At 52.0% G+C, this 127508-nt stretch overlaps 6 protein-coding genes across 9 annotated transcripts; 4 read left to right on the forward strand and 2 right to left on the reverse strand.

Moving 5' to 3' along the window:
* Positions 1-12557: 12557 nt before the first annotated feature.
* Positions 12558-19036, forward strand: PDRG1 (p53 and DNA damage regulated 1). The gene is made up of 5 exons (XM_015536704.2): positions 12558-12743; positions 14366-14441; positions 15443-15517; positions 17430-17510; positions 18109-19036. Exons 1-5 carry the CDS (start codon positions 12657-12659, stop codon positions 18189-18191), a joined length of 402 nt encoding a protein of 133 aa, XP_015392190.1. The 5' UTR covers positions 12558-12656; the 3' UTR covers positions 18192-19036.
* A 1725-nt stretch (positions 19037-20761) lies between these two features.
* Positions 20762-62232, reverse strand: TTLL9 (tubulin tyrosine ligase like 9). Of its 2 annotated transcripts, none has more exons than XM_042980671.1 (15): positions 62160-62232; positions 58967-59010; positions 52421-52513; positions 50212-50323; positions 49260-49445; positions 40030-40098; positions 39355-39429; positions 38094-38184; positions 37131-37171; positions 36144-36231; positions 30035-30093; positions 28668-28831; positions 26792-26905; positions 25260-25384; positions 20762-21151 (listed from the first exon to the last, which is right to left on the reverse strand). In XM_042980671.1, exons 1-15 carry the CDS (start codon positions 62172-62174, stop codon positions 21075-21077), a joined length of 1353 nt encoding a protein of 450 aa, XP_042836605.1. In that variant the 5' UTR covers positions 62175-62232; the 3' UTR covers positions 20762-21074. The 2 variants fall into 2 exon arrangements, with proteins under 2 accessions (XP_042836605.1, XP_042836604.1); XM_042980670.1 differs by having other exon boundaries at positions 28668-28864.
* A 7000-nt stretch (positions 62233-69232) lies between these two features.
* Positions 69233-78006, forward strand: DUSP15 (dual specificity phosphatase 15). Its single transcript, XM_042980674.1, has 7 exons — positions 69233-69627; positions 70353-70386; positions 72001-72083; positions 74383-74432; positions 75175-75249; positions 76404-76575; positions 77437-78006. The coding sequence occupies exons 1-7, from the start codon at positions 69607-69609 to the stop codon at positions 77707-77709; spliced, it is 708 nt and encodes a 235-aa protein (XP_042836608.1). The 5' UTR covers positions 69233-69606; the 3' UTR covers positions 77710-78006.
* A 2454-nt stretch (positions 78007-80460) lies between these two features.
* Positions 80461-91018, forward strand: LOC102952577 (interferon regulatory factor 4-like). 3 transcript variants are annotated; one of them, XR_006215530.1, is made up of 9 exons: positions 80461-80634; positions 85024-85213; positions 85526-85626; positions 86633-86738; positions 86857-86922; positions 87703-88071; positions 88663-88781; positions 89260-89761; positions 90242-91018. XR_006215530.1 is itself a non-coding variant. In XM_042980672.1 (8 exons), the coding sequence occupies exons 1-8, from the start codon at positions 80461-80463 to the stop codon at positions 89392-89394; spliced, it is 1260 nt and encodes a 419-aa protein (XP_042836606.1). In that variant the 3' UTR covers positions 89395-91018. The 3 variants fall into 3 exon arrangements, 2 of the variants coding, with proteins under 2 accessions (XP_042836606.1, XP_042836607.1); XM_042980672.1 differs by having other exon boundaries at positions 89260-91018; XM_042980673.1 differs by lacking the exons at positions 89260-89761; positions 90242-91018 and having other exon boundaries at positions 88683-88781.
* A 261-nt stretch (positions 91019-91279) lies between these two features.
* On the forward strand, positions 91280-93299 carry FOXS1 (forkhead box S1). Its single transcript, XM_007073548.3, has 2 exons — positions 91280-91338; positions 91951-93299. Exon 2 carries the CDS (start codon positions 92067-92069, stop codon positions 93057-93059), a length of 993 nt encoding a protein of 330 aa, XP_007073610.2. The 5' UTR covers positions 91280-91338; positions 91951-92066; the 3' UTR covers positions 93060-93299.
* Positions 93300-102293: 8994 nt separating this feature from the next.
* MYLK2 (myosin light chain kinase 2) lies at positions 102294-115472 on the reverse strand. Its single transcript, XM_042979716.1, has 13 exons — positions 115421-115472; positions 114873-114950; positions 114422-114776; positions 113202-113503; positions 111540-111645; positions 110847-110940; positions 108498-108607; positions 108272-108413; positions 105678-105748; positions 105405-105533; positions 104462-104614; positions 104129-104261; positions 102294-103205 (listed from the first exon to the last, which is right to left on the reverse strand). Exons 1-13 carry the CDS (start codon positions 115470-115472, stop codon positions 103125-103127), a joined length of 1806 nt encoding a protein of 601 aa, XP_042835650.1. The 3' UTR covers positions 102294-103124.
* Positions 115473-127508: the final 12036 nt, after the last annotated feature.

Below are 127508 nucleotides of genomic sequence, written 5' to 3' on the forward strand. Positions count from 1 at the left end.
TTATTTCCTCTTTTCTTCACCGCCTCTTTCTCCATCCTCTCCTCTTCCATTTATCCTCTGTTTACCTTGGTGCTTTAGGTCTGAGGAGAGTAGGGGACCAGTGATTTGGAAGCAAGGGAGTGCCTAGGCAGGAACGTCAGTAACTCTTTAGCAATCACTGGATGCTAACAAGCCACTTCCTAGTTTCCAGAGTGTTCACATATTGTTCCATTCCCATCTTTGATCTTGAAGGGTCCCTTTTCTTATTGTCTTTGAATCTGAGAAAATTGCAGCTCTGAGAGTTGTTTTCTTTTCCCCACTCTCCCCTTTCCCTCCCTCAGGGAATGCCTTCACCTGGCTACAGCCCTAGCAGAGTAGGGGCAGGGAAGGGGGCAACATCAGAGGGAGGGGAATGGGAGGAAACACCAGGTGGAGGGAAGAGACAGTGCAAAGGCTTGCAGGCCTGAGATTGGAGGGCATATTGTCAAGAAAGTCTGGACCACAGATCCAGGGAGGTGCAAAGCTTGGAAAGATGGGGCTGGAGAATTCTGAGGAATGAGATCCTAAAAGTCCAGAAGATATACTTTATCCAAGATGCAATGGGAAACCACCGCAAAATTTGAGCAGGAGACAAATGCAATCAAGTCAAGATTTGGAAAGAAGCCCTTGCAGCCAGAGAAGCGAAGTAACTTGGGGGTGGAGAAGCCAAAGAGAGAATATAACAGTAATCTAGGAGAGGAGGTAGGGTTGCTCATACATCCCGGATACCCCCCCACACACACCCCCAACCCCTTTGCTCAAATTGGATATATCAGGGCATTTATTGTACAAACACTCATGTAGCAGTTTCTCTTTGCCTGAGACACCGGAATCACTGTACAATTACTAACTCATTTTATCTTCACAATTTGTGAGGTAGTTTACGTTTTGTCTTCCCATTTTACAGATGAAGAAATTGAGTCACAGAGAAGTTAATTCATTTCTTCAGAGTCACACAGTTACTAAGTGCTAGAGACAAATTCAAGCCATCGTCTGGCTCCAGAGTAGGCTTTGCTATCTCCCAAGGTGGGAGGGAGGGTTGAGGACCACACTGCCTCGGAGTAGCTGGGAAGGGAAGATGAAGGGCAAACAGCTGCCCTGGGTCAGCAAGGAGCAGCCGTCTGCAGTCCTGCAACCCAGCAGCCCTTTTGTGTCCAGGGACTGTTTTGGTCCCAGCAATGCTCAGGAGGTTGGAGAGCCAGCTGTGGCCCAAAGCTGAAAACAGAAAAGGAAGAGTTAGGGATTAAAGGAGTTTTCCAGGCTGGATTCAAAGCTAGTAGTCTCTATCCACAGGCATGTGTAGACTAGTGGGAGTTTTTGTGGGTTGGGCTGGAGGGGAGTCTGAATCCCAATGTAATTTAGGCAGGAACAATATCTTTTCCTTTTTTCTCTGTTTACAGCCCTAGGCAGGGAGACTCATGGAGTGCACGGAGCCCTGGGCAGAGCGAAGCTCTGACCTTGGACCCCGTAACGGCCCTGGGCCGGTTCTGTGTGTGTCTGGATCTCTACCTTCTCATGGGTACCTGGATGGGGCTTGACAGTTAGGTTCTGACCTCTGGGCCCCACCACAACGGAGGCAGCTCTGTACCTCCCATGCCTTTCTACATCCTCATATCAACCTGTTCAAACAGGCAGTAGAAGATATACTTTTATGTCTGAGGTCCTAGAGCCAGGGAACCTGGGTTTGAAACCTACTCACCTCTTCCTGACTCTACAACCTTGGACAAGTCACTCAATTTCTCTTAGCTTGAGGGGGGAAAAAACGCAAAATGGGGAAGGGCAACCAGTGTTTTCCTCCTGGAACTGTGGTGAGGAGAATTAATGCTAATTATTAACTTAGGGTGATGCCTTCCACAGGAAGCCCTCCCGGATCTCCCACCCAGTTGTGCCATGCTCCTTATCCCTCAGAGAAATCTCCCTGATGCTCCCCTGTTATGAACTTCCATGACGTGTTAGTCCGATTTATCCTTTTATGTTTGCCTGTTTGGAATTTCCTGACAGCTCCGTGAGAGTTGAGACAATTCATCTATTTTTTTCACCGACAAACTGCTGAGTGCCCAGTGCTGTCCCTGGCACCCAATAGGTATTTGATAAACATCATTGAAGGAATGAGTGAGTGATCAACTCTATGAAGTAAGTTCTGTTGTTCTCTGTAATTTATAAACCAGATAACTGATTCACACAAGGGCGGTGGCCTACAGAATTATCAATCCATTCTGAGTATCAGGAGTTGTGCTAAGAAGTTATGGTTATGACTATATGTTGCCCTCAAACTGCGCCCCCTTTTTTTTGCGTGAGGAAACTGGGACCCTTGGAGGTGCTGTCACTTGCCCAAAGCCATTAGTTAGGGAGTAGCAGAGTTGGCATTCAAGAACGCTAGTTCAGGCCACTGGAGAGGTGACAGAAGAAGGATCTGATGGGATGTCTGAAGTGTGGGCCAGGTGGGGGTGACCCACCTACCAATGGTACTTAGAGGGAACCCTGACCCGAATGGTTTGGACTGGCGTGTTCTGAGTGGTCTGAAATCAAAGATCAGGGATTCATCCCAGGACTAATAAGGGAGTAAGGGAATGGTGTTTTAGTGGAAGGGATGTGTCAGTGTGTGTGATGGGGGGCAGGTGTGGCACAGAACAGCTTGAGCAAAGGCTCTGCAGTGGGACTGAGTCAGGCTCATACGAGGGCTGAGGAGAGGCTGGATGTGGCTAGTGCAGAAGGAGAATGTGGACCACAGCTGTTTAGAACCGGACAGGCCCTGAGATCTGATCCAGCTCCCCAAGCCCCTCCTTCATTTTACAGATGGGGACACTGAGACCCAGAGAGAAGTCCCACATCTAGCAAGGGGCAGAAGCAAATCTGGGAGCCTTTCCTTAGGTCCCTAGGTCATGGTCTCTGGGCTTTGGTGGGAATCTGAAGAATCACTCTTGGGGAACAGTCCTTATCACATTTTTCTGATTAGCTCAAAACTCAGTCCGTGCCTACCGCACCCTCTGATTGGAGCAGCTTCTAGTAATATTCCTGTTTTTCTTGTGTAAACTATGCACAAGATAATTGGCACCGCATTGTTTATAGCAGCAAATATTGGGAATGACCCAAATGCCCATCAGTCGGGGACTGGTTAAATAAATCATGGACTTTCTGACAACAGAATGACATGTGGCCGTAAGGGAGGCAATGAAGCTTTCCATCTCCTAATACAGAGAGGTCTCCATGGGGACATGCAAGGGACAGAACGGGGGTGAAGCTGAGTGAAAATGAGGAGAATAATCTATTTGTTGTATATGCATAAAGAAACTTTGGAAGTCTATATAAGAACATGAGATTACTAAAGAAGGCAGAAGGGGAACAGGATGGGAGAGGGAGACTTCATTATATGCCCATTTATAATTTTTTTGGAATCATGTGAGTGTATTTACCTATTAATAAAATAAAATAATAATGAGGACAGCTGCTACTCAGCGATTGCTGAATGTTGTCATATGGGAATAAGCGGTGAGCATGGTCAGATTTTCTAATTACTCAAGAGAAACCAGAAATCTGGATTTTATTGTAAAAATCTCTTGATTTTTAAATGTTGGCTCCATTTTTGCTCAAACACTTTTCAGGCCAAGTAAATAGGTCAGTGGGTCAGACACGGCCTGAGGGCCACCAGTTCCAGCCTCTAATGGCTTCCTGCTCCCAAAGCTGGAGTTCTCAGCACCCCAGGGCCCCACCCCCATGTGGGCAGCAGAGGACAGAGAAGCGCTGTCATGCCCCTTGTCCTGCCCCTCTCCTGGCACCCTCATGCCCTTGCCCCTTGGGGATGTGACATTTGGGGCTTTTAACTCAAGATCTGGAAGGCAGAGAGGGGTTATGAACTCTCAGATAATTCCCTCCCCCCGGGGCCCTGCAGGCTTCGAGGCCCAGCTGCTTCCTGCTGCCCACCCATCTGTCAATGGGAGGTGGGGACCGGAGTGAGGCTGGCAGTGATGGGGTGGGCAGGAGTCCCCGTGCTGAGCCTCAGATCACTGGGCTCTGTCCAGACTCAGAATCCAAAAGGAAAAATCTAGAGATTGTGAGAAAAGGAAAACATGGGCTTGGCTGCACCTACTTGGTGTATGCTGAGCTAATTCACCAAATTACGAAACGCCAGAACTAGAAGGGCCCTAAGGGACCATGTCATCCAACTCCTTCAGTGCACAGATGGGGAGACCAATCTCTGCTCCCTATCCACTGCCCCAGGCCATGGCTTTGTCACCTCTCTCCTGGACAACTGGATCACACCAGCCTCCTCCCTGGGCTCCCCGCAGCCCCTCTTTTGCTCCTAATGTTCAATCTCCACCCTTAGCCAGAGGGGCCTTTTTGAAAAAGAAATCTGATCAGGTTTCATGTCTGCTCAAAACCTTCTGAATATTTCCTTCCTCACTTTGAGCCAAAGTCCTCAACCCTGACTATAATCTCTCTCCTGTTCTCCTCTCTGACCTCACCTCCTTCTGTCTTTCCCTCCCTTGTTCTGTTCCAGCCACTGATTCTGCTATTCTCTTACCATGCCAACCTAATCCGTCCTGCCTGGCTTTACTCCTGCAACTCCCCAGGAATTCACAGGCCTCCATCTTTCTCTTCTTTAAAAGGTTGCCTCTTCAGAGGGGTTTTCCTAGTAATTTTCCCCTGACACTCCATCCCCTTACCTGCCTTATTTTTCATCCGAAGCATGTATCACTACATGATGTTATAATATGTGCTTGTTTCTGGTCTAGGATATAAGATCTGTGGAGGCAGCAGTCATGCCTACATTGTTCACCACTGTGTCTTCTGCACTTAGTGGAACTTGGCACACAGATGTGTAGTGATCCCGAGCCAGCTGTGACATGAAAGGGCACAGGTCTCTAATTCAGGCGACAGCCAGTCCTGAGTCTGCCAGTTGCCTGCTTAGGTGACCTTGAGCAAGTTACCTCACTTCTCTTCTCTGGGCCTCAGTTTCCTCACCTGTAAACCGAGGAAGTCACTTTGGATTCAACAATCCTGGAGTTCTCTTCTCTGGGCTCAGTTTCCTCATTTGTAAAACAAGGAAGTCACTTTCGATTTAACAATCCTGGAATGTTTTCCCTGTTTTGCTGTCACTTTCTTCCCTATAGAATCTGAAAGTCCTTTAAACAAACATAAGTGTGTGTGTGTGTGTGTGTGTGTGTGTGTGTGTGTGTGTGTGTTATTGGTGCATATTTCAGGGCCCTTGTTCCTTTTCATGGCATCACAACACCCCATTGCATGGATGTACCACAATCTACTTCTCCAAGCCCCTAAATAACGGGCAGTTAGGTTGTCCCCAGCCTGTTGTAATAATCCATTAATGAATAATTTTGTGGACGCATTATTTTGGATATCTGTAGAATAAATCCACTTGCTGACGGAATGGTCTGTGTGTTTATAATTTAGATAGAGGCTTCTACAGAGAATACGGCAGTTTATCCTTCACATACTGGCATTGAGTAAAAGTGCTGTCAGGGGGCTTTGAAAATGGACTGCAATACATCCTCAAGACTCCTTGCATATGAGGAAATCACTCTGCCTTGCTAAGCCTGTTTCCTCTTCAGTAAAATGAGTATCCTACTTCGTGATGTGTGCTAGTGAGGATCAAACGAGATTTTTCCTGGCACACAGTAGGGCCTCTATAAAGATAAGCCATTCCTCCTCTGTTTAATGTTATCATCTGCCCCTGGACTGTGAGCTCTATGGGAACGAGGACCTTGTCTGCCTTGTTCCCTGGCAGAGGCACCTCCAGGCGAATGGAAGGTGTCCAATAATTACTTACAGAGTGAATTAATCCACTTTTCAATGTCACCTTGCCCACCAGGCCCTCCATTATGACCTAGCTCCTGCTTACCCAGTTCAATTTCATTCCTTATCTCTCTCTCCCCTTCTCCTTGGGCTCCAGCCACACTGGCCTCTTCCAGGTTCCTTCCTGCCACAACACCATTGGAACAATTTCTCTACCTCACCTTCACCCGTAGTCTTTCCTTTTGCTTGGTTTATTTTTACCCAGCCTTAGATCTTGGGTCAAATGTCACTCTTTATAGAAAGCTTCTTTAACTTCTACTCCCTGATTTAGGTTAAGGCACCCCTCTGTATTATCTTATTGGACTCTGAGCTTTTCATATGAGCCTTATTGCAGTTAGAAACGGTATATGCATGAATGCCGATCTTATCCTTGTGACTGAAAGCTCGCCAGACTCAGGACTAGACCTGTCCTATTTTACCAGTGGGTCCCCAGGGCCTGGCACAGGGTAGGCACTCAATAACCATTGCCTTGAGTGACTGAGTGAGTGACAAGACCTATTTTACAGATGAGTTGAGCCTCTCATCTCCACCCAAGACAGGGGAAGTCTTGACTCCATGTTCCACCCTATTTCCAGTGGAATGAGCATCTCCTGAAAGATTCTGGTTGGTAAAGGAGAGGAGAGGGGAGAGAAACAGAGACAGACAGACGGACAGGACCCTTAATTTCCTCCAACATATGATTAGGTCATGGACACACTCAGTCATTCAGTAGACCTCTCCTGGGGGTCCCAGGCACCTGATGGGAAGTCCATGGAGCCCCTAGCCCCAATGGGCTCCATGGCTAGTGAGAAAGCCAAAACAGTGGCAAAAAATAAGCAGCCCAAAACAGGAAAGTGGTTGATGACAGAAGAAAAGAAGGACCAAATTCCCTCTGGCAGACCTGGGGGAGAGCAACCTTTCTGGTGAATCAGGTGTGTGGGAGGAGGGTGTCTTCTAGGAGGAGAGACCTTCGGGGAAGAGTAAGCCCTTAACAAGTGGTGAAGGAAAGCAAAGGATATTCCAGGCAAAGGGCAGGGCCTGAGCAAAGGCAGAGAGGTGAGAAGGAGGGTGTTCAAGTGGGGGCGGTGGGGAGGCCTTGGAGGGGATCTCCCAGTTCTGTTGCTTGATCTGGTTATATAGATGTGTTCAGTTTCGGAAAATTCTTGAACTGTTGTCCACTTATGATTTGTGCCCATCTCTGTGTGTGTGATGACCTCATTAAGATTTTTTAAAAATACATAAACACACAAAACAACTACTCGCACTTTGTAAGAACCTCAAATATTTGAGGTGCCTGGCTGGGTCAATCAGAAGCGTGCAGCTCTTTTTTTTTTTTTTTTTCTTTTTTAAAAAGTTTATTTATTTATTTTTGGGAGAGAGAGAGCAGGAGAGAGGCAGAGAGAGAAGGAGAGAGCGAGAATCCCAAGCAGGCTCTGCACTGTCAGCGCAGAGCCCAATGCAGGGCTCGAACCATGAGATCACCACCTGAGCCAGAATCAAGAGCCGGATGCTTAACCAGCAGAGCCAGGTGCCCAGAAGAGTGTGCAACCCTTGATCTTAAGGTCATGAGTTCGAGCCCCACATTGGGTGCAGAGAATACAAATAAATAAATAAACTTAAACAAACAAAATAAGTCTCAAATATTTAAGGACACATATCAAACACAGTAGAGAGCACCTCTGTACTTTACTGCCTAAAACAATAAATGTCAAATTTCATTTAGAAAGCTAGAGAAACAAATGGTGCTCATACACTCTAGGAAATAGTGCAGCTGTCAGAAAATACGACAGTGATCTAAATATACGAATCAAAAATGTCCGAGAGTAAACGGGCTACAGAGTGAAATACTCACGAGCAGTGCTTTCCATCCACCTTCCTTCCCTGCCACACACACAGTGGTCTTCGATATTTTCTCTGGGTTCCTGACTATATCTTTAAACGGATATCACAATTCTGAAAAGACACTCAAACTGGGACTCTAAAGGGAGCTGAGATGGGGGGAAGGGGTGCCAAAAAGGAACTTCAGTCCTCTCAGTAATGTTTTCATTGTCTATAAGAAGAATCTATTTCTGGGATTTAAAATGAATAGATTTAGTATTAAAGATAGTCGTCACGGCCAGCTCAGGGAGGCCTGGAATGTTCTGGGCTTGCATTCTCTTTGAGGTCACTTAAGATTTTTCAAGTCAAGCCATGGGACCATCTGTTGCCTGATGAAATCGAGGCAAGGGGAGTAGGAAGAGGGGTCCCCACCTGGTGTCCCCATCTGGCTTCATGACCTCAGGAAGGTCTCATCCCCTTTCTGGGCCTCAATATCTTCATCTGCCCTATGGGAATCAGGTTTCTGTGTTACTGGGGGATGTGGGAGGATGAAGTGAGGGCACAGAGGAGGAGGATCATATGAATATAAGGATTATTCTCTGGGTCAGGAGAGGAGAAGGAGTGGAGGCCTCCCCACCTCCTGCCAAGCCCACAAGGGCGCAAAGGAAGCGGAGGGAGGAGCTGGGGACCACCCGGGAGAGCAAACAGTCCATCTGGGGGACGGGCATGTTGTCAGCAGCTGGGAGGCCCGGCCCGGACTACTCACGGGCCAGAGCCCATGGGACAACCACCCAGGCTGCCTGGAGAATTGGGATATGGAGCAGACTTCTTGCTGCTCCCAGTCCCAGGGTAGCCACAGCCCTGTTGCCTCTCCAAGCCCTCATCACCACCCTCCCATTCCTAACGCCCACTCCCTGGACTGTAACCCTCCTCCCTTTTAGCCCATCCTATCCCCACCGCCAGAGAAGGCTTTCACAAAATACACCCAATCATGTCCCATACTTACTCAGAACCTTCCAGCAGCTTCTCACTGATCCGTGAGCAAAACCCGATCCCCTTACCTTAGCCAACAAGCCCTGGCGGGATCTGCCACTCCCATCCCCCACCTCCAGTAGAGGGGTTAAGAGCCTGGCCTCAGAGAGAATCTGCCTCGGTTAGAGTCCTGGCTCTTTTCCTCATTTGTTCATTCATTCATTCATTCATTCAAAAATGTCTATTCACCACCGACTGGGGGCCAGGTACTGTTCGGGGCATTTGGGATACGTCATTAACAAATGAGACAAAGATTCCTCCTCTTGTGAAACTTCCTTTCTAGCAGAGGGAGATGAACAACAAATATAAGGAAGTTAATTATATAACACCCTGGAAAGGGACAAATGCTAGGAAAAAAAGGAGAAAAAAGTAGAGAAGAGGAAGTTCATCAGTGGACAGGGAGGGGCAGGGTCTGCATTTTTAAATACAGTGGAGTGGTTGGGGTAGGTCTTGCTGAGAAGATAGTAGGGCACGCAGATAGTAGGGCAGAGGGAAACAGTGGAGAGAGGTAGGAAATGCCTCAGAGAGGCAGGGCAGCGCAGTCAGGGTCTTGTGGGTCTTGGTGAGGAGGCTTTTACTGAGTGAGATGGGAGTATTGGAGAGTTTTGACCATAGGGAGTGGGGAGGGCAGGGCAGGGAAGGAGGGGAAGCCGAGCAGGCCCGGCAGATGTCACGTGGATGGCAACTTCAGCCTGATCCCACAGGGGGACTGTGGAGTGCAAATTATACCTCGGAGTTACCCATCCGTACCCCCACGATCATCCCAGGTGAGGAAGGTGGGCTTTCATATCTCCACAATGATGGGTCATAGCTTAAGGGGAAGGTAAGTCACCCCAGGAGGCTCCAGCAGCCTGAGGGCAGTCCCCCCTAAGGGGAGAAGTGGGTGCTGCTCACTGGGCACATACCCAAAGGGGGTGCACAATAAAAGGGGACCCCAGGGGAACGGGTGTAGCTTTGCTCTTGTTGGCTCCAGCCTCCAAACACCGAAGTCCCAGCAGCCACGTCCCTTTTTGCCTGGGCTAAAGATTGGGGGCATGCCCGGTGTGACCAGGCAGGGTTTCTCTGGTTGGGGATCACCTGCCCACTCCTGAACCTCCACCCCAGGCTGCAGAGGGATCTATCCTCTGCAATATCCTCAGCTTGGGGCAGTCCAGGCTTCTGGGATCGGAACTAGTTACCCTCTGGTTAGCTCTGCTCATCCTTGAACACTTTGGATTTGACAAAGTTCTGCTTTGTGTTGAATCTACTCATTCATTCTGTAAACATTGGCTGAGCACCCACTGTGTGCCAGGCACCGTTCTCAGTTCGGGATTCACAGCGGTGAGCAAGACAGATACAGTCTCCACCCTGGAGCTTACGGCTGGGGAGGTAGATGACCGGAGAAAAAGGTAGTATTTGAGTGCAGAGATGGGAGAAGCCCAGGAAGCTGTGTGCTCCTAGAGGAGACTCCTGACCCTTGGGAGGACGTGACACCAGGCTGATAAGTAGGGGGTATGTGGCAGTGACAAAGGTGCAGGAGAAAATTAATCCAGGCTAATGGAGGAGGGAGCGCAAAGGCCATGATATCCCTCACCATTGCCTGCCCGCCCCCCGCTATTTCCCAGTGCAGTGACCATCCTCTCCTACTTGGATGATTGTGGCAGTCTCCTCTTGGGTGTCCCACAGAGGGGCAGAGAAGCTGGGGTACTCAGTCACTAACTCCTCTCTTCTTGGGTAAGGGTCACGTCTCTGGGCCGTAACTCACCGGCATTCCCCCCACTCCGCAGTGGGGGTGCGGACATGTGCCGCAGTGTCTGTGGGTGACCTCCAGGAAGGGCTTTGCCCATCTGGGCAGGGCACCCACAGCCCCTTCTGTAGAACTCTTTGTTCCATGCCTCCTTCACCTTTCTGACCCCACCTCCTACTTTCTTCCCCTTGCTCATCCTGTTCTACCTACACTGGCCTCGTTATTCTTCCAGTTTACTAAATAAAGCCTCACCTCAGGGCCTTTGCATTTGCTATTCCCTCTGCCTGGAACATTTTCCCCCCAGATATTCACATGGCTCACCCCTCACCTATTCCACATTTCTGCTCCAATGCAACTGCCTCAGAGAAGCCCCCTGACCACATTATTTCATATAGCCCCTCTATAATTTTTTTCCCCACCATCCTGCTCTGTTGTTCTCCATGGCGTTTATCACTACCTGATATATGATATATTTACTTGTTCGTGTGTTTATTGCTTGTCTCTCCTGTCAGACTGGAAGCTTCCTGAGGGCAAAGACCATGTCCGTTTTTTGCCCATGGTGGAATCCTTATAACGGGATCAGGGCAGTCAATAAATATTTGTGGAATGACGGTTTTGGATATAAATGAAACATATGACTTCTCTCCCCAGGGGTGCTCTCTAAGGGCCAGTCACAGTCAGTTTGGGAGCCCACTTTAACCCTTCCCCATCCAGGCTCATCTGGCAGGGGTCAAGGGTTAGCCTGGTCCAGCCCTCTTTGGGCCCCAAGGTGGAGGAGACCCAGTCCTGGGGTCTAGGCCCCAGGGATGCCTGGTAAGTCCTGTTTCTCCTTTGGCAAATGTTCCTCTTTCCTTTATAGGGCCTGTGCCTACGTTTCTGAACCAGAAGGTGTTTACACAAAACATCTTGGGTTTGGCGACAAATTCACCCTCAGTGAGGAATCCTTAATGAATCTTCTTTCCCCACGCAGGGCAGCTGCAGGGAAAATTAGCCGTGACTCTGGCACTTGAAGGAAGCCAAAGGCCAGGCAAAGAGGAGGTGGGGCTTCTGGGGCCACAATCTGGGGTGGGGGGAGTTTTTTCCCCCAGGATCCAAAGACAGTTGTGATATGGAGACCAGAATGCTTCTAGACACACATTTGTTCCTGATTTTTTGTGTGACAGGGCATTGTGCTTCTCCTGGCCTCACTTTGCAGCTATGAAATGGGCAGTAATAACCTATCTGTACAAAAAATTGTGAAATTCAAGTGAGGCAACGGACATTAAGGGGTTTGGTTACCAGGGGCCAAAGGAGAGAATAAAAAGCTGGAATCAGGGAGGCAGGAGGTCAGAATCCTAGGTCGGCTGTTGGCTGTGTAAGGTCCTCACTCCTCTCTGGGCCTCAGTTTTTCTCAGCTGTACAATGAGGGGTTCAGGCATGAAGATCTCTAGGGAACCTTCTAGTTCTGAGTGGCAGCCATGTTCCACCTGCCTGCCTTTTCTTGGACATCCTTCCAAACCTATGGCCCACACCGATTTGCTTTCTAACACTTACAGAACTTCTTTTCTGAGCTGGCACTTCATTGTTCACTGCACATGGTTTTCCAGCCCCTTCCCTGGGTCTAGGTCAACTACTCTGAACATTGGGCCTAAGACAGGGGCTCGATGAATACTGGTGAAAGCTGAATTTTTAAAATGATGCCTACCTCCTTCTGATCCGGCAGAGACACAATGAGGGAGAATTTTATTCACTCCCATTTTTATAAATTGGAAACTGAAGGTGTCAGAGATTAAATATAAGCCACTCTCACACATGGACCTTCTTCCTTCTTAGTGTTCCTGAAACAGGGGAAGAATGATTTTATTACTCCCAAACACCATAGTATGTAATTATATCTTTTGTCATGAATTGTCGGTGTTTCCCACTAGGATGACGTTGCATGAGGACAGAGACTGTGTTTTGTTCACTGCTGCGCCCTCAGCACCTAAAACTGCCTGGCGCCTAGTAGGTGCTCAACAAATAGAGAAAGACAGGCAGGTGGGTTCAAAGGCAGCGCTGCACGCTAGGCGCTCTGGGCCTGCAGGGGGCGTTCCAGTCCCGCCCCCAAAGCTAGGCCCGCCTCTCTCTCGAGTGTTGGAGCCTGCGCGACACAGTTCTTTTAATTGCGCATGCCCGCCGGAAGGCCTGCCCGGGCGGCGCTTGCGCGTGCGCATGCGCAGCCGAAGCGGAGCCCGAACGGAATTTGAGCTGTGTCGCAGCCGAGCCGAGTGGAGTGGTGTCGGAGGTGGTGGGCATGCTGTCACCCGAGGCGGAACGGGTGCTTCGGTACCTGGTGGAGGTGGAAGAGCTCGCCGAGGAGGTGCTGGCGGACAAGCGACAGGTAGGAGGCCGGTCCGAGGCGCTGGGGCTGGGGTTCGGCGGTTGGGGCCTGGCGGCGAGCGCCCTAAGGCCGCGCGCTGGGCGCGGAATCCGGCTCCAGCGGGGGCTCGCAGTGGGCTGACCTGGGCTGGTGGGCTCACGGCTGTGACTACAGACGTGGGGCGGCGGTAAGGTAAGGTGGACCAGACGCCTGTGACGGCGCCTCGCTTCACGCATTTATTAGCACGTGTTAAGTGGGCGCCTGCTCTGTGCCAGAGATTCCCTGTGCCCATCCTTTCTCCGTCCCTCGCCGTGCCCTCGGGATCCCGAGCCGTTACCTCTTTCGTAGGTTTACCTGAACATCTTTTTCAAAGGGCAGTTCCTGCTGCCTCGCCCCACTGACTGTGGGTGCTCTGCCTTGGCCAAGGCTCTCGGGATAAGAGAAAGAGAAAAGAGTGGTCTTGTGATTGGGCAGGTGGGGACGCTGGAGGAGAAGTGGGGCCTTGGTCGTGGAGGGCCTTGTAGACCTGACCTGGAAGTCTGGGTCTTGGGTCTTGTACTAATTTAAGCGTTGAGGGTTTGAAGGGACATGATGGGGGGAGGGAGGATGATGTAATTGGATTTAGGCTTTAAAAGAGTTTCTCTGGCTGGTGTGTGGAGCACAAAATATAGGGGGGCATGGGGGGGTGGTCTGTGAGGAGCCACTGCCAAGGTTCAGGCAAGAGATGGGTTTGGCTCTAGCTGGTGGTGATGGAGACAAGCGAATGGGTCAGAGGTATATTTTGGGGCTTTAGTAGGCCTTGATGTGGTTACATATGGGGGTGAGGGAGTGGGAGGAGTGAAGAGTGATTCATGACTCGTCTCCAGTTAGAATAATTGGATGACTGGTCGGGTGTTTACTGAGAAGGGGAAGACTTGGATGAATAAGTGCCCATTAAATGAAACACTGCATCAGGGTGTGCTGGATGATAATAATAAAGAAGCGATTAAAATTTGCCGAGTACTTACTGTGTGTCAAGGACTATGCGAACTCATTTAGTTCCTGGCTCAATAACGTATGAGCTAAGTGCTATTCATATCTCCATTTCTCCGGAGGTGAAATTACACAGCTCATGGCGGGCAACAGGATTCAAACCTGGGTATCGTGGCTCCAGAGCCAGGGCTCTCCAGAAGGATACCGTAGCGTCTCCTCACTTCCTTAGTCGCTTTTGTGTTGTTAGCACTGTTTCAGTGCCCCCACCCCTGCTATTGCAGTCCAGGATTGTTGGCCTTCTCCTGATACTAGGTCAGCATCAGCTGAAGGGACTTGTCCAGGGAGCGGTTTCTACTGCCATGGTGATTCTGAAATGCTCTGCAGCTTGAGAACTAGCACTCCAGTGAATAATAAGTTACCCATTTAGTCAGCGAACTTTTCCCCAGCGCCTTCTCTGTGGGGACAGCACCTGCACGGAGTATTGTCTTTAAGGACCTGGAAACTGAATAGGAGAAGTACATTTGCATGTCAGTGTGTTTTGGGCATGACATAGGAAGAAACCCAGGGACAATGCCTTGTGTCTGTTGAGTTTTAAAAGCCTCTGGTCTGTTGGAAGGTAATAGTTTGGGGCGAGAGGAAGCTGAGTTCCCTCCTACCCCTGTGCTTTGCAGATTGTGGATCTGGACACCAAAAGGAATCAGAACCGGGAGGGCCTGCGGGCTCTGCAGAAGGATCTCAGCCTCTCCGGTAAGTCAGGATTTCATCACTGTGGCTCTGGAGGCCTGTTCTATCTTCCTTCTAAGGCTTTGAACTTATCCGTAACAAAGACAAGTCAGGAAGCCCCACGTGTGTGACACAGCCTGTGGAGATGAGGGAGAAAGTGTTGCAGGTCTGACACGGACTGTGGCTCAGGGTTTCAGCGGCTCATCTCCATGATGGGGGTTAGTTGCTGGCTCACTGATGGCACTAGGAAGGTGCTGGGTGGGGGTTATGGACACAGTGCAGTTCCTGCCCTTGTGCTCTTACAGACAAAACAGCATAAACACATAATTGGAAGTTGTGAGAAAGCTGAGGAAGGAATTGGACATGAGGTGGGTGTTGGAGGAGGGGTTGAGGGCTTTTCAGATGAAGACAGGTGGGTAAGACAAAGTAAGCGGTGGGGGGGGTGGGCAGCGTGTGATGTGGCTGGAAAGATGGGCAGAGGCCAGGCCCAGGGTTTAAAGTGCACCAGAAAGCCTAAAACCTGCTCATTGCTTCTCATCTCACCAGAGTAAAAGGCGGAGTCCTGTAAGACCACCTAGAACTCTCCAACATCCTCTCCTCTCCTGTTCTCCCTCGCTCATCGACTCCATTCACCCTGGTCTTGCTGTTACTGTTTTCTCTGCCTTGCCCACTCTTTCCCCAGATGTCTGCAGGGCTCACACCCACTTTCTTCAAGTCTCTGCCCAGATGTCACATGATCATTGAGGTCTTCTCGGACCACCTAATACCAATGACAAGTTCGTCCCCTACTCTGACATTCCCCATCGTCTTACCCTGCTTTATTTTTCTGTGGAGTACTTAGACTTATCAGGGTCTGACAGGTCCTATCTTTGCTTATTTATTCTTTCTCCTCCACCGTAACATAAGCTCTGTGAGGGCAGAAACTTTGTCTCGTTCTACTGTGTTGTCAGCATCTCAGACAATGCCTGTCAAGGGAGTAGGTGCTCCAAAATATTTGTTGAAAGAGTGACCATTTGCCCTTTCAGAAGATGTGATGGTTTGCTTCGGGAACATGTTCATCAGGATGCCTCACCCTCAGACGAAGGAGATGATTGAGAAAGGTAAGGCCTTCTGGGGATGAGTCAGGGACACATCTCCCCCACCAGCGCCAATCGTAACCCAGAACTGAGTGAGAGTCAGGCTTTGGGCCATTTGAGGAGAGGCAGCTGTGTTACAGGGTTCAGGTAGGTGTGGGTTTGAGTCCCTGCTCTGCCACTCTGAGCTACTTCTCATCTCTAAAGGGGGGGACGCATCTCTGTAGCACACTTGTGAAGGTGGGATAAAACAGTATATGTACTTAGCCTAGTGCTTGTTTACCAGTGAGAAACAGTTTGTGCCACAAATACAGAAGACCCAACAAACCGAGGCTTCAGGAAACCTGGTTCTGTTTTTCTCCTCAGTAGTTGTCCAGAGGCAGGCAGTCCAGGACTGGCACTGCTGCTCACAGCAGGGTCACCCTCACGTATTCTCGTGGTGGCGGTGTGGTCATTGCAGGCCTCGTGTCCTCATGCCAGGCTGTAGGAAAGGCAGAGGGCCTGCTCCATGTATGGCCTTGCTTTCTGTTTCAAAGTAAGGCTGTCCTCCGTAGAGACTTCGGACATCTCATTGGCCAGAACTAAGTCATGTGGCCACCCGTCGCTTGAAGGGAGCCTGGCAGAGTGAGCTCTTTATTTTTCAGGTCCCCTGTAGTAGAGACTGCATTGAAAATGGAGGTCTGGAGAGAGTGAGCCTCTGGGGTCTGCTGCAGCCTGGGCACTCAGCATGTACTCAGATCTTCATAGCCACGACCCTGGAGGCTCTTTGTAGGAGCATAACGGCAAAAAGTCAAGCTGCAAATGGGTCCTTGCCTGGGAAAAGGAAAGATTATGCATAGTTTTTTCTCTCCCGACCCTTGGAAAATGTATAGACCAAGAGGACCAGCAAGGTCGCCCGTCCCTGAAGGCAGAGTCTCCCTAGCGCTGTTGAAGTAAAATTTTAGCAAAGGAGACTAGAACAGCTTAAAGAAGTTTCTGACTGCGCTTTTGAAAAATGTACAGTAATACTATGGTTATAAAATTAAGAGTCGTCATTGCACTTGGGTGGTGGCCACAGTTCATTCAGGCTAAGCTTTCAGAGGGGGTTGCTTGCCTGGGTTCAGGATCTGGTCCTCAGCTGTCTTGGTCCACAGATACGGTCTTGTCACCATACCTCGAGGGGTTCTGGGACATGATTGTCGCTGGTTCTCCGGGTCCTCCCAAGCTAACCAAGCCCCTGAGGGCCTAGCGTCGCTCGTTTACCAGGAGCACTAGAACCGCTGCCCAGGCCTTCTCCCCACCGGAAAGAATGAAAATCTGTGGGGAAGACAAACCAGCAGGTGGTCGTTTGGTGACATTAGGCAGTGGTGTCACCAAACATTGTGGCGTCTACTTCTCATAATGCAGTGTGCCCTAAGGTATGAACAGTCTTGGCAAAGATAACCGTTTCTGTTCACCAGGGTTAATTAGGTTAAGCCCGAGCATCGGGCCTATCCATTGATTGTTTAGGTCACGTGTTACCACAGTCCTGTTACCTAAAAACCCCTCGCATTGATGGAGTTAGGTTTGTAAAACTCCTTAGCCATGCTTTTTCTAACCATCTTCTTCACTCTGGTTTGATGTTTGAATTTTCTGTGATTTCATTGTGGGAGGGTGACCTAAAGTCCCATATTGCCTTCCCCACGCACTGAGCAGCCCAAGGTACTTTGCATATGAAAATAGGTCAGTGAACGGAGAGGCGAGTGCTCAGTCCTGTCCTGGGCTTACTCGACCATCTTGGGCAGATCACATCCCTTCTGTAGGCTTTACTTCCTTCCTCAGTTGGTCTCTCAAGTCCCCTTCTTCCCGAATGCCAGGAGCCCTTGATCTCAAGGAGTGGGGGGAGAAGCGGATGGCTTCTCCCTTTGGGTGGGTCTGTCTGTGGTATAACCTCATCCTCTGCCCACCTCGTTTTTTTCAGATCAGGACCATCTGGATAAAGAAATAGAGAAACTCCGCAAACAACTTAAAGTGAAGGTCAACCGCCTCTTTGAGGCCCAAGGTATTGGCCTGGCGGGAAATGGAAACTAGGAAGAGAGAGGACTGTCAGCATGGACTTTGCAGAGCAGGGTGGAAGCCTCTCCCAGGCGGGCAAAGGCCTGGGCAGCAAGCGAGCGGTGCTGAAGCTGTGGGCAGGGACGGTGGTTGTAGCCACCCAGAGATGGAATGAACAAGGAAGGTCGTGGGGTCTTATTCCTGTCAGGAGTCCTTTTCCAGGCACAAGGAACAGCCTGGGCTATCTCACAGGAAATCCTAGGCATGGTATAAGAAGCAGGATAGCTCTGACTCAGGGCACTCAGAGGGCCTCAGTAAGGTGGTTAAGGCCAGAGCTAAATTTCTGGGTAAACCTAACCCCTCCAGATTGGTCACAGGTCTGGCAGAAATCTGGAGGTTTCTGGGCAGCAGAGTCAGGTTCTTGGTGACTCCTGTGCCTCGTCCAATGCATTGCAGAATTTGAGGCCCTTCCCTGTCAGACCTCAAGGCCAAGTGTTTGGCAACACGAATGCAGCATAAGCCCCTTTCCTGGGCCTGACTCCAGGGCCAGCAGGAGTTGGACAACAGGAGGCCCAACTAGCTGATGGATTGTTTTCTCCCTTTAGGCAAACCAGAGCTGAAGGGTTTTAACCTGAATCCCCTCAACCAGGATGAGCTTAAAGCTCTCAAGATCATTTTAAAAGGATGAAATTCAAGAATGAGATGGGGGACCTAGGACAGCATCCCCCCTGAGGTCATGGAGGACCCAGGACTCCAGCTTTGAAACCTGCAAGGACACGATCCACCCTGCTAGAAGATGGGCGTCTTTACACTTTAAGATGTAAAGAAGATCTGCCCCATGAAAAGCCTTTGTCTGGGGGGATTGGCTCTCCGTGATGGCAGGAGGGAGCCCTCATTCTGCCAGTGTCTGCTGGGGCTGACTGCTGGGGCTGGATGGACACAAGGCCCATTGATAGGCCCTGGCAGCCACCAGTGCTGAGTGGGGGCAGCGCCTGTGGGGGTGTGAGAATGGCCACAGCAGGCACTTTTAACAAGGGCCCCTGTTCAGATGGGCCCCGGACGTCGGGGAGCATCATTCCTGCATTCCTCTCCAGATGAGGGGCATTCTCAAGCAGCATGTAGTGGAATTGGAATAAAGCAGGAGGCTCACAGGTGGTTTCTGAATGAAAGGCCGAATCAGTGTTTCGTAGTTCACCACAGCCATCTGTGGGCCAGACGCACCACTCCCCCAGCACCGCCTCCACTTTGACCCTTTTTTCCTGCTTGCCCCCAGAATGGAGCCCAGAGTGGGTGCTGCTTATCAAACTCTTGCACCTGTCTTTTAGTCAGGAAGGCCTTGCAGAGTCCCGCACCAGGGACGGGTGGGGGAGCTGCCTCTTCACGAGGCCCTCTGCCACCTCTGAAGGCGGGGCCTGGGTCAGCGCCACTCAGGGTTCCGGCCTGCCTTCGCTGGTCTCAGATCCTAATGTGCTGTGAGGCAGCACGCTGTCTTTCATGTCACTGAGCTTAATAAATGTTTCCTGGACGAATGAATAGTAGCTTCTGTTCTTTATCTCATTTGGTCCTTAATCGAGGCCACGCTGCCTTTAGGACGCCACCAGCCTTGAAATGCTAGCAGGACTAGACCGCCAGTACCAACACTGGTAACACGGAGCGGGCACGCCTCACCCGGTCCCCTCACTGCACTTGGCTCCAGCCGATGATTACGTGGGAACACAGGCTGGTATGTCCAGATGTTACTTTTTTTTCAAGAGGAGCTAGAAATCTGGATTTTTAAATTGAATCTCCTGCCTTTTAAACATCACTAATACAGAAGAGTTTTAAAGACTTAGGTTTTGGCCAACAAAATACCCTACATAAGCCAAATTTGGCCCCATACCTACAATTTTGCATCTTCCTGAGTTTTAAAAGTACAATTACATTGTTTTCCCCATCATGGTCCTAAAGTGGGGAGGTAGAATTGGAAGCTATTTGTCCATCCATAGTAGACTAGTTAAAGGAGTCAACAGCTCCAGACAGGGGAATAGTCTACACCTACAATCAGGGATAAGGAAGCTTGCTGTGCACTGATTGGGAGCAAGTTCCAGGGTAGAGTAAGTGAGAAAAGCAAGACGCCAGAGCAGGGTCTCATAAGCCGATAATCTGTGTGCAAACACTGTATGGTTCCCTCCCCAAGACAGAAACTGCCGGGTTGGAGCACAAGGGTGAAAGAGAAGGACACCTCACCTTTGTAGTACATATTACATAAAAACGTAAAAAAGGGACCGGAGCATTCGCCCCGGTAGCTGCTGTCTGATAGGTGTGCCTGGCGCGTGACTTCTGTCTGAACGTTGTCCCTGCCTGTGTGGCAGGGTGGATGCTTGGCCAAAGGAGCCGGTCAGGTTGGCTGTCCTGGAAATGAGGAACCTGTGTCCAGGGCTGTCTGGCCTTGCCTCAGTCACATGGGTGGAAGGAGGTTCCCACGCTCTGAGGCAGGAGGCCCAGAGTGGCCTAGCTTCTGGCCTTCCCAAGGCCGGCTGGTTCACTTCTTGGGTCTGCCGGTATTTTTCCTTCCCCAAATCCCTTCCCCTTCCCCTTCTGCTATTTGCAGCCAAAAGAACTGTCCTGCAGTGGGGAGAGTTGCAGCGGGAGCTGCCTGGGCTCTCCTAGGCGGTCCCCCGTGGAGCAATTTGCCCACAGCCCACTCTGCTGCAGTCTCTCTTAAACCAACAGGAGGCTTAGGAATGGTGGAATGTGTAGAGAATGCAGAACTTTGATTTGCGCCCAACTCCCCAAGCTGTATCCCGTTGCTGGCCAGGCCAAGGCCTTCTGGCTTAAAAAGCTCAGCTCCCAACCTCGGGAAGGTGCGTAGAGGCCCCACATCACCTAGCTGCCTCCTAAGTGCACCTTTGCAGAGACCCTCGCTAAGCAGCTTGGCCTTCCCGATCCTTACCTTGTCCACTTGAAAAACAAGGATGCTCTGGCCTGTTGATGTCAAGATGGTCAGGGGAGCTCCATGAATTCCTGACACGCCAAGTCAGGGTGTTGCATGGAGGGAAAGGTGTATTTAGGGCTCAGCCTTTCCCCAGACCCCCAGTAATCCAGTAAGTGCTTGCTTTGCAAGCACACCTTAAGACCAGTTCCCTAGCCCCTGACCCCTTGCTCCTGAAGGCTTGTTTTAAGCACTGACCTTCAAGACATCAAAGGCTCAAAGCCAGGAGGGCCTGGCTCCGGTCAGCATCATGCCCCGAGCCAGGCCCAGTGCCCAGTGACTCCGAGTGAGGTCTGTTCTCATTTATTAGACAGGATCTCTCTGGGGTAGCAGAACTTGCTGCGGTTGTCCTTGTCAGGCCCAATGGCCAGGCCAATCCCTCAAGGTTAATACGCATCTAGTCCCAGGGATTGGCCGTCTCCTGGTGCAGAGGTGCCCAGGTGGGGGCATCCAGGGGACGTGGAACAAGCAGTAAGCAGCAACGCTGCTGCCAGGCCAGAGGGAGGGAGGTGAGTGCTTGGAGGCACCGCTGTGCTGGAAAGAGCGGGGAGAGGACTGTGCTGGCACCTCCCAGGGTCGCTTTCCTCCCCACCGCGGGGACTAACTGGAGGCTTTCTTCTGGCTTTGAAGGGAGCGGAACAGTTGCCTCAGCTGCTTTTTCCGATCGTTGACACAGCCTGGAAGGGAAATGGAGTGTTAGCTGGGATGGCCTGTCCTTGGTAGAGGAGACATGGGGGGCGTGGAGGGGCCTGTGCTCCCACTTCCTGGAAGAGGGAGGGCCCGCAGGAGTCGTGCAACTCCGGATGGCCTGTGTTTTTCCCTGTGTTTTTCGTCCCGACTCCACTCCTGAACTGCACGCCCTCAAGCAGATCATTCTCCCCTGTTGAGCATAGCTTTCTCATCAATCAACCAGGATACCTGCTTTGTGGACTGAATGTAAGGATCACCAGAAAAAGGTAACATTCAACCCCGGTGCTGAATGCGGATGAACTTGCTGAGCCTTCACAGGAATGACGTGTAGAAGAAAACTGAGTTTCAGACAGGGTAAGAAATTTGCTTCGAATCATACCGCAAGTAGCAGAACTGAGACTCGAACCCAGATCTAGCTCCAGAGGCCAAGCTCTTTTTTTTTTTTTTTAAATTTTGAGAGAGAGTGTGAGCAGGGGAGGGGCAGAGAGAGAGAGGCGGAGAGATAGAGAGAGAGAGAGAGAGAGAATCCCAAGCAGGCCCTGCACTGTCAGCAGACAGGCCACGCTCTTAACCACTACCCCACACTACCTTTCCTCTTGGCTTCGCTTGGTGAAAACATTGCAAGCTAGCATAGTGCCTGGTACCTAACAGGTTAAACGTTAGCTTCCTTCCCTTCCTTACCCAACCCCATATGGCAGGCACAAGTGGTTAAGAGAGGAATTTTCCCCGCAAGTGGCCCCTACTCCTGGCAGGGTGTCCCAGGCAATCCATGCTGAGAGGCCGACAGGAGCTTCTGAGACAGCTCCTCTCAGCACCTTCACGGCGTTACCCGCTTCTCGTTTGTTCTCACGGCTGGTCTGTGAGGCAGCACCATGGTCCTTTAGTTGTGCCAGGCACACTGATGGCGCTCACAGATGCTGGCTGAATGACTGCATCGCTGTGGCCACAACTACTGACCTGGAGGCATCTGCCCTCTCAGCACCCCAGAGCCTCCTGGGTACTCAACTGATCATCAAGGCTTCACTGAGCTGAGGCCCACTATATGCGTCCCCAGGGTTTTCCAAAGTGAGTTCCATGGAACTACCTGGTTCCTTCATAACTCCCAAATCTTTGTGTCCAATGCAAGCCTCTTGTTGGAGTTCTAGACTCATCTCTGAGTTACCTGCTGATCTTTTCACCCGGAGACCCTTCAACCCTTCATTTCATCCAGGCTCTTCCCAACTCGACCAGCTTCTCTTGTGCTCACACCCAGACGCTCGACTGGAGACTTGGGGATTATTCTAGAGACTTCTAAAGCAGGGGCTCTCAACTAGGCTGTGCTTTAGTCAGCTGGGACCTTTTAAAACTCCTAAGGGCCAGATCAACTGTATCTTTACCTTCAGCAGACATTAGTACTTTTGAAAGCTCCAGCATAATTCCTATAGCGGCCAAGATGGAGAGCCACTGTTCTGCATCTTTGCGACTCAGACAGGGTCCAGGGATAAGCAGCATTAATATCTGAGGCAGATGGTTGCCAAAGATGGCTGCAACAACTCCTTCCATTCCTATATGCACGCCTTCCTGCAAGGTGACTGCCGCTCCTTGACCCAGTGGAGGGCTCCATTTCCTTGCCCTGTGAATCTGGGCTACAGCAGCTTTGACTAATGGATTGTGACGGAATGACACTACACCGTGGGACTTCTGAGCCTAGGCCTCAGGGGGCTTTGCTAGGTCTCCCACCTTCTTGGAACGTGAGACTACCATGGGAAGAAGCCAGGGCTGGGCTGCTGGAGGATGAGTGGCCACCTGGAAAGAGAGGCCCCGCTGACAGCCAGCATCACAACCACCACCCGTGCGAATGAGGCTATTCTAGGCCTTGTGTCTCAGTGAATCGGCCGGGCCGGGTGCCTGCAGCCTTATGAATGACCCCAGGCGAGACCTGAAGAATCAGCAAATGGGACAGAAGTTGTTTTAAGCCTCTAGGTTTGGGGAGAGTTTGTTTGTTACATAGCAACAGTCAACTAGGAGAGCATCACCTGGGAGCTTGTTAGAAAGGCAGAATGTTAGGCCCGCATCCCAAACCTACTGAATCGTAATCTGCATTTTAACAAGATTTCCAGATGATTATATATATGCACATCAAAGCTTGAAAGCTCTGTAGAGTCATCTTGCAACAACACAAGGTGGCACTGCTGTAGAAAAGCCTTTCATAAATCCCCTCTCCTCTCCTTTCTCAAGCAAATTAATCGACACTCCAGGCTTCCTTGCAGCTGGGGTGGCCATGTGACTCAGTTCTTGCCAGTAAGATGTCAGCCCTGGGAGGGTTTCCGTTTTGGAATAAAGAATCAAATCTTGAAGGAAAAGCCTTGGCCCTTGGGCCTTCCTGCTTCTTCCTGCCTGGAACGAAGACACAGTGTCTGGAGTAGGAGCAGCTATATTGCAACCATGAGGCAACAGGCATGAGCACCAAGGCAACCCACTAAGTGTAGCCAAGTGGAAAGAAGAAAGCGCTGGGTCTCTGGGGGCATTTTGTATCCATTGTGTCAGCCCTGTCATCTACCCCAAGACATCCTGTGGCTCAAAACAGATCATTCCCTTTCTGTGTAACTATTATTTGGCTTTTCAGTTGCTTGTAGCCAAACTCAATCCTAAATCCTATCAAACCCTAAAAAAAGATTTAAAACTTCTTTTCATTAAAAAAAAAAAAAAAGCCACTTAAATAAAATTTAAAAAGCAAATAACAAATTCAGGAAAATATTTATAAATACATTTGACAGAGGGGTAATGTCATCAATGTATTGATATCCAAGGCCTTTATAAATTTAGAGAACAAGCCACTGAAAACTGCATAAAGACTATGGACAGCTTACAAAAGAAGAAATACGAATTGAAAAACTCTGCAACATAACCAGTAATCAACAGAATGCACATAAAAACAAATCTACTTTTTTACCTATCTAGTTGACAAAGGTTTTTTGTGGTGTTGTGTGTGTGTGCGTGTGTGTGTGCGTGTGTGTGTTTTATTCAGAGCAGGCAAATCTGTGTACTCTTTCTAAAAAGCAATTTGGCTGTAATAAGTCCATCCCTTTGACCCAGTACTTCTACTTCTAGGAATCTGTCCTAAAGAAATAGCCAGAATTTCAGCTGAGCTCGATGTGAGAAGATGTTCATCACAGCATGGCATTACTTATAAAAGAAAAAAATTGGAATCATACCAAATGTTCAATTAGGAGAAATTGATTTAGTAAGGTTGACCTATATACAAGCTGGAATATTTTACAGCTGTAGAGTAATTTTGTTTTTAATTGTGCTAAGGGATAGAATTTTCTAGCACCCAAGCATTCAGGTTTTAGAGTAAGAGGGATTGGAGTTCAACTCCTCATCACTTATAACTGGGACCTTCAGCAAGTTATGTAACACCTGGAGACCACTTCTCCATCTATAAAATGATACAAGCTGCCTAAAAATGAAATGATGTACGTAAAGCTTGGACCTGGCCAAAAAGTGTTTCCAAAAGAGAGGCTCTTATTAGTATTGTTGAATGACATGGAATATACTATGTGGAAAAGTGGGACTCAAAACTCCAGCCCAATGCCAATGTTGTAAAGAAAAAAGTATAAATATAGGCATTTTTGAAAAACTGGAAGGAAATACAACAGATTGTTGAAGCTGGTTATGTCTGGATGGTTTTTTTATTCCCTTTTAGTTTTCAAATACTCTACAAAGAGTGAATAATTTTTATAATCAAGAAAATTTTTCACTTTTTAAAAACCAAGTTTAAAGTCAAGCCCTGAAGTCCTTAATTTCTTTTACCACATTGTACATTTTTGGAGTTCTTTTCCACCTAAGCCTTTTGCAATCCACCTCCTGATAGATGAATAATATCTCTTGCCATGTGCCAGGTGGCGTTCTAGGCATATGTTGAGATAAAAACTCTTTTGTCTCCATTTTACAGATGAGGAACAGAGAGGTTAAGTCCCTTGCCCAAGGTCACACAGCTGGCAAATTGTAGATCAAATTAAAACGGTCTAACCACCATGCCAAGCTGCCTCCTAGACTACCTGGCTCCTCTCATGACACATCCCCCGTGCCCACTCCCCACCTGGCCCCACTTACCAAGGTGTGTGTTGGTCACAAAATTCCCCATCCCCGACAGGTCAGGAGCCCCCTCTTCTCGGCTGACAGGGCCATCATTCCACATGAGGTCAAAGCCTCCCACTCGCTTCTCCCTTCCTGTGAGCCTAGATGGGCAGGAGATACAAGGGGCTAATGAAGGTGCACCTGGTGAAGCCCTAAGACCCAGGCGAGGCTCCTGATCCCTCCCGGCACCCTGCTCGTGCCCACGCTGTCAGCATTTCTTCTTTTGTTCACCCATTTCCCAGGTTTCAGAGGGGTCGTCTCCCATATTGTCCCCAGGCCCCCACCCTTGCCCTCGGTAACATGAACCTACTTATACTTAAAGTCTGCTGTCCTTCCCAGACTATAAACTGCAGGAAGGCAGGGACTAGGTCTGTTGTGTCCTTTACTGTGTCCCCGGTGTGGGGCACAGGTCTTGGCACATAGTAGGAGCTCAAATGTTTGTTGAATGAATGAATGATGGTAGATACAGAGGACACTTGAGGTTCTACCTGCTCAGCAGCCATTTCAGCTTCTTTCAGCCTCAGTGTACCTTGGGTTTTTTTGAGAACCACTCCTCCCTCTCTCACTCACATGGCTCAGCTCAGGGCTGATCCTACTCCCCTGGGAGATGGGCACAACATGTAGGCCCAGGCAATCAGAGTCACAATGATTGGTTCAGAGATAGGCATTGACATAATCCCCACCAATAAGAATGAGAGTTAGCTCTCAAACTTTTGCTGGAATAATTGGGAAAAAGCTAATACACAGGAAAGAGGTGGGTCACGGAGAAGGAGAAAGGGAAAGAAAGGGAATCAACCAATACTGACTGAGAACCTGGATTCAGCCATTCCTGAAGTCAGACCCTGGGTTTTCCCATCATATGCACATCGTTATAACAGTAGATAGTCTCAGGGCGCCTGAGTGGCTCAGTCGGTTAAGCGTCTGACTTTGGCACAAGTCATGATCTCATGGTTTGTGGGTTCAAGCCCCGTGTCAGGCTCTGTGCTGACAGCTCAGAGCCTGGAGCCTGCTTCGGATTCTGTGTCTCCCTCTCTCTCTGCCCCACCCCCTGCTCATGCTCTGTCTCTCTCGGTCTCAAAAATAAATAAAAACATTAAAAAAAATAACAGTAGATAGTCTCTTATTGAGCACTTACTATGAGCAAGGCACTTTATAATAAATTATCTTAGTAGATTAATTTAACAATCCTGGGGGTTAGCATGAGGTTTCCCATTTTACAGACCAGAAAACAGGCTTAGACAGGTGAAGTCCAGGGTCTCATGGAAATCCTGCTGGACTGAATCTCAGAAGGCTATAGGTGGCCTTGCTGTGCCTCAAAAGGGCTGAGTCCTTGGACCAGGATCCAACCCTGTGTGGACATCTCAGTTTGTCCATCTGTAAAATGGTGAGCAGGCCCGAACCATCTCTAAGGGCCACTCAAGTCCCAGGGTTCTGAGTTCTCTGTCTTCCTTGATGGGAGCCCCAACTGTCACATACAGGGGTGCCTGAGCGAGGCTGCCTTCCCTCACCTGGCCTCCATGTCCACGACATGCAGGGTATCTTCCAGAAGGCAGGTCTTGAGCTCATAGTCCTCCTGGCTGCTGGCTGTCAGCGATGGGGATGCGTTGACCTCCAGGAGCCACCTGGGGAAGGAGGGGAATGGAGAGCCTTAGGGTTGCCTGGTCCCTGGGGACCCTGGAATTTCATGGAGAGGCTAGATGGGGTGCCTGGGCCCAACCCTCAATTCAACCAAGGTTGCTGTCTCCATTTTTCCACTAGAAGAAAGGTTTCAGTGGCTAAAACTTTTTGAAAACAATTGTCACAAACTTGAAATCCCCACTGGGGCCAGGTGGTACCCAAACGAGGCAAGCTGGAGGGGGTGGAATGGTCTTGGTGCCCTCGTATTGCTCTTCCTTCTCCCACTAGAGCTGTGAATACAAGACAAAGTCCCGTTTCCTAGTGAACTTTTGCGTGTGTGGGCAATGGCCGCTGAGGGCGGCAGGAGCTGGGGGGGGTGGAGAGCGGTGGACCGGGAAGAACATTCCACTCTACAGCGGTGGCCCCTCCAGGAGACTGTCACCCCGTGGGAGTGTGAGCCCAGGGTTCTGAGTTTTCCAGAAAAGGCGAACATCCAGATTGTTGTGTAAACGTCTCCCAGTTTTTCGAGATGCTCAAATGAATTTACAAGGAAAATAATTTGAACTCCAAAATTGAAGCGTCTGTGGCCAAAAGCAGCCCAAGGGCCTAGAGCTTGCAAACTCTTGTTTTGTGCAAATCCGGTCATTTACAGGCAAGAACCTGGGGCACAGAGAGGGCAGGACCCATCCGGCAGGTGAGTGGCAGACTCGGGCCCCCCTCCCACCCCCAAGCTTGTTTCCCCATCAGCTTCCACTTTAATACCCGCAGCCACATCTTTGTAGCAGGGGGCAAAGGAGAGACCCGCTGGCACCCGGACCCTGTTTCCTTGAACCTGGGTCTGACATAGGTATCGGTCTAGAGCTCCTACTGCTGGCTCGGAAAGCCCTCAGCACCTATCCAGTGACCCTGGGGAAGGAGCTCGGGAGCCGCAGTGCAGGCAGGAAGTAGCTCAGCCCAGGAATTATGACCTGGCTCTACCCTTGACTTAATGTGTAACCCCAAGCGCCCAGAACAAACCCACTGGGCTTCTGTGTCCTGTTGTGTCACATGAGGGCCATCACGATGGTCCCTGCCACCTCAGGCTTGTCTTCCTCAACAGCTCAACCTCCTCTGTGGGGATTGTGGGAGTGCACCAAATTCCTTTTTTTTTTTTTTAATGTTTATTTATTTATTTTATTTTTTTTTAATTTTTTTTTTAACGTTTATTTATTATTGAGAGACACAGAGCGTGAGCAGGGAGGGGCAGAGAGAGAGAGGGAGACACAGAATCCGAAGCAGGCTCCAGGCTGTCAGCAAGAGCCCGACACGGGGCTGGAACTCACAAACCGTGAAATCATGACCTGAGCCAAAGTTGGACGCTCAACCGACTGAGCCACCCAGGCGCCCCATGAATGCACCACATTCTTAACAGGAAGTGACATGGTAACAATATTCCCTTACACGGCACTTTGCACCCTGAGAGCAGCAGGGCTTACAGAGAAGTTTCTTGCCTGATACTCGGGAAGGATTGCTGACTCAGCAGATGTTCGGGAAAGGTCTTTTAGTGCCAGGCACGGGGTTCGGTGCTTTACAGACAATACCTCATTTATCCCTCATAATAATTCTATAAGCACAATGTCCATTTTACAGATGGGCAAACTGAGTCACAAAACTAGGAAGTGCGTCCAACCAGGAAGCGGCAGAGACCACACCCGGGCCGTCTGGGTGCAGAGTGTGTGAAACGTACCCCCCCGCCCCGTTCCCCGGGCTGCCGGCCCACCCACTTACGGTTTGAGGTCCTGGTCTATGAGGATGTCATAGCCGTACAGCTCAAAGCAGTGCTTGTCGCTGATGATCACCTTCTGCACGCTCTGCAGGCTCCTGATGAAGATGTTGTCCATGTCGCTGAAGAGCGTCTCCACCGCCTCCGGCCCATGCTTGGACGCCAGGTACTGGCGGAAGCGCTGGATCATCCACTTGCAGCCCTGGGGCCCCAAGCACCCAGGGAGTGGGGGAGAGGGAGCCTCCGTTAACTGGGACCTGGCCGGCCGGGACCCTCAAACAGTCACCATCAGCACGGGCCTTGGGTTTCGACAAGAGGCTCCCACCAGGGTCCTGTGATTAGGAGGACTCTGAGTTTGTCCCTCTTGCAGGGCAAAGGTACTGCATGCTCAGGGGAAGGGGTGGATGTGCCCTCCCAGAGCCTGTGCTTCTTTCTAGAGCACAGCCTGGGTCCCCAGCCTCCCAGAAGTCGCTGCCCCAACACCCTGCACAGGTTTCTTCCCTGGGCCTGCCTTCCTGGGGACAGACTGCACTGACCATGGGTGTACCCTGAGGCCCAAAGATGACCAACTGGTTACTGTTTTCGGGGGGCTAGGGGTACGTATATGCAGGAGGCCCCCACTGTGTAGGATGGAGCTGGGGGAGGGAAAAGACGGGAGCGGGTGTGAGCTGGGAGCCAGCTCTCCCTGTGCCCCTCTGTTCTGGCTCTTAACTTTGAGAAGTCTGAGAATTCTAAATTCGAACTTGGCCTTGTAGGTTATTAGACAGATAAATGGATGGATGGATGATAGATAGATGAAAGAAAGAAAAAGAGAGAAAAAAAGAAAGAGAAAGAAAGGAAAAGAAAGAAAGAAAAGAAAGGAAGGAAGGGAAAGAAAGAAAAGAAAGAAAGAAGAAAGAAAGGAAAAGAGAGAGAAAGAAAGAAAGAAAGAAAGAAAAAGAAAGAAAAGAAAGAGAGAGAGAAAGAAAGAAGAAAGAAAGAGAGAAAGAAAGAAAGAAAGAAAGAAGAAAGAAAGGAAAAGAGAGAGAAAGAAAGAAAGAAAGGAAAAGAAAGGAAAGAAAGAAAGAAAGAAAGAAAGAAAGAAAGAAAGAAAGAAAGAAAATGCTTTCAAGGTAGGAGGATAGAACACATTTTGTTACAGGGTGTGTGTCTTTGATTCGTAACTTTTAAATATTCGGACGCACAATGTGTGGGTCTCCTTCTGTACTCTTGTCCTGGGTCCTGCAAGTGGGGAGGGTGGTCCTGATCTCACTGATGAACTGGAACTATGAGCCCAAGACTGGCCTGTCCTGGGCTCCGTGGTACACCATCTCCTCACCCCAACCCAGTCCCAAAAGGCTGGCTCTGGAGGCCAGAAGCACAGCTTCCTCACCTTCTTTGGATGGTAGTCAGGAGAGGTCTTTTGCACAGCGACATTGGTGAGGTGAACATCTGGGAGAGGTAGGTGGTCAAGGACAAGTGTGAACAAGAAGGGTGAGCCCTGTTCCATGGAACCCCCAGAGATCAGACTAAGACCTGTGCTTGGACATTGATGAGGAAGGCGCCACAATGGCCCAGACGTCACATATGTGGGCCTTGAGTTCAGATGGGCCTGGGTTCAAATCCCACCTGCGCCTTTTACTGGCTGTGCGCCCCTGAGCAAGTCACTTAACCCCTGAGCCCTATTAAGTGGGGGGACTTAGGTGGGGGAAACGGGCAAAGAGTAAGCAAACAATCAAAACCAATCTGGACGGAAGTGGGGCTGATTAGTTATGAAATCTTTCAGCGGGATTTTTTTTAAGCTTAAAAACGACAATAGAGGGGCGCCTGGGTGGCGCAGTCGGTTGAGCGTCCGACTTCAGCCAGGTCACGATCTCGCGGTCCGTGAGTTCGAGCCCCGCGTCGGGCTCTGGGCTGACGGCTCAGAGCCTGGAGCCTGTTTCCGATTCTGTGTCTCCCTCTCTCTCTGCCCCTCCCCTGTTCATGCTCTGTCTGTCTCTCTCTGTCCCAAAAATAAATAAAAAAAAAAAAAAAAAAAAAAAACGTTGAAAAAAAAAACGACAATAGAAATCACAGAGGAAGTCAGCGGATGAACAGAGCTAACCATGTAAAAATAAAAATAATCAGATATCAGGGCAAGAATGAAAAGCAAGCATGACTAGAGAAAAGATTTGTAGCAAATGTGACAGACTAATGTTTTTATCACATGAAAATCCCACATAAATTGTTAACAATAAAAATTTATGACCCTAATAGATACATAGATATAGGGAAAACATAACTGCTAAAAGACCATCTGGGAAAATGCCTGACGTTTCTAGTAATAGAAGATACATAATTTTAAAGGGATGTAAATGGAGGGGAGGGGTGGCTCCCGAGTGGCTCAGTTGGTTAAGCATCTGACTTCACCAGATCAGGTCAGGATCTCATGGTTTATGAGTTCAAGCCCCGCATCAGGCTCTGTGCTGACAGCTTGGAGCCTGGAGCTGCTTCAGATTCTGTGTCTCCCTCTCTCTCTGCCCCTCCCCTGCTCGCGCTCTGTTTCTCTCTCAAAACTAAATAAACATTAAAAAACAATTAAAAAGCTATAAATAAAGGGATGTAAATGAGGAAGAAGTACCAATTGGAAGAAACGCAAATTCTAAGGCAAAACCCTGCTTCCCCATTAAGTCAGTTACATATTTTTTAACCTTTTTATTTGGAAAAACTCAAAACTCACAGAATCATTGCAAGTGTAATGAATGCCCATATAGGCTTCATCTACGGGTGCTAATCGTTTTAGAAATGTCTTTAAAAAATTTTTTTTAATGTTCATTTATTTTTGAGAGAGAGCACGAGCGGGGGAGGGGGAGAGAGAGAGGGAGACAGAATCTGAAGCAGGCTCCAGGCTCTGAGCCATCAGCCCGGAGACTGACACCGGGCTTGAACCCACAAACTGTGAGATCATGACCTGAGCCGAAGTTGGATGCTCAACCGACTGAGCCACCCAGGCGCCCCAGAAATGTCTTTTTTAAATGATTGTCTTCAGGGGCGCCTGGGTGGCTCAGTCGGCTGAGCATCCGACTTGATTTCAGCTCAGGTCATGATTTCACGGTTCGTGGGATCATGCCCAGTGTCGTGCTCTGCCCGGACAGCTCGGAGCCTGCTTGGGTTTTTCTCTCTCCCTCTCTCTCTCTGCCCTTCCCCCGCTGATGCGCGCTCTAAATAAATAAACTTTTTTTTTTAAGTTCCAAACTGTTTGAAAAAATAAAATCAAATGATTGTCTTCAGCAGGGAGAGCTGGGATAAAATGGCCCTGTCAATGGAAGGGTAATAAAAATACAAAAGAACCTTCTGTAAAACAATCTGGCCCACATACCCTTGCCCCAGTATTTACACCTCTGCAATGTCGTCTGAAGGAAAAATTAAATATGGTAAAAGATTTATGAAAAATATGTTTCTTCCCAGCATTGTGTGTCATAATTGGAGGAAGCAGAATACTTTCTAAATGCCTGCAGGGTGGAAGATTAATAAACCAATAAGTCGGGGCGCCTGGGTGGCGCAGTCGGTTAAGCGTCCGACTTCAGCCAGGTCACGATCTCGCGGTCCGTGAGTTCGAGCCCCGCGTCAGGCTCTGGGCTGACGGCTCGGAGCCTGGAGCCTGCTTCAGATTCTGTGTCTCCCTCTCTCTCTGCCCCTCCCCCGTTCATGCTCTGTCTCTCTCTGTCCCAAAAATAAATAAAAAAACGTTGAAAAAAAAATTAAAAAAAAAATAAACCAATAAGTCTACTCGGTGGGATACTTTATAACTAATAAAAAATGTCTACAAGGAAAATACTGATATGTGTAGTGAAAAAAAGTTATGTTTATACAGTTGAGATCACTCCTTTATAAAATGCAACAACAACAAACTGTACAAACGAACCTGGGAGAAAATACGTCAGGGTAATTGTCTCTAGAAAATAAGAACACAGAAGGTTTCTTTTCTTTTGTTTTTCCTTTTTGTACATTTTCTGAATTTTCTGATTTGCCTTTAAACAGCTTTACTACTTATATTGTGAAAGCTATACTCTTTAAGTGTTTTATTATTTTTATTATTAAAGTAATACATAATGGTTGTAAAAACAATTCATAATATAGGAAAACGTGTAAAGGTGAAAATAAACGTTCCTGGCCTGATTCTAATCCCCCTTGGTGTTCAGAGTTTATAAATTAGTGAACATCCTTTCTGACTTTCTTCTGAATAGAAACATATTTCCTTAAAAGCAAAACTAGGATTATAAACACACCAGGTCTATACCTGTATGTTGTTTTTCATTTTAATAGTCTTAGATACCTTTCCATGATATTTTAATTGGCCTCATTATAACAGCTGTACAATAGCATGTAGATGTTTTATCGTTCATTTTGCCATCCTTCAAGGGTGTTTTAACTTGTTTCTATTTATTGTTACAGTGCTGAGGTCATTATTTTTATATTTTGTGTGTGCACATACATGCATATATATTTGAATAACTGTATGTGAACTATATATAAAAATATAAATCTCTAACTCTTAAATATGGAGAACAGAGGGTTACTGGAGGGGTTGTGGGACGGGGGTGGGCTAAATGGGTAAGGGGCATTAAGGAATCTACTCCTGAAGTCATTGTTGCACCATATGCTAACTAACTTGGATGTAAATTAAAAAAATAAAAGAAAAAAACATTTAAAAAATGTAAATCTGTATATTTAAGGTCAGGTTAAAATATGTCTTATTACTTTATGATCCAAAGTTGCTTTATTATTATTATTATTTTAATTTTTTTAACGTTTATTTATTTTTGAGACAGAGAGAGACAGAGCATGAACGGGGGAGGGGCAGAGAGAGAGGGAGACACAGAATCGGAAGCAGGCTTCAGGCTCTGAGCCATCAGCCCAGAGCCCGACGCGGGGCTCGAACTCATGGACCGCGAGATCGTGACCTGAGCTGAAGTCGGACGCTTAACTGACTGAGCCACCCAGGCTCCCCTGCTTTATTATTTTAAAAGTTGGTGTGTCATATACGAAACACATACAGCAAATATTAATATCTGCTAAATCTGGGTGGTGGATGCCTGGATTTCTCTTATAGTCTTTTTTCTGTATTTTTGTACATATTTTAAATATTTCAACGTTTGAAAATTAAAAACAATTAAAGGAAGTTGTGGAACATCGTGTGTATTGACTCACTGTGAAAACAGCAAAGGCTTGTTCACTAGAAACTAGTCCTGGGAAAGGCCGGGGTCTGTTTAACAAGGCGCCATGACCCGAGATACACAAGCACTTTTAAGGAGGGAACAGGGTACCACTAACGTGTGCTGAACGCTCACTTTGTGCCGGGCACTGTCCTAAGGGTTTTACACGTGTCATTTAATTTTAACAAAACACATGGTGGCCAAAAGATAAAACTGCAATGAATGATGACTTGCATATGTTAAATGCTTGCTAGAATTACATAATTAAACAAACATACTAAAAATGCTAGAGTTGGGGCGCCTGGGTGGCTCAGTCGGTTAAGCGTCCAACTTCGGCTCAGGTCATGATCTCACGGTTCACGAGTTCGAGCCCCATGTCAGGCTCTGTGCTGACAGCTCAGAGCCTGGAGCCTGCTTCAGATTCTGCGTCTCCCCCTCTCTCTGCCCCTCCCCTGCTCATGCTCTGTCTTTCTCTGTCTCTCAATAATAAATAAACGTTAAAAAAATTTTTTTTTCATAAAAAATTTAAAAAATGCTGGACTTGGAAAAATAGGGGGGGAATTGTTGGAAATACTCAGCAGGGCCAACTGCCATTCTAACACGCAGGCGACGCATGTGCATGAGCTCGGGACAGACACATAATCGAGAGACAAAATTAAGGCAGGGGGTGGGAACTGGCTGGAAGCATTAGCTGTGTTGTCCAAGCAGCAGCACCTTCCGTAGCCTTCTCCCCCACAGGCAGGTAATCCAGTCCTGCTGATTCATCATCTCTCCATTTCTGGATTACCGGCCTCTTTGCTTCTGATGCTCATGTCTAAAAATCTTATGTTTATTTATTTTGGAGAGACAGAGCATGAGTCGGGAGGGGCAGAGAGAGAGGAAGACACAGAATCCGAAGCAGGCTCCAGGCTCTGAGCTGTCAGCACAGAGCTCGAAGCGGGGCTCGAACCCATGAACCGTGAGACCATAACCTGAGCTGAAGTTGGACGCTTAACCGACTGAGCCACCCAGGCGCCCCACATCTAAAAATCTTAGAAACATTATTTTTGATGTCAGTATTCTTTTTTTTTTTTTTTTTTAATTTTTTTTTTCAACGTTTTTAATTTATTTTTGGGACAGAGAGAGACAGAGCATGAACGGGGGAGGGGCAGAGAGAGAGGGAGACACAGAATCGGAAACAGGCTCCAGGCTCCGAGCCATCAGCCCAGAGCCTGACGCGGGGCTCGAACTCACAGACCGCGAGATTGTGACCTGGCTGAAGTCGGACGCTTAACCGACTGTGCCACCCAGGCGTCCCTTTGATGTCAGTATTCTAACCAGATAATACACTCACGTGGTTCAAAAGTCAAAAGGCATCAAAATGTGCCTGAGGAACTATCTCCTCCCCACCCCTGTCCCCACCCGCCCAGTTCTCATCCCAAAGGCAACTTCCATTCCCAATTTCTTATACTTCCTTCTAGAGATGTCTGCGCACGGATACAAACATATACTGAGATATAATTTGTAATGTGAATGGAAGCATACTTTTCAGAGTTCTATACTTTGTTCTTTTCCAATTAACAATACGTCACAGGGATTATTTCATATCTGTACATAAAGCACGGGCCCATTCCTTTTTAACAGCTGCATAGTATTCCATCATGTAAATGAGCGGTTTGTTTTATTTCCTTTTTTTCTCTCTCTCACAAACAAGGCTGAGCAGTGCATTGCCTTTAAACCTCTCTTTTCCTATATTGTGAGTGTACATGTCGGGTAAATTCTCAGAAGGGAATTTGCTGGGTCAGAGGGTATGTGCTTTTGTCTTTTGATAGACATTTGCCAGATTGCCTCTGGAGTGGTTGTACCCACTTACACGCCACCAGCGACACACGTATTCCCCCAGCCTCGCCAGCATAGTGTGTGATCATATTTTTGGTCTCTGCCAGTTTGATGGGTGAAGAGGGCATTGTGTTTGAGTGAATGTGTGAGCCAATGTCTAGGCACACGGAAGGGTGCAAACATTCTCCAAAGGAGCTCGAGCTCTCCCATCCTGTGAATGTGAGTCAGTGTGGAGCAAGCAGAGAAGTTTGGGGTGAGCTGCTCTGAGCAGAGTGGGGCTGCTCCCCTGGGATCACCGGGGGCTCCCCCACCCCCACAAGACTGTCAGCTCCTGGAGGGAGGGAGCAGGCCCGTCTTGTCCACTGCTGTATCTCCTGTGCCGAGACCGCAGCTTGGGACTTGGTGGAATGAAGAAGCTCTCCCTGACCAGCTGGGGGGATGGGGAGGGGCAGGGCGCAAGGGGGCTGGGCAGACGGGATCCGAGGATACACTGGTCATCGATGCTGCTCAGTGTGAAGCGGGTGTTGGAGAATCGGGCGAAGCCGTCCCGGTACAGCCAGGCCCGCAGCGGGATGTACTGTGTCGAGGAGGGAAAGGAGGGAGAGGAAGGGGAGGGGGGTGAATACGAGCAATCTGCCCCTCCTAGCTTTTGCACCCGCCGTTTCTTCCACCTGGAGTGCCCTTCCTTCATTCCTTCTCACATCACCCCTCAAGAATCCGTCCAAACAGCCTCCTCTGATTCCACCCCCTCCCTCCCTGGTGTCAGGGGCAGGGAGAAGACACAGAAGGGAACCGAATGAACGAGACTCTTCTCTGCTCCGCTACCACGCGCGACACCCTTCCGGGTGTGTGTCCACGTTCCCCACCAGACGCTCAGCTCCAGGAGCCCAGGGGCTGAGCCCGCCTCCCACGCCCCTATGTCCTCATGCCCCACATTGAGGAGCACCTCACGAAGGTTTGAACGGTTGCTGAACGAATGGGTGGGGAGAGGCGGTATGGCAGCTCCTTGTCTGAGAGTAGACTCTGACACTAGGCCGCCTGGATTGGGAGCCCAGGTCTGTCCGTCACCTGTGCGTGACCTCGGGTAAGCCACTCAACCCCCTCTGATTCTGTTTCCTCATCTGTAACATGAGGATAATAATAGAACCCGCCTCCCCGGTCATTAGGAGGACCAAACGTAGTAAAACCTGCTGAATACCGGGGTTTGGTACTTAGGAGGTGCTCGGTAAAGGTCAGCTGCGGTTACCACGAATGGCGGAGTGAATAAAGGACAGGCGGACGGCAAATCCAGACTCGGGTCTCTGAGATGGCAGAAATGGGATCTGTTTCCGTGCCCCCGCCTTACCCTCAGACGCCCCCTGGGCTCTCCCAGGCAGGCTCACATAGGCACCCCCCCAGAATGGCTTCTGCCCCCTGTCTCCTGGCCCAGCTCTTCCTTACCTGCTGCTGGAGGAGGGCCCCATCTTAGCTACTCACCGACATCACCAGCACGTAGACGCGCAGGTCAAACTTGCGGCCTGTCAAGCAAGGAAAGAATTCATGCAACAAATACTGACCGTGTGCCAAGCAGCATGGTAGGTTTGGGGGTTAGAGCAGTGGACAGGCAGAGGTGAATGCCAACAAGAGCACAAGAGGTACAAGGAGAAGGTAATGAGGAGCGGAGGTGGTTAATGTGGGGGAAAGGCTGGAGACAGGGGATCAAGGAAGGCTTCGTGGAGAAGTGGTGGCCTAGAGGAAGAGAGGTGCCCCCCAGCCTGGAGGGGGCGGGCCTTGGGGCAGGAGGGACTGCCTGAGCAAAGGGCTCGGTCCAAGGGCAGAGTGGAAGGAGACGAGGTCAGTGAGGTCAGCAGGGGCCAGCTCACGTGCAATGTTTGGATTCTGTTTTAGCAACCATGGGAAGCCACTGAGGGGATCTTGTCCCCCTGGGTACTGTGCTGGAGCGGAGCATAGGGGACCAGAGTAGCAGTGGGCATCAGTGAGGATGGGAGGGGACAGTGGCCAGAACCAGGATGGAGGGGGTCAGATGGATTCAAGAGCTGCGTGGGAGCTTGATGGGAGGTCAGACATGGGAGGGGAAGAGAGAGAAACACCCCCACAATGGTCTCCGACCTCTGGCTTAGCAACCGGGGGCTGGAGGGGCTGTATCCCGACGGGGAGGCTGGGGAAGGAGCCATATGGCAGGGGGAGGGCGAGGGTTGAATCTTAGGCATGTTGGGTGTGAGCTGCCGGGAGGTGCCCAAGGGTCGGTGGGACATCAGGATCCGGGCTGCCGGGGTGAGGTCCTGGCTGGAGACAGAAAGCTGGGAGGTCACTGGCATCTGGAGGTGTTGAAAGCCACGAGAGAGGATGGGGTCACTGGGGGAGGGGAGGGAGGATGTTGCCCGAAGCGGTGAGAGGAGCCAAGTGGCCCTCTGTTCTGGGCAGAGACCGCCATCTCACCTCCTATCAAGTAGGGGTTTTCGATATAGCGCTGAGCTACGTAGTTCTCCACGGGGATTTCATCCTTCTGGTCATCAGAACTTCTTGCGTCCTGGTTGTAACAATAACTATTATTAACATCTACGGAGCATTTCCTGTGCAGGAGGCATCGTGCTAGACACTCTCCTCGTTTGGTCTTTAAATCAACCCTATCGGGGAAGGACGAACGTTATCCCCCATTTTACAGATGAGCAAACTGAAGCACAGAGAGGGGAAGCGACTTGCCCAAGGTCACACAGCTGCTCCGTGGCACAGCTGGGACGTGGACCCACACGCAGGCTGGGCCCAGAGCTTCGGCGTTTAACCTCTAGACCTGTGCTGTCTATTTACATTTAAACTGCTTAAAAATAAGTGAATTTAAACGCTAGCACGTGGATGAACCTTGAAGCCATTATGCTAAGTGAAATAAGCCAGATACAAAAGGACAAACACTGTAGGAGTCCATTTCCACGAGGTCCCTGGAGGAGTCAGATCCACGGAGACAGGAAGTAGAAGAGTGGTTGCCAGGGGCTGGGTTGGGGGGGCTGCTGGGAAACAGGGAGTTAGTGTTTCATGGGGACAGAGTTCTGGAAGCGGACGAGAGTTCTGGAGGTGGATGGTGGTGGTGGTTGCACAATGATGTGAATATACTTAGTGCCCCTAAATTATACGCTTAAACGTCGTTAAGATGGTAAATGTCATGTAGATACAAGAACGAAAAGAAATTTAAAATCCAGTCCTTGAGGGACACCGGCTTCATTTCAGGTGCTCAGCGTCAGCACGTAGCTAGTGGTCACGGTACTGGAGAGCACAGGCATACACCGTTCCGCCTCTGTAGAAAATTCCATTGGTCTGTGCTGCCTGGAGGGCCACGCAGGTGCCTGGGGACTTTCCTCTCCCTTCTCTGCCTGCGAATCCTTTCCTGGCCAGCCCAGAGAGGCTCTGTCTCCCACCTGCACAGCACCTCATGGCCTGCAAAGCCCCTTCTCAGCTGCTGTCCCCTTCACGGTAACCATGTGACAAAACTGAGGCCCAAAGGCGAGTGGCGCATACTTGGTGAGGTCACACAAGGGCCTGGTGGCAGGGAGCCACTGGAACTCAGGGTCTCTGGCCCCCAGGGCAGAATTTTCTTCACCGGCTGTCATCCCCCGGCCCTCTCCCCCTCCACCGCCAAGCTGCTTCAAGACAGAGGCAACCAGGCCTTCCCTTCCTGGGCCCCGGGCCACCTGGCACCTGTACTCACATGGCCTCCGGGTGGATTGACAGCGCTCCGGGCTGGCTGGGCCTCTGAGCTGGTGAGCTTCTTCCCAGCGGTGCCCTGATGGGAAGGAATCAGACACACAGAGGAGGGAGGCAGTTCACTTCCTGAGCACCTGCTCATTCAGCAGGTGCTGGTTGTGTAGCAGCATTATCATCTCTAAAGTTCAGAGGGGGTTAGCAATTTTCCCAAGATCACACAGCTGCTGAGTGGCAGGGGCAGGATTGGAAGCGGGATTCCTACTACACCGTATCCTGGGATACGGATGGGTCATGGGGAGGGAGGGAGCTACCTCAGGCTCGGCCTGGGACTTGGAGGAAGAGTCAGCCAAGCTGTCCCCAATCAGGTGAGCAGGAGGCCCAGGTACAGAGGCCACGTTCTCAGGTTTTAGGCATAGTAACTCATCCTCAGCAGGTACTGTTACTACTCTCCCCCATTTGCTTGGGCACAGAGAGGAGAAGAAGCATCTTGCCCAGGGTCACACAGCTTTTCAAGGGCAAAATCAAGATTTGAGCCCAGGCAATCTGGCTTCAGAGACTCCGTTCCCAGGGGCAGAGCTTTGCTGCCAGCCCTTCAAGCTTTGGAGGAAGGAAGGAGGGGCCCCTCGCGGCAGCAAGGGCAGAGGGAGATTTCCGGAGCAAGGGGGAGGGGTAAGCTTACCTTCCTCCAGTCCATGATGTCCTTCAGCCTCCGGAAGAGGAAAATGCCCTTTCCCTGCGACCGGGCTACCTGGGGTGGGGGTGAGTGCAGAAAGGTCTGCTCTCAGCTCTATGTGGTTCCTTGTTGGCCCCTGTGCCTGGGGCACCTCCCCACCATTTCTCTGTCTCTATCTCTCCCATGGGCTTCCAGCTCTCCCCAGAGGAATGGCCCAGCCCAGCCCCATGGGGCCAGCCACTGAGAAGGCACTAAGCCTGGCTGGCGGGTGGGAGGGAGGCAAGGGGGGAGGAAAGAGAGAAGCCGACTTCGCTCACAAAGGCATACAATGGCATGAATAATACAAAACAACAGACAATTAAAAAACCATTTCTAACAGTCTTGGGAACACATCATCCAATTCTTTTTTTGGAAATCAATTTGCCTCCCTAATTAGGTTTTGCTTCAGCTAATACTGATCAGTCTGCCTTTACTGAATCCCAGCATGGATAATTCATGGCTTCACAGAGTCTAGGGGCTGGAAAGATCTTTAATATCATGCAGAGCAGTCAGCACCAAAGGCATTATTCCCCCCTGAGAAATCCCTCTGTGATGGTCACCTGCCAGGGAGCTCACCACCCTCCCCCTACCTCCCGATGCAGCTCATTTGTTGCGGGATCGCTCTATGAAGCAGTCATCCCAAAGGTATACATTAGGTGACTACTGTGTGCTGGGCATTATGCTATAGCCGTGACCCAGACCTCATGGAGCTTTCACAGCCTAACCTGTGTTGAGCTAAAAATTTGCCAGCCTGGCTCTGGCCTGTAGGGCTTCCTAAAACAAATCTGATCCCTGGGCCCCAGAGCAGCCCTTTGGGTAATCTGCAGCCAGTGAGCAGATCCCCTCGAGGCGTCTTTTCTCTGGCATTAAGGCACCCAGGTAATGCAAACTGTCATTTCCCTCTGTTCTTCTCGGAGCAGGGCCAAGTTGGTTAATGTGATGTTCTCTGTACAATGCAGGGGCAGGCAGGGCTGTCGGGCATGGATGGGCAGGCTGTCCACTGCACAAGGGCTCCCCGTCATGGGGCCAGTGGGAGCTGAAACTCAGCCCCCGCTCTGCCTGCTGTGCTGTGTGCCTGTTTCGGGGTTGTGTACGCCCAGAAGATGGGGTGCCCGCAAGACCTGGGAGTACTGGTAGCGTTTCAGGGGAAGCCACATGCGCACAGCTATTTGGGAGAGCAGCAGTGTGCATAAAGGGCTTCCCACAGTTCCCAGCTACCCACAAGACTTACATTCACCTCACAAAAGATGACCCAACGTAAACAGTGAAAAAGTCACTCAACTTCATTAGCCTCAAGGAAATGCAAATGAACACCCCAAGAGGATGCCACCCTATACTGCCTGAGAGTGGGTAAAACTAAAGACCGACAACAGCAAGTGTTGACGAGGCTGTGGAGAAACCAGAACTCACAACTGCTGGTGGGCGTGCACCAAAGCTGGACATAGGCATCTGCTCTGACCCAGAAACTCCTCTCCTGGGCACCTGCTCGGCAGAAACCCGGGCACCCGTGGACATGTACAGGACGTGTAGCACACGATTCACAATAGCTCCAACCTTGAAACTCCCAAATGGACAAGTACGCACTCAACGGAATCGTGTCGACAATGATGATGAACAATGCACCGACCTGCGTCAGTGTGGATGAGTCGCCTGAACACGATGTTGAGGGAGAGAAAGCGGACGCAATGGAGCCATACTGCGTGATTCCAATTACACAAAGTACGAAAGCAGACAAATGAATCCATGCTGTTAGGGACCCGAGGGGTGGTGAGTGGGAGAGGGTCGGAGGGGAGCTGCTGAGGGGCTGGCAATGCCCTGTTTGCAGTCTGGGTGCTCGTTACTCAAGTGTGCTCGCCTCGTGAAATTGACCAAGCTGTGCCTCTGTGACTGGGGCGTATTCTGCTTACTAAACTTCAATTAAGAAGTTTTTTTAAAGACTCCTGCCTTTGGGTCTAGGACCCCCCACCCCCACCTTCCCTGTAGCCATTCCCCTTCCTTCTTTCTGGCCGGCAGAGCCCAGCTCTCACACGGAGGCTGGAAAGACCAGATACCTGTGTGGTCAGCCTCCCATGCAGCTCACGGGAACCATGCGACTAGTTTTGGTCAATGAGGCCCAAAGAGACATCGGCTTGGGGCCTTGGGGCTTCTGAGAACGATTTTTTTTTCCTTGTTAACAATATTGGGGTGGGCGCCTGGGTGGCTCAGTTGGTTAAGTGTCTGACTCTTGATTTCAGCTCAGGTCATGATCTCATGGTTCGCGAGATCGAGCCCTGCATCAGGCTCTGCTGATAGAGCGGAGCCTGCTTGGGATTCTCTCTCGCCCTCTCTGCCCCTCCTTCCCTCTCAAAGTAAATAAACAAACAAGCATTTAAAAAAATACATTGGGGTTGAGGAAGAGGAGAAAGAGAGGGAGGGAGCAAGAGAGGAAGGGAGGGAGAGAGAGAGAGAGAGAGAAAGAGATGTTTGCCTCCTTTCCTTCCTTTGAATGCTACACTCTGGGGAGGTGAGGACTATAACTGTCACCAATGAGGTGACGAGTCTGATGGAGGAAAGCCAATACACTGAGGATGCAGAGTAATGACAGAGAAGAAAGATAAGGAATGTGGTCTTTTCACAGCACCACTGAGCACATCCCCCAAACCTGGAACTTCCTACCTCTGGCTTTCTTGTTATATGAGGTGATAAAATGCCTTTATTGTTTGAAGCATTGCTAGTATGTTGGCAAACACGCCTGTTCCGGGAGATGCCCTCCTAAGGGAATAATCCTCAGGGTGAAAAGTAAACTTCCTGCTTGGTGATCTATCAGGGTTGTTGAGGCTGGAAACCACCACCTGCTCCCTAGCTCCAGCAGACTGTAGTTTCCAAAAACAATCACAAAAATATTTCCACTCCCATATGTTTTCCCAGAACCTTGCTACCTCCACCCTCCATCAAGAGGTAAATTCAATGTCCCGCCCCGAATCTGGGCCAGCATTTGGGACTGTCTCTACTAATTGCATATGGCAGAAGTGACATTGTGTGGATTCCAGTGCTGGGTCCTCCAAGGCAACACAGCTTCCACACAGCTTTCTCTTTGGGGATGGTTGCCCTTGGAACCTAGCCACCATGCCGTGAGGAAGCTCAGGTCACATGGAGAGGTCCATACGGAGGGCAACTGAGTCTTCCAGCCCTCCACCCTGGCTGAGCTCCCAGCCAACAGCCAGCACTGACTTGCCAGCCCAGTGAGGGAGCCAGCTCGGAAGAGAGTCCTGCAGCCCTCACGGGAGCCGTCCCAGTAGATGCTCAAACAGCAACGAGCCTTCCCTGTCAAATGCTGCCCAAACTAGCGTGAGCTAATAAATAAGACAGGGTTTTCGTTTCAAGCCACTGAGTTTTGGGGTGCGGGAATAGGACCAGCACACTGACTTTAGGGGAATGGTTTCTAACAGTGGTAACCAATACTTCTCAGATGTTTTCTGGGTGCCAAGCACAAAGACTTATGCCCATGAGCTCCTTAAAGCTTTACAAAGAATCTTCTATGTAGGCATTAACGTTATCCCCCTTTTGCAGCCAAGGAAACCAAGGAACAACGCCAAGCACTCTGTTCAAGGTTACCCAGCCTGTAGGTGACAAACCCAGGTAGTTAATTTTTTTTTTTTTACATTTATTTATTTTTGAGAGACAGAGAGAGATGGAGTACAAGTAGGGGAGGGGCAGAGAGAAAAGGAGACACAGAATCCGAAGCAGGATCCAGGCTCTGAGCTGTCAGCACAGAGCCTGACGCAGGGCTCAAACTCACAAGCCGTGAGATCATGACCTGAGCCAAAGTCAGACGCTTAACTGACTGAGCCACCCAGGCGCCCCCCAACCCCCACGGTCAACATGGTCCTACTGTTGGGACTATCAATCTTACTTGATAATCTGGGAGTAAAATATTATTTTTATAAAAAGATATGTTTTCAATTGGAAAATAATATGAATGGATTGTTGGGGCGCCTGGGTGGCTCAGTCGGTTAAGCCTTCAACTTCAGCTCAGGTCATGATCTCACGGTTTGTGAGTCTGAGCCCTGCGTCGGGCTCTGTGCTGACCGCTTGCTCAGAGCCTGGAGCTTCGGATTCTGTGTCTCTTTCTCTCTCTGCCCCTCCCCCACTTGTGCTCTGTCTCTCAAAAATAAATAAATGTAAAAAAACATATATATATGAACGGATTGTTAGAATGAACCATATTTAGATTTTGTACCACCTGTGGCCACTCATGGCCCTCGATGCCCTGCCCCTGGGGATCATTTCTCGTGAGGCATTCGTTGTGTGGCATTCACTGGGTGTTACAGATGTAGTTGGTGGTCCACTCAGCAACGCCAAGTATGGGAAAAAAATTCCCTTTTTTCTCTGCCAACAGAACCCCATTTGCGTATTTGTTTTTTAATGTAAGCTCTACACCCATCGTGGGCATTGTATTCACGACCCTGAGATCAAGAATTACCTGTTCCACCAACTGAGCCAGCCAGGCGCTCCCAACAGAACCTCATTTGGATCACCTCTTCCTGGTGGCCCTGCCCTCTGCGGGGTCTGATGCCCACGGTGGTCCCATGCCCCCACCATGTGACCGGTTCAAGCAGGGCCAGCAGGATGCCAGGGGAAGTCTACTGCAGTGACCTCTGGGGAGTTTGTGTCTTCTTCAAAAGGGACACACAAGACCAGGGTGTTCCTTCAATCCTGTGGCAATAGTGGAGGCGTGAGGAGGTGAAGCTAGAGCTTGGCAGCTACATTGTGACCAAGAGTAGCAGCCAGCCCGCTGGGGTGGGAACCGATGATGATGTCAAGCTGCCCTATGATGTTGAATCATCCCTGGAAGCGACCTCTCATCATTAAAGGAAATGTCCTGGGGTCTGTAAACTCGAAAGAGAAGAAAGTTTTTCATCCTAACCAGATTTTCCCACTGCTTCCCATTATGAATGCAGACAACAAATCCTAGTAGTACTAGCCAAGCCTGTGACTTTACTCTCAGAAGAAATCTCGGTTATTTTTAGATCACATTAGAGTTGCTGCAGGTGTCTCAAAATATTGTTTTTGCTTGTGATGATTTTGAAAGTATGGTAACAATGGGGCCTGCTGTTAGACTCTCACTGTTAATGAAAAGCACATATATTGTTACTGTTACTGCATACAGATCATTTAATAGTTTGTGTGGCCGTTGTGAGAACATGCTAGCAGGTCTCCAACTGCGGAAGGTGCTGGACTGACCGCCAGCTTCTACTACCGCAATCCACGCTCCACTTGTGGGGCCCCGCCTGCAGGGGACGCTCCTGCCACGGACGGAGGACAGAAGGGGCCTTGAAGGCTGGCCCACTCCCTGGAGAGTGGGGCCTCCTCTGGCATGAGGCCTCCCCCAGGCCTTGCTGCCCGGCCTCTAGGTGCTTCTCTTCCTTCCCTCTCTCCCTCGCTGGGGTCTGACTGCCGTCCAGGCTCCCCCCACCCCCTCCCCCAATTCCTCACGGGCAAAACTCCTGGCATGTTCGTTTGTTTCTCAGAGGACCCAGACTAACCGGTTGATAACTGTTTTTCAATAGAGTTGCTTCTTTTTATAACCAAATTATTTTATCCTTTTAAAAACACTATTTTGTGACCGTGTGAAACACTATTTTTTAAAAAAAAATTTTTTTTAACGTTTATTTATTTTTTGAGACAGAGAGAGACAGAGCATGAACGGGGGAGGGTCAGAGAGAGGGAGACACAGAATCCGAAACAGGCTCCAGGCTCCGAGCTGTCAGCACAGAGCCTGACGCGGGGCTCGAACTCACGGACCGCGAGATCATGACCTGAGCCGAAGTCGGCCATTCAACCGACTGAGCCACCCAGGCGCCCCTATTTTTACCAGCCCTCTCGTTTGGGCTCCCTGTAGTCGTGATTTCTGTTATTTGCTGCCCAAGGCATCCTGCCGACCTCCTGCCCACCCAGAGGGCCTGAGCTGGTAGGAAGGGAGAATGTTTCGATGGCAAGTAAGTTGGGATCGATGCAATTTTTACATCAGTTAGACTTTTAAATGGCAAAGCCAAGGGCTTGTTCTTATACTCTGAGATGGGCTGGGGCTCAGGCTTGGTGGGAAGAGGGGTCCCTGCAGGTGGCAGGGAGGGGATGATGCTGCTTACTCCCTTCTGAGTCCAACTCGCCCCGCCCACCCCCGCATCGCCCCTGCTCTGCTGCCCGGAGTGGAGTTGGAAGCTGAAGAGTCAGCAGGCCCTAGGGCACCGTGCAGAGGAGATGCCAGAGGGAAAAGGCAGGCCAGTGGCTATCCTGACCCGCCGGCCATGGCAGCTATGTGAAAACTCTTGTGTGTGGGTGCACGAGGACAAGCTGGCTCACAGAGACAGGCCTTGTGGGAGGAGTGGAGGGATTCGGGATTTTTTCTATTTTCTGAATTTGGAGTAATTTTTTTTTTTTTTAACATTTTCCCCACCCCGAAGGATCCAAACAACAGGATCCCAGAACTAATACTCCGTCCCAGCGGTTCATGGTTCTGTGGCTCCAGAGAACCCTGGTTGCTCTACCTGGGAAATTGTTAGAAATGCAAGTTCTTTGGCCCCACATCAGGCCTACTGAATCAGACCCTGGGGGATGGGAGGGGGGCTTTAATAAGCTCTCCAGAAAATTCTGATGCACTCTCAGTTTTGAAAATGATTCCGCTAGGGTCTCACTCCTCAAAGTGTGGTCCGTGGACCAGCAGCAAGGGCCTGACCTGGGAGCTGGTTAGCAAGGCAGACTCTCAGACCGACCCAGACCTGCCGAATCAGTCTCTGCCTTTAACCAGGTTGCCTGATGATTGTGGGCACATTTGGGCTTGGGAAGCACCGACCTCGTGCTTTCCAGGTGTCGCCTGGAGTCTTGGAAATAACCGTAAAAGCGGTCAGTGACTGGACACCTAAGTGCCAAACCCTTTATATAAATGTGTATAACCGCATTGGATTCTCTCGCAAGCCCGGCAGGTAGGTGCACTCATTAATTCCATTTTATGGATGAGGACGATGAGGACGCAGACTTAGAGGGGTTGAGGAACCTGCCCAGGGCTTATGCGTGGCGGGTACAGAGTTAGAGCTCAGAGCACCCACTCCCGGCTCCCCACACCCCAGACAGGGCGCCACAGCTATTCAGGAGCAAGGACACACGCACACAGCCAAGATGCCTCCTCTTAATTACAGCTGTCTTGTGTCTGCCTCTAACAAAGGCCGTGGGCTGGGAAAGGAATCAACTTAATATGCAATTGCTCATCCCAATTAGCACAAATTACCATTTGTCTGAGAGGCTAATGTTGGGAGCTGGGACCGCCCTGTGGCTTGTAGTCTTCCTGTGCCTAACGAACCCCTTCTTCTCCGGCTGCAGAGGAGGGGACAGGTGCAGGAGGTCCCGGGGTCAACGCTGGCTGGGACCCAGTCGGGAGGATCCGTCGTTTCTGTCTGGCACGTCGATTCCCCCTCCAAGCAGCTGTGCTCTTGGTTGAATGTGCATATCGGCCAACACCAGGTCTAGTCCCCAGCTGCACGAGGAAGGGCTGCCCCCCACGTCCTCCCCCCAGCTCCCTTCCTGGGGCCTGGCACGGTCCCAAGCCCAGAAAATATTAGGGGGCTTTGATGATACCATTCAAGGCTATGGTGGCTTTGTGGTGAGAAACCAGCCCTGGCACGAGGAACAATTGAGGGGCTCATAGGTGCTCTGCCGCGCCTGCCCTCCACTCAGTTTCTTGATCCCCGAAGGGCTGGCTACCTCCGGATGCAAGGCTTTCATGCATGCAGTCCCTCTTCCCAGAATGCTCTTCCCTACCTCTGTCCTTCGCCAGGCTGACTCCTCGGCATCCTTCAGGCCACAGTCAATATTTCTTGACTTTCAGTCAAAGTCAACAATTCTTTTAATAACACTAATAACAATGGCAGCTATCATTTATGGAGTGCTTAAGGTATGCTCTACCTGTGTTAATCACACCACAACATTATGTGACAGGTAACACAGTCTCACTTTGCAGATGGGAAAACTGGGGCACAGACAAGTTAAGTAACCTGTCTGAGGTCACACAGCAAGGAAGTGGTACAGGCAGTATTTAAACTAAGGGATTTGACCTTGGAGCCCAATCTCCCTTCAGAAAAGCCTGCTGGGCAGCAGGGAACCTCCTACTGTTTCCTCTCTAGTGTCACTTAGAACAACCGTACTCACACAGGTATCTTCTGTATCGTCTGCACTCAAGGAAGGTAGAGACCCACTTCCAATTTGCTGAGGGCTGTGTCCCTAGCACCTACTTCTATGCCTGGCATGTAGCCAGCGCTCGGTAAACATTGTGGAATGCTTGAATAAATGGGTCGCAGTCTCCTCATCTATAAACCAAGGTAATATTGGGGCGCCTGGGTGGCTCAGTCGGGTTAAGCGTCTGACTCTTGACTTCAGCTCAGGTCATGATCTCATGGTTTGTGAGATCAAGCCCCACGACAATCCTGCTTGGGAGTCTCTCCCTCTCTCTCTCTACCTCTCCCTCCACCCCCTGCTCTCACGCAAGCGCACACACACTCTCTCTCTCAAAATAAATAAATACATATTTAAAAATGAAATGAAATAAAATAAAGTAAGGTAATATCTCATCCCAAAGACCATCTGGAGAATCAGGTAATGCAGGCAAAGCGCTTGGCATGGCCTGACTGCCACCATTTTCTCTCATGTCAGGAAGAGAGGTGGGGACCTGAGCTCCAGCAAGGCTCTGGATTCTCTGCCCTGGTGTCCTGAGGATACTTTTCCACCTAGTAAACATGTATTGAGCACCTACTGTGTACTAGCAGTCATAGCTGCTGGGTTCAAACACTGCAAAGAGGAGACAAAGCTCTTCAGCGGAGGGGCACCTGGGTGGCTCAGTCGGTTAAATGTCTGACTTCGGCTCAGGTCATGATCTCGCAGTTTGTGAGTTTGAGTCCCGCATCAGGTTCTGTGCTGACAGCTCAGAGCCCGGAGCCTGCTTCGGATTCTGTGTCTCCCTCTCTCTGCCCCTCCCCCACTCACGCTCTCTCTCTGTCAAAAATAAATAAACTTAAAAAAAAAAAGCTCTTCTGGGGAGGCAGATGGTGCACCTAAGGCTGAAATCCCAGGCAGGGGTTCTGCCATGAAGGATCCCTGCTGGTGCCTGGGCAGCCCTCCCTCCCACTGCCCCTTTCCTCTGGTCCCCTGACTGGGCACCGGGCACTCACAGGCTTCATGATCCAGGTGATCCCCGGGTTTTTGCGGAACTCTTCCACGAACAGGTGGTACTCGCATGGCATCTCAAAGGTTTTGGGGAAGAAGTCGCACTTGGCTGCCTCCAGCTTCCCTGCCTCGCGCTCCAGCTGCTTCCGGAACCGCTTCAGGTTCTTCACCATGTAGTTCTTGCGTGTCAGCTGGGCGGCGGGATGGGTGGACAGGCTGTTAGGGCTCGTGCCCCCTGCCCTGCTCCACCTCCCAGCCCCAGCCATCGACACTGCCTCCCACAGCCTCCATTCTCGGCCCACGAAGTAGCAATAACAGTAAGAGTAACTTTGAGAGCCTGCTATTCTATAACCATCCCCACTTTACAGGCAAGAAAACTGAGGCTCAGAAACGCTAAGTCAATTGCCCAGAGCTACCCAGCTAACAGAAGGCACAGCCAGGACTTGACCCAGGCCTGTCTGACTCCGAAGTTCATGTTGCTAACTTCTAAGCTGCACTAACCTTTTCAAATCTCAGCAGCTTTGGCTCCTCCAGTGTGATTTGTGATCTGATTCCTCCCGGACCTCCCTCCCAGCTCTAGACTCCCAACTGCTCAATCTGTCTCTTCCCTGAAATCACCATATGGCTCAAGCATCCTGCTCCTGCGGCCCTTGCCCCCCAAGCCAGGCTGCCCCTCACATCTGTAGTGTTGACATGCCCACCAGCCTGTGACCTGAGTCCCCACCCCAAGATAGCCTGCTGCTCGGGTATTAGATCCTTACCCTCTCACATCCTTTAGCCCATCGTGTATCTTGTGCACATGCTCCCCACCTGGCATGTACCCCAAACTCCCTTACGCTTTTCCATTCTGCTCCTTGCACTCCCGTGCCAGCCCCTGCTCGTTGCGACATCCAGTGACATGAAGTGGCCGACTCAGTGCCCCCCCTTCCCCCGCCACCACCAGCCCACCCAGCTCACCTCGTAGTGGTTTCGGAAGTGACTGATCCGCACGTGTTCGTCCATGTAGGTGTGGTCAAAGTTCTCCCGGAGCCAGCTGACGTCACACCAGTAGAAATCCCAGTCCCCTTCACTGGGGGTGGGTGGAACAAAGGTCATGAGGTAAGGACCTCAGCACTGCTGAGGGCCTGGGGCCCATGGAGGTGCCCCTGAGGGACAAGCAAGGTTCATAAGGAGCCTCAAGGGGGTGCCATGGGCCAGCCCTGCCCACAGTGTGCTTCGCTAGGCCAGAGTGAGAACGGGAGAAATATTCCTACACAAATCCAGGCTGCCGGCTTCCTTTGGGTTCCCTTTGAACAACCGGGGTATCGGCCACACAGGGTCCTGATGCCTCCTGGCACCTGTCGGCGGGAGTGAGGAACAGCCACCAAGTTGGGACGTACCCTCTCCAGATCACAGCCCCTACCTACCACTGCCTACGGCCCATGGCAACCAGCCAGCCTCACCTGATCAGGTTACCTGCCTGGGCTCTAGAAGCATCTGGGTTGCCACCCCCGGCCCACATCACCAAGCAGAGCCTCCCGATAACATCTGTAAGCCCTTCCTTGTCCACAAAGCCCTCCCCTCACTGAGTCCTCAGAACAGCCTCAAGAGGTGACTACAATCATCCCTGGAGCCCTCAGTCGAGGAGAACCTCGCTCGCCCAGGGCACAGCAGCATCAGCATTCCTACCCAGGCTAATCTACCGAATCCGATGCCAGAGCTGGGGTGCAGAGAGGAGGTGCTTGAAAAGGATGTGACAGGAGAGAAAATAATGCCACCACCGTTGCTTCCAACATGGTTTTTTTGTTTGTTTTTGTTTTTTTAAGTTACAAAATTACAGCAATAACCGAAGACTAGACTCCAGTACCAGGCAGTGGGAATCACGGATTCATCCATTGGCTCATTTGTTTCCTCATTCACCGAGAGGGTAGAGATGCACCTGGGACTCTGCACACAGAGCGACTGGGTGCAGTCCAAGCCCTGACAAGCCAAGTGACCTCCAACATGGCACTTTTTACTCTTCCATGCCCAGGTGTCCCGTTTTCCAGCAAATGGGTATGATAATAGCACCTCCCAGAAGAAGGTTTGCTGGACGATTCGGAGGTCAGGCGTGTAAACTGCTATAGTAAAGAGTGTCTAACGGGCTCAGCTATTGTTATGCAACAACATTGACTGAGCACCAGGTCAGGGCAGCTGGTGGCCCTCCCCCCTCCTATCCATTCTCCCCCTTTTGTCTACAGTAATAGAATTCCCAACATTTACCTGGGGAAATGTAATCCACATTTTCCAAAATAAAAGCTACATTTTCCAGATTCTCTTGCAGCTAGGCTAAGTCTGGCCAACGTGAGGGACTTCTGGGCTGTGTCCTTCAAGGGCAGGGCGTGTACTTTCTTGTCTCCCTCCTACCTACTGCTGCTCGCCCTGTGGATGCAAGACTGGAGCTTCACCTTAGACCGTGAGAAGGGCTTCACTCAAGGGATGGCAGGATGGAAAGACGGAAACAGGTGGCTCCAAATTTCTATGCCGTCTCTGAAATTCCTACACCTGGACTTTGGTGGGAGAGATAAATAAACTTCTGGTCCGTCAGAGCCTCTTTTGCTTTGGGTCTCTGTTATATGCAGCCCAACCTTAGCCCTCACTAACATTAGCACCTGCTATGTGCCAGACATTGTTCATCTCAGCATCCCCAGGGCCCACCATAGAAGAGATGTAGGCTTAGGGGTCAAGTAACTCGTTCAAAGTCACAGGACTAGTAAGTGGCCAGGGACGAGCAGCCCTTGACCTCGACCTGCCATCCCTAGAGGATTCAAGCCAGCTAGTTTGTGACGGCTGCACTCCTTGATTCTCCAGAGAGCTCTAGGACCCTGGCTACTGAAGCGTCCAACTGAACTGGGAGCAACTCCCACTCTGACACATATGTGCTGTGTGACCTCCAACAATTGGCTTGATCCCTCTGAACATAATCATATCTTGCTGGATGGTTCTAAGACTTAGACAAGGCAGAGATGTCGTCTGTAATGTGCCTGATACACTCGGAGTGCTAAATAAATTTTGGTCCCTGTCACAGCCAAATGGGACAAGTCCCAGTAGCCACCCACAGGAACTGGGAGAAAACAGAGGGAGACAAGGCCTGGTGAGTCAAAGGGAAAGAGGGCCGAGATTGGCAGGGGGTGGGGATGCGTCTTACTCCTTTACTTCTACCCAGCCCGGCCTGTGGCGAAGGACATCCATGAGAGTATTCATGAGAGTGGTCTTGAATCGGATTGAAGCTCTCTGCTCTCTGCAAGACAGGGTGACAGATCGCTCGCTCAGGGTCACGCAGAAACCTGTGCGTGGATGTTCACAGCAGCTTTATCCAGAATAGCCCGAAGCTGGCAACAACCCAGATGTCCTTCAGTGGGTGAATGGTTAAATAGCGGTCCATCCATGCCATGGAATACTGACTTAGCAATAAAAAGGAGTGAAATATGTGTACATTCAACCTGCATGCATCTCTGGGGAATTATGCCGAGTGAAAAAGGCCGATCCTAAAACGTTCTTATATACTGTACAAGTCCATTTATATAGCTTTTCTTTTGAGAGAAAGAGCATGCACGCACATGCAAGTGGGGGAGGGGGGTGGCAGAGAGAGAGAAGGAGAGAGGGAGAGAGAGAATCCCAAGCAGGCCCCTCATTGTCAGCGCAGAGCCTGACGCGAGGCTCCAGCCCACAAACTATGAGATCATGACCTGAGCCAAAATCAAGAGTTCTCCGCTTAACTGACTGAGCCACCCAGGTGTCCCTATATGACTTTTTGAAATGACAAAGTTATTAAAATGAAGAACAGATTAGCAGTTGCTTGGGGTTAAGGACAGGGGGGAGGTGGGATTGTGGAAGAAGGCAGAGGGAGGAGGAGGAAGTGGATGTGGTCATAAAATGGTCATATTAGGGATCAGTGGTGATGGGAACTTTCCTTATCTTGACTGTATGGATGTCAGTATCCTGGTTGTGATACTGCATTGTAGTTGTATTCTCTGTTACCATTAGAGAAAACCAAATACAGGGCACATGGTAACTCACTATATTATTTCTTATACTTTTTTTTTTTTAAGTAGGCTCCTCACCCAACATGAGGCTTGAACTCACAGCCCTAAGATCAAGAGTCACATGCTTTACCAACTGAGCCAGCCAGGCACCCCTCACTATATTATTTCTTATAACTGCATATAAATCTACAATTATCTCAAAGTAACTATTTAATTAAAAAAATTAACACATCATTAGAAGTCTGGGTAATGGCTACCTTTGTGGGGGAATGATAGAAAGAGAGCATGAGTGGGGTTTCTGGAGTGTTGGTGATGTTCTGATTCCTGATATGTGGGTGTATTAAGTTGACGAAAATTCACTGAGCTATAAACTTACGACGCATGCACCTTTCTGTATATACAACAGAACTCTGTAACAAAATACACCACGAATAAAGCTTAAAGGACTGGCTACAGATTAAGACAAAATATTTGTAATGCTTACAATCTGTAAGACATTTGGACCAAGTACATAATGAGCTTCGACAAATCATTTTTAAAAAGACAAAAATGCCTAAAGGATTGAACAGGCAATTCATAGCAGGGGAAACGTACCAGTAAGCACGAGAAAAGATTCTCAACCTTCCCGACAATCAAGTAAACGCAAATTAAAACATCGCAGGTTATAGTAGAAGAGGATGCGAAAGACTCTCAGTCCTACTGAAGCAGGGAGGGGGAAAATGTGCAAACTAAACAGCACACTTGACTATGGGGCTAGTGGGGAGCAACGGACAAAAGAAAACCTGAACTGATTCCAGAGAGAAAAAAGCCCTTAGCGGGGAGCAGAGAGCTATAGCAGGTGTCCAGGTCTGGGGGGGCGTCTGAGTTTGGGCAAGGGGAGGAACGAGCCAGCCACGGAGAAGCAGTCACCAGGAGAAAGCAGCTGTGCTTGGACAAGAGGGAGGGCGGCCAAACAAATCAAAATCTGGAAGAGTCCCATTCCGAAACCAAAGCAGACCGAACCGAACCAAAACAACATTGCGGCAAATTTGCGTAAGAAAGAAGCAGTAGAGAACGTAGTAAAGCAGAGAGAAAACCCATACTCCTGCACAATGATGTGGTGTGGGCATTCTGGCAGCCCTGCCAGATCGAATCCAAAAATGAACCAAAAAACAACCCACAAACAAACAAACACACAAACACTGAACTGTAGTTCAACCCCCTTCCGGGGCAAAGGCTCAAAATGGCAGTACAGGAGGTTGGGCTTGGGGCCAAGTCACTGTAATTAAAGCTTTGGCCCAACCCATGTTCCACTCAGCTTTAGGAGGAATCAAATGATCGGCCCCTAACCCTAAGTAGTGGTCAGAAGAAAGGGCTTACGGTCTCTGTGGAGTGGAGAACAAAGGCAAAAGAAAAAAAAAAAGTTAAATTTCTTTACCACTTATAGCACATTGACAAGTCCTTGAGACAGAGTGACCTTCCTCCAGAAACTCGACTGCCTCCATGTTAATACTTTGCTAGAGATAAAAGGCAACCTTAGCTTGACATTAGCCTGACCTCTAGGATCCTGTAAAGAAAATCCCTTATCTCTACCTCTCCCCCTGCCCTCCGTAACCAAGATATATGTTAGCAATCGTCCTCCAAACACATGGCCCAATGACATCCATCTGAAGGGTCTCATGACTCAGGTTTTACTAGACCGTTGTAAATGACTGTATCCTAACAACAGCTAGCCCCTCGAGGTCCTGGAAACCTTGCTTCCAAATTCCTTAGAGACTTACGTTATCCCAAACCCAATATAATCAGCCACTCCTCACAACCCCAGTGCATCTGTTGTTTGTTTTTTTTTTTTAATTTTTAATGTTTATTTATATTTGAGAGAGAGAGAGAGAGAGAGAGAGAGAGGGAGAGAGTATAAGTGGGGGAGGGGCAGAAAGAAAGGGAGACACAGACTCCAAAGCAAGCTCCAGGCTCTGAGCTGTCAGCATAGAGCCTGATGTGGGGCTCGAACCTACAAACCCTGAGATCATGGCCTGAGTCAAAGTCAGATGCTTAATTGACTGAGCCACCCCAGGCGCTCCCTGTGCAGCTCTTCCTGCCCATACATCCTGTCGGCATGCCTTAATAAACCACCTTTTTGCACCAAAGATGTCTCAAGAATTCCTTCTTGACTGTTAGCTCCTAAACCCTAACATTTTCACATCATCTGGAAAATCAATCGATCTCTCTTTCTACTCACATATCCATTTTGGTACATCTGAATCTCCATCAGGGATAATTTTCCTTGACCCTGAAGCACCTTCTTTAGTGTTTAAATACATGGCAAAGAGTCAGAGCACCTGGGTGGCCAGTCGGTTGAGCATCTGACTTCGGCTCAGGTCATGATCTCATGGTTCGTGGGTTCGAGCCCTGCATCAACCTCTGTGCTGACAGCTCAGAGCCTGGAACCTGCTTCGGATTCTGTGTGTGTGTCTCTCTCTCTGCCCCTCCCCCACTCGTGCTCTGTGTGTGTCTCTCTCTCAAAAAGAAACATTAACAATTTTTTTTAAATACATGACAAAAATAACAGCACAAAGGACCAGAGGGGAGTAAACAGAGCAAGCTGTTCTAAGGTTCTTCCATTGTGCACAAAGTGGTATAATACTGATTCACATTAGACAGTGATGAGTTAAGGATGCGTTTTGTAATTCCCTAAAACAGCAGTTCTTGGTGGGTGGTCCAAGTAGTCCTCAGGGTCTCCGAGTCTCTTCCAGAGGTACACAAAGTCCTCCCTTTTCCAACTACATACATTTGTGAGGCTGGATTTCCTTCCTCTTCTTCAACCAAAACAACATATCACAACAGATTGAATCCAGAAGGTTCAGGAAGCCAAATGTTGTCTATTAAGCCAGACATTAAAGAAATACACAAAGATGTGCAAACATTTACTACTCATCATAATAAATTTGGAGGAGGGAGAATACGGTTATAGTTCGTAAAAATGCATCATTTACACTACCAGGTAATGAGTCCGTTATTGCTTTCTAAATGAATTAATAAAAATTTTTAAATGTATCATTTTAAATTTCTAATTTTCGAAGTGTTTATGATAAAAGTTGACAAGAGTCCACAATAATTTTGAAGTAGAAAATTTGAGCTCAAATTTTAAGAACCCCTGCTATAAAGTAGTAAAGTAAGGAGTATTTAAACATGAATCCAAAACAATGAAGAGACCCAATTTTAATATCCATCAGATCGGGGGAAATGTTTAAAATCAGACAAATACCAAGTGTTCACAAGAATGTAGAGAAATGACAATTATCCTATAATGCTGAGGGAACTGTAAATCGGATAAATCTTTAGAGAGCAATCTGGCAGATTGAAACTGTCAGTTACCATTCAGGCACATTAGACTGGCAAAAACCTAGACGTCCAAGTTCGGCAACAATGTGCTAAAATGGAAACTCTTCCTGTACTGGTAGAAGGAACTCTGGGGAACCACATGGCAGTATTTAGTGAAACTGAACTTGCACATAGTCTATGGCCAGCAATTCCATCCTAGCTCTATACCCTAGATAGATACCCTAGGCATTATATGTACACGGATGTTCGTTTGTAATTATTACTATTTTGTACGGAAATAACCTGCAGCACACGGTTGGTGGCCCACCCTTGTCCCTTGGACATTCTCCATTCCTGTGCACGCAGTCAGTTCAACCAGTGCTTAAAGCAGGTCCCAAGTGCCCTTCCCACACCAGCATACAACTAATGACGACTGGAGTTGATGGGTAAGTCCTCCAGTTCCTCAAAACTCAGTGGGGACGAGTCTGCAGTATTCTGTACTATCTCCTAGGACCCCAGTGGGACTGAGCCCCACCGGCCCACCACAATAACCTGTCTGTAATGCCCCGTTTATTGGTTTCCTTCCCTTGGATGCCTCGCATCCCCCCTGCCCTGCCAATGCTTACTGAAATCACCTTCCAACTTTCCAAATAAACTACTTGCTCACACACCCTTGTCTCAGGGTGTGCTTTCTAATTCTAATTCAATTCTAAGGCCCAGCCAGAAGACCTCTCAACAGGAAGCAGATAAATAACTTGTGGCTTACAATGGAACACAGATAGTAGTCAAAATGCATCCAGAGCTACGTGCACCAACGTGGATAAATACTGAAAATAGAATTTTGTGTGACAAAAGCAGGGTGCAGAATAATAACACGATAACGTCACTTATGTAACTTATATTCCTAACCATTCATGCAGCTAGGGGTGTCCAGGCGACACGATTCTGGTAAGATAAAAACATAAGATGGCTAAAGAGGGTGGGTTCCTGGAAAGCACTGGTTCTTTTGATGAAAATAAAGAAAGATGGAGTGCCTAGGTGGCTCAGTCGGTTAAGCAACCAAACCTTGGTTTTAGCTCAGGTCATGATCTCAGTTTCATGAGTCCAAGCCCCACATCGGGGTCTGTGCTGGTAGCACAGAGCCTGCTTTGGATTCTCTCTCCCTCTCTCTCTGCCTCTCCCCTGCTCACGCTGTTTTGGTCTCTCTCAAAAACAAATAAACCTTAAAAATAGAAAGAAAGAAAGAAAGAAAGAAAGAAAGAAAGAAAGAAAGAAAGAAAGAAAGAAAAAGAAAGAAAAAGAAAGAAAGAAAGAAAAGAAGGAAAGAAAGAAAGAAAAGAAAGAAGGAAGGAAGGAAGGAAAGAAAGAAAGAAGGAAGGAAAGAAAGAAAGAAAGAAAGAAAGAAAGAAAGAAAGAAAGGAATGTGGCTTGAGACTTCCCTCGCCACTCCTTCCCCCTTGATCATGACATGAAGGCTGGAGCTGTAGCAGCCACTTAGTGTCCAGAGGGAAAAGGTCAAGGCAATCACAGAGACGCTAGCTCTGAGAGCGTTGAACCACTCTGCACCCGCCCTCTTGACTCTTCGTTATATGAGGAAAGCAAATATAATTTGTTTAAAGCTACTATTAGTTGGGTTTCCTGTTACTTGTAGCTAAACACATTTCTAATTGGTGCCTGACCCAATAAAATAGACCCTGTTAACTGAAGTGCCCTTTTTTGGCTGGGGTGGGAGTGGGTGTGTAAGTTTAGGGTCAGGACCCAGACTAGAGCTGAGCTGCTCTGTGGAAGAGAGTAAGAGATTTGAAATTGGTGGCAAAGGTCTCTCAGTACGTACAGAAAGAAGGCAAAGTCGATGGGCGCTGCACGAGAGGTGGGGTCAGAGACCACACAAACCCTCCTCAGTGGTGACATGGCCAGATGTGACTTTAGAAAGAATAGAAATACCTAATGAAACAGAAGTATCGAAAATATGCGCCACGGCGTATGTGGTGTAACTTCTAACTTCTCACGAAAAACCTCCAGCGAAGTCCACACCGCTCCCTCCTGCTTTGGGCATCGTGGGCCCTGGAGCCCAACAAGCTCTGCCACTAACTGATCCTACAGGCTTCAGCAAGTTACCTACTTAGCCTCTCTGGGCTTCAGTTTCCCCATCTATAAAATGGACACAATAGCAGTATCTACTTCAAAGGACTGTGGCAAAGATTCAAAGAGATAAAACAACTAGCCTGGCACATGGTAAGTGCTCAGTGATTGTTTGTTATTATCATTGTCATTACTGAAGCAAAGAAGAGGGGGTGGAGAGATGGGAAAAGGGAAGGAAGGAAGGAAAGAAGGGAGGGAGGGGGGTGGGAGGGAGGAGAGAGGAGGAATTTAGTTCTGCGTTTATTAGATTGCGTGGGACCACTCACCGCTCTTTTCCCTTTGATAATCCATGGCCCTTGTAATTTTGATTCTGTAATGAGAAAAGGAAAGTGATGTAACTGGTTCTGCACATCCACGCTGCCTTCCCAGCTCAACTTACCGCAGATCTTAAAATGCTGAAACCATCCGATGTAATATTGCCCGATGCTGAGACAAGAAGGACCTGCCTGGCCAAGTTCACATCGGTCAATATGTGCCCAGCAACTTGGTCCTTGGGATAAATCCTCAGGTATTCAAGGGCCCACCTCATAGGATTGTTCCACAAGCATGACCAGTAGAGTGAACACCTAGTTTTCAGCGCTCCAAAGGTCCAACCCCAGTTTTGAGGGCTGAGTTTTAAGGGCTGAGCTCAGCAGGCTCTGTGAGAAGGAGCTGAAACATGTTTGATTAGATCCACGATCCAGGAGTGGACTGAGTCAAAGGCTCGGAGCAAAGTTAATCTCTTGCATCCAAAATGGGCCTTTCAAATCCTCAAAGCAGAGTGGGTATTACTTTGCTTCTACCACGTCTAAAACAGTTTGGCCTTCAGTCCTGGCAAGACTGATCCCTAACGGCAGGTATGAGAAAGAAATCAAAATTGGCCTTGTGCAGGATGACTTCTGTAGCTTAGACAGACTTGTCATCTGCATTTGTTTTCTATTACTGTATAACAAATTACCACTAACTTAGTGGCTTAAAACAGCATAAATTTATGTCTTGCAGTTTCCGCTGGCCAGGAGTAGCTTAGCTGGATCCTCTGCCCAGGTCTCACAGGGCTACAGCCAAGGTGATGGCCTGCGTTACGTTTCTCATCCAGGGCTCGGGGTCCTTTTCCAAGACCATCCAGATTGTTGTCAGAATTCAGTTGTTTGGGGCTGCAGGACTGAGGTCTCTGTTTACTTGCTAGCTGTCGACTGGGGTCTGCTCTCAGCAACTAGAGGCCATGCAGTTCCTTTCAACATAACCCCCTAGGCAGTTCACAACATGGATGTTTGCTTTCTTCCAGGCCAGCAGGAGCTCATTTCTCTGACTTCCAACCCTTTCCTCTCCAAGTCAGCCACGATAGAGTCCTATGCCATGCACAGTAACAATCACGGTAGTAACTATCCCATCAAATTCATAGACTCCACCCACACTCAAGGGGAGGGAATTACAAAAGGTGTGTCCATAAGGGGTGGGAATCTTGGGGGCCATCTAGAATTCTGCCTACCACACCATCGTATCCCTCAGAGGGATAGGGACAGTGGAAAGGGATAGAGAGTACTGCTTTATGAAACAGACAGAAACTAGCCCCCCACAAAAGCAAATGAACTCTTATCTCAGTCATATACACAAGCCCCTCCAAGTACCCCAGGACTAGTCAGGTGTCCTACTCTTTTTTTATTTATTGTATCTTTTATACTCTTTCATGTTTTCAGTTCTATTTTCCATCAGTTTATCCAGTTGCTCAGAGTATTTGGTTGAAAAATTTTTCCTTTCCTCATTGAATTACATTGACTCTTCTGTCAAAATTCAGTTAACTGTGTATATGTGGGTCTGTCTCTAGACTCCATCTTATTTGCTTATTTATCTACCCTTATGTCACCACCACACTGTCTTAATTACCATAGCTTTCTAGTAAATCTTGAAATCAAGTAGCATAGGTCCTCTAACTTTGCTTTTTTTCAAGATTGCCTTTGCAATTTGGGGTCATTTGCACTTCAATATAAATTTTAGAATCAGCTTGCTAATTTCTACAAAAAAAAAGCACGTTGGGATTTTACTGGGATTGTATTGAATCTACAGATCATATTGAGAAGTGACATCATTATGTATTGAGTCTCCCAATCCCTGAATATGATCTATCTCTCCATTAATTTAGCTCTTCTTTAATTTCTGTCCACAATATTTTCTACTTTTCAGTACAGAAGTCTTGGACTTTTTTAAATGTTTATTTATTTTGAGAGAGAGAGAAAGCACAAGCGAGGGAGGGCCAGAGAGAGAGAGGGAAAGAGAGACTCCTAAGCAGGCTCTGAGCTGTCAGTGCAGAGCCTGACTCAGGGCTCACAAACTGTGAAATCATGACCAGAGCTGAAACCAAGAGTTAGACACTTAACTAATTGAGTCACCTAGGCACCTCCATTGGACATTTTAAATTAAATTATTTCATAGGTCTTTAATTTTGTGATGCTAATTTAATTTTTATTTTTATTTTTATTTTTTTAGGTAGGCTTCATGCACAGCATGGAGCCCAGCTGCGGGCTTGAACTCATGACCCTGAGATCAAGACCTGAGTTGAAATCAAGAGTAGAATGCTTAACCGTCTGAGCCACCCAGGTGCCCATGTGATGCTTTTTTAAATAGTATTTTTTACAATTTCATTTTCCAATTATTTGATGATAGAATATTGTGGTAGGCAGAATAATGATCCCCCAAAAGATGCCCATGTCCTAATATCCCAGAACCTGTAAATATGTAACATTGCAAAGGAAAACTAAAGTTGCAGACATAATCAACTGACTTTAAAATAGATTATCCTGGATTATCTGAGTGAGCCCAATGTAATCACTTGTTTTTTGTTGTGAGATGGAATTTAAAGAACTGGGGTGCCATGCATGAGAGAACACGGGATAAGAAGCAGGCTGGTGGGGAGGAGGGTGGATTCTAGAGTAATTCATTTCCCTTCTTTGGGCCACATTTTCCCCCATTTTAAAGTGGGGGGGGGGGCGCTGGCCTGTGCACTCCTAGAGGACAGGGACTTATGTGATTCACCTCTGTGTCCTCCTCACTGGTCAGCAGTGGGCTCGGTTTGGAGAAGCCATTGATTAGCGTTTGGGGATGAATGCATTACGAATGGATGGATAGGTAGGCAAACAGGAGGCGGGATGAATAGATCTCTAAGAGCTTTTCTAGGTTCTGAGGTTGCCCCCAGGGCCTCCGAAATCGCTGAGTACAGTTTAGAATCCCACATTTTCGTAGCTTTCCCGCCAGCAAGCCCCGGCTGCGGACTCGCGCAGCATCTCGGGCGGCGGCGCGAGGCCAGCCAGGGCTTGAAGTCTTTTCTCTGAATTCATTTTCCTCCTCCTTGTCCGGAATCACTCCGCGGGGACTCCGGGCACCGCGCCCCGCCCCCCCCCCCCCCCCCCGAGTCTGAATCCCTCCGCGGCCTCCCTCCCTCTCTCTCGGGACGTTGAAAACATCTGGACCCCGTGGCACTCCTACCTTCGGGCGCGACATGATACGATTCCACAGGACCAGACCCAAACTGCCACCTCGCCGCGCGCGAGCCCCTGCGTCCCGTTGCCAAGGCGACAGAGGGTGCCGGGATCCGCCGTGCTGATTGGATGAGCCGAGGCGCCTCCTCTCCGCGCGATTGGTGCGCCTGACCCGGGGCGCGGGAAGCTCGCGCGCCCCAGAGGCCCAGATCCCCCTATTCCCCGGACCTTTCCCTCCCAGCCCGTAGCCTCCGCGACCCGGGGGCGCACCCGGCGGAGACTGGCTGCCTTTCGCAGGCACTTACTGCGCCTCCTCCAGCTACGTTTCGCTTGACCTAAGAGCACCTAGCCTGAAAAGTGGCCAGTCTTTGGTAAATGCAACGGCACTGTTTCTTTACTCGGTGCCTAAGTCAGTCACCTTGTCGGTTGGTCAGTTGGCAACGTGGCCAGGCACTCCTGCTTTTGCTCAGCCACTCTCTCTAATTCTTAGGCACCAACTCGATGCCAGGAGTCACCTCAACGCCTGCTGACCAGTCTGCTAGTGCCTATCCATAACAATTCATTCTTGGCACTGCAGCTAAAGAGCATTAAAAAAAATTTTTTTTTTGTTTTTAATGTTTATTTTTGAGACTGAGCCAGAGACAGAGTGCACGTCGGGGAGGGGCAGGCAGAGGGTGACACAGAATCTGAAGCGGGCTCCAGGCTCTGAGCCATCAGCACAGAGCCCAACAGGGGGCCAGAACTCAGGAACTGTGAGTTCATGACCCCAGCCAAAGTCTGCCGCTTTACCCACTGAGCCACTCAGGCGCCCCTATAGAGCATTCTAGAACACGAATCCCATCGTGTCTCTACACTACATATAGCCTGAAGTAGCAATTTGTTTGCCATTGAACCCTGTATTGACTCCCTGCCTTTTCCTGCCTCACTTCTCCACTGTCTTGGGATCTATATACCAACCATAACTGATTAGAAACTGTTAAAAAAATGTGTTGTTTGTTTTATACCAACAAAATATAAGTTATGTAGGAATATATCTAATAAAATATATGCAAGATGCTTCATTAAACAACAAATTATTAAGCCTCTAGTCTTTCTTTTAATTTTAAGCCTCTAGTCTTAATGGCATGCCTCATTCTTGACACTGAGGATACAACAATGAACAAAACCAACAAGCAACTGCCCTTGTGGAGTGTATGTTCTCACAGGGAAAATTACAAAACATTGAAGGACATTAAAGAAAGCCTGAATAAATGGAGGAATATACCCTGTTCATGGACTGGAAAACTCAATATCAAAAAGGTATGTATTTTCCCAAATTCAGTCAGGATTTTTGCGAAACCGTCTCAACCCAAGAGAGGCAAATATCAATGGAATAATAAGGAGATCCTAGAAGCAGACACAGGTGTCTGTGTGCATGTGTGTGTGTGTGCATGTGTGCGTTATAACTTGATGTGCAATAGAGGTGGCATCATAAGTCAGTGGGGAAAGGATGGGGAGCTCAGTACATAGCGTTGAGAAACTGGCTTTCTGTAGGAGTGAAAAACAGATGCCTAATTCAAGCAGGTTAAAGAATAAATATGGCAAACAAATACTTCAGGTTATTAGAAAATATACATATATATAATATTTTATGATGTCATGGTGGAGAAATATTTCTTAATAAAGCACAACTCAGCAGAAAAAATCTGTGACCCTCTCACAATCTAAACTGCCATACAACAAAAAAAACATTGTAAGTTCAACTAAAAGACAAGCTACAGGGGTGCCTGGGTGGCTCAGTCGGTTAAGCGTCCGACTTTGGCTCAGGTCATGATCTCACGGTTTCATGAGTTCAAGCCCCGTGTCGGGCTCTGCGCTGACAGTGCAGAGCCTGCTTGGGATTTGCTCTCTCTCCCTCTCTTTCTGCCCCTCCCCAACTAGCGCTCTCTCTCTCTCTCTCAAAAATAAATAAAGGTAAAAGAAAAAAAAAAGACAAGCTACAGATGAGGAGGAAATATCTGCAACACATATAACAAAGGACCAGTACTCAAAGAACTACAAACTCTTAAGAAAAAGACTACTCTTACCTCACAAAAGAAAACTGGACAAAGTACATGAATAGAAAACTTTCAGCAGAAGAAACTCAAGTAGCCAATAAGCAAATTGAGATATGTAAATCAAAACAATTATAAAATATTATTTTAAACACGTCATCTAGATAAAAATAAGAACATTTAAAAAAATTTTTTTAACGTTTATTTATTTTTGAGAGAGAGAGACAGAGCATGAGCGGGGAGAGGCAGAGAGAGAGGGAGACACAGAATTGGAAGTAGGCAGGCTTCAGGCTCCGAACTGTCAGCACAGAGCCCGATGTGGGGCTCAAACTCATGAACTGCGAGATCATGACCTGAGCTGAAGTTGGACACCTAACTGACTGAGCCACCCAGGCACCCCTAATGTCAAGTATTTTTAAGGATGTGTGGAAATCAAATCTTTATATGCTGTTGGTACAGACACACTTTGGAAGGCCATTTGCAATATCTCATAAAGTTGAAAATGCACACAACTCACAACCTGATTCCACTACTGGACATATATTCTAGAAGCTCTCTGAATACAGCTGCACAACCTGGGGACTATCACTTTGAGGCAAGACGTCATCCTTCCCTAAACAAATTCTCATCCTTGTTCATAGGTTATATGTACAAGGATGTTCATTGCAACATTCTTTTTTTTTTTTTTTTTAAGAGAGAGAGAGAGCCCAAGCGGGAGAGGGCCAGAGGGAGAGAGAGAGAGAGAGAGAGAGAGAGAGAGAGAGAGGGAGAGAGAGAGAGAATCCCAAGCAGGCTCCACACTCAGTGCAGAGGCCAATGTGGGGCTCGATCCCACAACCCTGGGGTCATGACCTGAGCCAAAATCAAGGTTGGGTGCTCAGGGAGCCTGGGTGGCTCAGTTGGTTAAGCATCTGACTTTGGTTAAGGTCATGATCTCACGCTCGTGAGTTCAAGCGCCGCACTGGGCACTGTGCTGACAGCTCAGAGCCTGGAGCCTCCTTCAGATTCTGTGTCTCCCTCTCTCTCTCTCTTCCCCTCCCCCCTCTCAAAAATAAATAAACATTAAAAAATTAAAAAAAGAGTTGGATGTTCAACCAACTCAGGCACCCCAAAACATTCTTTGTAATCATAAGAAATACTAGAAACAATCTAAATGTCCACTCCTAGCGAGATGGATTAATAAAATGGAATATATTCTAATAAAAATACTATAATGCTAAAAATTAATGTTCCAGATCTGTATCAACATAAAAATAACCCCAAACTTACTGTTGAGTGAATAAAAGAGACTTGCAGGATGACAAATATTTTTAAAGGTTGAAATTTGTATTAATTATAAACATACAAAAGTGTATTCTACATACTTATGGATATATTGGCATTCAAAGTTTAAAAATACTAGAAAGATGCACACCAAACTCACAATAGTGGTTTCCTCTAGGGAGAGCGAAGGAAGAAGGGAGAGGAGAGGAAACTCCAACTGCTTTAAGTTTATTTGGAACATTTTGTTTTATTTAAGCAACACAGTTGAAGCCAATTAGCCAAAGTAGTCTTATCCGGATTTATTTTTTGGTTTTTGCCATAATAATAAAAGAATGTCAATACTACCATAGAGGAAGAATTTTAGGATGCTTTGGGAATGCGTAACTGTGGGGTCTAACCATCTTTAATTGGAGTCAGCAGACTGGCGGGACGAAATGGGAGCTAGTCTGGTAAAGGGGATGGGAAGAGCATTCCAGACAGAGGGAATGGCATGTGCAAAATTGGAAATCAGAGAGAGTGAAGCATGTTTGTGGAAGTGAATGCCGATCAGTGACCAGGAAAGTTAGGGAAGAGGGGAGAGATGAGGCTGCCAACCCTGTATGTTTTGCTGTTTCCTTTTTTGTTGTTGTTATTGTTGTTGTTTTTTACAAATGTGGAAACAGAGCCCTAGTGAGGAGAACAGAACCCGGGCTTCCTAACTCCCTGTCAGTTGCTCCAGGCAAATCATAATGACAATGGTAACAATGAAGATGTTTTATATGCCTGTCTCTCTACGAGGTACTTGAAATATGTCCTCCTCGGGGCACCTGGGTGGCTCGGTCGGTTAAGCGTCCCACTTCAGCTCAGGTCATGATCTCACGGTCCGTGGGTTCGAGCCCCGCGTCGGGCTCTGTGCTGACAGCTCAGAGCCTGGAGCCTGTTTCAGATTCTGTGTCTCCCTCTCTCTGCCCCTCCCCTGTTCATGCTCTGTCTCTCTCTGTCTCAAAAATAAATAAATGTTAAAAAAAATTAAAAAAAAAAAAAAGAAATATGTCCTCCTCATCTTACTAGACACCTATCGAGGTTTTTCCTTCCTGTGTTACAGCTGATGATACCGAGACTCACAGAAGTTAAGAAATTTGCTCCAAGTCACAGAGGCAGAAGCCAGATCCCACAAGGCCTTGTGTGCTATGCTAAAGAGATAGAGCTTTTTCCTAAGGGCATTGGCCAGTGTATGATGTTCCTATTGTAGCTGTAATTAGCACAAACTCAGTGACCTAAAGCAACACAAACACGTGAGTTTACAGGGTTTTTTAAAAAATGTTTATTACTTTTGAGAGAGAGAGAGAGAGACTGCACAAGCAGGGGAAGGACACACAGAGAGACAGAGGGAGACACAGAATCTGAAGCAGACTCCAGGCTCCGAGCTCTCAGCGCTGAGCCTGACACGGGGATCCAACTCATGAACCCGTGAGGTCGTGACCTGTGCTGAAGTGGAGCCACCCAGGCGCCCTGAGCTTACAGTTTTTGAGGTCAGAAGTCTGAGGTGGATTTCATTAGGCTGAGATTAAGGTGTCGGCAGGGCCGGGTTCCTAGGAGGCTCTAGGAGAAAATCTGTTTCCTTGCTTTTTCCACCTGCATTCCTTGGTTCATGGCCCCCTTCCATCCTGAAAGCCACCAATCCTACCACTCTGACCTCTGTTTCTTTTCTTTTCTTTTTTTTTTTTTATAATATGAAATTTATTGTCAAACTGGTGTCCGTACCAAACCCCGTGCTCATCCCAACAGGTGCCCTCCTCAGTGCCCATCACCCACTCACTGTCCCCTCCCTCCCATCCCCCCCATCAGCCCTCAGTTTAGTCTCATTTTTTAAGAGTCTCTCATGGTTTGCCTCCTTCCCTCTCTGTAACTTTTTTCCCCCCTTCCCCTCCCCCATGGTCTTCTGTTAAGTTTCTCAGGATCCACATAAGAGTGAAAACATATGGTATTTGTTTTTCTCTCTATGACTTATTCCACTTAGCATAACCCTCTCCAGTTCCATCCACGTTGCTACAAAAGGCCATATTTCATTCTTCCTCATTGCCAAGACCTCTGTTTCTATCGTCATACCCCCCCAGACTCTATTCTCCTGCCTCCCTCTCTCTTATAAGAACCTGGGTAATTACATTGGGCCCACCCAAATAATCCAGGACAATCTTTCCATCTGATGGCCAGCTCATGAGCGACTTTAATTCCATCCACAGCCTTAATTCCCCCTTCCCATATAACATAACATATTCACAATTCCCAGGAATCAGAGCATGGACGTCTTTGGGGAGATCGTTATTTTGCCTACCACAATGAACCACACTGAAGTATTTTTTTTTTAATTTAATTTTTTAAAGTTTATTTATTTGGAGCGAGAACTGAGATGTGCTGTACGTGTAAGATACACACTGGATTATGAAGACTTAATACACTAAAAAGGACGTAAAGTGTCTCAATAATTTGAAAATATTGACCACGGGTTGAAATGATAATATTTTTGATATATCGGGTTAAATAAAAACTTATTTACAACCTGTTTCTTTCTACCTTTTTAATGTGGCTGCTAGAAAATTTAAGATTACGCGTGTGGCCCACGTTACATTTCTGTTGGGTGGTGCTGGCCTACACTTGTAGCCAATGAAGGTAGGAACCGTCTCTGCTTTAGCCACCTCTGTGTCCCTAATATCTAGCATATAGTAGGTATTCAGTAAGCATTTGTTGAATAATTTCGTTTTTATGAGAACCCCGTGCACAGGGAGAGATGAGACAGGCAGACCCATGTATAGTGTGAATTCAAGGGAGAAAGAAATGCCAGGGAGTTTTAGTTCTCTCCAGTCACTGCATTTCAAACCGAGTTAACTCTCGGTCCTGCTCTGTACCAACATTCCCCCCCACCCCAGTCACCTACTATGTAGATGGCGGGGGGGGGGGGGGGGGGGGGGGTGGCCAGAGGAGTCAAGCTGGCTCAGCTACTTCTATTTCAGACCCCCAGGAGGTGCCTGGTCTCAACTATTTTTTACATTCTTCATCTTTGGTCCTAGCAGCCAGAAAGGCTCACCTCAACACACTGAGACACAGATAGGGTAGCTGGAACCCCAGAGGGAGTTGTCCAGGGTCAGCCAGCAGGGCAGAGCTGAAGAGGGCCTGGAACCTTATCAGATCCAGGACTCTTGCCTCTAACTATATCCTCCTGGAGTCTCCTTTACTTCAAGGGACTCAGGTGTCTGTAACCCCCGCCCCTCACCTCCCTCTCCTCACATTTTAGCTCTGATTTCTTGAAGCCTCTAAGGGTGGTTATGCCTGGTCTCAGCAGATGCTGACCCAAAGCAGAAGGGAGGAAAGGATGAGAGGGAGGGAGACTGGATGGATGGATGGATGGATGGATGAATGGACGGACCGAAGGAGGGATGAATGGGTGGACTGGAGGATGGGAGGGCAGATGGCTGCATGAATTGGAGACGAGGATGGCTGGCTGGTAGGAGGCCCGCATGGGGGCGGGGCAGGAGTGGGGATGGACCGAAAGAAGGAATTACCCACACAGTGTCTGAATATGGGGGGACCCACAGTGATCCAAGTTCAGGCCCCCGTCACGTTTCTGCTAGGAAACCGCGGCCAGGCCCAGGGAGCCGGGCGTGCTGCCCCAGGGCCCGCAGGGAGGTCCGGGCAGCGCCCGAGCTGTGATCTGAGCGGCTGCGCCACCGGCCAGGGGCTCTTCCCGCCCCCGCGCCCACCCCGCCCGCGCCAGACGGTGCCAGGTGGGGGGGGGGGAGCCCCCGCCCCCACCTCCGGAGGTGGCGGCCCCACGCGGCCCAACAAGCTGCCGTTGTCCCGCGGGCCCTGGGCCCGGCACACTGGGGCTTTGTCCAGCCCCCCGCCGCGACCCACGGTGGGGGGGGCCCCACATGACCGAGGGGGTAGGAGGAGCCTGCGGCGGCGGTGGCGGCGGCGGCGGCGGCGGCTCCACCACCATTTCCCTCCCTGGCCGGGGGTCGGCGGGCGGTGGTGGCGGCGGCGGCGGCGGCGGCGGCCGGGCAGGGGCCCCTGTTCCCCGCCAGGCTGCAGGCGCCGGGCGTGGGCCAACAGGGCAGCTGTGACCCGAGCGCTCTCCGGGCGGCGAGCTGGGGGTGCGCCCGGACCCCCGTCCCCGTGATCATGGGGAATGGCATGACCAAGGTAGGGGGTCGGGGATCGCGCAGCCCTCACCTGGCCGCCCCCAGTGTCGCCGCGGCGCAGGCTCTGCCCCGGTCGCTGTGCCCGCCTCTGACCTTCTGGCCCTCTCTCTGACGCTCTGTGTGTCCAGATCTCTATCTCCCGGTGACTCTCTGACCCTGCGTCCCTGTGTCTTCTGCTTACGTCTCGGTCTTTCTGTGTCTCTCTGGTCTGTTCTTCCTGTGCCTCTGTCTCTCTGCCTGTTTCTGTGACTCTATTTCTTGCTGGGTCTTTCTGTGGCTGTCACTCCCACACTCTATCTCTCTGGGTCCCTTTCCCTGTCTCCAGGTGTCTCTGTGTCCCTTGTCTCTGACTCCTTGGACTCTGTTTCTTCATCCTTCCCCCTCTGCCTCTGCTTGACCCTCCACCTGTCCCTGCCTTCCCACCTCCCTCTTCAGACCCCCCCCCCCCCCCGCACCTGGTAAGTCCACCTCTCCCCTTGCCCCACTCCTCTGTGATCCTCCTCCCCTCTCTTCTCACCCCTGCCCAAGCTAGCTTCCCCTGGTGCCCCTCTCCTGCCATCCCCGGCCCCTCTCACAGTCCAGGCCCGAGAGGGAGAGGAGATGGCTCCCTGAGTCCTGAGGTCCAGACACCTCACATGGGACAGAGATGGGCTGTGGGCCCCCCAGCTGCCAGGTGGGCAGGGTGTGCACCCCTACCCCACTGACCACAGCCTGTCTCTCCTGTAGGTACTTCCTGGACTCTACCTCGGAAACTTCATTGGTGAGCACTGCCCACACTGTCCCAAGGCTGTGGCACTCTGCCTGTCCCAGGCCTGTGTCCACCATTCATGCTCCAACCCACGCACCTTGGAAGCGCTCAGGAATGGGGCCGGGGGCAGGGAAGCAATGCCAGGCTGGGAGGGAGAGGGAGCTCATGAGGACTAAGGGATATGTGGGCGGGGAATGTCCTCAGTGCAGAGGGCTCAGAACCGCCCTTTCTGCCAGATGCCAGGCAAGTCTGCACCTGCTCTGAGCCCCAGCCTCTCCCTCAGCACAAGGTCCACTCACCTCTAAGGGCTCTTACAGCCCTGAGGTTCTGAGTTGAGGTCTGTTTGGGGGTGCTGCTTCTAGCTGGGAAACTGGGAGCCTTCCCCACCCCACCACAACCTTCTACACAGAGGGGCGGTCTCTGGAGGCTAGACTCTACCTCAGAAACTTGGTAGTGAGCACTGTCCCCTCCTTCCCAAGGCCATGGCACTCTATCTGTCCCAGGCCTGTGCTAAGAGACAGGCTGATCCTGAGACTCCACACATTTCCATGTGCAGTCAGAGAAAACTTCAGAGAGGGAGGGGCATCTGTGCGAGGGGCAGGGTTTTCCCCACCACGCCTGCGCCTCTCCCACCCGACCCGGCTTAGATGCTCCACTCTCATAAATCTGATCTCCTCCCTGGAAGGCCCCTCGGCAGTTCATGCCACTTGATTTCGGAGTATTAGGCTAAGTAAGCTCTGAATCCTTTTAAAGTCCGTAGTCCCATGAGGGTAGGGGCCATGAAACTGCCCCCACACCCTCATACCCAGCCAAGGCTGCACCTAGTAAGCACTCAGTAAATGTGTTGAATGAAGTAGACATTTGGAGAAGGAGGGGAGGAGTGTTATTTATTCTAATGATAAAAGATCTGCACACACTGGGATTCCAGCTCCTAGAAATAGCCACTGATGGAAGCATGAGGTTCATCCCTGGGTCAGTTTACATAGATCTTTGTAGATACAGATATAATATGTAAAATACAAATGGGAACCTGTTCTGCATGCTGTTCTGTAACCTGTTTCCTATTTAATAATATATTGTGGACACGCTGGCTCATCAGCACATAGAGGTCTTTTCAATGGGCAGCACAGTATTCAAGGATGACTATACTTATTTATCCATTTCTCTTACGGTGGACGTGTAGGTTGCCCCCACTTTTTAACTATTTCTGGTGTGTCTGCTGTTATAAGCAGAACCGCAGAGAACTTCACCCTCTACACCCAGCTTTCTGTGTGAGCAAACCCCTATGTAGACAGGATTCCTGGAAATAAGAGTTGCTGGATCAAGGATATGCCAGGGAAGGGTGTTTGCCATGGAAGGGAACAGCCTGGGCAAGACCAGGAAGAGGCTGGGCTGTTACTTATGGGTGCCCCTGAGACAAGACTGAAGTGTTGGGGTGTGGTAGGACCTGTCACGGCAGGAGCATGACAGGAAGTGGCCAAGGAGCAGGGAGCTGGCAGAGGGTGGGCCAAAGTGGAGAGGGAGAGGTGGGGAGGGGAGCTGGGCAGTGAGCTCCCACCCTTCATGGCCAACAGGGACACGTAAACCGCACCCACCAGATTGGCTCAGGCATCCTGTCTCTTTCAGATGCCAAAGACCCGGACCAGCTGGGCCGGAATAAGATCACACACATCATCTCCATCCACGAGTCACCCCAGCCTCTGCTGCAGGTACTCTTTACCCCCATCTTTGGGCTGTGTGTAGGTGGGGAAGGGGGCTTCCGACCCCCAGTGGCACCCATTTATCAAGGACTTACCATGTGCCAGGTCCTATACTGTCTTCCTGACCTATACTAGGTCATTCCATTAAAAACTGATTTGTTTTACATTAGCATCCCTATTTGATCCCCTGTTTGGCCACTAGGGCCCAGAGAGGTCAAGTAACTTGCCTGAGGTCACACATTCAGGAAGCTGAGGAGCTCAGATTTGACCATCTGACCCCAGACGCCTCACCCTGAATCTTAAAGAGGACCCTACATGGGCTTCCCGTTGCCCAGCTGAATGGATGGCTACAAATGGATGATTCTGGGTTCTGTGTCTTGCCATGTAATCTTGAGCTGTGACTTCACCTCTCTGGGCTTCTGATCCCTCAGTCCTGTCTGCCCCCAGAGAGGCTGTTGTGAGGAGGCAGAGGGGCTGCAGGACGGTGAAGATGCTTTGCACATTGTAAAGCACGGCCCCCACCGGAAGGGTTGGTAACGGTTTTCTGGAGTCCTGGAAAAGAGGGGGTATGGGTGTTATAAACCAGAAGAGAAAAGTAGGAAATCCAGACCACTTATTCTGTAATCTTGGGCACAGGACTTCATCTCTCTAAGCCCCCTACCTCACTGAGTTGTTAACAGCCGCAAAACAGCCAACAACTTACAGGTGATATAACAAAGCTAGTCATATTCTTATCCCATAAAGACAGCCCGCTCCTCCTAATCTGTTAGAGTCTGTGTCACCCACTAAAGGGGAAGAACAGTGGGTAGAAAAGGGCTCTGGAGATCTGAGCTCCAAACCAGGTTCACAGATTTGCTGTGTGACCTTGGACAGGTTCCTCTCAGTCTCTGGGCCTGAGTTTCCCCCTGTGTCAGATTTGACGGTCTCTAAGAGCAACTTCCAATAATCTGTGGTGCTCAGTGTCATTCAAACAAGAAATTTCCAGGTCAATGGAGTCTGACTTTGCTTTATAGGGCAGGCTTGTTTTGGAGTATTTGGAGTATGCAGGCACTGGATTGCACAGGGAAGGTTGTCAAGTCGTGAATAGATTGACTAATGAAGCGACTGCTTGCCAAACGAGTCCCCACTCCAACCGCCTTCCCCTCTTCCCACAGGCAGCCCTGCCTCCCCGTCTATTTACCAGCCAGGGTTTGATAATGGCAAGCAATCCCAAGGCCAAATGTGTTGCAAAGTGAAATTGCAAACCTTGCAAAAGATGCAGGATGGTGTGACCTTGGGAAGAGTGAGTCAGAGAAGGGCTGGAATCTCACCCAAGGCCATTAACAAATGAGGATCTGGCCTGGGGTCCCTTAGCTTGTGGCTGAGGGTGGGCCAGGCACTTGAAAAGAGTCATTTGAATATCAAAGGATTAAAAGAGGTCCTTGAGAAAAGTGATTCTTGAGCACAAATCATCTTTATGATCTTGTGTGAAGGTTAAGCACGAAGTAGAGGATATTATAGCAAGTTTGTTGGAGAAATTACTGGCAATGCATTCCTTGATTATTTTAATAATTAGCACATAGTTTGATAACCGTAATTAATGAGCCATATAAACTTATTTTCATGGCTTTGTTTCTTTTCAAGGTAATAAAATGTTTTGCCCTTTTTTTAATTTTATTTTTTATTATATCCTTCACATTTTTTTAGAGAGAGAGCACACACGGGGGGAGAAGGGCAGAGGAAGAGAGAGAGAGAGAGAAAGAGAGAGAATCCCAAGCAGGCTCCACACTCAGCGCAGAGCCCAACACGGGGCTCGATTTCACAACCCTGGGATCATGACCTGAGCTGAAATCAAGATGCTCAACTGACTGAGCCACCCAGGCGCGCATGCTCTTTTTAAAAAAGTAATCTCTGTGCTCAACACGGGGCTCAAACTCACAACCCTGAGATCAAGAGTTGCATGCTCTACTGACTGAGCCAGCCAGGCGCCCCCTGTTTTGCCCTTTTTATGCTATAGTTTTGTAATCCTCATTTGGAGGACAGTTACTGCTGTGGCCCTTTCCCACCTCTTAAAGGTCCCTGGATCCTTTTTATCAAGTCCTCATGCCCAAGTCACCTTATGAGTTTAGGATACCATCTTCTCAGAAGGTTCTGGATAGAGCTGGGAGGCACTCACACATGCTGTCTACCCTCTTCATATAGAGAGGGCAACAGTGGCTCGGAGAGGGGTGGGAACTGGCCTGGATCATGAGGTGCTTGGGCAGCCCAGGCCAGGGTCAGGGGTGCAGCCAAGGGCCCCCCACTGCCCATGTGTGTTTTGTACTTGCAGGACATAACCTACCTTCGCATCCCTGTGGCAGACACCCCTGAGGTACCCATGTAAGTTCTCTGGATACACCAACAGATGGACAGACAGCTGCCGTCTGTGGTGATGTGGGGAGGGGGGGAGGGGGTCTGGGGAGGACAGAGAGGACTCACACCAGAAAGCTGTCCTGGGGACCCTCGCACCAGTGGTCACTCAGACCTAGTCTGTCTCAGCCATGCCCTGAGCCAATGCCCCTGGCCAAGACTCTTAATCTCCCAGAGCTCGGTGTCTTCAGCTGAAGAAGTGGAGAGACTGTCCTGTCTCAGGACCAGATGCCCCAGCAGATCTGAAGGCTCAGCCAGTTCCTGGCCCTGGAGTTAAGATGTCTGGGCTCCAGCCAGGCTTTGCCATTTACTAGCTGTGTAACCTTGCACGAATTGCTTTCCCTCTCTGAGAGGGATCAAAGATCAGATTGCAGACCCCAGAGGAGTGGGACTCCTCTGTCTCCTCCCACTCGTTGCCTTGAAAGATCAAGATAAACCCTCTATGACAATAGGATCCGTGGGACCCACTGGAGAGGTGCTCCTGCCTCCGTGGCAGGATTTCTCATTATTGGCCTCTTTCACTGGCTGAAATGCCACCATTGTTGCTTCACACACACCTCCACTTGTACTATAGTCCTGGCCCTTATTCGCTGCATGGGCTGGCTGACCTGAGGACCCAGGGCTCTTGACATCCCATCCATCAGTGGGGAGGGAGACAACTCCCAGGAGACCTGCCCCCCAGTGCTCCCTACCCTATTGCTTTCTTCTCTAGCAAAAAGCACTTCAAAGAATGTATCAACTTCATCCACTGTTGCCGCCTCAATGGGGGGAACTGCCTTGTGCATTGGTGAGTTAAGAGAGGAATGAGGGCAGGAAGTAGGGGAACTGCCCTCCCAAACACACACTCACCCTATGGGGAATGGGGAACCTGGGAGGCACCTTCTCCAGCCTGTTGCCATATATGACAGTCCATCAGTCGTCTCATGGAGGCTGATCAGGGGCTCCAACCAGGGCTCTGTGCCTTACCAGCTGTGTGGCCAAGGCCAAAGAGTGGTTTCTCCCCGAGGCTCCATTTCCTCATCTGTGAAATAGGGAAAAGAATGTTGACCTGCTGGGCTACCAGGAGGGATAGGAAGGTAGCTCGACACTCTCCAACAGTTCTGGCTCCCTCTCCTCCCCTCTAGGCTTTTGAGGAAATAGGGCAGAGCAGGAACCCTGGGCTGGGAGACAGGATCCCTGAGTCCTCCCATGGCCCCTGGATCAGTTGATGTCATTCATTCCTTAACTTCCCACTGAGCACCTACCCTACACTGGACTCAAGGCAGCCCTGCCAGAGCTCAAATCATAGGAGCAGCTCCTCCAACCTGTCACCCTCTGTCTCCCCTTCCCGCACTCCAGCCGCCTTGGCCAACTCCCCACACTTCAAATCCACCAGCTCCCACCTCATGGGCTTCATACACTGCCCAGAATGTTCTTGACTGACCCTTACCCATCTTTCAGGACTCAGCTTGCTGGCACTACCTTCCCTAATCCCTCTCCATCCCTCTCCATTAATTAGATTAATACCTTTTCCTATAGGATCTCCTAGCTCCTGGACTCATCTTCAGAGCAGTTATCACCCTTGAATTGTTTCCGTGGTTAGCGTCTGTCTCCCCCAACCATACTGTAAGCCCAAGGATGGCAGAGACAATGTCTATTAATTCCCCGTCATGTCCCCAGTTCCTGAAAAATAACAGATGGTCAGGAAATGTGTATTGAATGGATGAAGTGATGTTTCACTCAGACCTTTGATGTGGGAGAGTGCCAGGGGGATACTCCAGGCAGAAGGAACAGCACGGGCAAAGGAAATAGGAAAACAGGTCCTAGTGGGTTCTTTGTGATGGGAGCTCAGGAGGAGAGGGTGGGAGAGCTGAGGTGGAGACCGGGTGCCTGGGGGTAGGGCATGGAGGAGATCGGACCTTCCCTGAAGCCTGGTGGGTGGGTGGGTGGGGGGTCTCCCAGCTTTGCAGGCATCTCCCGCAGCACCACCATCGTGACGGCATATGTGATGACTGTGACGGGGCTTGGCTGGCGGGACGTGCTTGAAGCCATCAAGGCCACCCGGCCCATCGCCAACCCCAACCCAGGCTTTAGGCAGCAGCTTGAAGAGTTTGGCTGGGGCAGTTCCCGGAAGGTAGGGGCTCAGGCAGAGGCAGGAGCTGGGCAGGGCTAGGAGACTCTTCCTGCTTGAGTTGAGCACCGACTGCAAAGAATTCAGCCTGTGCTTCAGACCTGGCAGGAGATTTTGCTCGGGTCTTGAACTCATGACCCTTGAGCTAATCTAGCCCCTAGGTGTATTTTGTTCGGTCAGCCAGATGTTCCCTTTTCTTTTTTAGTTTAGAATTGGGTAGCCTTTGGGCCAGACTATGGACCCTTCCATTTGACCAGGTCCCAGCACTGCCTGCTCTACCTGCCTGGAACCTGAAGGCATTTGAATGTTTGACCCCTTTGGGGAGAAATGCCATTTCCCTACTCCACCCCTGGGTCCCTGGTGAGGCCAAATCAGTTCCTTCCCTTAGGCCCACTGGGCAGAGGGCACACGGGGATGGCAGGAACCGAGGCCTCCCTCGGAACAAGGGATGAGAGACACAAGAGAAGCAGCCGCAGGAAAGCTCTCTCCGGGGTGGCAGGCTGGTTCTCAGAGGCTGATGTGCAAGGCCGCGTTAGGAAAGAGGCGGGCAAAGAAGAGGCCGGCGTGGGTGGAGTTGATGCGCAGAGAAGAGGGTCTCCCCTGCGCCGCGGGCGGGTGGGCGTCGCTTTAGCGGGTCGGAAGACCGGGTGGCAAAGGGGAAGGTGGGGGGGGGGGGGTCCGGAGAAGATAGGGAGGAGGAGGCTCGTCTAGGGCGAGGGTGAGAGGATGCTCAGGAAGGGGAGGGGCCCAGAGAGGGGTGGGGAGCTCTCGGGCCGGCGGAAGCGACGAGGGCCGGGGTGCGGGGACCCGCCGGCGGCCTGGCACCGATCCCCGTCTCGTCCCCACCCCCCTCCCTTCCCCCAGCTCCGCCGGCAGCTGGAGGAGCGCTTCGGAGAAAGCCCTTTCCGCGACGAGGAGGAGGTGCGCGCGCTGCTGCCGCTGTGCAAGCGCTGCCGGCAGGGCTCTGCGCCCGCGGCCGCGTCCCCCGCACCGCACGCGGCGGCCTCCGAGGGAACCCTGCAGCGCCTGGTGCCGCGGCCGCCCCGGGAGGCCCACCGGCCGCTGCCGCTGCTGGCGCGCGTCAAGCAGACTTTCTCTTGCCTCCCGCGGTGTCTGTCCCGCAAGGGCGGCAAGTGAGGATCCCGGCCCGCCGTCGCGCCCCTCTTCCTCCCGACTCGACTGGTCCCCTTCGGGGCTGTCTGGGCCGCCCACCGCCTCCAGGACGGGCCCAGAGCCTGTGGGAGCCCCCGCGGCGACCTGAGCCCCGCCCCGATGCCCGCCCTGCTCGTCCGCGTCCGCAGTCTGTGTGTCCTCCACCTCTGCGCGTCTGTCTCTGTGTCTGGGCCGGCCTGCTGCAGCCGCCTGGTGCCTTAGTCCTTGGGCCGGGGGGGAGGGGGCACCCGGGCCTCCACCCTTAAAGGCAGCGGGAGTGGGAGTGGGTGGGTGGGTGGGGGTTAGGTGGGCCTGGAGGATATTAAAGAGACACAGAAGCTGTCTGTCTGAGCTCCTCCTAATCATTCCGCAAGGGCGGGGGTGCAGAACTCTGCCGGGGGCTGGAGCCTGCCACCTCCCATAAATTGCAGTGGGCAGGGCTGAACTCCGAGACTCCATGCGCTGCCCTGACCCCCCACCCCCACCCGTCCCCGGAGCCCTGGCCTCCTGAAGAGGCCCCTGAACCCCTCCTTCTCCCTGAACCTCTTTCTTCCTCTGAGCCCTTCCCTTCCTCACCAGCTCCCTCCTCTTCCTTATTTACAGATCCTAGCTAGTAAGCCATAGGGGAGTGCCTTTTTCATGCCTGCCTGTTTACATGCATGAGTGCGCTTAATCCTCGGGAGGAAACTGAGGCTCAGAAAGGGTAGGCAGCTTGCCTGAGGACAGCTAGAGTAGGGGAGGCTGGATTTGAACCTGGGCAGTCTGTGCCCTGTGGTGGTTGTTAAGAAGCAGTTCCTTAGTGCCCATTTTATTTGGATTATTTGGGGCTTTTTGGTGGTAACTTGAATATGTTCTTTATATATTTTGGATATTAACTCCTTTTTGGATAGATCATTTGCAAATACCTTCTCCCACTAAGAGCCTGTCCACCTAGAGCTGAAAGCCCCAGGGCAGCCACTGAGGAGAGAAGGCTTTAGGGCAGCCCAAGAAAGCAGCAAACTGACCCCAAGGGTACACAGAGGTCATCCGAGCTGAGTTTTCCTAACCTAAAGGTTACTTTCAACTGGGGTTGAGAGGGGTCTGAAAAAACCCTGACCTAATAGCCACTTGTATGGGGTTCCTGTTATGCACCAAGCACTGTTCAGAGACTATGCACCAAGACTGTGTTCAGAGCTGTGGGGGAGGCCCAGATGCCAGTACTGGGAGTTCTAAGATGGAGGAAATAATCCTCACCTGCTGCCCAACCTGCTCCTCAGGAAACAGGTTGGTGTCCAAGGTCACCAGCTAGCAAGTGGTGGGGCTGGGATTTGAATCCAAGCAGTCAGGCTGGGAAGTTGAGGGCACGCCATTCTCCTAGTTACTATGATTCTGCCACCCAGAAATATGAAGAGACTGACTTCAGCTTCGCACTTAGATGTCGTCATTACCCTTGGATTCAATCCTATGAAATGCTTTGGGCCCCCACTGAAGCCCTACAGTGAGTCTGAATCCTGGCCACACCCGTAGAGGTGTCAGAACTGAGTGGCTGTTGGCATGTGAGAACAGAGGGGTGAGGAGCATAAAGAAGTCCCCCCTGACCCTCAAGGCGCCCATGAAGGACAGTGCTACCAGCCTCTGGTCAATGCTGACTGGGCATCCAGCTCTGTGCTCCTTCGGAGTTTGAGTTTCCCTATGTGCACAGCAAAGGCTGCACTGCCTGACCTCTTTCAAATCGCAACCCCTCTTTGGCAATTGAATGAAAGACACAAGCCCTGGAAAATGCATAGGCATGAAAAAATTTGCATACACTTTCTGCGGGGTTGGGTGGGGGTGTCCGTAAACTCCAGGCGTAAGCTGTTGGAAGGCAGTGTGGGGAACTGTTTAGGTTCCTGGGCTCTGGGGACACAGAGACACAGGTTCAGATCCTGACTGCCCCCACATACTAGTTCTATGACCTTGTTATAGAACCCAGAGGGCTTTCACCTCTCTGAGCCTTATTCTTCTTAATCATAAAATGCGTAATTATCACCTCACCATGCCGTTGTGAGAACCAACTGAGACCCTGCAGGAAAGGCTTTAGCCTGGCCAACACTGTAGTGAGGCATCAGCAGATGAGGACTTCCAATATTCAAGGAGCTATTTCTCCAAGGGTGACCCTTGGACCACCTGGATCAGAATCCCCTGGGAGAACTCGTTAAATGCAGATTACTGGGCTTCTGGCCCAGAAAGCCTGATTCTGCGGGTCTGGGATGGAGGCAACGAGTGTACATTTTAAACCAGTCTCTGCCTCTCAATTCTGATTGGAGTTAGTCTAAGAAGCACTATGGCTTTACAACCTCTACAGTCTAGGTCCCGTAGGCTGGGAAGAACAGAAAACAGGTGCACGGGCGGGGCAATGGACGCCTCTGGGTGCCCGTCCACTCTGGGGACGGACATATCCCGGGCTACCCACCCCCTACCTTCCAATGGATCTTGGCGTCTCACCGTGCCTCTGCCCCCTCGCGCCGCCAGGCTACCACAGGGAGGGGCGAAAGGATAAGGCTTCCCGGGTGAGGGGGGCAGAAAGGAAAGCGAAACTCGTCTTTCCAGAACTTTCACTTTCGCCGCCTCCGCGCGCCACCCAGGTGGCTTCGCGATCCACTCTCGCGCTGGGGTCCCGCTCTCCCCGGGACCTGGCCCCTCCGGCGCACGGCGGCTCGGATGGCCGGCGACCCCTGGCGGAGGGAGGAGAGGCAGGTTCCCGACGGCAGGCGACCGATGGCGGGGGCCGGGGGTCCCCAGCGACTCCGCGACTGGCTGGTGGCGCAGATCGAGAGCGGGCGCTATGCGGGGTTGCGCTGGGAGGACGCAGGCAAGACCCTCTTCCGCATCCCCTGGAAACACGCGGCCCAGCAGGGCTACCAGGCGCAGCAGGACGCGGCGCTCTTCAGGGTAAGGGGGCGGGAACCGCGGGACGCCGACCTGGAGCCACTCGCTCCCCTTATGCGCAGCGGTCTCTAGGTTGCGGTAGTGTTCCGCATATACGAGAGACCCTCTGACGCCCTCTTACAATCAGCCAGAGCTGCCAAGACCTGCCCCGTCCCACCTCCCCCAGGGAGAGCTCTCCTCCCTCTCCAGGGGGAAGTTAGATGCCACCCAAGGGGATTCCAACTCCCCCCCCCCCAAACCAATCCCAGCAGCCTGAGGACATTTTCTGTGCTTCCCCACCCCAGTGACCTCCTCCAGGGATGCCCTCCCTCGCTTGCTTCAGTCATCATTAACTTCTTCCAAACTGCCTCCTTCCTATCAACATTTCAACTCTGGAATCTCTCTCCTGAGCAATAAGCAAGAGCCGCCACCACCCCAACCCCCACAGCCACCTGCAGCTCCCAATTCTCAGGCCTCCCCTCTCCTTTCATAGGATGAAGGGCCTGGAAAGAAGTTCCTGGTCATCAACTCCCTCACTCATAGCTCCCCATCCCCCCCCCCCCATCTGGCTCCCCACCACCCTTGCTAACGTCACTAGTTGCCAAATCCAAGGATGCCATCACCGTCATCTTTGATGCCTGGGTGAGTTTGGGCCTGGTGGACCCTTCTTCCTTGAAACGGTGGCATTTGGTTTCCAGAATCTGCCCCCATCAACCCCCTGCTCCGTTTTCCTCCTCCGACCTTGCCACTCCCCTTCCTCAGCATCCACCCACCCCCTCATCTTTTGGTGCTCTCAGCGCTGGCTCCAGGACCTCCCTGCTCATCCCCCTCTCCCCCTCCACACAGCCTTAACATGAGCCCTACAGTTTCCAGCCTCCCCTCCAAGCCCCAGGTGTGCTGGTCTAATGGCCCCCAGAACTCTCAAACTCAGCGTACCCTCAGTACCACACTCGTCAGCTCGCCTCGACAAACTTCGGTGTTTCCCCAAGTGGAAGATGGCCCCGATTGTCACCCAGACCCCAGAACCAGGCACCTGACCCTGGCCTTTCCCCTCTCTTCCAATCTCATTGCACTCCATCACCAGGTCTGCTGGATCTTCCCACGAAAGCTTCTCTGCAATTGTCTGCTTGGACCCATTCCCACCGTCTCTCAGCAGGACCATTGCGGGGTGGCCTCACAGAGCTCCCTGCTTCCCCCTGCCTCTCAGCTCTCCCCTCAGTCATCCAGAGAGATCTTCCTAAATGTAAATCTTGCCTTGACACTCCCCTACTCAGAATCCTGCCATAGCTCCCCATTGCTCTTGTGATAAAGTCCCAACTCCTTACCGAGGCTTCAAAGCACCGCATGAACTGCTCCTCCCTGACCTCACCTCTCCCCACCCCGCCCTCCCCAGCTTTAGGCCTGGCCTGACAGTTCTTTCAGTTTCTAAATGCTTCATGTCTCTCTCACTATTAGACCTTTGCACTTGCTGTTGCTCCTACCTGGAACACCCTCGCCTCTCCCCCTACTCCCGGCCAACTCCCATGTGCTCAGCTTAAACATCCCCTCCAGAACCTTCCCTGATGCATTCGTCTGTTGAATGCATTTGTCCAGCTCAATGGTTTCCCCCAGCCATCTCTGATTCCTTCTGCTTCCTCCACTGGAGGAACTTTCCCTGTGCATCATAAGTGCCTTGCATGAGTCTGTCTTCTCTAGCAGACTGCCTCCAGCTACTCGAGGGGAGTGACACTGAGTGCAGTGACTGGCCCACAGAGCTGTTGAACAGGTGGTTACATGGGCTGTTCAGAGAAGGGAGATTCTTTTTTTTTTTTTTAATTTTTAAGTTTATTTATTCATTTTCAGAGAGACAGAAAGAGAGAGAGAGAGCAGGGGGAGGGGCAGAGAGAGACAGAGAAATCCCAAGCAGGTTCCGCTGATGCATGTGTGGCTCGAACCCATGAAACGCGAGATCGTGACCTGAGCCGAAACCAAGAGTTGGTCGCTCAACCAACTGAGCCACCCAGGGGCCCCGGAGAGGAGAGAGATTCTGAGGGCTGCCCTCCCCTTCCCTCAATCCACCGCTGACCCACACAAGGGATCCCCTGGCTTCACACCTTCCTGTGCCCCTAAGCGCAGGGGATAAAGTTTGGCCTTTGAGAATCTCCGTGCTCCAGCTTCAATCTGTCTCTTCTTTCTTAGTTCCTCTTCCCCTTTCCCACCACGGGCCCATTGATCCTCATTAGTCATGGATTCCGCATTTGCCAGTTGGCTTATTCGTTAACATGTATTGGCAAGGCCAAAATCAATACTCAAGGCACTTCTGTGGCCCACAGGCATGTGCAGAATGGTGAAACATTTGAGCCCCCAGACACACACGTTCCCAGCCGAGGCCGAACAAGGTCGCTCCAGGTGTGGAGGTCACAACAGCGAACACAACAAAGGCCCCTCTTTCATCGTGGTGACAGCACTCTGTGCCCTGTGCCCAGGCCAACTTTCAGTTATGTCCTGAATAGAATGAAAAGCAAAACTGCAATAAATAAGCACTGACTGTTTGCCAGGCACCATGCAAAGCACCTTACTTAGACCACTCATTCTATACCCCTCACAACCACACGAGGTTAGGTATTCTGGGCACCGTTTGCTGACAACAAAATCAAGCCTGAAAGCTCTCCCCACGGGCAAGTGGCACCAACCCAGAAGCTGGCTTTTCTGTTTGGTGTCCGTTTCCCCACCAGGCCTGGAACCTCTGGGATAACGAGTAAATGGGATTCATCAGTTAACCGCCTCCCCGCCCCCCCCCCCCCCCCCCCCCGCCCTGAGTGTGACCAGTGCAAGTAATACATCTCCCACACTCCTCCCCTGTGGCTCCTCTGCTCCAGCCACACCGGCCTTGCTTGAATCTGTCAGCCTCTTCCCACCTCAGGACCTTTGCACTTGCTGCTCTTCTATCCAGACCACCCTCCCCCCAGTTCTTTGTCGGACTCCCTCCTTTGCACTCAGGCTTCAGCTCAAATGCTACTTCCTTCTGGAGGCATTTCTGACAACCCTTCTAAAGTAGCCCCTCATTTATTTATTTATTTATTTATTTATTTAATGCCTCTACCACAAGAGTCACTCACTCTAATGTGTATAATGAATATCTTTGGTCTGCATGGTTTCTTGCAGAGTGGGCATTGCTGTTTTGTGTGTGTTCTTACCATATACACTTCATGTGGTCTATAGATCTCATTCTGTGCCTTACTCTTTTTTTTTTTTTTTTTTTTGCTCCGGATCATGCGCTGAAGACTTATTCTTGTTCCCTGTGCATCTAATTTATTGCTCCTAGATGCTTCTAGATGCTGCACAGACTCCCTGTTGGGTACCATGACACACACCCCCAGCCCACTTTCCCAAGGGTGGATATGAGTTTGCTTTCCAGGACCAGAATCAACGCTGTCGTGAATATCCTTGCCCGGTTCTCCTCATGAGCCTCTGTGAGCATTCCTTTGGAATTAGAAATTCTGCTCACAGGGTATATTTAGACTTCATTTGACTAGGCATGCTTGATTACCATCCAGAAGTTCTGCACTATCCCAGGCCCACCACCTTCTGTATCCCCACCACCTTCTGGCATTATCCAACTCACTAAGTTTTGTCGGCTTGTGGGTGATAGCTCACATTTCTGTTTGCCTCTCTGTGACACTAATGAGTTTAAGTACATTCTTATATGCTCACGGGCTTCTGGTTTCCTCCTCCCTAAACCACCCGGGCTTGCCCTTTGATAAGAACTTTTTCTTTAGGGGATGCTCTCTGTTTCCTGTTGGTTTGCAAAGTTCCTTGTATATTCTAAAATTAGCCCCTTGCCGGTTTCACACATTGTAAATGTTTTGCCTTCTGGTCCCCGCCTTTGAAATTGTTGAGGATGGTATTCTCTGCCCCTACAAGAGTTTCTCCCACATTATCTTCCACGAGCTCACAGTTTCTCCTCTAACCTTTGGTTTTCTAACCATCTGGCGTCCACTCTGTATGTCGCAAGAGGTAAGGATTTAGTTTTCTGGTTTTCCAGGTAGCACATCACTGCCATTATTTTCTATCCCATCATCCTATTTTTAAAAATTGATCATAATCCATCACTTGAAATATAATGATTCCTGCTTGGCTGTCTGAAGCTGTTTTCTCTCATTAGACTTGAGTTCCTGGAGAGCAGGGACCACGTCAGTCTGGTTCCCCATTTGGTCTCCAGCTCCTGGCTCAGGCCTGGCGCACAGTAGGAGCTCGAGGAATATGTGTTGGAGGGAGGGAGGGAAGAACAGTGAAAACGATGAAGGGGCAGAGAGACAGAGGCTTGGAGGGAGAGAGAGAAGGGTGAGAGGCACGGTACACCCTCATGCATCCGCACGGCAGCAGCCCCCTCTTCCAGGCTATTCCTCCCCACGTGCCCCTGCTCGTTCCCAGGCCTGGGCCATACACAAGGGCAGGCACCTAGAGGGCATTGACAAGGAGGACCCCCCCACATGGAAGACCCGGCTCCGCTGTGCCCTCAACAAGAGTGCTGACTTCTGTGAGGTGCGTGAGCGCAGCCAGCTGGACATCTCCGACCCCTACAAGGTCTACCGGATTGTGTCCGGCAGTGCCCATGGCCCAGGTATGATCCTGCCCCTGGAGGTAGTGACCGAGGATGGCTCTCTGGGCAATAAGGAGCCTACCCTGCCCATCTGTAAACTGGGAAACGGTGGGCTTATGGAGCTTAAACTCATGCGCTGGTAAACGCAGAAGGACCCATAGACCTTCTTGGTTTATCTTCCCATTAGAAGGGATTAGGAGGAAACTGAGGCCTGGAGAGAAGTGGGCCCTGCCTGGGATCATGCCATGAGCTGGGGTACTCTTTGTGGGAGCACCTCTGTTGGGGGCTCCCCTTGAGGCCCGGGAAACAACCGGCCGTTCTTGCTCTATCCAGTGGCCAGGACTTGCGCCCCGCCTGGGAAGAAGAACATCCTCCGGAGCCGGCAGGAGCCCCCTGGAGATGTGACAGAGCTGGTGGCCCACAGGACAGACCAGGCCAGTTGTCCTGCCAGCCCCTGCAGCCTTGCCAGCTCAGTCACCTCCGCCCTCGGTGCTCTCTGGCACTGTCGTCTGTCCTGTCCTCTTCTCCAGCTGCTGCCTCGTCACCATCCCTGTCTCTCCTGCCAGCTCGACGTCTTCTTACCTCTACTCCACCTCTAGTACCACCCTCAGCCCCACCGGCCCCTTCCCTTCGCCTCCAACGTCTGCGGCTCCGCCGCCGGCTGCATCTGCCCTGTTTCCTCCCAATTCACCCCTCGCCCCTGTCATCACTCTCGCCTCTGTCCCCATCTCCGTCACCTATGTCCCCCCCTTGTCACCTCTGTCCCCTCATCTCTGCCACTTCTGTCCCCATGTCTATCACCTCTGTCCCCACCTCTATCTCCTCTGTCCTCTAATCTCTGCCACCTCTGTCCCCATGTCTATCACCTCTATCCCCACCTCTGTCACCTCTGTCCCCTCATCTCTGCCACCTCTGTCCCCATGTCTATCACCTCTGTCCCCACCTCTGCCACCTCTGTCCCCACCTCTGTCACCTCTGTCCCCTCATCTCTGTCCCCATGTCTATCACCTCTGTCCCCACCTCTGCCACCTCTGTCCCCATGTCTATCACCTCTGTCTCCATCTCTGTCACCTCTGTCCCCATCTCTATCATGTCTGTCCTCTAATCTCTGCCACCTCTGTCCCCATCTCTATCATGTCTGTCCTCTAATCTCTGCCACCTCTGTCCCCATCTCTGTCGCCTCTGTCCCCTGCCTGCTCACTCTGTCCTCACATGTCTCTCCCTAGCACAGTGAGCTTCACCTCTGACCCGACAACCTCCATCGACTCTCTTTACTTCTATGAGGGAAAGGGTCTTGAGCTCTGAAACCTCAAAGTCTCCATCAACCCCACTGGCCTCAGTCTGCCCAGACTTCCCTCTGCCCCAGCGAGCACAGTCTGGGAACTCCGGTGGCCCACAGTCTCCTCTCCCACCCTCATGACCCTCTCTCCCAATGGCCAGGATGGCTCCAGATCAACCACAGAGGATAAGGACAAGGAGGGCCCCCCCAGGCTGGCCCAGCAGGGCTCCCTGCCACCAGCTGTCCCAGGCCCTCTGGCTGACCACAGTAAGGACCGGATCTCCTCGCCTGCCCTTACTTCTTCCCTGGCCTCCTCCAGGATCTTGATTCAGGGGTCGAGGGACCCAGCGCAAGTTGTTCCTGGCTGCTTCCCCCCCTTTCCTAGGGTACCAGGCGCAGGACCCCACACACCGCTGGAGCCCATCACCCTCTGAGGACTTCAGCAACCCCGGTAAGGAATCTGAGGCCTTCCCCTCAGGCAGGTGCCCAGAAGTGGGGAGGGCCAAGGGGTGAGGCCAACTAGGCCCCTTCACCCAAAGCACCCAACCCGGATAACAACAACAGCTCATGTTCGCTGAGGGCTCAGTTTATGCCAGGCATCTTTCTAAGCTCTCCCCACAGCCTGTGAGATAGATACTGCCATCGTCCCCACTTTACAGATGCAGAAACGCGCTCCAAGGTTAAGAACCTTGCCCCAAATCAGACAGTGAGGAGTCCTGGGAAGGTTACTGTGGGGTCACAGCTGCTAAGTAGCAGTGAGGGGATCAGAATGCAAAGGCCTGGCTGCAGACCCCCCAGCCTTAACCATTGAGCATCCCCCTGGCCCCTCGTATGGAGTGTTGTTTCTATCAGCATTAAACTGTTTGCTGGGAAGAAGCTCCTAGACTACCAGCGGTTAGGACTGGAAAGGCCCCAGTGTCGTGGTACATTGCCCCAGGTGTACCAGGTAGATGGCCATGTAGTTGTACCCCAGTAGATGGCCCCTATGCTTTTGACCGTGGAGCTCGAGCTACCAGTTCATTTATACTGGAAGCTGCTGCTATTTAACTGGTGCCAGTCCTACTACTGCTACTACTAGAATCCTCATCATCATTTATCCGCAGGGAGCACCAAAACTTCCCCAGGTGTGGGCTGGAGGGGCCTGGGGGGGGGGCGGGGAGGGCGAAGGGAGTAGGGCGTGCGGTGCCGGGCGCCTCCAACGCCCGGCGCGCCCCCTCTGCCCGCCCCGCAGATTGCTGGCTGCACGTGCGGCTGTTCTACGGCGCGGAGCTGGTGCGGGAGGCCACCTCGCGCACGGCCGAGGGCTGCCGCCTGAGCCCCGAGGCAGTCAACGCGGCCGAGCGCCTGCTGGGGCCGCCACCGCGCGTCGCGCAGGTCGGCTTCCCGGAGCCGCCGCCCGGCGCCCGCGTGCTGCAGCGCCTGCTGCGACACCTGGAACGCGGCGTGCTGCTGTGGGTGGCCCCCGAGGGCGTGTTCGCCAAGCGCCTGTGCCGGGGCCGCGTATACTGGCGCGGCCCGCTCGCCCCGCACCGCGCGCAGCCCAACAAGCTGGAGCGCGAGCGCACCTGCCAGCTGCTCGACACGCGCCGCTTCCTCGAGGGTAAGAGCGCGACGGTGGGGCCGCGGGCAGCTTGGGACAGAGTGGCTGGGCAGAAGGGGCGTGGACAGCGGCGAGTAGGCACACAGGATGTGAGCGCAGGGGAATGGGATTCTGGGCTTGGGATGGGCACTGAAACAAGGGATGTGACACATAAGCACTGGGAGTGGGAACGAATTATAGGCGGAGGGGGGGGGGGCTTGGGCACAGATGTGGACATAGGCTTATGGGGAATGTAGGCACGGGGCGGTTTGGGGCATTGGGTGTGGGGCATAAGCATAAGACTTGGGCACATGTATTGGCATAGGGCACAAAACATAGGCTGGGCACTGGGCACAAGATAGGCACAGGTGAATGGCAGTGGGCATGGGGTGGGCATAAAGGTGTGACAGTGAGCACAGGAGCACAAGGCACAGGGCATGAGCACTGGAAGTGGGCACAGACGTGGGACATGAGGCGGGTGTAGGGACGAGGAAGTGGGCACAGGGCATGGGCACACAATGGGAATGAAGCCTTATAGGACATGGCCATGGGATATGAGCACAAGGTGGGCACTAGGTGGGATTCCCAAGCCTCCAGTCTTGGTCCCTGTAGAACTGCGCGCCCACCTGCAGGATGGCCACCAGGAACCTGAGTACCAGATCCGTCTGTGCTTTGGCGAGGAGTACCCAGGGCCCCCAGACCAGCCCGAGGAGCGACTCATCATGGCCCACGTGAGTCACCTCCAGAGAAGAATCACACCCTCCAGTCGCCTCCAAACAGCCCCTTACTGATTTCCTCCAGTCCTCAGCTCCTGACCTGATGACCCTCTGATCTGTAAGACCCTGCATGTAAAATGCCGGTGGGGTGGGGCGCCCGGAGGTCGGCTCTGTCGGTTAAAGCGATAGCATTCAGCTCAGATCAAGATCTCACAGTTCATGAGTTGGAGCCCCACATCAGGCTCTCCGCTGTCTGCGTGGAGCCTGCTTCAGATCCTCTGTCTCTCTCTCTCTCTCTCTCTCTCTGCCCCTCTCTCGCTCTTGCGCGCTCGTTCTACCTGTCTCTCTCGAAAATAAATAAACACTAAAAAAAATAATGAAATGCCGGTGGGGTGAGGACTGACACTAGGTTTGTGACTTCCCACCGGAATGTAGGGGGCGCTAACGGAGACAGTTGGCTCATTGCCCACCCCACCCCCCACGCCCCCTGCAGGTGGAGCCCGTCTTCGCCCGCGAGCTCTTCCTGCACTGGAAGCGCCACTACCACGGTGCCACGGCCAAGGCGGGTCCCCAGCCCCGCATCTCCGATGGTATCACTCACCTGCTGCCACAGCTGAGTCAGCACTAAGGGGTCACTTCCTCCCCCCCTCCCCTCAGAAGTCAGCACCTCCCCACCAGCGGACCCCATCCCAGACCTGCCCAAAGAGCCAGTGGACTTGGGACTGCCCCCCGCTCATCGCCCAGGTCGGTGGGGACAGCGGAAGCAGATCCCTGCCCTTCAACCTCCCCGCCGCAGAGATGCAGCCCTGGAACGCGGCGCGTGGGCAGACGGCAAGCAGCTGGGCCTGGGAAATCAGGAGGAAACCAAACTAGACCTTGAGGTTCTGGAAACAGCAGTTACGGCAGAAACAAGACTTCATTTCTTGTTGAGAGCACAAGAGGTCTGCAGTGGTCTGCTTGAGTGCCCATTTTACCTGCAACTGATTCATTAGAAGGTTTGCTTCAAGTTGGGTTTACCAGTTAGATCCTTAGGGATTAGCATGAAGCCAGACAGTAACAGAATTGCCTGGCCTCTGAGAGGTTCTGAGTTTCCAGAACCTTCCTCCCACCTACCATTGGTCTGTATTCTTATGTGGCCAGGGAGGGGTCCCACAGCAGAAAACTTGGCCTGAATGGGGCGGGGGTGGGGATGGGGGGCTGATGACTGAACCACCGGCACCAGTAGATAACCATCTTTGGGGAAACTGATCCAGACCCCTAAACACAGCAGTAAGGCAGAAGGCAAAGTTGGAGGGAGGGGTCCAGTCCCTCCCCCAAGCCCTGCTGATTTTTGCAAATGGCAGTTTGTAGGCAGTCCTTGAGAATTGGGAGGGAACCCCATCAACCATAAAGGCAATTGATCCTGCCTTGTCAGTAAAGTCACTTTCTGCCCCAGATATCAGACCTTTTTCCTTTTTTGATTTCTGACTTTGTAGGCATTCTCCTACAGATGGCAACATAATAAATCTCTTTTAGTGATACATTAATAAGCCACTTTTATGGAGGGAGTGAGCTGTATGCTTCGACAAAGGACAGAAATCAGCCGGATCACTGGTTTTTATTCATTGGACAAATGTTGGTTGAACACCTACTCTGTTCCAGGCCAGTACTAGACAAAACAGCCTGTCTCTACTCTCTTGGGGTCCATAGCCTGTTTTCCGTGGGAGGGGGGGGGGTCCAGTGACTGTCCTCTATCCCTGCTCCTTTTCTATAGAAGGGGTCATGTTAAGGAGTTATAGAATCCTAGATTCAAACCTGGATTCAGATTTCAGGTTTGTCATTCACTAGTTGTGTGACCTCAGGCAAGTCACTTAACTTTTCTGAGGCTTAGATTCCCCATCTATTCAAAAGAAGCCACAAAGGCCTTTGGAGCAGGGTTGGTAAATGCAAGGAGTAAATGCAGAGAGGGAAGTTGAGCTGTCAGGAGGCTGACTTGGAGAGTGGCACACAGTAGGTATCCTCTGACTTGGTTACTTATGGGTGGGAGAGCATGGAGAGCATCCTTAAGATTGGATCCTGACTGTTCTAGGCTTTGCTGGCGCAAGGCTGCAGCTGGTGGGGAGCCTCAGTCCAGAGTGACATTCCTGAGCCAGGTCTAAACCCCTTCTCTGTGCTAAACTCCTGGAGGCTACTGGATTCCGTGTAAGGGGGCGTGTTACATCCTCACCACAGTATGGACAGCTGAAGAGTCGCCAGCTCCAGTTTAGAGATGAGAAACTGAGGCTCAGCCAGGGTCAGGGACTTGCTCGAAATGCCTCTTGGAGGTGGGCAGGGGTGGAGGGGGGAGGTCTCTGCCTAGATGGCCGTCCTCTCCACAGCGGTCACTAGAGGGCGCCAGAGCTCAGAATACTGGGTTTGGCGGTTCTCCTCGCCTCCATGGGGCCGCGCCCCTCACACACCGCGGAGCTAGGAGGGTAGCAGTATTGTGACCTCAAGGGCTGTGCACTGCCGGGAGAGGGGGGCGGGTCTGGGGCAGGGAGAAAGGAGACCCCAGGCCCGGAAGGAGAAGGAGAGGAGAAAAGGGGAGCTGGAGGCAGGGACTTGAGGGCCCCTGGGGCTTTTCCCACAGGACTCCCAGTTCTCTAGATCAGCCCCTTTGATTCTGCCTCTTGTCTCTCTCATCAGTGTGCATCTCTCTCTGTCTCTCTGCCCTACACATCTTGTGTCTGTGCCTGTGTCTCTGTCTCTTGGTCTTTCACTCTGTCTCTGTAGCTTTATTTGTTTCGGTGACTCTTAACTGTCTCCATATAGCGTGTGTGCGCGCGTGCGTGTCTGGCTCTGTCTGTTCTGTCTCTGTCTTACCTTCGTCTCTCTAGGTATGTCTCTGCCTCTGTCTCGCTGTGTGCGTCACTGTTTCTCTTGTTATGTCTTTACCTCTCTGTGTCTTTCTCTCTGTTTTTAACTGCCTCTGTCTCTTTCTGTTTCTGTCTCTCGCTCGGTTTGCATGTCCTGTCCCTTGCAGCCACCACCCCCCAGCACATGTGGGCTGAGGGTCTCAGTCCCTTCCCTCCTATCTCCTCACCCCTGGCAGCTGTGCAGTTTCCCAGTCCTGGCCTCCCTGCCCGCCCCTCTTGGGCCTTAGGGGAGCGGGGTGAGGGAGGAAGGGAGGGCAGCCTGGTGGGCCCACCCCTTTTTGCCTTTCCAGGCTGGGAGGCTGGGCCAGTGAGCCTTTTAACCAGCCGGGGCAGGCTGTGCGGGACACCAGCCTTGGACGCAGTGCCTGGCCCCTCTGTGGTCCCGGCCGCCGCCAGCCCGGCCAGCATGCAGCAACAGCCCCTGCCTGGGCCCTTGGCCCCTGCGGCTGAGCCGACCAAGCCTCCCTACAGCTACATAGCTCTGATTGCCATGGCCATCCAGAGCTCCCCAGGACAGCGGGCCACACTCAGCGGCATTTACCGCTACATCATGGGCCGCTTCGCCTTCTATCGCCACAACCGGCCCGGCTGGCAGAACAGCATCCGCCACAACCTGTCACTCAATGAGTGCTTTGTCAAGGTGCCCCGTGATGACCGCAAGCCAGGCAAGGGCAGCTATTGGACGCTGGACCCCGACTGCCACGACATGTTTGAGCACGGCAGCTTCCTGCGCCGACGCCGACGCTTCACCCGGCGAGCAGGTGCCGAGGGAGCCAAGGGCCCTGCCAAGGCACGCCGTGGACCCCTCAGAGTGACCAGCCAGGATCCGGGAGTCCCCGACGCCACAACTGGCAGGCAGTGCCCGTTCCCGCCGGAGCTGCCAGAGCCCAAGGGCCTAAGCTTCGGGGGTCTGGTGGGGGCCTTGCCAGCTACCGTGTGCCCTGCAACCACTGACGCCAGGCCTCGGCCACCCATGGAGCCCAAAGAGATGCCCGCACCTAAGCCTGCAGGCCCGGGGGAGCTCCCTGTGGCCCCCTCGTCTTCCCCGTGCCCAGCATATGGCTTTCCTGCTGGCTTCTCTGAGGCTGAGGGTTTCAGTAAGGCCCCCACGCCCATCTTGACCCCAGAGGCGGGCGTTGGGAGCAGCTACCAGTGCCGGCTGCAGGCACTGAATTTCTGCATGGGGACTGACCCAGGCCTTGAACACCTCTTGGCCTCAGCAGCCCCCTCTCCTGCACCACCCACTCCTCCAGCCTCACTCCGGGCCCCGCTGCCCCTGCCAGCTGACCCCAAGGAACCTTGGGTTGCAGGCAGCTTCTCTGTCCAGGGAGGTTCCAGCTACCCACTGGGGCTGACCCCCTGCCTATACCGGACACCAGGAATGTTCTTCTTTGAGTGAAGCCAGCCCGGCCTCGGGCAGTCCCTGCAGGGTGAGCCTGACTCTAGGATCTGGGGCACTCTCAAGGGACCCGGGCCTGGCAAGCCAACGACAGCTGGGACAGGAAGCCAAGATTGGAGTAGCGAACACGCAGCCAGGCCCCAGGGCCTCTGGACAGACTTGAGGGAGAGGGGAGGCAGGGCCCCCATGGGATTTACTCTGTGGCTCTCAGGGCCAATAAAAGCAGTATGATGATGGTCAGCCTGCTGGATGGTTGGGGACTGAGGGCTGGGACGCCTGGCTCTGTGTGCAGTGGCTGTGGTTGTGGGGTTGCAGGGCAGAGTCAGGGGATCCTGGGTGGAAATGTCCCATATGAGGCTTTCTCTTGCTGGGGACTTTCTCAGGGAGTTTCCCAGGAAAGTGGAGGAAGGGGGAGCAGGGAATAGGGAAGAGAGAAAAGGAGTGTAGCCAAGAGATACCAGGCAGGGGGTGAATATGGGCTGGCCTGAGGGGCTGATTCTCCAGCCCCAAACTCTGTGACTCAGCACCCCCCCCATTATCTGTGGTCATAATAACTGTGACCATTTGTGGCATTTATTCTGCCGTGGGTTTGTGTATATCCTTTCCCCAGACCCTATGCAATTCAGGATGTTATCCCCATTTTCCAGTGGTGGAAACTGAGGCTCAGAGAGTTCGGGGCTCATTAGCTCCGACCCCAGATGGCAAATAAGTGGCTATGCCCCCAGCCCCTGACCCGCAGTGAGGAAGCAGGGGTGGCACATGAGAGGAGAGCTGGTGGTGACCCCCAGGGTAGGAGAGGCTTTTCTGGAATCCTGGAATGCCAACGCCAACAAGGCACCCTTGCCCCTTTGCACAGACAGGGAGCCCAAGGCTCAAAAAGGCAGACCCCAGTCCCTTTGCATTTTCCACATGAATGGGGGACCTCCCTGAGCCCCCAGCTCTCCAAGGCCCCCTGATGACTCTTTAAGAAAGCATCTCTCTTATGAGGGAAGTGTGACTGTCCTGGATACAGATCAGAAGTGACTGAGCCCTGATTTTGGCCTCCTCTGGCCATCCCCCTCGGCAGAAGCAAAAGACGTGGGTATATTCGTGGCCCCTATCAGAGGAACAGACTCAGGGACCTGAAACCTCAGTGTCCCCACCCCCTTCAATACTCAGCGTTGCTGAGGCACAGGGCTTCCTTGTGGAGCCTCAATGCCCCATCTGGATCCTGGGTATAGGGAGAAAAGAGAGAGGCCAGGGATACTGGGGAAACCCCCTTTCTGGCATTTGCTGTAGGGGCTTTGAGGGTCTTCTGTCCCACGAGGTGACACCCAGGGGTCTGGAGACCCCTTGGTCGGGCAGGCGGCACAGTGCCTCCAGAGGCCCTCACTCGGGCAGGCGGCCATGCTGATTTCAGTCTCTGCTGCTCTGTCCTCCCTCAGCAGGTCCCCTGGGGCCAGGGAGGAAGCGAGCCTGGCTGGACAGTCCCTACTGTCTGGTTCCCACAGACTCCAGAGCCGCCAGGGTGGAGGGGGGACCTGCAGGGTGGGGGCTCACTGTGACCGGAAGGGGTTGGGAAAATGCCTGGCCAGCTGTGGAGGCCCTCCCCACCACGTGCGCGGGACCCCAGCCTGGAGTCCATCTAGCAATGGGGAGAAGGAGAGAGGGTTTGTTCTGTCTCGTCACGTCTAGGCAGCCTCATGGGTGAGGAGTAGGGGGAAGTCCTGGGTGTGCAAGGCATGGGTGAGGAGAGGGGAAGGAGGCGCTTGTGTGGGTTTGTTCTGAGGTGTGTGTGTGTGTGTGTGTGTGTGTGTGTGTGTGTAATGCACAAATAGTTACAGAGACAGGGACAAACAGATTCAGGGGGGTAAGAGTTCTTTCTCAGTTGGGTCAGGGAAAGAGGCCTCTGGCGGGCACTGTTCCCTGTGGTGCATTCCTGTGGAGACCTGGTGACCCCAGTCCCTTCCCAGCTTGTGTCCTGAACTAGTAGGAAGATGGGGAGGCTGGCCTGACGTCAGGGAGCCCCGGCCTCTGCATCCTGCTCCAGCCATCCTCTGAGGAGGTTAGCATCTGAACTGGGGTAGGGGGTGGGGGTGCCTGAGGAGAACATGCAAAAAAGTCTCAACCACACCCTGGTGCACAAATCCACTAGGGGCACAAGCCCTCTCTCCACGTCCCTCTCTGACCCCCAACATAGTCAAGAAGTGAAGACAGGCCCCTCTGCTCCAATCCCCAAGCAGGACCCAGGGCTCAGTGCCTGCCTTGGACTCCCTCTATGATTCTGGAAGTGTGCCCATCGCTCTGGGTCCTGATTTTACTTCCTTTGCCCAGCGGGGGCTGGAGGAAGGGCAGCCTGACTCTGAGTCTGCGTCCCAGGGGAGGGTCCGACATGGGAGACTGCCTGGAAGGGATCCCATCTCCAGAGGTGTTGGACCAGGAGGCCCAGACACCATGATCTCATGTTGCCCTCTGCTTGCTGCCCAGCCGGAGGACCCCACCCACTGGGCCTCCTGCCCTCACATTCTTTCCATGACCAACAGACGCCCTGTGCTCCTGCCTGGCCACCCCCACCTGGAGGAGCGGACAGTGCTTAGCAGAGATCCAGAATGCCTATGCGGGGGCCAACCCAGAGAGAGCACCTCAGTACAGATGGCCCAGACCCATGCCAGAGAAGGCAAGTGATGTGCCCAAGGCCACGCAGCAAAGCAGGAGCAGGGAACCCCTCTGCTGCCTTAACTGTATAGCTCTTGGAGGACAGGGGCTGTCCCATGTGACTCTGCTTAAGGGACCCTCCTTCCTGGAGGCTTGTCTGTCTCCAGAAGGGGATCCCAACCCCTTCCCCTCTTCCCCAGCAGGTCAGAGTGGGGAAGGGTGCCCAGCTGTCTTGCAGAGGCAGGCTAAATCAAATTCTGAAATGGTAGAATCAGTGGTATTTAAGAATATTCCGGAGCTTTTAATCACAGCAGCTTAGATTCTTGGAATATCAGTGCTGAAAGGGCGTGTCCTGCCCAATTTCTGAATCCCTTCTATACCAAGAAGTGCATGTCACGTGGGGTTCCAGGAAAGGGGAGCCCGCTGCCTTCAGAGGCCACCCCTTCCCGCCCAAGTCTGGCAGCTCTGAGGGGCTTTCAGGAAGTTCTTCACCTGCTGGTCCTCCGGTCTCTGCTCTCCCTGCCCCCAGGGAAGGCCGCCACCCCCACCCGCAGGGCCGGGCCTTCCTCAGACTCCTCCACCCTCCACATTTTATCTCCCCGCCTGCTCTTTCGCCCACCCGCTTCCTTCCCCGGTTTATGGCATTCCACTGTTCAGAGCTCAATGCTCCCCACACCCCAGACAGCGCCTGAGCCAGGGGCCCGGAGACCCTGTCCTGATGAGGGCGGGCCACTCTGAGGCTGCCACACTAATGAGGACAAAGGGGGAGGTTGGGCCGGCCAGCCTGTCATGTCTGCCTGCAGCGAGTATACAGAACCTTGCGATCCAGTCTTCAGCCAAAACAGGCTGTCCCAACACACAGGCTCCCATCACTCCCGAAGGCCAGGCTGCCAGGGGCTAAAAGCAGGAGCTCTGGAGCCCAACTGGCTGGGTTCACATCCCAGCTCTGTCACTTCCTTGCTGTGCAACTTTGAGCAAGTGGACTTGCCTCTCTGAAGACCACTCTGTTCATTCGTAACCTGGGGGTAATGATTTCAGCTCCCAGGACTGGTATGTGCAAAGCCTCATCCTACATACCATGATTACAATTCAGCCAACAAGAATGACATCGGAACTTAAGACAGCCCCACTGAAGGGCCTGGTGACCTCAGCCCAGTCTGTCTGCCCCTTCCTTTGCTGGGGGAGGGGGGGAGGGCAAACTTCTGTCCCCCGACATCCGGAGGTGCCTAATCCCTACTCCCTCCCCACTGGTTAACTGGGTGGTGACAGGGAGGCAGCTGGTGGGGCCAAAGGAAGTGGTTCCAGGCTAAAAACAGGCCATTTAGTCACACAGCCAGAATCCTGCGTGGTGGCCCCTGGAAAGCCAAGGGCTGCCTCCTCCTGACCACAGCCCTCAGGGAGCCCTGATCTGTTTTGGATACAAATGAGAGGCTGATCCTCCTGCTCCTGAAGACAGCCAACTCACTGGTGAGTGTCGTTTCCACTTCTAGGCCCTTACGCCGGCCATCCCCTCCACCTGGCACTCTCACTCCCCACGGGCTGACCTCTCAACATCCAGAGGCCAAGTTAAATACCACCTTCTCAGAGAAGCTTCCCTCATCCCCCTGATTAGATGCCCCTAGATTATTCTCCATCTCTGCATCCTATTTGTGTCCTCCACCAGGCACCTGTTGCAACGTGGATTTATGCATTTCTATGCGTATTCACTTTTTATTGTGTCTCTGCCTTAGAATGTAAGCTTCAGGGAGGAGGGGTTGGGTCTGCCTTATTCATTTTACCTACTTCCCTAGCCCAGTGACTAGCACACAGCAGGCCCTCAATAAAGGTTTGCTGAGTGGAGAAATGGAGTCATGGCCACCCGCCCATTCATCCATTCGCCCTGGATTAAATCTCAGAGGAGCCCCCAGGGGCTCCCTGACCCATTCAGAGCAAAAGCCCACGTCCCATGGGCCCGTGCCGTCTGGCTCTGCCCCTGCCAGCCCCGTTCTCACTCCAAACAGCCTTTGTACCTGCTCTTCCTTCTGCCGGGAACAGTCTCCACTAATATGCCCTGAATACCCTTCGATCTCTGTCCAAACGTCCTCAGAGAAGCCTTCCCAGACACTGCCCCCACCCACCCCATCAACGCATTCCAAATTCACTACTGCTGGTCAGAATTCTCCCACCTAGAGGGGCGCCTGGGTGGCTCAGTCGGTTAAGTGTCCAACTTCGGCTCAGGTCATGATCTCACGATCCGTGAGTTCGAGCCCCGTGTCGGGCTCTGTGCTGACAGCTCGGAGCCTGGAGCCTGTTTCGGATTCTGTGTCTCCCTCTCTCTCTCTGACGCTCCCCCATTCATGCTCTGTCTCTCTCTGTCTCAAAAATAAATAAACATTAAAAAAAATTAAAAAAAAAAAAAGAATTCTCCCACCTAGAATAAAGTTCCCCAAGGCCAGAGATTTGTGTCTCCTGGCTGTTCCAGACCTAGAACACTGTCTGGAACACTGTAGGGGCTGAAGAAATAGTTGTGGAACAAGTAAGCTCAGCAGTCTATGCCACCTGCTCTATCCACACACCCCATGTAATGCACTGTCTCGGGGGGGCAGGTGCTATTATTACCCCATTTTACAGACAGGAAACTGAGGCTCAGAGAGGGCAAATAAGTAGATTTGAACCCCATTCTGTGTGACCCGAGTGCAGTCTCCCTGTCATCAGCCTGTCTCCCTAGAGGCTCATGAGACCTGCGTCTGCCTCCGGTCCCCAACAGTTCTCTTTAACCTCTCAAGCCAACCTGGCCCAGCCTCCTTCTGGACTCCCTGCCTCCAGTCTCCCTCTCTCACTCACCGACCTCCCTGGCTTCAGAGATCCTTGTAAACCACAGATCTGGCCCTGTGCCTTCTTTGCTCAAAACCCCTCCATGTCTCCCTATTGCCATACTGGAATGCTCCAAGACAAGCTTGCCCTTAGCTACAAGTCTTTGGACATGTGATCTCTTCTGCCTGGAACACCCACCTCATGCCATCTGGAAAAAGCCTGCCCCTTATTTGCCCTCAGCTTGGATGTCACTCGCCGCCATTGAAAAGAAGAGAATGGGGGTTAGTGTCTTCTTCTGAGGCCCTCCAGCTTCGCCCTGACCCCCAACCTCCCACCTGGTAGGGTTCCAGACGTTGTGAGCTCCCTGGGGGTGGGGACCGTGCCCACAGTTCACCTCTGGGTTCTAGCTTGGGGCCAGGCCCAAAGAAGGGACTCAACAAACAGCTGTGACATGATTGGATGTGTCAGAAGTAGGACTGTCTGCTTTGCATCGTGACCCCACTGTTTACTGGCTGGGAACCCAGAGACCTGTCCACAAACTCCCTGAACCTCAGCTGCCTCATCTGGATGAAATACCTAAGGAAAATACCCACTCACAGGGTGAGGATGAAATGAATTCATAAATGGAAATCACTCGGTACTGTGCCTGGCGCTCAGTAAATCGCAGCGTTAACGTGCCGAAAGGAACAGGTGTGTGGGCAGCTGCACGAATGGGAGCTCGGCACAGGTATGCACCTCCTTCAGGGCCAACGCTGGCCGCTTCACACCCTTGGGCAACACTGTCACTGGCTGAATCTTTTCCCACCACTGCCCCGTTGGGTCCAAGGTGGCCAGTGGAATTCAAGGCCACTGGACGCAGACAGGAAGAGGCAGCGTCACCAGGCCTGGTGTAATCCAAACCAGATGCGGCCTCAGACCCATGGGGGTGGTCACTGTGGGCCTGGCCAAGGCCCAGAGGCAGGAAATAGTCTTGGAGGAACGCTTTCTGGGCTGGAATCAGCCAGGAGGAGCTGTTCCATTGAGGGTGTTAACCCTTCTTAGCCCACAAGGGGGTGCCCAGGACCCTGAGCAGGGAGGGGAAGCTCATGGCCCTGTGGCCCCAGGAAGCACGTTGCAGGGAAGATCACAGCGTCAGCATTGTAACGGGCCCCATGCCTGAGGAACCGACCCACAACCAGATACTACGGTCGGGCACAACCAGCTAGGGGATACTCACAGCTGGCACCCGGGACTTGAAGAATCACAGACCAGAGCCTTGGCCCTGGCCCTGGCTCCAGCTGGCAGGCCCCAAAGAGCCATGGATTCACTCTCTCCACCAGGATGGCCCCTACGGTGAGAAGCTTTTTCCTGCGAGGCTACTGGGGATGGGGGTTCTAGTGGTGGTAATGGGGCTGGGGCCCAGGCCTGCCCAGAGGCAGAAACTCAGCCCCACACTGAAGGCTGCCACCGTAGCTTTTTTTCTGAGTGTGCTCTGTGGCCCTTGGAGGGGACAAAATCTCTCTGAACCCTCATTTCCCCATCCATATTGTTGAGTCTATATCCTTTACCTCCAGAGACCAGGGGAGGCACAAAGGAGGGCCCCTGATAAATCAAAAAGAGCCTTCCAAGATGCGCTCCTAGGAGGTGATAGGGACAGAAGCAGTGATCAGCCCTGTTCCACGGTTCTGGGTGGGCTTCCTTCTAGGACATGTTCATTTACTGTGTGGTCTTGGGCAAGTCACCTGCCCTCTCTGAACCTGTTTCCTCAGCTGTGAAATATGGTAAATGGGCACCCTATCCCATCTTGCGACTGTCACAATGGCCCTAGGGGTAACAGTGGGGAGCAGAGCTGAGGCTGTCGTTTGCATACCGTAGAGGAGGAGACTGAGACTTGCACCCAGAGTCCAGGGGCCTGGGTTCTCTGCTGAGGGGCCTTCCTTGTTTTGGCCTCGGTTTCCCCAGCTGGATCCAGGCCCTGGATCTCTGCTGTGGCCGGACCTCATTTCCTCACCCCCCGCCCCACGGCTGTGACTCATCCCTCATCATCACGCTGTGTGGCCGAGGCTCAGCCTGGGTGGGGGCCAGCGACTGAGAGAACTCAGAGGAAACCACAGGCCTGGCCCAGCTGGCAGGTGGTGAGCAGGCAGGCGGGCAGGCAGGCCGGCAGGGATCTACAGCCCTGGGGGCCTTGCCCATAAGCACGAGTCCCATCAAGAGCCCAAGCCAGGCTCCCCAGGCTTCTCAAACCCTGAGTGCAAGACCCCCAGGCTTAGTCCCCAAAGTCTGCCACACCCCGCCCGTGTGGCACCTGCTGCCGTGGGACGCTGCACTCACCTGCTGGTACAGGGCCAGGGTAGGGGGTGAGAACCCTGGCCTTGCCCTCCAGGCCAATATTCACGGAGGCAGGGGAGGTAGGGGTGAACTGTCAAGGTCTCGGTGGGTGGGCAAGTCCAAGATTTCTCAAAAGGTAGGCAGTATAACTGTTAAGAGCAGGGGCTCTGGGCCCCATAGTCCGGGTACAAATCCTGGCTCTGCCATCGACGAGCTGTGTGACCCTGAGAAAGTGGCTTAACCTCCCTGAGGCTTGGTTTCCCCATCTGAGAAATGGACATAACACAGTGCCTGCCACGCGGGCTCACCATGAGTAATCAGTGCGACCATGAACACATAGAGCTGGACCAGGGCTGGTACCCAGCAGGGCTCAATGCGTGCGAACTGCTGTCCCTGCCATTCCTGCTGGAACCAGTTCACCCCGAGCAGGCAGACCCGCTGTCCCACGTAGGCCAGTCCCACCTCTGACTCGGCTGTCCTCACAGCCAGAAAGACTGTGCCCTATTAGTGTTAAGCTCTCTTGCCCCCTGGGCTGCCCTTTCCAGCAGATGGAGCCCCCTCCCCTGCATTGTATGCAGGCCTGGGGCGAAGCAGGCTGTGGCCCACAGGGAAGAGCAGAGAACAGCTCTCTCCTCCCCCTCGCCCCCCCCCCCCAGGCCTCTGGGGAGACCCCTATCCCTGCAGCTCCAGCGAAGGCACCACAGTCCTGCCCGAACTTCTGATGCCACCCGGAGCCTCTGTTTTCTGCTCACACCTTGTTCTGGCGAGAAGCAGGGTGTGCGCATGAGCAGAGCCTTGCTCTGGGGGACAGAAGAGTTCATTTCATGCTCCAGCTTCTGACCTGTTGAATAGCCTTCAAGTTCCTTCCCCTCTCTAAGGCTCAGTTTTCTCCTCTGTAAAATAGAAATAATAAGAATATTGGGGCACCTGGGTGGCTCAGTCGGTTGAGAGCCCCACTTCGGCTTGGGTCATGATCTCGCCGTCTGTGAGTTCGAGCCCCGCGTCGGGCTCTGTGCTGACAGCTCAGAGCCTGGAGCCTGCTTCGCATTCTGTGTCTCCCTCGCTCTCTGCCCCTCCCCCACTCATGCTCTGTCTCTCTCTCTCTCTGTCAAAAATAAACATTAAAAAAATTTTTTAAAAGCAATAATAAGCTTACAGTGAGAGAAAAATGAGTTAACGTCCATACAAGCACTTGACTGGAGCCTGGCACACAGTAAGCATCCAATAATGGTGCTGTGACAGATGAGCAAACCGAGGCACAAAGTAGGGAAGCCCCTGGCCCCCATCGCGGGCTGGGCAGCGTGGCTCCCGGGGCTGCGCCGGTAACCACCCCGCCATGCACTCAAGTGCCACTAGAGTGCCCGGCACGTGGCAGCGTTTGGTGGACAGCAGTCCTCTCTGACCTCACCCGAGTGCGGGCACACACACATACAGGGAAGGGAGCCACATCCAACCTGTACATTTATTTACAAGGCACAAGCTGAGAGCAGGTTGGGGACTGCCCAATGGCTTTCCCCCTCCTCCTGGGCCTGCTGACCCCATCATCTGAAGCCGTGGATGACCCTTGGGATGAGGGTCCAGAGTGGCTGGGTTGGGCCAGCCTGGCCCTCAGGCACGCTTGGGGGCGGTCTCCCTGTCCCCCAGGCCTCTCCCCTCACCCTCCGCCAGGCCTGGGCTGGGCGTCCTTCTCTCACACGGAGTTCCTGTGTGTTGGTGGTCGTAAGGAAGGTGGGCGGGGGCCGGGCCGCGCCGGGCCAGATGGTGTGTACTAGGCCTTATCTGTTGGGAGCGGGGAGGCGGGCGGGGGCATGGAGGTCCTCTTTCACAAAGCCTGCTCTGTTCCCCTGGCAGCTGGGCCTCAGGAATTGGCCTCGCTGCCTTCCTGCCCCACCAAGGGCCTCCCATCCACAACCGCAGAAGCCCCACGTGCTGGGACCCCCAGCCTTCCCGTTCCAGCTAGGAGCAAGCCCCGGCCAGGGATGCCCCAGGTGAGGCCAAGCAGGGGTCACCGGGGTAGCAATTCCAAGAGGGGGAGCCAGGGAGGGGACAACAGGGCCTGTGGCATCTGGGCTGTGACAGACGGGCCGGGGAGGGCCCTGTCTGGGGAGGCGTTAGCAGGATCGATTCAGGCCACATCTGAGGCGGCTCACGTCGGGGAAGCAGTCGCTGCGCGGGGTCGTGGGGAGCCCCGAGCCTCCCAGCCTGGCGCAGCCTTGTCCTAGCCAGCCCACCCTGGGGATCTGGCCCGTCTTCTCTGGCCTTCTGGGCTGTGTGGCCTCAGCCCCGGCCACTGTGCAGCTGCGTCCAGGCCTCAGGCGCTCCCGGGGCTCAGACCCCCAGAGCCATGAGTGCCCCCGAGCTGCTGATCTTCTTGAAGCGGTTTGCAGCACTGACGGCAATGAAGTTTTTCTGAGGGATGAGGGAGAAATGTCCCAGTCAGCCTCGGGGCAAAGGAGAAGCTGTGGTCCAGCAGAGCGTCCCCTAAGTAGGTCTCCTTCATTCCCCAAAGGCCAGGTGGAGGGAGGGTGCAGTACCCAGAGTGGCCACAGGAGGTGCCATGATACCTATCTTCCAGGACACCGTCCTTCATTCAACAGGTATGGCAGCCAAACCTGGGTACCTCTCTGCTCTAGATGCTTCGGTGGCTCCTATTTCGCTCCAAGTAAAACATAAGCCCCTTGCTATGGCCAAGTCCCTCCACCCCCTGCCTCCCATCCCTCTCTGATTTCATCTCCCTAACCCCTTGCCTACTCCCCTCCAGCCTTACTGCCCACCCCACCTGTTCCTCACACTTGCCAACCACGCTTCTGCCTCAGGGCCTTTGCACCGGCTATTCCCTCTTCCTGGAACATTCTTCTCCCCAGTACCAGCATGGCTTACTCCTCACTGCTTTCAGGTGTTTTGTTCACATGCTCTCTCACAGTGGGCCTTTCCTGACGACCCTATTAAGAAATGCAACCTCTCCCCTGGCACTCCTGAGCGTCCTCATTCTTTTCTAGAGCCCTTCCTTAACCTCTTTTAAGATCCACCCCCCCCCCCGCCACCTACCCAAAGTAAGTCCATAAAAATTAAAATCCTTGTCTCTTTTGTCCACTGGCGTGTTCCCCATGCCTAGAAGTGATAGACGCTTCTAGGGGGTGGGTGGAGGGTCACTACTCCAGGAGAGGAACCAGCCCGGGACAGAGAGAGAGAAAAGCCAACCCTGTTTTCCAGACAGGGCTAGGCCTGGTCGATAGAAACTGCCAAGGCAGGGCTGGTGGGGCCTGGGATCTGGTGCCAGGAGCTCTTCCCGCCTGCAGCCCCTCCCTCCTCCCCACCGTGTCCAGTGGTACCTTCCAGCGCCTCTTCATGAGGTATTTCTTAAGCAAGATCTGGGACTTGAGGCGGCGGTTACAGCGCTTGGCTTTCTCTGCCAGGTTGTTGAGCCAGGGGTGGGCGAGGCACTGGGCAGCGCTCATCCGGGCCCTGTGGGAGGGGGCAGTGCGGTGAGGATGGGCGGAATGCCTGCGAAACACCAGAGCCCAGCCGCTGCCCAGCCCTCTTCCTGCCCTGCAGTGCACGCACACACACACACACACACACACACACACATACACATACACACACACAGGCACGCACGCACTGGGCTTGCACACACGGGGTTTGTGTCCTGGGGTGAGCCTCACCTCTGGTCCTTGACAATGAGGTTGGAGACAAAGTCTTTGGCTTCATCGGACACGGCCTCAAAGGTCTCCTCGTCAAAGTACCAGTTGGCAGAGAGAACGTTGTTTAGGGTCTCTGTGTCATCGTCTCCCAGGAAGGGGGAGAGGCCACTCAGCCTGGAGAGAGGGGATGTCAGGGGGCAGGGAGATGAAATTGGGGACCCTGAGTCACCTTTGGGGGCTCAGGGGATGGAGGCAGATCCTAGAAGGCAGCACCATGAGCTGAAAAGACTCCCAGCTTCTTTTTTTTTTTTAATTTTTTTTTTAATCTTTATTTTTGAGAGAGAAACAGCATGTGAGCGGGGGAGGAGCAGAGAGAGAGGGAGACACAGAATCCAAAGCAGGCTCCAGGCTCTGAGCTGTCAGCACAGAGCCCGACGCAGGGCTCGAACTCACGAACTGTGAGATCATGACCCGAGCCAAAGTCGGACACTCAACCGACTGAGCCACCCAGGTGCCCCGACCCCCAGCTTCTTGAGTGGGACAGACCTGGGTTTGACTGGCTGGGTGACCTTGGGCAAGTCACTTCCCCTCTCTGAGCCTCACTCTTCTCATCTGTAAAATGGGCATAATCATCCCAGCTTCCCAGGTTACAATGGAGAAGAGGAATGATGAGTGCATAAAAGATGTCTGCTGCCCCTCTGCCCCCACCCTGAGTCATAAAGGTCTGCTGTCCAGAGCCTTAGGCTAGGACACTGTGCCTTTAGGGGCCTTCATTTCTCCATCTACAAAATGGGTACAAAGTTCCCTTCTCTTGGTTCTCCCTAGCACTCCCAACCCCAGCAACCCCCTTCCCGAGAGAGTGGAGAGATGGGACCCACCCCACCAGGACCCCAAGGCCAATTTTGGCCCCAGCTGCCCACCCACATGCCCAGTCCCACAGACACCACATTCTCTCAGGACTCACAGCATATAGGTGATGACCCCCATACTCCACATGTCTGTCTTATCAGAGATTTGGTCATAATTCACCACCTCAGGTGACAGAAACTCTGGGGTCCCAAAATTCACCTTCAGCTTCTCGTTGGGATTATACCTTGGGGGTGAGAGCAAGAGCTCAGAGTGCAGACCCCGGCCTTCGTGCCGGCACCCTCCGCTCCTCCCCTGCCCCCTGCCCACCTCAGAGGCTTGCCCTGCCCTTACCCTCCCCCGCCCCCCCGCGCCCCCACTGAGGTGGTACCTCCGTGCCAGGCCAAAGTCAATGATCTTCACCAAATGGCCCGTGGTGTTGACACACAGGATGTTCTCTGGCTGAGGAGAAGGGGGTGGCCCGGATTGACCTCTGACCTGGCTCACCCTTCGTCCCCACCCAGGTCCACCCATGTCTCGGGCTCTCTGGAGCAGAGGCCCAGGCTGCCGGTGTGGGCGGCCGATCAGTGACCCCCCGGGCCTGCCTGTTCCAGGCACAGATGAGGACCCCGCAGCCCAGAGAGGGACTTTCCCAGGGCAGGGACTGTCCCCTCCCTGCCTCCCTGTTCCCCCCACCAATGTCTAACTAAGGCACCGGGTAGGTGCTCAGCCAAGGCTCCTGGGAATCCTGTGACTCCAGCACAGGTGAGTGTGTGAGTGAAGTTCCTGTGAGGCCGGTCCCTCCCGGCTCTGGGCCTCCATTTTCTCCTCCTGTAACCCGAGGACGCAGGGCTAATCTGAGATTGCAAGGCAGAAACCTTTTTGGTAGTTAACAATGGTTCAAAGGCAGGAGACTTCACACAAAAACCCTGTTTTCCAGATCTTCTGCACCTCCCGAAACAACAGAAGCCCTCGCCTCATGGCCACACACCGCTCGGGGTGAGTTGTCAGTGATCCCCGACGGGTGCTAGTCCCCTGGTTCCCCGGGGGCCTTCACGGCCCTGGCCTGGCCCGTTACACATCTGGGCTCTGTGGGCGTTTGACTAGAGCACCCTGACAGCATGCTTTCTAAAGGCGCTTTCTGAACCGAGGCATCCGCTCAGAGCAGGACTAATGACACCCGCTCACCTGGTGTTCGAACAAAACAGAGAAAGAAAAGAAAGGTCCCAGGGTGCGATCTTTTGAGCGAAGTGACACAGACTCAGACCTCCTCCTGGTCTGAGAGTTCCCGAGGAGCCCTGGGAAGGGCCGTCGGGCCATGGGTCACCCAGCTTACTTGACCACGAAACCCCTCTTTGAGGAGAAACTTACTGCTCTCCTGAAAAAACACATTTCAGGATAGAGAGGCTTCAGAATGAGCTTCTTCCCAGGGCACTTCATTTTAACTGGGGACCCTGCTCTACCCCAGAGGCAGTGGCTTTCACGGGGGGAACAGGAGGCCTCCAATGCCACGTGCAGGCACCAGCTCTGGCCAGAAACTCAGGAGTCACCCTGCTCTTTCCTCTCCCTGCCCTCTGCCCCCTCCCCCATCCAAACCCTCAGCAAATCAGACTGGCTCTAGCTTCAGAATGTAGCCACCGTCTGGCCACCTTCCATCCCTGCCATTGGTCCCGGCCGCCACCCTCTGGGCCCTTGGTCATTACAACCACCCCTCAGATTCCCTGCCGCCACGTTGGCCCGTTGGAACCCATCTCCTTACTCTCCTGGCTTCACTTGTCAGGGCGGATGCTCACAGCACACCCGCCCCGCGGGCTGTCGGAAGGCGCATACTCCCCAAACAGCTCTGACCCCAAATGAGCCCGCGGTACAGGTGCTGGCCAGCCCCGGGCCTGCTCTGGCCTTTGCATGCTCCTCCCAAGTTCACCTCGTACGTCTCCCCGTTACTCTCATGTACTTTTCACAACGCTTTTCCGGTTTCAGATGATCTATTTGAGGAAGGTCCGTTTCCCCCACTAACCTGTAGGCCCCCCCGGCGGGGGGGGGGGGGGAAGGGGCGTGTCCTTCGCCATCCCTATGGTAACGCCCGTGCCCAGCACCGTGCACAGCAGCACAGAAGCAGCCTAGCACAGCACAGGTACTCGATACATATTTGTTGAGTGAATGAGCTAAAGGACTATCCACGAGGCCAGCGGGTGCTAACCCACCGCAGTGGTCATGCTCCATATTCTCCACCAGCCCGGCCGATTATCCTGCAAACGTGACACCCAGCACTCACGCTGCCCCTGCTTACTCAGCACCACCGCCCGCATCGCCGAGCTCCAGCTGACCACAGCTGGCATGATGCATAAACCCGATTCGCTCTGTCCCTGACCCCCTACCTGCAAGTTACTGAGCAGGGTCAGAGGAGGGATGTGAATATCCTCTCACTGAACGTTTTTGTTAGTGCCTGTCACGTGTGTGTTGCCGCACTGATGCTATACGTAATTGATTTGTTTTTCTGACTCCCCTTCTGGAACATAAGTTCCCAGAGGGCAGGCGTTTTTATCTGCTTTGTTCACTCCTGATCTCCACCACCTAGAACACTGCCTGGCAGAGAGTAGGCCCTCCACAAATACTTGTGGGATGAATCAATAAACACTCGCAGCGCCTACAAGGGGCCAGCACTGAGGTGGACGCGTTAGCAACACTTAGCAAGTTCATTGCGTGAGACGGTGCGCTTGGGGCTCCCAGGACTGTAAGAGATGTGTACTTAACACTAGACTAGACACCCTGAGAGCTAGGACCAAGTCTCTTTCACTCTGTCTTGTAGCCCTGGCTCCTGGTACTTAGTGAAGACTCAATAAACCCTTCGGGATCTATAGATACAAGGATGGAGGGAGGAAGAGAAGGACCGACGGGAGGGGCGGAGGGATAGCTGGTTGCCACCAGGTTTCAGGTGGTCGGATGCTGCTCCTGACCCCTCCCAGGAGGCCCCAGCTCCAGTACCTTGAGGTCCAGGTGCAGAACCCGCATCTTGTGCATGAAGAGGATCCCATCACAGATCTGCCTGACAAACACCATGGTGTCCACCTCAGTCAGCTGATAGTCCTCATCCACAATCCTCTCGAAGAGCTCGCCGCCCTCGATGCTGTGTGCACAGACCCCTCTACAAGCTTGCCTCCGGGCCGGCTGGCACCCCCACCCGGTCCCCTGCCCCACTGCCAGCACTCACTACTCCATGAACAGGACGATCTCGTGCGAGGTCTCGATGGCCGCGTAGAGCTGGATCAGGTTGCGGTGATTCAGCTGGTTCATAACCTCGATCTCAAGCATCACCATTTCCTGGGGACCAGGGAAACCAGGGGCCCCACCTGAGTGTCACCACTCCCTGTCCTCCACCCTCCACCCCTCTGCCCTTGGCCGGACCTGTTGGGCCTGGTCCGGACCACTGCCCGGCCTCCTCCCTGCTGGCCTCCCTGCCTCCTGTCTCTCCCCACTCCCGAGACTGTGTCCTTACCCCTGGTCATTCCTGCTGGGACACCATTCCTTTGCCAGATCTTCCCCTTCTCCTCCCGCCTGAACACGGGGGTGCCCGAGGGGCAGTCCTCCGCTCACCACTCTCCCCGGGCATCCTCCTCAAGCCCCAGTACCTGCCGTTCTATCCAAATGTAATTGATCCCCAAATACGTACTTCCACCTCTGACTGCACCCTTGAACTCCAGGCACCAACAGCTCCAAATGCCTAACTGCCATTCCCCTTGGATGTCCAAGTGACATGCGGAGTCTCTCAGGTCCAAATGAAACCCTCGATGTGGCCCCCTCCCCACAACTGAGCTGCCCTCAGCTTGCCTGTTAGCAACAGGGCATGACCCCTGGCCCAGGTGCGCAGGACAGAAAGTTAGAGGCTATCTCAGATTTCCCCGAGTTCTTACTCCCTCACACCCGCCATCAGGAAACCCTCTTGGATTACAAACCCAGTCAGTTCCTTCTCACCTGCTCCATCACTGCCTTCCTAGTCGAGGCTGCTAAACTGTCACTTTCAGAGAGGCTGAAAGCCACCTGTCACACCGGTAGCTGATATCAGCCATGGTAGGAATCTTTACACCAGGGAAATTGCCAGATGCCACAAATCAAGCCTCTCCCCCTGCCCGCCCCCTTGCCCCCCAGCATCACGTCACTGCCCAAATTTTTCCCATTTTCCTTGTGATTCTACTCCTTCATTCGTCTCTCACCGCGCTCGTCACTTCCCCAGAGAGGCCTTGACCTCACCACCCTATCTTTATGGCCCCCTTGGCCCCCCACTCCCTGTACCCTGCCTCGCTTTACTTTTCCTGCTAGTGCGTCTCAGTGCCTGACACCATGCTTTGTGCTTGTTTTTAGTTGTCTGCTCCTCCTCTCTAGCTTGTCAGCCCATGAGGACAGGGACCCACGGACTTCACCACCGTGTCCCCGGCACCTGGCACAGCGAATGGCGCAGAAAAAGTACTCAGGAAGAAAGCAGTCAAGAGCTGACTCCAATTAATGTCCACAGCACATGTGTCTTGAGCGTCTAGGCTGAGCCAGGTCCATAACAGAGGCCTGGAGACCCAGCAGTCGAGTAGGGGAGTTGGAGAAAGGCAGAGTCACGTAGAAACTACACGCCTTCCCAGTGTGCATAGAGCCGTGACAGAGGGGCAGGGCTGCAGGCCTCTGGGCTCCTTCTTATGCTCTTCCCAGGCTCCAGGCCTCTGCAGGTGCTGGGTCTCTGCCTCGAATGCCCATCAGCTCACTTCTCGGCTCCCCTGCCTCAACCCAAGGGTCCCCAGCAGGTCTCTGCCGTTTCTGGCCTTCAGGCCTTTCCCCTCACGGTTCCCCTCTGGTTGAAACTCTCTCCCCTGCCCCGCCACTGGAATCAGCTTCTGCTTCAAGCCTTTGTTCTAGAGAGACCCGCCAGCTGAATCAGGAGCCTTCTCCACAGCCCCTTCCTGACCCCCGCCCCAGCTTTCCTGAGTTCCAGTCCTCACCACAACAGGTTGCTAGACGGTCATCACCTCCTCACACACCTGACTCCCTCCCTCACTTCACGTGAGCCTCTGCCCACATTCATTCATTCATTCATTCATCCACTCATTCACTCATTCCTTAAATAAACACTGCCCTCGGCCTCCTCTGAACCGGGCCCGGGCTGGGTGTGGAGGCACAGCTCTAGACGGGGCCTGATTACCTCGGCATTCCCTGAAGGCAGAAACCACATTCACTTCCCTTGGGGACCCCAAGGGCCCAGCACAGGGCCTGGCCCAGAGCCCACACTCATGAGTGTTTGCTGAATTGAACCAAACAGAAGGCCTGAATGTCCTGTGCCTAGAAGGGGAAGTCCCAAGGATAAGTTCACTAACTGAGGCGTCTTGTTTATGGGTAGGGGCTTCAGGCCCTGTGGCAGGGTTGTCTGCCTGTCCATCTGTCTATCTGAGTGACCCCTTCAGCAACATCAAGGTCCACACAACAAACCCCTGGTGCAGACATACGGGTAGAGGGAGGTGAGAGGTACCCACTCCCCACTCCAAGGACCCCTTCACACTCCCATGCAGCCAGCCCCTACTACCTTGTCTTTGGGTGTCTGTTTCTTGATGACCTTGGCTGCCAGCTTGAGGCCTGTGGCTTTCTCTGTGCAGGTACAGACTGCTCCAAACTTGCCGCTGAAGAGAGAAGAGGTTGGGAGTGAAGGGGTTCCCGGGGACACAGGCCTGAGGTAGGGGGCTTGTGTTCCGTTCCCGTCTGGATCCCCCTCTGTGACGGTACGCTTGTCCCAGCCAGCCTGGCTCCGTTCGGAAGCTATGAGCTCCACTGCACGGACAGTAGCTGAGCCACAAAAACCACGGGCACAGGACAGTTCGGCTCATCCAGAGGATGGCCCCTGGCATGACAGCTCACAGGCTTGTGGTAAGCATGGGCCCTGGGGCCCTGGGCAAGTCACCTGCGGGGTTTTTTATGAAGCACCTTGCGGGGATCAGGGTGGTGCCTAAAACTGAAACAGCCAGGAAAATACCATTCATCTCCTATGGGCAACACTGAATGGCCGATGGTGTATCTGTGTGAGAGACGGGGGCGTGAGTGCATATCAACCCATGTGACAGCTTGCATACGATGGGAGTTATTAACCACGTAGAAGTAATTGTGTCCACAGAGATCATGTCCAATCGGGGTGTGTGGGGGCCTTGTACATGAAAGACGTGAGGCCCTGGGTGCTCGATGTGCTCCTGCCTGTGGGCCAGGGGCTCCGGGTCCCAGCTCTCACCCGCCCAGCGCCTCCTTGGAGTTCAGGCTGAATTGACTGTGGATGTTCCCAGGCCTCAGCTCCACGATGCGGTGGGGAAAGGGGGCTGGGGGTGGCGGACAGTCATCTGGGGAGGCAGAACAGAGCCATCAGTCGGTGGCAGGAGCTGCTGAGGATGTACCCCGGCACCACCCCCTCCTGCCTGGCCTGGGCCCCATCCAGCAAAGTTCACCAAGTGATGATACCTGGGGGACAGCTGGCTCCAGGATAGGGGCTAGGGGGCCCAGTTTCCAGTTTCAGCTCTGCCACCAACACACAAAATGGCCTTGGGACTCTGTCAGAGGGGGCTCAGCTTCTCCTGGCACAACAATGGGGACAGCTGATTGGATTTCTTGGGCCCTCCCACATTATAAGGTAGGAAGTCTCCATCCCAAGCTATCTGCATTTCCATTAAAGAAAAAAAAAAAAAAAAAAAAAGGCGGGGTGGGGTGGGGACGATAATGGCGGAGGACCAGATCAGCGTTACTATGTCTGAATGATGGGGTAGGTGATTGGACCTGCCTACCATCCCCTCTAATAACACCACAAGCTGCCCCGAGCTGGGCACCGCCCAAGGGCAGGGCGAGGGCGGGAGGAGACAGGGAAGGCGGTGTTTGGTAGGGAGAGGCTGCCACCTAGCGGTGATGACGGGGAACAGCGGGCCCTGGCGGCCCACAGGCTGAGTCATCGGGAATGGAAACCTCTTTATAAATAGCAAGAGGCAGCAGGGAAGCCGGGCTGGTGATACATTTGACGGCCCTTGGAGGTTGTTCAGGTCCCGTCACCCCGAGGATGTGATTTCTGAAGGGGGCGGGGCAGAGGCTCTGCCGCTGCTTGGGGGAGGAGGCAGTGCTCCTGGCCGCTGCCCAGCCGCCAGGCCCTCCCACCCTGTCTGGGTGGCACCGTGCCGCTGACCAGACGGGCTGACTGGGCTTCCATGGCACCTCAGCCTGGAGGAGGGGGGTGTCAGGACACTCTGGGCTCTCCTGACCCCATCTCACCCCACCCCCACCCCTGCTGCACCCCTGCCCAGGCCTTTTCCCTACTCAGCTGATCCCCAAGCCCGCTCATGCTCTATGTCTCCTCCTTAATAAACCACTAACCCCCCAGCTCCTTGTCTGACCATCAGTTAAGGCCACTCTACAGTCCTGCCCCATCTCACGTGCCCAGCTTCCTTGGTCACTGCTCCCATACACATACACCTGTGCTCCTCAGTTCATGAACCCTCTATGGCTCTCATGACCCTCCCTACCCCCTCCAGGATGCAGTTGAACTACCAAAGCTTGGCCTTTGAGCTCTTCTACAGACTGACTTTAAATTCCACTGTCCAGAGAGTTGGTGCTGCTCCAAAACCTGCCTAATCCCCCCCCCCCTCCCCGCAACCCCATTGTAGACAAAGTAGAAGAGAGTGCAAAAAGTGAGCTCTGGAGTGGGGCTGTTTGGACAGGTACAGATCCTGTCCTGGCTGTGGATTTGGGGCACTCGCTACGCTTCCCCTTCCCCAAGCCTCGGTTTCTCCATCCGAAGGGACCAGGAACTTGTACTTCTTAGAGTTATACGACACTCAGCACTCCAGACTGGGAGACATGGGGACATCTGGGGAGCCCCTCTCCCTCCCCAGCCCCCAACCTGCCCCTGGCCTACCCAAAATCTGGAAGCAGTCCTCTTCCTTGGCTGTGGGACCAAGGGCCTGCCCCACCTCCGATTTCTCCGAGGGAACAGCCTGGAACTCGATCCCCCTGGAGGTGTCCCCTTGCACCTTAGCCTGGCCATCCTGGCCCGGAGCCTTCTCTCCTGCTTCCTTCTGGCTGCCTGCCGGGATGTCCTTCCCTCCTTCTGCCACCGTGGCTGGCCCGGGATCCGCGGGGCCGGGGGTCACAGGCACCCCTTCAAAGATGAGCTCTGATGCCTCATTTGGGGGTTTCTCAGCTGGCAGCTTCTCGGGCCTAGAACATGACGATGCAGAGATGATGCCTTTAGCAGTCAGAGCTGTGCTTTGGCCTCCGGGAGGTCTCAATGCTTCCAGAGCCTCTCCTGCAATCTGGAGCTAACACAACCCCCCACCGCTCCCTCAAATGCATGGGGTGATGCATCCAAATTCACTTTGAATGAAGTCAAGGGACATTAATAATACCATAAATGTCTGTGGTCACTATCTTGACTATCAATGCACTAATAGATCATTAATATCTACTAACAGGATTGTTGTTTTGGTTAATTGTTATGTGGCTACAATTAGGGACAGCGTGTGGCTCTTGATTCACGAAGACCGTGGTAATTCAATAGATCATGTATCAATGATATCACGGTATTAACTGATATTAATATATAATTCTGACTGATATGGTGTCACTACTGTGGTTTATAATACATCTCTAATATCATTCATGTGGTTAGCATTCAGGTAAGTCTAACAGATTGCCGAAGACTGGTGCTATATCATGCTTATGAAAGTATTAGTAATGATCTATCAATCCGATTATTAGTCATCTTTTCGCATTATAGTAAGAAGGTAAGTTATCTTCCCCACCCACCCACCCCCGCCCCGATATCTCAGTCCTGCCCTTGGCTAGAACCAAGTTCATGGAGGAAGGGGAACTCTGGACTCCAGATGCTTAGAGAAGAGGTCTTTGAGGACCTCTCTGTGTTGACATTCCTGGTGTCTACGAACGCTCACCACGTCCTGGTTTCTGCAGGGGCACAAGGTAGTAGAGCCAATGCCCAGGACAGATGCTAGACTGTCTCAGAACCGCCCAATCTAGCACTGAACATGGTGACAACAATGCCCAAAACAGAGGAGCTACGCATGACCTCTGGGGCCAGAGCCTCAGACCCGTCCCCACTGCTGGACAGGGGGCATTCACCTGGAGATGATGGCAGGACAGCTCGGGCTGTGCAGAAAGGCGGGGGAGCCCCTCCTGGCCCCTGCTTGGCCCTCGGCTGCCTTCTTGTGTACCTTGGGCTCTCCGGGGCCCTGGCTGCCTGAGGTCTCCTGCTTGGCCTTGGGCTTCTTGACACTGGCCTCCGCTGTCGCGGTCTGCTGGGGCAGGGCTGCTGCTTGCCCAGCGCTGCCCTCCGCGGGGCCCCCACCCAGGTCGCCTTCTCCCTCGGGGCCCTGGCTGCTCGTTGAGGGTTGGGCCGGGGACCCGTCCCCTTTCTCTAGGGCATCGGCTTTGGCGTCTTTCTTCAGGGTAGGTGGAACAGGTTCCTTCTTTGGGTCTGGGGGCCCAGGTTTTTTCTTTGCATCCGGGGGACTGGTTTCTTCCTTTGGGTTTGAGGGGCCAGGTTCTTTCTTCCCATCTGGCGGCCCAGGACCTTTCTTTGGATCTGGTGGACCAGGCTCTTTCTCCGTAGCCGGGGGTCCCTCACCTGCTGTACCTTTAGGTGCTTTGTCTGCAAAGGAAGTGAGACACCAGTCAGGATCCACCCACCACCCCCAGCCAGGCTGGCCAGAGACCAGCTCTGGGCCCAGGTCCCTACCTAGGCAGCAATTTGCAAATGCTGGTCCCACTGAGCCTCTGGGGCCATCTGATGGGCTCTAGAGATGGGCTGCCGGGATCTGGGAGGCCCTTTTGGGAGACTTCTGGTCCTCTAATGCACCTTGATGCCCCCACCGTCCCTTGCCCAGGATGTTTAGATGCCATGCATGGGGGCTTCCCATTTTCCCATTCTTTCCAGGGAGGGCTTCATGCAGGCCCTCAACCCAGCCCAACGTCACCCAGAGATAGTTGTAATTTCTGGGTCTTTCATACGCCATACAAAAAGGCCTGGGGCACAGAACTCCCACTGAGGAACGGGCCCAGCCCTGGATTCAAACGCCCCTTCCCAGGCTCCTCCCTCTGTCTCCTGCCCCAGCTTGGCACCTGTCGATGGGCTCTGGATTCCCAGCTCGACTGCTCCGTTTGCTGTCGCCATGAGGTAGGGAGGCGTGTGCTTCTGCTTGTCTAACTCAAGTCTTTCTAGCTGCAGAAAGAAGAGTGAGGTGTGTCAGGCTGTCAGATTCCTCCTCTTGTCTGGCCGAGAGGAGCCAGGGCCAGCTGACTGAGGGGAGAAAGGTACCTGGAGCAGAGAGGGGCAACTTGAGGGCCGTCTGACTTGCAGCGGCTGCCCAGAAGCAGTCCTGGGGCAGTTGTAAGGGATTGGGCTGGGTGGGCAGAGGCGGAGGCAGGGGCGCGGGCAGGGGAGGCGGGGACGGAGGAGAGGATCTCTTACACCAGGGGCCATGCAGCTCGGACTGCCACCACCTGTCACTCTTGGCCCCCGTTCAGAGGACACGGCATTCTTCCCACAGACCGACTGGGGGGAGAGTAGTGTTGGGAGAAGCAGGAAGAGAAAAGGGAGGGGGGCATCTGGGGCCCTGAGGGAGCAGCCTTTTCCCAGGCCTTGTCTGGTGTCACCGGCTTGGACAGGATCAGGAAGGGGGCCTGGCACACCAGGGGGTCTTGGGCGGGGCTGGAGGACAAGGCTATGCTCAGGCCGGGCCCTGGCTCTGCCCACCTGCGTGCCATGTCTCCTGGGGTTTCCCAGAAGCTGGTTAGAGCCATGCAGGCCTGGGGCTATTCACCCTGACCCCCCTGCCCAGCTCTGCGCCCATGATCCCTGCCCCTGGCATCCAGACCTACTTGGGGCATCTTTGGGTAAGAAATTGTCTCGGGGACATTTGCTCAACATGCCCATGGGCCTGAAAGCCTTTTCTTTTGAAGATATGTTTTTCTTGGGCTCCCCAGGAGACAGAGGCTGCCCCAAGCAGCAGTGGGAGACGGTCAGTGCTCAGGGCCACCCCACCAAGCAGATTCGTTCTCCCCCGAAGCCTGTTTGGAAGGAGGGGGCTGCTGGAGAGCCTTTTGCAAGGGTCCTCCAGTGCGGTGGTGACCTGGGGGCCACTCAGGCCCGAGGTAATCAAGCTGAGATGGGATGAGGAGAGGTATCCAAAGAGCCTTCCATCATCCAGGGGCTGCCTGCCCAGAGCCTGTCTCTGAGGGGGACCTTGAGAACTGGCTGAGCTGAGTGTCCCGGAAATAGCTCTGGAGTGGGCGTCTGGGTTCAGGTCCTCGCTGTGGCGACCATCCTGTCCCTCCACCCGTGCTCTCCCACGTGGAGGAAACCACCCCTGCCCTCGGAGGGAGGGGGGCGGAAATGACCGAAGGAAGCAGCACGTCTAAGCAAGGGGGAGATCACGGAGCGGTAAAAAAGATCGAGGACGCTGTGAACGAAATGATACGAAGCCATCTCCAAAATGGGGGGGGGGGGGTGTCGCGATTAAAGCCATGTGCAGAATATGCTATCATCGGGGCAAAAGAGGGTGATCTCTATAATAACACACAAACTTTCACTGTATTCAGGTAAGAATGTCTTTGGGGCAGTAAGGAAGAAACGGGGGATCGGAGGTAGGAGGGAGACATCACTGCACACCCTTTCACTTTTTTTATTTGGACCGTGAAGTATGTGAACGGAATACCAGTCAAAATGAGTGATTTTTTTTTTTTTTAAGGGAGCAAATGTTGGGGTTGTTGGCAGAAACTAATAAAGACCGAAGTTGGAGTTCCTTCTCCAGTCTTGGTGACTTTTGCCCTTCCTGGCCCACCTGTCCTCCGTTTCCCTCCTTCGAGGTCCAGGTGAAAGTCTGCCTCTTCTGGGAAGCAAAAATCCTCACGAATGCCTGTCTAGTACTCAGCAGTGTCCCACGGCCTTGTTCCCAGTGCTCTTATAAAGATTCACTCACGTGATATTCAGAACAACCCAATGAGCTAGGTACTATTCAGATGGGGAAACTGAGGCACGGAGCAGTTAAGTCGCTTATCCAAAGCCATATGGCTTGTCAGGGGCTGCATTAGGATCTGAACCCAGGAAAGGAGTTCTCTTTTTTGTTTTTTTGTTTTTTTGAGGGCCTGCGGTTAGCTGTCTCCATGTTGTCTGAAAACTTCATCTTCGTGATCACTGTGGGGCACTGCCATCCTATTCCCTAGAATAGAAGACGGGGATCAAAAGAGTAACTTGCCCAAAGTCACTCTGCAAGGAGTAGAGCCAGAAATGTCCTTCCTCGAAGCCCAAAGTCCTCTTTCTTCCCTAAAATTTCCCCGGCCTGTGTCTTGCCCGCCTCTCCCTGCCAGATATCCCCTTTGTGGTCTGATGGCGTCCTGAAGGTTGAAATGCTTCCTTTTAATTTTTTTTTAATGTTTATTTATTTTTGAGAGAGAGAGAGGAAAAGGGGCAGAGAGAGAGGGAGACACAGAATCCGAAGCAGGCTCCAGGCTCCGGGCTGTCAGCACAGAGCCCGATGCGGGGCCCGAACTCACGAACCGTGAGATCATGACCCGGGCTGAAGTCAGACGCTTCACCGACTGAGCCACCCAGGCGCCCCTGAAATGCTTCCTCTCCATGTCTGTTATTGGGAGCCCCTGGCACCCTACTTGGTGGTTCCCACAGCATGTTCTGGTTTAGCTTGAAACGCTGGACGCTCCTGCTTTGGCCTCCTTCAGCTCCAGGCTGATCCCACCATTGACAGTCTCTGGGAGCCCCCCGAGGGCAGGGGCTTTATGGTGCTCACGTGTGTCCCCAGCACAAAGTGTACTGCCAAGTCAGTGTTTGGTGAGTAAGTGACTGACTAGCAGGGCTCTGGACGGGTTCTGTGGGATCTCTCTAGTATGATGGCCCTTGCTGACATTCCCGTGTTACTAACTGGTTGTCGGTACTGATCAGTTACTGAGTCGGTGCACACTAAGTGCCAGGCCTGACTCTGCCAAGGGCTTTACCCAGCTCACTGGATCCTCACAAAGGACTCCAGGGCCAAGGATCAGGCCATTTTAAAGGTGCGAAAGCTGGGGGCGCCTGGGTGACTCCGTAGGTGAAGCGTCTGACTCTTGGTTTCCGCTCAGGTCACGATCTCACGGTTCGTGGTTTTGAGCCCCACGCTGGGCTCTGTGCTGACAGCGAGGAGAACCTGCTTGGGATTCTCTGTCTCCCTCTCTCTCTCTGCCCCTCCCCCACTCACGCTGGCTCTCTCGAAATAAACGTAAAAAAAAAAAAAAAAAAAAAGTGCGGAAGCTGATGCCGAGAGAAGGCAAGAGACTCTTCCCAAAAGTCACACAGCCATTGAGTAGCTGCAAACTGTTCAGATTTGAATCCAGCACCACCTCCTGTCGAGACCAAAATCCGAGCTGGGACAACATAAGCGGCTTTATTTGCTACATTTGTTACTGTTATGCTTCCCAAATAACTGGCCTCTCTTAAACTCTTGGTAAGCGGGTGAGGCCCCGGGGTAAGCAACTTTGTGACAACACATCTCCAGGGCAATGGTTAGGAGCTCTGAGATCAGCCACTGAGGCGTGGACAAATGCAGTCGCGTTTGAGCACCTCCCTCATAGGGGGAGGTATATACACCCTGTAGAACATGGGGAGGAGACATTCTAAGTGCTGTATAAATGTCAGTTCTTCTATCCCCATTTCTCAGATGTGACAGGAAAACTGAGTCACAGGGCAGACTCACAGAGTTGGGTTTGAACCATCTAAGCCAAGGCTCAGCGCAACACCCCTCTGCCCCATTGCCTCTCCCAGGGTGGCTGGGAGCTTTAGGGAGCACACGGTATGTAGAGCGCTTGGCACGGTGCTGGCAGCGTGATAATGTTGTGGACGCCCAGGTAGAGGGCTCAGCTGTCCCTGCGGCTCCTCCACAGGCTCCTCCACAGTCCTTCCCCCGCTGGGATGAGAGGCTGGCCTGGTTCCGGGTCCGCGGGATTGCCTGCAGCTCGCCCAGGGTTAAGCTCAGCTCCGCCAGCTGTGCCCTGGGAGTCCCCGGGCTTCTTCTCATTTGCTCTCTTGCAGGCACAGGGGAGGGGTGCGGGGAAACCTCCCAGCCCAGCGGGGGGCTGCCAGAGACCCTGCCCACCCTTAAGAAGGGGCTTTCCCGGCCTGCACCAGCTGGGCCGCCGCCCTCTCTGCCTCTACAGGGGCAGGGCAGGAAGTGGGGCAATGCCAGGACCAATTAAACCCGCCAGGGGAATTAAGGTCAGCAGGATGCAATTATGCCTGTTGGATTTAACAAGGCCAGAAGGAAGGTTTCTCCAGCCAGAGTTCACGGCTCCTTAGGCCTCTTGCCCTGGATGGCTCTGCATTCCAGAAGCCTGGGCTCCCAGGCTCACCCATCCCTGGGAGAATTGCTTGGGAGTCGAGGGGTTAACTTCACCCGGGCACTGCTCCCCTGGCTCCTGGAAGGAAATTGACCCAGCCAAGAGGCTTTAAAAGGCCCTGCTCAGAGAAGACGTTTCCCAGCCTGACCCTCTCCCTGCCTGGCTGTGATGGAAAATCCAGGGAGTTGAGTAACCTTTCTGACTCCAAAGAGAACGGCCAATTCCCCTCCAACTTTCCTGTGGTCCTGACATGGGAGCCTCTCAGGGCGGTTTTCTCCTGCCCTCTCCCACCTCGGGCCCCGAAGCCTGGCACTCTGAGAGTACCTCTCAGGCCTCTGGGAGAGGCCTGGGTGAGGCTGTCCTTACAGCAGACTCTGTTCTTCCTTCTGAGGCTGATAAGCAGCATCTATGGACACTCCGTGTGGCAGACTGAACAGAGATCCCTCTGGAAGCTCCAATGACACACTGATCCATCTCAAAAATGTAGTTTCATTGCTAAGATTACATACTGAATGCTCAAGACTAAAGTGGCCACTTTGGGAACACAGATGTTTGAAGAATAGCTATAGAATCACCACATAGCACATTTTTAGTGAAAACTGATTGCAAAGTCATTCATGAAGTAGGATCCTTTTTTGTTGTTAAAAACATTTATTAAGAAAATGGCAGGGGAGCCTGGGTGGCTCAGTCGGTTGAGCGTCCGACTTCGGCTCAGGTCATGATCTCGTGGTCTGTGGGTTCGAGCCCCGCGTCGGGCTCTGTGCTGACGGCTCGGAGCCTGGAGCCTGCTTCGGATTCTGTGTCTCCCTTTCTCTCTGCCCCTCCCCTGCTCGTGCTCTGTCTCTCTCTCTCTCTGAAAAAATAAATAAAACATTAAAAAAATTTTAAAAAAATGGCAAAATGTCTAGAGGGATGTAAGTATACATATTTAATAGGTATGGGAGTAGAGATGGTTTTCATTCTTGGGATTTTTCCAAGTTTTTTTCGAAGTGACCATTGGTGACTCTAAACAGCTTAATAAATAATTTGAAACATAGCAATATGGACACAGGTTTCTACAATTCAAGACAGAAAGTGGTATGAGCTGTATATGAGATAAAAAGACAACACAGATTGGGACTGATGGTCAGGGAAGACTTCTCAGTTGAAGGCCTGGCTCCAACAGGCTTTCAGTACCCAGGCTCCAGAGTTGGTTTCAGATGAAGCCACCTTAGCAGGGAGCGCGGGACTCTGTCTCTATAGCCAGCATGCGCATCCGAGTCCGAGAACCCCCAAGTCAGAGGACCCGCTTTGAGGCGCTCCTGAGAGAACGCCACTGGTGTAGCTGATGAGCTCTCAGAGGCCTCTAGAGCCTGGGCCATGCTTCTCAGCGCTGATGCAAGTGGGAAGTGTCTGGAGAGCTTTTACAACTCCCGAAGCCTGAGCCCCTCCTGAGTTCAGGTCAATTAAATCATAATATCGGGGAGGTGCAGCCCAGAATGTTGGTGTTTTTTTAAATCTCCCCAGAATATTCTGATGTGCAGTCAGGGTTAAGAACCACTGCTTTGAGGCTCTCCCAGGACAAGAACTTCACCTCGTTTCCTTGAAATGCCCTTACAAGTTAGGGTACAGGGGCACCTGGGTGGCTCAGTTGGTTGAGCAACCGACTCTTGATTTCAGCTCAGGTCACGATCTCACGGTCATGAGATCGAGCCCCGTGTTGGGGTCCTCCGTGCCGGGCGTGGAGCCTGCTTGGGAATCCCTCTCGCTCTCCCTTTGTCTCTGCCCCTCCCCTACTCTTGTGCACTTACTTTCTCTCAAAATAAATAAACTTAAAAGACACACAGCTTCGGATACGATGGCGCACAAGGCAGGCGTTCCCTTCTGACTTGTTGTATGCACGGTGCCCCCTGTCCCCAGTAACTGGGGCTCTGGGGGTCTGGATCCAGATCCAGCTCAGGACAGGGATCAGGTCAGTCAACTTTGTATCCCAAGGATCTGGTACAAAAAGTGGTGCCATTGTTAACAGTAATAGCCACGAATATTTATTGTATATTTACCATGTGCTGTATTAATTCCTTTGATCTTCATAGCAACTTTATGAAGTAGATACTGCTATGACTCCCATTTCCAAGAGGAAACTTGAGGCACAGAAGAGTCATTTGCCCAAGGTATCGGAGACAGTGTTCCAGTGGTGCTGAAATTTAAACCCAAGCCATACGGCTCCAGGGCCCCCATGCTTAATTCCTACTCGTATCACTAAATGCCCGCAGAACAAAGAATTTGTGAGCGAGTGAAGAATGCTTGGACTATGTCATCAAGTTGATAGCCCAGGGCCTGACATTCGGTAGGTGCTCGGTAAGTGTTGAAGAGTAAATGTTCCCACTTTGGCGGGGCCCCGGGACAATGGGAAACCTTCACTTTCTCGCTCTCCCCCATCTCAGCCTAACTCTGCAGCAATAAACAGCAAAGCCAAAAATAGCCATGTAATGACGTCAGAGGAACAAGGTCATCTGAAAATTACCCAGGGCCACTGGACACCTCCCTATAGGATCAAGTAGCAGGAGGGTACCCCAGGCTGGTGCAGCTGTTCCAAGAACAGGAAACGTCCCAGGAGCAGAGTTGGAAGCACCACTTCAGGAAGGCAGGGCCAGTGGGGGTGGGGGACAATTGCAGACACATAAAAGAGTAGAAGCGAGACCCAAGTACGGAGTACAGACCTGAGAGTTGAAAGTAATTCAACTTTGCACAGGAAGTCGCTCCCACCACACGATCCCAGGAAATGGCTCAAAAAGTAGGGAATGCATGTTCTGTCCCGTTGCACAGGATGGCTTCCCGGCCTACCATTGTGCTATTTATAAAACTCGAGGTCCATTTGCTAAACTGGGTTCCCATAAGATCCAGGGGGTGCTTGGCAAGCTCTGAGCGACCGCTGTGAGAAGAGGGCCCTGCCTGGGATGGTGAGGGGGCGTCCAGACGAAGGATGGGGAGTGGGCCAGGGCAAAGCACCTCCCGGCAGCGGTCACTTGGCAGTTTGACCACCCTGGCCACCATTCTGTCCTGCTAAGGCTTGTGACTTAATTGACTGGCAGCTGCCACCTCCCTGACGGGAACCCAAGCACGGTCTGAGAAGATGCCTGCTGGGTGAAAGGGAGGAGGGGGCGCCTGCCTCCGGCCTCTGGGATGCTTAGCTGGAGGTTCCTGCGGCAAGTGCGAGAGCTGAGTGAGGGCTCCGGCCCGAGCTGCAGCCTTCATAAGACACTTGCTCCCAGGTCCTAAGTGAAGTTGCTGGCCCTGGAGGTTGACAGACACAACCTCTTCTTCACCCAGGGGAGTCTGGTCAAGTGTCACCCAATTCCAAAAAGAGCCAGGAGCTCCTGAGAATGTCCATCCTCTGCAGCTGGCTCTACTCAAGGGACGCAACCGGGGTGGTGCAGAGAGCACCCGGGGGCAGACAGACCCGGATCCACACTGCCACCTACTAGCAGTGTGACTTTGGGGACACTCCAACTTAAACTTGGAGCCTCAGTTTCCTCATCTGTCAAATGACTTGTTGGAAGGCCCTATGGACAAGCCTTCTGCTCTCCTTTATTCTGGCAATGGAGCCTTGGCTAAGGAGATAAATACCTACTCAACAAACTCAGCAGCTCTCCTATGTCACACGAATGGATTTCACAAACGTGTCTCCCCAAGGAGCTCCAGAGGGGAAGAGTGTTCTTGCCTTCCAGATCCCCTCTTGTTTGGCCTCAGCACTGAGGGTCACGGGGGAGAATGGCTGCTGGCTCCTTGGCCCATAGGGACCTTTGAGTTGGGAAACCTGTTGTCTATCAGGACCTACAGGTCTCTCTCCCGGCACTTGTCCTCCCGCCTGGGAGTGCCTCAGTCCCCCGGAGGGGCCCCACATCCAGAGTCTGACTCAGGACGCCTGCAGAACGGCTAGAGAATTCACACGTCTAGTCCTGATGAGGCTGGTCTGCCGGTCCGCAGACCACACCCTGAGGACCACTATCCCGGGGAAAAGTCCCCCAGCCCAAGTTGCTGAGCTTCCGGCCTAATTCCTACCCATTTTCATGAGGCCTCCGAGTAATAGAAGTGTTCTGTGTGTGTGTGAGGAAAACGCAGAAACACTCAGACCCAGTTGTCAGTACAGCGAATGTCGCAAGGGAGGGAGCTGCACAAAAGGCAAAGCTGTTTAGTGAAGGGCAGTGGGTACCGGCAGCCCCTTCTGACACTTGTGCCAGGTTTTCTATCGCTGCACTAACAAATCACCACGAGAAAAAAGGCTAATGAGCAAATGAGAATCAGTGAGCCTACAGTGCAGACATCAACCTCCAGCCAGTAAGGGTGATTTCTGCAGGCTCAACTCAAACCCCTCTCCTCTCTTGCCTGCACAAACTCCCGTGGAGTCTCTCTCTGAGAGGTCTCCCTGCTCCCTTTGCTGGTTGTTAACCAGCAGCTGCTAGCCCTGTCCTGTTAGGTTGTTAGCTTTGGGTAAACAGCAGGGGCTTCTGGCAACCCCTGGTGACACATACCCACTGATAATTAATACTGAGCATATGACTCCTGCATGGTCACACTGAGTCACATTGGCCAACAGGGATGAATAAGTGCCCAATGTGACAGTCACCATTGCTGCTCAGAGTGCCTTTGGGTCACGTTAAAACTGGGAGCAAACTGTCATCTGAAAAGCTGGAGGAAAGTCCTTTCTAGAAACATCATTCTAACTTCTATGATGAGGAGATTGAGCCTGGAGAATTCAAATGACATGCTCAAGGTCAGAAAGCCAGAAGCCACTCTCCCAATTCCTAATCTAGGACTTTTCCCACTAAATAATTTTGTGTTCTTCCTGAAGCCTGTGACAATTATCCCAAAACAATCCAAATCCCCTTGACCACGAACACTGTAAAAACTGAATTATGGTGGAGAGAAACAGAAGAGCAGCAAGGCAAGATCATTGGTTTCACTGTGATGTCCTTAAACTGCCTCAATAGAAAAACCACTACTGGATATCCTCACATCTTGGAAAAGCCAAGGATGGGAGGGACTTCCTCGCAGTAGTCTGTAAGAATTCAGTGAACATTCTGTGCAGTCTTTAACCAGTTCCAAGGTCAAGAGAAACATCAGAAAATATGTGTGTGTGTCAGAGGACATTATTCAGGGATTAGTCCCCTGGAGTGATCTGGGCTAGATTTCCGCTTCCAGAACAACCCTTGGAAAGTCCTCAACAAGATAGCACACAGGTCTCCAACATACTTCATTGAAGTTCAAATGGCAATCCAGGGGCAGGAGAGCTCACTAGAGGTGCCCTTTTGCAGTGGTTGAGCAGGTGGCTATAGAAAAATATGAATATGAAAGTAGGTCTGGTGTGGTTAAAACAGACAGCCTGTTAAAAATTCTGAAAATACTCGAGCTGAAAGAGCCTTACTGATCTTTCCAGTTCAATCTCCGCCTTTGACAGATGTGGAAACTGAAGTCCAGAAAAGGAGAGTGACTTATTACAAATCACCCAGCATGTCAACAACAGAAGTGAGATTATATTCCCTGCTCTTACTCTTCCCAAAAGACACATCACAGCCCCAGGTAGAGTCATGAAAGACAAAGGGTATTCTCCTTTCGAATCTGATCTCACAGGCTTGGAGATACCAATTAACTTTGTAAGTCTGTCTGCAAATGTAGAGTTTTAAGACTTTAAAATAACATAATGAGAGTTGTCTCCAGAAAGGCTTTGCCAAAGGCCAGTAAACTTTTTCTCTGGGCATGAGTGCCAGTAACATTGACATCACCTCAGCCAAAAAAAGCTTTCCATTTTGCAAATGTGTATGCCAGAATAATGCCATTAAGTATGCTTTGGAGAGGGGTTTGTTATTTCCTTTTAATATTTTAATTACACAGCTTGAAAATGGTTTGAAACAGCCATTTCAAGTTTAGAGCCAGACATGATACATTGGAAGCACAAACAAATCTGTCCTATAAATAGACTCTAGGAAAATCCTTTGCAAAACAAGCATTTTCAATGGGGGGAGAAGCAAACTCAAAACAATGTAACAATAAGTGACTGTTAAAATTGGCATTTACAAAGTATGCAGTAATACGGAAATATATTTGAGTTACTACTATGCTAAGTAAAAAACAGAATGAATATATATATGTATATATCCTTCAATGTAGAGAAACAGACTAAAGTTTTATATAAGAAAAAAAACACATTATACAAAGAAGCACCAGTGCTCAAGGTGGGTCATAGATTTTTTTTCTTTTCTCCTATTACCAGGTATTTTCTGAATGGTATATAATTAATAATAAACCCCACCTTAAAAACTGAAAAAATAGGGGCGCCTGGGTGGCTCAGTCGGTTAAGCGGCCGACTTCGGCTCAGGTCATGATCTCACGGTCCGCGAGTTCGAGCCCCGCGTCGGGATCTGTGCTGACAGCTCAGAGCCTGGAGCCCGTTTCGGGTTCTGTGTCTCCCTCTCTCTCTGCCCCTCCCCTGTTCATGCTCTGTCTCTCTCTGTCTCAAAAATAAATAAATATTTAAAAAAAAAAAAACTAAAAAAATAATTATAAAACCCACTCAAGATTTTCTGCATAGAGCAAATTCAGTCACTTTGGAGTCACTTAGCAGGTTATCTCTAGGACACTGACTGGTGTGTGTATGTGTGCTCCGAGGGGGAGCATGTCGGTGTCAGGCTAGAGACTTTTCAACTCTTACCACGAAGCAAGCTTGAACAATGCTGCCCCAAACTGCTTTCATGTTACAAGTTATGACCACTGACTCTATTTTGCACCTTGACTCACTTGAAAACTAGATCTCCCACCCCTGCTCCTGAAAGAAAACCTGGTAATAGCTTTGGTGCCAAAACAGACCAAGCAACGGCACTTGGCCACAAATCTTAGCAGTCACATACTCGCCTGGGATGTTCTGGGATACCAGTCCCGTAACTGCATGGGTCTCAGCACAGCAGACAGGCCAGGTTTTTATTCCTTTCTGGCTAATAAAGTTTTAAGGGAAAGGGAGAGGGTAATGGATGCCTTCAGGTCAAGGTTAGGCTGGTGAAATATTCCTGATAAAACCCAGTGTTTTCTAAGGCTTTTTCCCTACCCCTCCAACTATGGTTTCTCTGGGTGAAAAGTCAGCATCTGCCAAAACCCTTTCAGGAAGCTGATACCCTCAGCACATAAGAGCCCTGCTTTGACCTGAGCCCCGTGTCTTACTCTCTTGCAAGAAAGAAAATGACAAATACCATGAAACATTTTCAATGTCAGTAACCTTCTCTACAGCACTAGAAAATAGAGTGGGTATGCAAGAAGACTAAGGAAACAGGGGAAAAGTATGTTTTGTCCCCAGGCTTCTTTTTGGTAGCAACCACACTGGCTTCAGCTGGATAACAAATTGTCCTGGAATTCTTGGCGTTGGTGCAAACATGTCAGCTCCCTGGTTACGCCTTCGTCACCACTCAAAGTACCACACGCTTTAACCTTCCTGCTCTTTCCATAGGCCTGGGTTTGTCCCGTATCCAGGAAACTTTATATGTTGTCTAAACTGAGCATCCCAGCAGGCTGCAAGGCAGATGGCAGCTCAGGACTCAGAATGTTGACTGATTCCTACCTGGATCCACACCACCGCGCTGTAACTCAGCCTCTGCCTGTGCAGAAATAGGAGCCCAGCCACGTGGCTAACAGCTTTTTTAACTGCTACTCTCAGCAATGAGGAACCTCCTCAGCAGACAAACCTCAGAAGGAAACTGAAAAGGAAGCAGTGTCAAGATTTATCAAAGGGGATACACAGGCTTAACCAGATACTCAAGCCAAGAAGCACCCCCAGGCTCAGCTAAGCCAGAAGGAAGTA

Source organism: Panthera tigris, chromosome A3 (genome assembly GCF_018350195.1).
Source record: "Panthera tigris isolate Pti1 chromosome A3, P.tigris_Pti1_mat1.1, whole genome shotgun sequence".
Classification (NCBI taxonomy): Eukaryota; Metazoa; Chordata; class Mammalia; order Carnivora; family Felidae; genus Panthera; species Panthera tigris.

Excerpts from the sequence above, each read along its gene's own strand:
- DUSP15 (XM_042980674.1), top strand. The coding sequence starts at position 69,607 with ATGGGGAATGGCATGACCAAG. Across the intron at positions 72,084-74,382 it reads CACCCCAGCCTCTGCTGCAG|GACATAACCTACCTTCGCAT; the intron begins GTACTCTTTACC and ends TTGTACTTGCAG. Across the intron at positions 76,576-77,436 it reads GCTGGGGCAGTTCCCGGAAG|CTCCGCCGGCAGCTGGAGGA; the intron begins GTAGGGGCTCAG and ends CCCTTCCCCCAG.
- LOC102952577 (XM_042980672.1), top strand. The coding sequence starts at position 80,461 with ATGGCGGGGGCCGGGGGTCCCCAGCGACTCCGCGACTGGCTGGTGGCG. Across the intron at positions 86,923-87,702 it reads TGAGGACTTCAGCAACCCCG|ATTGCTGGCTGCACGTGCGG; the intron begins GTAAGGAATCTG and ends CCCGCCCCGCAG. Across the intron at positions 88,782-89,259 it reads AGCGACTCATCATGGCCCAC|GTGGAGCCCGTCTTCGCCCG; the intron begins GTGAGTCACCTC and ends CGCCCCCTGCAG.
- PDRG1 (XM_015536704.2), top strand. The coding sequence starts at position 12,657 with ATGCTGTCACCCGAGGCGGAACGGGTGCTTCGGTACCTGGTGGAGGTG. Across the intron at positions 12,744-14,365 it reads TGCTGGCGGACAAGCGACAG|ATTGTGGATCTGGACACCAA; the intron begins GTAGGAGGCCGG and ends TGTGCTTTGCAG. Across the intron at positions 17,511-18,108 it reads CCGCCTCTTTGAGGCCCAAG|GCAAACCAGAGCTGAAGGGT; the intron begins GTATTGGCCTGG and ends TTCTCCCTTTAG.
- TTLL9 (XM_042980670.1), bottom strand. Across the intron at positions 36,232-37,130 it reads TCTACGTGCTGGTGATGTCG|TACATCCCGCTGCGGGCCTG; the intron begins GTGAGTAGCTAA and ends TCCTCGACACAG. Across the intron at positions 26,906-28,667 it reads ATAGACCAGGACCTCAAACC|GTGGCTCCTGGAGGTCAACG; the intron begins GTAAGTGGGTGG and ends CTCCTTCCCCAG.
- MYLK2 (XM_042979716.1), bottom strand. The coding sequence starts at position 115,472 with ATGGCGACAGCAAACGGAGCAGTCGAGCTGGGAATCCAGAGCCCATCG. Across the intron at positions 114,951-115,420 it reads AATCCAGAGCCCATCGACAG|ACAAAGCACCTAAAGGTACA; the intron begins GTGCCAAGCTGG and ends CTTCCTTTGCAG. Across the intron at positions 108,414-108,497 it reads ATCGTCCTGTTCATGGAGTA|CATCGAGGGCGGCGAGCTCT; the intron begins GTGAGTGCTGGC and ends CTGTGCACACAG.
- FOXS1 (XM_007073548.3), top strand. The coding sequence starts at position 92,067 with ATGCAGCAACAGCCCCTGCCTGGGCCCTTGGCCCCTGCGGCTGAGCCG.